The 144,179-nt window shown below is 42.9% G+C and overlaps 3 protein-coding genes and 1 long non-coding RNA gene across 15 annotated transcripts; 2 read left to right on the forward strand and 2 right to left on the reverse strand.

Annotated features, from left to right (window-relative positions):
• The first annotated feature begins 13,576 nt into the window (after window positions 1-13,576).
• LOC311525125 lies at window positions 13,577-50,451 on the forward strand. The gene is made up of 4 exons (XR_014712695.1): window positions 13,577-13,743; window positions 42,894-43,086; window positions 48,390-48,577; window positions 49,208-50,451. It is a non-coding gene; the product is annotated as an uncharacterized lncRNA (long non-coding RNA).
• C1QTNF2 (C1q and TNF related 2) lies at window positions 21,590-36,354 on the reverse strand (the record flags this gene model as incomplete). 3 transcript variants are annotated; one of them, XM_084636929.1, is made up of 4 exons in its annotated part: window positions 21,590-24,018; window positions 26,022-26,273; window positions 28,329-28,409; window positions 36,123-36,354. In XM_084636929.1, 2 exons carry the CDS (start codon window positions 26,263-26,265, stop codon window positions 23,405-23,407), a joined length of 858 nt encoding a protein of 285 aa, XP_084493055.1. In that variant the 3' UTR covers window positions 21,590-23,404. The 3 variants fall into 3 exon arrangements, with proteins under 3 accessions (XP_084493055.1, XP_084493056.1, XP_084493054.1); XM_084636930.1 differs by lacking the exon at window positions 28,329-28,409; XM_084636928.1 differs by lacking the exons at window positions 28,329-28,409; window positions 36,123-36,354 and having other exon boundaries at window positions 26,022-26,280.
• A 1,023-nt stretch (window positions 50,452-51,474) lies between the features above and the next one.
• On the reverse strand, window positions 51,475-67,960 carry SLU7 (SLU7 homolog, splicing factor). 2 transcript variants are annotated; one of them, XM_084636926.1, is made up of 16 exons: window positions 67,809-67,960; window positions 66,369-66,551; window positions 65,489-65,642; window positions 64,248-64,328; window positions 62,231-62,395; window positions 61,145-61,213; window positions 58,583-58,630; window positions 57,794-57,925; window positions 57,234-57,331; window positions 56,300-56,367; window positions 55,951-56,090; window positions 54,805-54,966; window positions 54,231-54,335; window positions 54,019-54,093; window positions 53,577-53,690; window positions 51,475-52,620 (listed from the first exon to the last, which is right to left on the reverse strand). In XM_084636926.1, exons 2-16 carry the CDS (start codon window positions 66,536-66,538, stop codon window positions 52,441-52,443), a joined length of 1,761 nt encoding a protein of 586 aa, XP_084493052.1. In that variant the 5' UTR covers window positions 66,539-66,551; window positions 67,809-67,960; the 3' UTR covers window positions 51,475-52,440. The 2 variants fall into 2 exon arrangements, with proteins under 2 accessions (XP_084493052.1, XP_084493053.1); XM_084636927.1 differs by having other exon boundaries at window positions 66,369-66,548; window positions 67,809-67,929.
• A 1,020-nt stretch (window positions 67,961-68,980) lies between these two features.
• PTTG1 (PTTG1 regulator of sister chromatid separation, securin) lies at window positions 68,981-88,282 on the forward strand. Of its 9 annotated transcripts, none has more exons than XR_014712690.1 (10): window positions 68,982-69,118; window positions 69,913-69,987; window positions 71,153-71,259; window positions 71,958-72,136; window positions 72,775-72,868; window positions 74,589-74,741; window positions 75,615-75,693; window positions 77,458-77,583; window positions 77,729-77,818; window positions 87,607-88,282. XR_014712690.1 is itself a non-coding variant. In XM_084636931.1 (7 exons), the coding sequence occupies exons 3-7, from the start codon at window positions 71,172-71,174 to the stop codon at window positions 75,683-75,685; spliced, it is 585 nt and encodes a 194-aa protein (XP_084493057.1). In that variant the 5' UTR covers window positions 68,982-69,118; window positions 69,913-69,987; window positions 71,153-71,171; the 3' UTR covers window positions 75,686-75,797. The 9 variants fall into 9 exon arrangements, 4 of the variants coding, with proteins under 4 accessions (XP_084493060.1, XP_084493057.1, XP_084493058.1 ...); XR_014712691.1 differs by having other exon boundaries at window positions 77,729-77,814; XR_014712692.1 differs by lacking the exon at window positions 77,729-77,818 and adding an exon at window positions 84,888-85,050.
• The last annotated feature ends 55,897 nt before the right edge of the window (window positions 88,283-144,179 follow it).

A 144,179-nucleotide genomic window follows, 5' to 3' on the forward strand; every position in this document is an offset into this window, starting at 1 on the left:
GCGTGGCGTGGGCTGCAGGGATGTGCTGGCCACTGCTTCCGGCAACTCCCATTCGCCAGGAATGGCAAACCACGGCCACTGGGAGCTGCAGGGGGCCGTGCCTGCGGACAGTCAATGTAAACAAACTGTCTCGCGGCCTGCCAGTGGATTACCCTGATGGGCCGCATGCGGCCCTCGGACTGCAGGTTGCCCACCACTGCCTTAGATGCTACCCAGCCATACATTTCCCAGTGATTATGACAACCAGTGTACTACTGGCTCTCGGTAGAGACCTCCCATGTCACCCTTTAGTGAAATATTATGTAGATATACGACCCAGAAGATCCCTGTAAAAATCTATTCATCCCCTCTTCCAGTTGGCACCAAGAGGTTCATGGGTCACACTGCTGATTAGTGCAAAGCATAGTGGTCAGTTTGTGATGTGAGAACTGGAACTGAGACCCTTCAAATTCATCTCATATAAGTGCCACTAAATATCCATTAGATTAGAACATATTTTAGTCGCTGCTGAACTGGGCTGGGTTTAAACTTGTAACCTCCAGGTTAAAGGCTCTGCAGTGCATTAGCACTTTCCTGAGGCGTAAGTGTTAATTTAAGAGGGAATCATACATATAGATATTTTAAAAAAATTTTAAAAAAAGCCCAGTATTTATATATCTATATTAACAGAATATGAAGGTTGCAAGTCAAGCACTCAAAATGGAGATGTTAGAGTTAATGTTACCTATGGCAGCCTTAATTCATCATTCTTCTTCTCAATGGGTCTTTAATTATATGATTAAATATTATTTTTCTCACATGATTCATCAGTTTGGTTTGAACCCAGGACCTTCAAAATCACAGCACAGACATCTACTAATTAAACTAAATGAGCAACTGATAACAGAAGTAGGTTATTAGCTTCTATAAGGGTCAGCCCCTATAGTTGTTATATCATCCTTTTCCAGGGGGTTACACAACTATTTGCTAGACCAGGTGTTCCTAAACCGTGCTGTGGTATGTAAGCTTGATATTTCATCAATTCACTTCACAACGATTTTTGAAGAAGATGGTATGTGAACCCATATAGTTTAGGAGCCGCTGTGCTAGATAAAAGTAGAATGTTGGGTGTCATGATTCCTAGTTGCCATTCCTGGTTCAGGGAAGGTAGCATAGGATGAGAGTGGTAGTCAAAGACAAGCTAACCAAGCCTGTAGCTTCTTTCTGGAGTAGTGCAACTAGGACTTGGCTAGGGATCTAGGTTCTAATCCTAGCTCTGTTGGAAGTTACCTTGACCTGGATCCTCAAAAGTGTTTAGGTACCTAGTTCCCCTTGAAATAAATGGGAGTTATGTGCCTAAATACCTTTAAGGATCTGGGCCTTATCTGAAAGTGGAGAGAATAGAAATTGTTTCAGAGGGGAGTATAATGGGTTGTATAGCCCCTGACTGCAACAGCTACTTAATGGATACACTCAAAGCAACTATTTTTTCCACGTGTGGCTAATTATTTGATTAACAAGCTGCAACGTGGGGGTAAAAGGCTGCACCTCAGCCAGAGATGGGTTGGTAATAGGTACCCTGAGAAGGATTTAGCACTGGGTGCAGTTGGGGAGGAAATAGTGTAAGCACCTGGAACCTCTAAGAATAAACACAGGAATGAGCTGCTCTTTGAGAGAGGCCTGGAGGTCAATAAAGGTAGGAAGTTCAAGTAGCTAAGGGATGTAGCAATACATCTGAGGGAGCAGACCTTAGCATGGTCCCTGGGCTGAAATCTAGAGGAAGGGGGGGCCTAGGTTCCCTTACCTGCCCCAGGGAAAGGGATGGAAAGCTCTCCTGATGCAGAATGTGGTTGAAGACCTGGCATAAAATGTTGGATTTCTTTTTTTAATTCATCTGGAAGGGGTGGGACTACAAGTGACCTGAGTGGTGAGAAGGAGCAAACTGCGTGCTCTGAGTGGCTGTTGGAGGGTGCTAGAGTTGAAGACACACTACACCTGGCCATGAAGGGGTGCTCTAGTTGGTAAGTGACTCCTCGCAGAGGATATGAAGGCTTGATCAATAATAAGGGTTATGAAGTATAGGAAAAATATCAATAGAAGTGGTGAGCTTTGAATTTATTGTCTTATGGTTCCCAACTTGGGGAAGTTTTCCATAGGCTTCAGGAGAGAGAGAGCTTGTAAGGGAAACTCACTATCTCCAGGCTGAATTTGTCTGTTTCCCTATCTGTAAAATGGGAATAGTTGTATGTGGCTCCATTATAAAGTGCTTTGAAATCTCCCAATGAAAACTGTTATATATGAGGTGGGTATGGTTATACAAGTTTTCTTTATCATGCCAAACATACTGGGGTCCCAATTACACGTGGACACCTTTGGTGCTAATAGAGCAATAACCTAATATAAGGATTTTGGCTCTCTTTCAGCTCAGAGAGGTGTGACTGCTCCACACGTCAGAGAGACAAGGTAATATCTCTTATTGGACCAACTTCTATTGGTGAAAGAGACAAGCTTTTGAATGTAAGCAGAGCTCTTCTTCAGGTCAGCTCTGTGTAAATGCTCGAGCTTATCTCTCTCACCAACGGAAGTTAGTCCCTTTTTTGTGTCTCTAATCTTGTGACCAATACAGCTACAACAACACTACACGCCATACAGATGGCAACCACAGCTGAGGCCTGGGTTTATAGCCCTAGTGCAATGTCCCAGGTCCATATTCAGGGAGCTGGGATCTATTCCTCAGACCCCACATCTAGGAAGCTGTGATTTTATGTACACCCTAGTAGAAATTGCAATTGACTGCATTATAATCCTTCAACTTTATTAGCTTTCTGCTCTACTGGCTTGGAGGAACACCAGTAGTTCCTGCAAGCAATACATCAGTGCACCCATTAGTTTATTGCCAAATCTAGTTCCCAATCAAAACTATATGAAAAATATTATTTCCAAGTAGGGATTCTAAAAGGCAAGGCTGTGAATTCTCTCACTTGGGAAACTTGGGTTCCATTCTTACATCTAGGGCTGGCAGGGAAAACTCCAGTTTTTCATAGGAAATATAAATTCCTCTTGATTTCTTATCAATGTTTTGGCTTTTCCATTGGAAAAACAGGGGCTTTTTAAAGTTAAAAACAAATGAGCTTCCCATAAAAACTCAATTTTTGAAAACAAAACACTTTATTGAAGAATTTTCAGTTTCCAGTTTGACATGTGGAAACATTCAACCAGAATGAAAACTCTTGTGAATATTCATTTTGGTTGAAAAGCATTTTGTTTTTTAGAAGATGTTTCAGTGGAGAAGTTTTGACCAGTTCTGTTTAAGACAATAAGCCCCAGCTGTTTTTATGCTAAAAGTTGAGCATCCTTTGGCTGCTTGATTTATTAACTTGCTCTGCAAAACAAAAGGAATCCTACTAATGTTCGGTGAAGTTGACTGTTAATGGCCTGTTAGAATTCAACTGAGTTGGCTGCTAACTACCCGTCGGAAACTCTCCCCTATTTTCTTTTCAGTATCTCTAAGCAGTCTGCTAAATAGATACCAAAATACTACAACACTTGCCTAAAATAAGCATCTGAGTAGTTCTATTGTCACTGGCTCAAAATTCAGCACATTAAGTACCATGCTGAATCAGCACCTGAGTCCTGCCCTAGTGGTACAAATGTGAGAACTATTAAAGTATCAATAGACCTATTTTTCTTCATCTGTTGTTTATCTACTTTAATACAGCTATGGGGTGTCTAATATTTACATCAATGCCATTCTACTACCTTTAAAATCCAGATGTATATAGCTGTAAAGGTAAATGACTAGAAGTGTCTAAAAGATTATAAACATTTTATGAACAGTTTTTATTTTCAGTCCAAAATACTCCTCCTCCCCCCACCACCCTAGGGGCACTTGAAGGGATTTAGGTGCCTGGACAGGTGCCAAGCCTACCATGTAGGCACCTCTGACACTTCCCAAGCTGCAGCTCACAAGCCCCCGGAGATGCCAGCATTGCTGCTGGTTGGCACTTTCAAAACAACCCACACTGCTATCGCCCCCCAGCTCACAAGCTGCTCAGAGCCCTAGTGCAAGTTAATGCCCTGGAGGCCCTTAAGTGGGAGTTTTAAACTTGGTGGAGGTAGCTTGCCAGTGAGCCTGGTCCCATGAGCATGTACTGAGCACACCTAAGATCTGATGCCAGGCAGACCCCACAACAGGAGAGCTGGACACACAAGTTTCCAGTATGTGGAGAGGCAGCACATCACCTACACACAACAATCAGAAGCAACAGGACGGGCAAGCATAAGAGAAGTACTGAGCATGAGTAAGGTGCTGGAAATGGCCCAACTTGATGATCACTTTAGATAAGCTATTACCAGCAGGACAGTGGGGTGGGAGGAGGTATTGTTTCATGATCTCTGTGTGTATATAAAGTCTGCTGCAGTTTCCACGGTATGCATCCGATGAAGTGAGCTGTAGCTCACGAAAGCTCATGCTCAAATAAATTGGTTAGCCTCTAAGGTGCCACAAGTACTTCTCTTCTTTTTGCGAATACAGACTAACACGGCTGTTACTCTGAAACCTGTCTTAAGTACCTAATTCTAGGGAGTGTTTTGCAGTTGAAGCTCCTGAGTGGAGCCCACCAGCAGGCCAGCTGCTCAGTTGCCCAAGTCCCTAGCCTCTTCTCTCCTTTTAGCTAGTTTAGGCAGCTCCCTACCCAGCTGGCCAATTTCTGAAAATCTGTTTTTTAGGTGCTCAACTATTTCCATGTCTGAGGGAGTTTAGGTGGCATGGAGCTGCTTAGCTTGGGGCTGACAATTCCAATGCGCTGCAGGCCACCTATGGGTTAGGCACTGTTCTGGTCAATGCTGAGCAGCACCTCAATCTCTTTCAAAGTCTGTCCCATAATCAACATGTTTCACTCGTTGCACTTAGAATGGAATGAAATGTAATGCACAGCAAGACAGTCAGTGCAAAATTAATTTCAGCAAAGTAGACAACAGACAAGGAAACAACTGTTGTTCTTATTAATGTAGGATTCTTTGTACTTGTTAAAGGATCATCAAGGTGATTCTCAGCTCCATAATATGAGTTAAATAACTCTTGAAATAGAACAGCATACAACTTGGCTTTAAATATTATCCGGTGTCTCAAAGTGTTTACAAATTAGAGCCATTGTGTGCTTGATACTAGTTCATGCCATTGCCTCGCCTTGAATGCTACAGCTGTTTTTAGTGGAAAAAGACAAGAGGCACTTGGGTAAAATAACAGAGAATTTGCTTAGATCTTTTGAAATATTGAGCAATCCCAGCAGTTCATTTCCATATGCTAGTAGTTTAGCCAGTCAAACAATATCCATGCATAGTATTTTGGTCCATGTTTTTTACTATAAATGTACTGCATTTATGGGATTATATTTTCCATCAGAGTGTTTAAGTGAAAGAGTCATCAACTTTTTGTGTGTGGTCTAAGTAACATAAGACAACATGAATAGTTTGAATATTAAAAATGCCTTTGTTTTAACGAAAGTTGAACTAGTTTAACTTTACATCAACTTAAAAATCGACTTGGTTGGTGCAAAACCCTGTGTGGACAGGCCTAAATGGATTTAAACCTGGGTTTTATTAATGTGTATTGCAGTGGTGTCTAGAAAACAGAATCATTGTATGCTAAGTCAGTATAAACCAGGTGAAAAGTGAATGAGTAGTGCCCACACTATCTTTAACAAATTTAACTAAATCAGGTTTTTTTTAAAACAACAACAACATTGTTTAACCAGTGCAACTGAGAGCATAGACAAAGCCAGCATTTTATATGGTGCTCTGGAAAGGCCCTTACAGCAACTCTTCCCCAAAGTTATTCTGAAACTTCCTTCAGTTCCCACTCTGAGAAATACAGGCTGCATCCACACAACAGTCCCCTGATCTTGCTCTCCCAGATCCCAACTTCCTTATTATTTCCTGTAAATGCTTCTCCTCAGACCATCCATTTTTTTTTACTGATGTTGACTGACCAATCCTACTTTTACCATTGAAACAACACTTTATTTAAGTCAATGTGTCAGATTCCTGATATGCACATTGCTTTGCAAAGGTATTACAGGAAAACTTGTACTCAAAATGTGCTGAAAGCAGCAGAGAAGGAAAAAATGTTCATGCCTTGAGGATAGAGTACTGGACTGGGACTTTATTCCTGGCTCTGCAACTAGCCTTCTGGGTGGCCTTGGGCAAATCACTTCACCTCTCTGTGCCTAAAGCAATATATAACAGCTAAGTGCAATCATCAAGAAAAGACCTGAGTTGTGCTGCGGATTCCCCATTGAATGAGCATACTTCATATTTGGCACAAAAAAGAATTATCTGTATTAATAGAACTGGCAGAATACTGCAAAACAACATGAACATAAAAATCAGTTTGGACATGCTAGCACAAATATTTATAGAAAGTGATTTTGCTTTCCCAGGACACTTGCACCAGAAACCTGATTCCAAGGCTGTCTACTCTGCACTGTCATTGGTAAAACTTTTGTTAGTAAGGGGCGTGGGGGGGAAAAAAACACATTCCTGATCAACAGAAGTTTTACCGATGACAAGCACCAGTGTGGCCAGCACCATGGTAGTGGGAGATGCTCTCCCGTCCACAAAGCTACCGCCCCTGTTTTATTTTGTCAGCAGGAGAGCGTGGGGGAAAATTAGGCTTAGGTTTTGGTTCATTTTGGTCATTACAAAACCTAAACCTAACTTCCCCCTACTATTACTTTTTGTCAACTGTTTGAAATGGGCCACTCTCATTACCTACAAAAATTATTTTTCCTTCCTACTGTTAATTCAATTGTCTTGTTAGATTGACCTCACACTTGGTAAGGCAACTCCCATCTTGTCATGTATTTATACCTGCTCCTGTATTTTCCACTTCATGCATCTGATGAAGTGGGTTCTAGCCCATGAAAGCTTATGCCCAAATAAATGTTAGTCTTGAAGGTGCCACAAGGATTCCTCTTTGTTTTTACCTCTCAGCTGAACGTGAGAGGGCAGCTGGGCACCAGAGAAAGAGACCAGAAAGGTGGCTGGGAGCTGCCTGCGAAGAAGAGATTAACCTCATCTAACTTACAAACATAGGTTGAGGCAAGGAGACTTGCATTGCCCTATTTGTTCATGTGCCTACACCCAAATCTGTCTCTGGGCATTTGTCAGCCATTATAGCAGTGCAGTAAAACTACCTCCCTGAATGGCAACCTATTGAGGTTAACACGGTTCATGCATAGACACTGCATGACTTGTTATTTCTATTAAACAACACCTTACTAGAATCTCCTGAAAGGCACTGCACCAGGTGGGAGTGTGTAGCACACTGGGATACCTTCCACCACACTTTGTATTGATGCAAGCTCTCCTGGTATGCTGAGCACTGATGCAAGCAGCCAACTACGCCTGCACCCCAGTGAGAGTCACATTTTGATAGTTGTGTGCGCTGACAAAACTTGCATTGACCAAAGGCTGTAGTGTAGCCATGGCCACAGAGAGACAGAAAACTGCAGCAGAAGGATAGAGTGACTAGAGAGGGAGAACGGGTAAGTTTAGAGAGCTATTGAGAAGAACAGAAGCTGAAGAAAGTTGTTGGAGAGCTCTGGTCAGAGCTGACGAACCCAGCTGGGGCCTGGTCTACACTACAGAGTTAGGTTGACATAAGGCAGCTTAAGTCAACCTAATTATGTCAGTGTCTATACTACATCCTTACTCCCGCCGACGTATGTGCCCTACTACCCCAACATATGCAAGAGGTGCAAGGCTTCTGTTGGCGCAATCAGAGTGATGCAGTGTCCATGTAGGCACTGTGAGTTACTTACATTGACTATTGGCTGTCATTCTTGTCAATTTCATGGCTACCTGCTGGAACTGTGAACCTCTCCTGGCTTCCCACTAAGAACTGAAAGTCGGCAACTCATAGGAGGGACACTAAGGGGAGGACATGTGACCTCCCCATGTGACTCCTCCATGCCCCTCCCCCAGCCCAGGCCCCCTGCACTCTCCCTATTCCATGTTACCTACAGGGGGCTCTGTCCTCCTGCTGCGCCGGCTCCCCCTGGCACGTTCAGCTGCTCTTCCTGGCAGCCGGGCCCTGGAGCAGCTCCTGGATGCTGCCCAGTGCAGCACAGCAGCTGCCTGGGAGAGTGCCTGGCTGCGGCAGCAGCGGGCTGCCTTGTGCTCGGGCTTGGCTTCTAGGACAGCAGCTGAACAAGTCAGAGCCCCCTAGGCTCCCCAGCATGCTCAGAGTCGGCTCCTGTCCTCAGAAGCTGAGCCTGGGGGGGGGGGGGCAGCCTGCTGCTGCAGCCACATGCTCTCCCAGTCAGCCACTGCGCCGCACCAGGCAGCGTCCCAGGCAGCGTGGCTGGAAGAGGAAAGGCTCTTACCCCAGCCCTTCCTCTCCCTATCCGGGCATAGGCATGCCAACTGGGGGTGCTGCAGTATTCCCCCCCCACCCCGCCCGCTGGCCCTGCATGCCCAGGCTCCTGGCTGCCAGCCTCAGCTCTTGGGGAGGGTGGTGGACAGGGGTGGGGTGCTGAAAGCCAGCCCCCTTACTACTAAAAATGTTCCAGCACCACCGGCTCTTGCGGGCACTTGACCCTTTGTGCCCCTCCCACGCCTTGCAACCGCTAGCGGAGAGCTGAGCCTGGGTTTTCAGCCCCCCACACTGCCTCTCAAGTCGATGGAAGTGCTCCTGGTGAGGACGCGGGCCACCGACAGAAAGAGGGTAGTGCAGACATGAACCACCGTAGTAAAAGTCTATAGTGTAGACATGCCTGCAGGAGAGCTTGTGCCGAGACTCCTAGGCAAAAGGAAAGAAGAGCTTGGAAATGAGAGGCTTGATGCGGGCGGGTGGATATCATGTAGGACTTATGGATGAGGAGTCCTGGGGCAGTGGAGCACTGGGGGAGCCTCTTGCAGCAGGCTTGAGTGGGGGGCCAAGCCCAGAAATAAGGCTTAACTCTGCAGGGATGTTCCCTGAGCAGGGTAGGACTCATGAGCAGGAGCCCTGAAGAGCAGAACCATGTGGGGAACTCTTCTGCAGGAGATGGGACTTGCTGTCTGCGGTAACAGAGTTGCACGAGAGAAGTGACTCTAGCAACCCTCTGGTCAGAGCTGGGAGAGAGGGGCCCTGGAGGAGCAGAAAGGAAGTGGGAACAGCTGGACACTGACTCTCGAGTACGTGACCTGGAAACTATGTCCCTGGAGGTGGCCTGGAAACCTGTTGTGACTGTACTTGTAGTACTCTGGGGGTTTGGGAGAATGCTTGTTTCATGGGGGTTTTACAGATTACTGTGCAAGTATATGAATAAATTATGCCAAAGACAGGTCTTTGAATAGGACACGGACTATTCCTTTCTGTAGGCAAATGAAGGGGAAACTGAGGCAGGCACACTGCTTTTTTTTCCACAGCCTGCTGCAGGAGGGAGTTCCAGGAGGGGTGGCCCAGCCACTGGTAGCTTACGTGAAGTGCTTTGGTGTTCTCAGTGCAGTTGCTACCAGAGGAGAGTCCATCTCACGTGAAAATATACCAACAGACCACTAGCAATCTCAATAGAGAAGCCAAGATATGGGTGGGAATGGAGAGTGAACCCACTCCTAGAAGTGGTGCCTATGGGTTACTGTGGAGGCTCGTGGATGGGGTTAGGATGGGAAGTTTGCATTGTTACTGCCCAAGCTATAAATTGCTCTGGGACATTTCCCAGGAAAGGGGGAGTGCAAGTGTTGGGAGGATTGTTCATTGTTCTTAAGATCCAAGGGTCTGGGTCTGTAGTCACCTAGGCAAATTGGTGAGGCTTTTTACCAAACCTTGTCCAGGAAGTGGGGTGCAAGGTTTTGGGAAGTATTTTGGGGGGAAGGACGCGTCCAAACAGCTCTTCCCCAGTAACCAGTATTAGTTTGGTGGTGGTAGCGGCCATTCCAAGGATAACGGGGGTAATATTTGTTACCTTGGGGAAGTTTTGACCTAAGCTGGTAAAGATAAGCTTAGGAGGTTTTTCATGCAGGTCCCCACATCTGTACCCTAGAGTTCAGAGTGGGGGAGGAACCTTGACATGGTGGCAGCGGTGGGATAGTTGTCTGGGCGAGTTACAGCATTTAGCTTACGGTAGTCCACGCAAAAACGTATTTCCCCATCTGGTTTGGGAACTAGAACCACTGGAGATGCCCATGCACTTTCAGAGGGGCGGATTACACCCATCTGTAACATATCCTGGATCTCCCGTTCTATAGCAGTTTTAGCTTGAGGAGACACCCGGTAAGGTTGGACCCTAATTGGGTGAGCATTACCTGTGTCAATGGAGTGGTATGCCCGTTCAGTCAGTCCTGGGGTGGCTGAGAACGTTGGCGCGTAGCTAGTGCACAGCTCCTGGATCTGCTGTCGCTGCATACGCCCAAGGGTCATGGAGAGGTTCACCTCTTCCACACCACCAGCACATTTCCCTTCGTAGTAGACACCTTCAGGCCACTCAGCGTCGTCTCCTCCCTGGGCTGTAAACTGACAAACCTTTAATTCTCTGGAATAAAAGGGCTTTAGAGAATTAATATGATACACCTTAGGCTTTCGGTTGGAGGTGGGGAATGCTATGAGATAATTAACAGCTCCCAGGCGCTCCTGGACCACGAATGGCCCTTCCCACGATGCTTCCATTTTATGGGCCTGGAGCGCCTTTAAGACCATGACCTGGTCTCCTACTTTGAAGGAACGCTCTCTGGCATGTTTATCATACCAGGCTTTTTGCTCTTTTTGAGCATCCTGTAAGTTTTCTCTAGCAAGGGCTAAAGAGGTTCGGAGGGTGTTTTGTAGGTTGGTTACAAAGTCCAGAATGTTAGTTCCTGGAGAAGGTGTAAATCCCTCCCATTGCTGCTTCACCAACTGCAATGGCCCCTTAACCTCACGGCCATATACAAGTTCAAATGGGGAAAACCCTAAACTGGGATGTGGTACAGCTCTGTAGGCAAAGAGCAACTGCTGCAATACTAGGTCCCAATCATTGGAGTGCTCATTTACGAATTTACGTATCATGGCCCCCAAAGTTCCATTAAACTTCTCCACCATGCCATTTGTTTGATGATGGTAAGGAGTGGCAACCAAGTGATTTACCCCATGAGCTTCCCAAAGGTTTTTCATAGTTCCTGCCAGGAAATTAGTCCCTGCATCTGTGAGGATGTCGGAGGGCCAACCTACCCTGGCAAAAATGTCTGCTAGTGCCTGGCACACACTTTTAGCCCTGGTGTTGCTTAGAGCTACTGCTTCCGGCCATCGGGTGGCAAAATCCATGAAAGTCAGTATGTACTGCCTTCCTCTGGGTGTCTTTTTCGGAAAAGGACCCAGAATATCCACAGCTACTCGCTGAAATGGAACTTCAATGATGGGGAGTGGCTGGAGAGGAGCTTTGACCTGGTCTTGGGGTTTTCCCACTCTTTGGCACACCTCACAAGACTGGACATAGGTAGAAACATCCTTGCCCATTCCCTCCCAGTGGAATGACCCCCCCAAAACGGTCTTTGGTCCTGTTCACCCCAGCATGGCCACTAGGGTGATCATGGGCTAAGCTCAAGAGCTTGGCCCGGTATTTAGTTGGAACTACCAACTGTCTCTGAGGATGCCAGTCTTCCTGGTGTCCCCCAGAAAGAGTTTCCTTGTATAAAAGTCCTCTTTCTACAACAAACCTGGATCGATTAGAAGAGCTGAGAGGCGGTGGGTTGCTCCGTGCCGCCGTCCAAGCTCTCTGGAGGCTTTCATCTGCTTCCTGTTCGGTCTGGAACTGTTCCCTTGATGCTGGAGACATCAGTTCCTCATTGGATTGTGGACCTAGGCTTGGTCCCTCTGGAAGCGATATAGGGGATGGAGCTGTTTCTGTTGACTGTGAACCGCTCTCCGCTGGTGCACTATGTTGGGATTCAGGCTCCGGCTGAGCCTCTTGTGTAGGGTTATCGGCTGCTGCCAGTTCAGGTTCGGTGGGGCCCTCTGGTGTTGAGGTTGCAAGTACTGGATTCAGTGCTGACACGGGGTCTGGTGTTGGTTGTTTGGCTGGTTCCGGTTCTGGGACTGGTTCCGTCTGGGTCTCTGGGACTGGATCCACTACTGCTGTTGCAGACATTGGCCTGGGGTCCAGGTCCATCACCTCTGACTGGGTCCTGATAGAAGTTTCCAGAACAGAGCTAGGCCTCACGGCTTGTTTAGCCTGGTTGCGGGTGACCATTCCCACCCTCTTGGCCTGCTTCACATGATTGGCCAAGTCTTCCCCCAACAGCATGGGGATGGGATAATCATCATAGACTGCAAAAGTCCACATTCCTGACCAGCCCTTGTACTGGACAGGCAACTTGGCTGTAGGCAAATTGAAAGAGTTGGACTTGAAGGGTTGAATCGTCACTTGGATCTCTGGGTTGATTAAATTGGGGTCCACTAAGGAAGCATGGATAGCTGACACTTGTGCTCCGGTGTCCCTCCACGCGGTGACCTTCTTCCCACCCACACTCACAGTTTCCCTCCGCTCCAAGGGTATCTGGGAGGTATCTGGGCCTGTGGACCTCTGGTGTGATTCCGGTGCAATGAACTGTAACCTGTTCGGATTCCTGGGCAGACCACCTGGAACATCTACAAAAAGTCCTTGAGCGCATAAGGGAGGCAGGACTAACTGTTAAGGCTAAGAAGTGTCAAATAGGCCTAAACCGAGTGACTTACCTTGGACACCAGGTGGGTCAAGGAACTATCAGCCCCCTACAGGCCAAAGTGGATGCTATCCAAAAGTGGCCTGTCCCAAAGTCAAAGAAACAGGTTCAATCCTTCTTAGGCTTGGCCGGTTATTACAGACGATTTGTACCGCACTACAGCCAAATCGCTGCCCCACTGACAGACCTAACCAAAAAGAAACAGCCAAATGCTGTTCAGTGGACCAGAAAGTGTCAGAAGGCCTTTAACAAGCTTAAAGCGACACTCATGTCTGACCCTGTACTAAGGGCCCCAGACTTTGACAAACCGTTCCTAGTAACCACAGATGCCTCCGAGCGTGGTGTGGGAGCAGTTTTAATGCAGAAAGGACCTGATCAAGAATTCCACCCTGTAGTGTTTCTCAGCAAAAAACTGTCTGAGAGGGAAAGCAACTGGTCAGTCACTGAAAAAGAATGTTATGCCATTGTCTACGCTCTGGAAAAGCTACGCCCATATGTTTGGGGACGGCGTTTCCACCTGCAAACCGACCATGCTGCACTAAAGTGGCTTCACACCGTCAAAGAAACTAACAGAAAACTTCTTCGGTGGAGTTTAGCTCTCCAAGATTTTGATTTCGACATCCAACACATCTCAGGAGCTTCTAACAAAGTGGCTGATGCACTCTCCCGTGAAAGTTTCCCAGAATCAACTGGTTAAAATCGTCCTTGAGATGTGGAAAATATTGTTAGTCTTTATGTACTTGGTAGTATATTTAGAGATGCATGTGTCTTATTAACTCTGTTTCCTAGAGCTCCAGGAAGAAATCCCAGCCAGTGTTTCACCCTAGCTGAGATTTGGGGGGCGTGTCATAAATATAAAGGGAAGGGTAAACCCCTTTGAAATCCCTCCTGGCCAGGGGAAAGCTCCTCTCACCTGTAAAGGGTTAAGAAGCTAAAGGTAACCTCGCTGGCACCTGACCAAAATGACCAATGAGGAGACAAGATACTTTCAAAAGCTGGGAGGAGGGAGAGAAACAAAGGGTTTGTGTGTCTGTCTGTAGTCGTCTTGGCCGGGGACAGAACAGGAATGGAGTCTTAGAACTTTTAGTAAGTAATCTAGCTAGGTATGTGTTAGATTATGATTTCTTTAAATGGCTGAGAAAAGAATTGTGCTGAATAGAATAACTATTTCTGTCTGTGTATCTTTTTTGTAACTTAAGGTTTTGCCTAGAGGGGTTCTCTATGTTTTTGAATCTAATTACCCTGTAAGATATATACCATCCTGATTTTACAGGGGGGATTTCTTTATTTCTATTTACTTCTATTTTTTATTAAAAGTCTTCTTGTAAAACACTGAATGCTTTTCATTGTTCTCAGATCCAAGGGTTTGGGTCTGTGGTCACCTATGCAAATTGGTGAGGCTTTTTATCCAACATTTCCCAGGAAAGGGGGAGTGCAAGTGTTGGGAGGATTGTTCATTGTTCTTAAGATCCAAGGGTCTGGGTCTGTAGTCACCTAGGCAAATTGGTGAGGCTTTTTACCAAACCTTGTCCAGGAAGTGGGGTGCAAGGTTTTGGGAAGTATTTTGGGGGGAAGGACGCGTCCAAACAGCTCTTCCCCAGTAACCAGTATTAGTTTGGTGGTGGTAGCGGCCATTCCAAGGATAACGGGGGTAATATTTGTTACCTTGGGGAAGTTTTGACCTAAGCTGGTAAAGATAAGCTTAGGAGGTTTTTCATGCAGGTCCCCACATCTGTACCCTAGAGTTCAGAGTGGGGGAGGAACCTTGACACTGCCCAAGCTATAAATTGCTCTGGGACTTAGTTGTCGGGGGCTAACAAATAAGCTAGACTACGTTTCCGACTTCATATTGCACACACTAAAGGCTTCTTACATCCATCTATTTTTCCCTCCTCCCTGCCCAACCACCCAGGGTGCCCCCTTCCCATCCCTTTCTTTCTCAGGGGCTTCCTGCAATCCTCCCCCTGCCAGAGATTCTGTGTGCCCTCATTCTCCTGTACCAGGCCTCCCTTCTTTGCCATACAAGAGCTCTGTGCACCCCCATTCCTACTTCCCCCATGTCCTCCATTTCCCCAAGGAATGGACAAAATCATACTCTTGTAGACAGTATCGTTCAGAAACAACCACTCTCTATGAGCAGTGTAATACATTCCTCTCAGAGTTCAGGGGGCATTTTCCCATCACCCTCAGTTGTTTGTAACCATATCTATTTGACTTTCACCCCACTTTGCCATGCACCCTCATTGCCTGTGCATCACCTCTTGTGCAGAGTTTCTGGTACGAGACACTATTTTCCCTTGAACCTGTTGTTTGTGTTGTAGTGGAATCGCCTGGTTTGCATCAAACCTCTCCTTTTTACGTTGGCCGTTCAGTTAGAACAGACATTTGGCAGGAATCCAGTTGTCTAGTATGTTTGTCAGGATGCCAACTTGCAGGAGCTTTCAGCAATGACTGGACTGAGGGATTGCATACAGGCAGATAAAGATCCTTTTGTATCCGTTACTCAGGATTCCTGGGTTGCTCTCCTGCCTGTGCTAAGCTGTCAAGTGTTAAATAACTTACACTGAAGGTGCACTAACCCTGGTGCCTGTTAAATAATATATAAAGCACCACCCTTAGGCCTTGTCTACACGGGCAAGTTTCTGCGCAGTAAAGCAGCTTTCTGCGCTGTAACTCCCGAGGTGCACACGCTGCCAAGCCACTCAGTGTGCAGACACCGTGCAGCTGCAGCGCTGTAAAAAAACCCACCCTGATGAGAGGCATAGAGCTTCCTGGGCCAGGGCTACAGCGGCATGGTGCCAATGTAGACACCCTGCTCGATTACAGCGCTGTGATTGGTCTCCGGGAGATGTCCCCCAATGCCTGTTCTTGCCTCTCTGGTCATCGGTTTGAACTCTAGCCCTGCCTGCAGGTGACCAACTGTGAGCCCCACTCCATAAATTCCTTGGGAATTTTCAAAGTTCCCCTTCCTGTTTCTCCGTGATGTGTGCAGTGGTCTCAATGCATATTTCCAGGTGACCATGTCTGCTCCATGCACCAGGTGATTTCCCCACTTGGAGCAATGCCGAGCTGCTGGACCTCATCAGTATTTGGGGAGAGGAGGCTGACCAGTCCCAGCTGTGCTCCAGCCGTAGGAATTACAATACCGAATGACAGATTTCACGATGCATGACAGAAAGGGGCCATGACCGGAATGCACTGCAGTGCAGGGTCAGAGTGAAGGAGCTGCAGAACACCTACCACAAGATGCGGGAGGCAAACCGATTCTTGCTTCTGTCAAGGTGCCCCATTTATAGCTACATAAGCCAAAGCATTAAGGGGTAGTCAGGGTCTCTGAGGATCACAATGGGCACTTTGGCTTCCCCTATGGTAATCTTCTGATCCGGGAAGAAAATCCCGGCTTGCAGCTTCCTGAATAGGCCAGTGTTCTGAAACATGCGTGCATCATGCACCTTTTCAGACCAGCCTGTGTTAATGTCCGTGAAATGCTCACAGTGATCCACAAGCACCTGGAAAACCATTGAGAAATATCCCTTCTGATTAATGTACTTGGTGGCTAGGTGGTCTTGTGCCAAAATTGGAATTGCCCCTCTGCAGTTAGGGAAGCCCATTTGTGCACAGCTGTCCAGAATTTCACGCACACTGCCCAGAGTCATGGTCTTTCGGAGCAGGATATGATTAATGGCCCTGCAGAGTGTGCAGTACTCAAAACATTGAAAGATGGTGTCAAATGCAGACAGAACCACAGGGATTGCTGGGATGCAAAGCAATGCATCACGGGGCATTGGGACAGGACCCAGGATGCCCTGTGACCCCCCCCCCTGCCTTCCCACAACTCTTAGTGGCAGAAGAGGAAGAGATGCTCTGTAGGATAGCTTCCCAGAGAGCACCACTCTGAATACCGCTGCAAGTGTGAACATGCTATTATGCAGGCAGCTGACAGTGTGAACACACAACAGCAGTTTCCCTTCAGCGCTCTCTGAGTGGCGATGTAACTTCCGGTGATTGTAACTCTGCCAGTGTAGACATACTCTTAGCGATCCATGTCCTTTTTTCTCTTGAAGGACGATTGTCAGAGATTGAGATAGTAAGTCCACACATCAACCTGTTAATTAGCAGCAACATTCTCTAGTGTGAAGTTTTAGTGCAGAGGTTCTCTGAATGTGGTGGACTGTGGAGACCTGACTGGCTGGGTTGCTCCAGTTTCCTCTTGTTTCCAGCTGTTACATTTCAACATTATGTTCAAAACTGCCAACATACATTAGATACTTAGCTTACATGCAAAAGTAATACTAGCAATCACTATAGTTTTTCATGTTTATTTCATATTTAAGTGAATAAGAGCATAACAAATAGACATTGAAATGTCAAAATCCTTTTGGTGTAGAATAGTTTTTGGGAGGAAGGGAGCATGGAACTTGGGGAGATGGGCTGAATATTAGGGTCACTGATTTGGGCTAGGCAATGGGGATGAGGACAGGTCTGCATTCCATTGGGTGTTGATCACCCTTAACTCCCATTCATGTCAGTGCTGCTTGTGGGTGTCAATACCACACAGGCTCAGACTCCAGGGGAGGCATCAGGAAGATCTGTTTTCCAGTCCTGCACCCCTATCAATCTCTCTACTTTCTAACCATCTAGGCCCTGGTCCTTGGAGATGTTAAGCTTCACAAGCAAGAGTCCAAGTCTCATAGAACTGCTAAGTCTTGTCAGACTGAGGCTCCCCCAGGTCACCAGATGGAGACACTACCTCTAGCAGAGGAGCGCTCTTCAGGCAACTCTGGGTCCAGGTATTCCCTACCTTTGCCCTCTGTGTGTTGCTGATAGGCACTAGGATATGGCGGGAGGAGAAAGTTGAAGCCAAAGCTGTCTGAGAAGAGGAGTTTCTCTGGTGACCCTACTGTGGTCACCAGATGTGAATTGCCTTACCAAGTGTGAGGTTAGTCTAACAAGACAATTCAATTGACAGCAGGATACCAAGGGAGGAAAAATAACTTTTGTGGTGGTAATGAGTGGCCCATTTCAGAGAGTTGATAAGAAGGTGTGAGTAAGAGTAGGGGGACATTAATATTGGGCAAATTAGGTTTAGGTTTTACAATGACCCAACCACTCCCAGTCTTTATTCAGGCCTAATCTGATGGTGTCCATTTTGCAAATTAATTCCAGTTCTGTAGTTTCACGTTGGAGTCTGTTTTTTGAAGTTTTTTTTGTTGAAGAATTGCCACTTTTAGGTCTGTTATTGAGTGACCAGGGAGACAGAAGTGTTCTGCTACTGGTTTTTGAATGTTATGATTCCTGATGTCAGATTTGTGTCCATTTTATTCTTTTGTGTAGAGACTGTCCAGTTTGGCCAATGTACATGGCAGAGGGGCATTGCTGGCACATGATGGCATATATCACATTGGTAGATGTGCAGGTGAATGAGCCCCTGATGATGTGGCTGATGTGGTTAGGTCCTATGATGGTGTCCCTTGAATAGATATGTGGACAGAGTTGTCAACGGGCTTTGTTGCAGGGTTTGGTTCCTGGGTTAGTTATGTGGTGCGTAGTTGCTGATGAGTATTTGCTTCAGGTTGGGGGGCTGTCTGTAAGCGAGGCCTGGCCTGTCCCTCAAGGTCTGTGAGAGTGATGGATCATCCTTCAAGATAGGGTTGTAGATCCCTGATGATGCGCTGGAGAGGTTTTAATTGGGGGCTGAAGGTGATGGCTAGTGGCGTTCTGTTACCTTCTTTGTTGGGCCTGTCCTGTAGTAGGTGACTTCTGGGTACTCTTCTGGCTCTGTCAGACCAGGAAGCAGTGCATACAGCATTAGCAGCCAGGACTAGGGAAACTATGGAGCGGATAATAGTGAACCAGGTGAGACTTTCATCAGGCGAGAACAGATCCTTATGGAGGCAAAAGTTGATCAGAGTAACTGACATGGATGGAGGCAAGGGTTACAACTCCCTCTCCAACTCCTTTCCCCCAGTGACAACATAAAAGCAGGACCCTCATCCACCCCAGAACTCAATCCAGAAGACTGGAGGGAGGGACATCTCTAACAGATGCAGCACTGCCAACTCTTGTGATTTTTATGTGTCTCTCATGATATTTGGTGTTTTTTCTTAAAGGCCCAGTGGCCAAAATCAAGAGATGGCATTGCAAATCTCAGGCTTCATTTATTATTTGGCCTGGCTCATGCCTTTTGAAATAATGGGGGTTGGCATTGCTGCAGGTACCTTTGCCACTATGCCAACTGCCTCTCCACGCCCAGTGACAGGTGGAAAGTGAGGGGGGGAAGAACACCCCTGGTCAGCAGCCACTCCTTATTAAATGCTGCTGCCTATTGGTTTTTCTGTGTGTCTGAATCCCCTGTGACAAGCTTTGTAAATAAGTTTTTTCAACAGGTGAGATAGTATGATCATGTTTAAGCCATTGTAGGTAAAATTCTCCCTGTTAAGAGGAAACCACACAAGACCAATACAACACTGAAGTGCATGCGTCTGTCTGTCTCAGGAACATTTCACAGAAACAATTAATGGTTCAAAGGCTTTTGGTGGACCCTCAGCCAAGGGGTGAATTTCCTCCTGTGTGAATAGATAATTTCTCCCATTTTGCCATCTTCATTTGGCTAGTTTCTGGGTTTTCCACTTCCCTTCTGTAACTCTCCAAGTTCCGTACTTGCCTTAAGTTCATTGAGCTGTGGCTTATGTCATTCAAACAAGCCCTGGAAATAACTTCTCTGTGGTATATAGCAGTGGTTCTCAAACATTTTTTTTCATGGACCACTTGAAAATTTCTGAGGGTCTCGGCGGACCATTTCATGATCTTTCCAAATGTTGTTTGTACTGTTAGCTAACTATTGTAAAGTGCTTTGGATAAAAGCACTATATAAAAAAAACTTAATAATAAACGTTTTTTGTTCTACAAATAAAAGCACACAACTCATATTTTAATATCAGTAGTCTCACCTTTCTAAAGCGATGGATGTGCCCTCTCTTCCCCACCATGGCAGCTGTCAAGCTGGGGCTGGGAAGGTGGGGAGTCTTTCCCCTTCCACAGAGCTGAGGCTGGGAAGGAAGGAGGTCTCTTCCCCTGCAGCCACAGCCCTGGAGTTGGGGAAAGTTGCTGTGACGGGTTCAGTCAGAGAGATCCCCTTGGGAGTGTCCCCTAATGTGCTGAAATGACCTCTGAGCCCATTTTCCCTGCCAGCTTGGGACTCCAGAACCCTGCCTTGTTGAGCCAGACACGCTAACCTGTGTGGCTCCACTAATTAGGTGGGTGGCCCTTCATTCTCTCATGTGCAGCCACCCAGGCATGCACCTTAGAGGGAACTATCCACGGACCACCTTAATGGAGCTCGTGGACTACTGGAGGTCCATGGACCACAGTTTGAGAACCTTTGGTATCTACGAAGGCCTGCAGACCTGAACTGGGGGGCATGGAATTGTTATTGAAACATGATTCTGTGCTATTTGAAAGAAAGAACTCCTGCTCCCATTCCTTGGATGAGAACATGGGAGCTCAAATTTGTTCTTAAAGTTGAAAGCAAAACCTAGAGTACTGTACTAATGCCATTGATCTGTCTTTCATTATAGATCAGGGATTGGCAACCTTTTGCACGTGGCCCGCCAGGGTAAGCCCCCTGGTGGGCCGGGCTGGTTTGTTTACCTGCCATGTCCTCAGGTTTGGCTGATTGCAGCTCCCACTGGTCGTGGTTTGCCGTCCCAGGCCAACGGGGGCTGTGGAAAGCGGCGGCTAGCACATCCCTTGGCCCGCGCCACGTCCCGCAGCCCCCCTTGGCTTGGAGCAGTGAACCGCGGCCAGTGGGAGTTGAGATCGGCCGAACCTGTGGACGCAGTAGGTAAACAAACTGGCCTGGCCCGCCGGGGGCTTACCCTGGTGGGTTGAGTGCCAAAGTTTGCCGATCCCTGTTATAGATCAGTTGCACTTGGAGAGCCTGATCTAAATATTTGCATTCATTTTTCTCATTTTATTAGAGAAAAAATAATGAAGTACCTTACAGGTAATCTCCCATCTCTTCCATGCCAAAAGATGTAGAGATAGGTATGTATGAGATGTCCCAGGCAGAGTCACTGTTGTTTTGAGATGAGAGCTGGGGACTGGAAGCTAATTCTTAGATTGTGTATGACCTTGATCTAATCACTTTCTCTCTCCATGTCTTAGTCTCCCCCACATTAAACATAATACCTCCTACCTCACAGCAGTGTTAAGGCTTAAATAATTAGTGCCTGTAAAGCACTGCAAGATCGCAGATGAACGGCGCTTGAGAAGCGAAAATTATTTGGGCACCCACTGAAAATATGAGTACACTGGCCCTTTAAGTGATAAGTCCCGGGGGGAAATATGAAGCTGTGTTCTCCTGCCTCACGAGAATTCCTGCATAGAGAATCGAAAACTGAGTTTTCACTTGCAGAGTTTCCTGCTTTCTCTTCTGCTGAGGGAACCCTCCCTCTGCCTCCTACTGGAGAATGGGCAAGAGGTTCAACCACCTCAACGTATAGATCGCCCAAAATACCCAGGCCTCTGTGTGCCCTGAAATAAAGTGCTACCATTGGCACAGTCCCCTCAATGAGTGTACAGCAGCAAGTGTGGAAGGCAGCCTACAGGAATAGGTGCTTGCTTCAGGCAAACGGCTTTTCCTATGGGAATTCGACTGGGTGTGGAGGAGAAAATGCTAAACCCTCCTCTGCTCCATTTTATTTTTTTGCAAGGCTCCAGCCAGGTGGAAGAGACCAAGGAAAAGGGGGCGTGTGCTGTGGAGTCGGTATTCCCCCTTCCTTCCAGGTCTCCTCTTCTTCTTGTTCTCCACTCGGGGGATCCGATTGCCTATGGTCAGTGAGTCTGGTTCAGTGATTCAAGCTGCACACCAGTCCAGAGATACTTTCTAACTGGAAGACTTTATTATAAAACCAAGATAATTCCAGCAGTATTTGAATTCAGTTTTATGTTTTTAAAAAGCAATTTAATGGTCTTGCAAGAGACAGCACAGTTACTGTAGTTAATAGTCATGCAAATATTCCGACTTCTAAAAGTAACATAAACATGTTTCCAGCCTTGTGGGATTTCCTTTCAATGAATGTAAATTAAAAGAACTGGAACTTCATGTAAATTTTCACCTAAAGTGATAGAATAAAGGAGACTAAAGAAATGACTGGGGAGACATGAGTACATATCTGAGAAAAGAATTTGGCCAACGTTTAATGGGAAAAAGGTGAAGGGTTTCTCTTATTTGGCTGTCAAGATAGATATCTATGTTAGGAGTGTTTTACAAAGGGGCGTTTGTAATAGACATTTCTGGGGCTCAGAGCCAGATTGCAGCAGCTTTATAGCAGGATTGCTTTGGACTCTGCTACAGTCCTTCTAACGTTAGAGAACCATACCTCTGTTATCACCAGCTGATAGGCTTATAGATAAAGGAAGAATGCTAAAAAATATGTTATAACTCTTGACCTTTTTATCACCAATACAAAGCTGAATGTGGCTGATTCCAGAACATCAGTAATGTTTTACCATAGTACGCTGAAAACAAATATCTTGTAGCAGTGGGTCACCATACTTAGGAATTGGATATGTGTGTATGCATTAAAGCCCTAGAAAAGAGCCTTAGCAGCAGCACACAGATCCTGCACAGCAAAAGCTAGGGAGAGAAGTTCACACAACAGTTCATGGAATAAAAGTTTGTCCTCAGCTTGAGGCATGAGCCCAAATGCCAGATTTGGATCAGAATCTCACTGGGCCATTTGGCCCATGCAGTCCTGAGATGTGACACTTGGGTCCAGATCCAGATACCAACTTTACCAAAACTTGTGTGGAATCAGATCCAGGATTCCAGTTCAGGTCTCTCTTAAAATCTGATTTTGTGAATATTGGATGCATTCTGAAAGGTACTGAGTGCCATTAATTCCCATTGAATGGGAGTGGAGAGCAGCCAGCATCTTACAGGAAGCTGTACCATTGACTATGAAGGGGCTAAGATGAGGTCTTTGTACCAGTGCTATTTTGGCCAGACCGCTTTGCCCATTGATAATGCACTTACGAAACTGCTGTTAGAATCTTAACAGAGAACTGCCTGACTCTTTAGTGGTTACTGAACTTTGACTTTGCATTAATGAAGATCCTTTCTGCAGGGGGATAGATATTGTCTATAACAGTGCTTCCGATATGAGGCTTCAGGAAATGGATGTTTTGGCTCATTTTTTGTAATTTAAAAAAAATAAAGATATAGATTCTGCATTGGTGTTAAAGTTATAGTAATCTGACCACAGCGTATCTGCTTGGTAAAGGAAAATATAACAGACAACTTCAAGGACTGTAAAAAACAATCATTAAGGGTACTTTAAAGTGGTCCGACTGAGCCTAACTCTATTTGTATTACTGTAGCACCTCGGAGCCCATTATGCTATGGGCTGTACAAACCCAATAAAAGGACAATCCTGGTGGGAAACACCTGATATCAACCAAGTGATAATTGCTCCCCACCTCCAAGTAAACTGTATGCTGAGTATCTTCCCTTTATAGCTAGGTAAAGGTTCTAGGAAAGCACAGCAACTAAAGAGCTTGTGCTAAAACTTAAATGACATTCAAATACAATGCTTTAATGGTATGGGAGACTTCCAACTAGCCAATGCAGCGTTACAGCTCTAAGAATGCAGAGTCCTATGATTATCCCACACATACGCACTTAGAGCTGTACTTTGCTTGTATAAGCTCCCAAACTCGCTTCCTATTTTTTGACAGTCTCTTCTTATATTTCATTGAGATAATCCTGGTCAGCATATATAAGAAAGCCGGTGAATAAACTGTCTGTCCAGTAGGGATCATAAAAGAGCCCGTTTTGTTCCGAGTAGAAGATCTGCAACCACACCTCATCATCCTGCTTCAGGGCAATAATGGTTGATCCAGAGGCCACATCATGGTTACCAGTATTGGCATCAAAAGTCTTTATTCGGTATTGCCCGTTGTGGACCAACCCAATGGCCAAGTGTTTATTGGCCAAAGTGATGTCGTAAGTGAAGTAGTAAATACCAGGAATGCTGCATATAAATTTCCCACTGGAAGCATTGTAGTGCTCTCCTTCATTCATAAGGATCTTGTCAAATTTGATGGGCAGCCTCTCTCTCGGGTAGCTTTTGGTGACTGCGACGGAAAAGGCAGATTTGGCCTTTTTGGTGTCACAGCTGCATGGTCCTGGCATCCCAGTGTCACCCTTTTTCCCTTTGGGTCCTTTCTTTCCTTGCACTCCATTATTCCCATGATTCCCCTTAATGCCCTTTGGACCTCGTGGTCCTGCTTTGCCTATGGCGCCTGCTTTCCCCTTTGGTCCTGGTTTGCCTGGGTTTCCGGTTCTGCCTTGGGGACCTAGAAGACAAATTGCCTTCAGTGAGGTTTTTAGTGAAAAATGTGATCAGGTGTGAGGGTGGTGTTATCATTATAACATGAAATTATCGTATGGGAAGAAACCAGCCAGGATCTCCATCTACAGGCGATTTTAATGAAACAATACCTGGGGCTGGATGGGTCCTGAGATGACAATCATGTTGTCTTTTCTAACACGTACATTATGAATGTTTGTGTTAGAAAAGACATTATAACAAAGGAACCTCTGTCCTGCTTGCATTTTGCAACACATGCTGGAAGGGTGCAGAGTGAGCCTGACAATGTTAGAAAGTGACTTCCTCCATTTATCCATGGACAACACAGACAGAAATAGTGCAAGTTTCTCCCCCGCCCCCCACCATCCTCTCTTGGTGCCTCGATCCTCAGTTGCAGGGACCACCTGGAGGAGCAGGAAGAGAGTTCAGTTCACATGTCCGTTTGCCCTTGGCATCTCTGCTGAAACTGCCAGTTAATCCTGACTGTGATGGGAGTTTCTGTGCTATAGACATTTGTTCAAAGAAGCAGGATGTAAACCTCCAAACACCTATCAGGGACGGTCTAGGTATACTTGGTCCTGCCTCAGTGCAGGACTAGATGACTTTCAGGGTTACTTTCTAACTCTCAGGGTAGTTAAGCTCTGGAATACGCTTCCAAGGGAGGCTGCAGAATCCCCATCAGTAGAGGTTTTTAAGAACAGGTTGGACAAACCATTATCAGGGATGGTCCTGCCGCAGCATAGGGGGGCTGGACTTGATGACTTTTTGAGGTCCCTTCCAGCCCTACATTTCTATGATTCTATGAGAAGGGTCCTGCTGAACAGATAATGTGAGAGAGCAGAGCCTAATTTTAAGACAGGATTTGCGATGTGGTGTAAGAAGCAAAAGGAAGTCGTGAAGGTGACAGTGAGAGACAAGAATCTGGCCTTCATTACCATAATATCTGAATACCTTGCAGTCGAATGTATTGATCCTCACAGCACACCTGTGAGGTAGGGCACTGCTATTATCCCCATTTTACAGATGAGGAACTGAGGCAGAGCAAGGCTAGGTGACTTGCCCAAGGTCACAGAGGAAGTCTGGCAGAGCAGGGAAATGAATATAGTCCTGAGTCCCACGCGAGCCCCTTAAACACTGGCCCATCCTTCCTCTCCAACCACTAAACATGCTGTCTCATGAAGAGAAGACTTTACAAAAATGAAATGCTCCTGCAGCCATTTGGCTATGTTGGAGTAATAACAAGCTATGAGATAACATAGCAAAATCTCACTTGGGGAAGGGTCAGCGATAAGAGATGTCACCGAGGACTTTCTAGGTAGGCATGAAAGAAAAGAATCATGGATCTAAATTACTGAGAATTAATTAGTGTGAAATAAAATTCCACCAGTTGTTTAACATGACCGGTTTGGAACAGGGTACCTCACTTAATTCAATCACAGTTTTATCTGTGCCTCCATTTGATTTGCTCAGAACCTGCGGAATCAGATCATCTGTATGTAACATAGAATTACTTCCACCTTCACTGTGATCAGCTTTGATTGCTTTAGGCAGGAATGCCTGAATTACCCTGTCTCTGAGTACAGAAAGATAGTACCGAATTCGTGTCAGTCCTGGGCCCCATTTCTGGGGGCTGCTAGATGTGAGACTGAGCTGGGAGCAGGGCTGGAACTGCTAGACAAGACAGTTGCATGACAGGCGAGAAACTTCAGGTGAAACCCAGAACTGGGACAATGGCCCAAGTATGGGTTTGAGAGCATAGGTGCTGGAACTAGGGCTGCTGGGGGTGTGGCAGCACCCCATCGCTTGAAGTGGTTTCCATCGTATAGAAGGTTTACAGTTTGGTTCAAAGGCTCTCAGCACCCCCACTATATGCTCAGCACCTATGTTTGGGAGCAGCTGCTTTGGATCTCTCTGTATTTTCTGAACCTCTACTCTTCACCAGGATAATCTGAAGTGTTAACAAATCTCTAAGAGGCAGTTCCCTCTTACCTTCCTCTCCATGCTCTCCTTTCTCCCCGTCCTCACCATCTTTTCCATCCTTTCCTGGAAACCCCATTCGCCCAATTGTTCCTGGAGACCCTGGTGCTCCAGGGGGACCAGGAGGGCCCTGTGGCCCTGGCATGCTGCATATGAGCTGGTGGGAACCTTTCTGAAATTCTCCTTTAACAAAGCCACTGAGAAGCTGATTAGCTACACAAGGCACGGTCCAGATGAGCAGAACCACAGAGATCATGGTGAAACCTGTCATAATGAAACAAAGGGATTTACTGACATGTACCATGGCAGGCCAGTATACACACAAAAGTATCCCTACCCTACCTTGGGATGGGGGGAGGCGGAGAGGGAGTGTTTCAGGTTCCCCTTCAAAAATTGGGGCTAGTTGTATTGTTTTGGTGGCTGGAGGAGTCAAGTGAACCACCCCATTTGAATCTGGGATCCTCTGTATTGGACAGTTGCATTTTCATCCTTACCTACACATCCACTTTCCTCTTTCCCTCATTGAGAATACCCCTGGCTTAACCCCTCTCGTTCTCTTATGATCTCTGCATTGAAATCAACTGGGCAGCTGAACCTTATCTACTCTAGGATCATCCTCAAATTGGGGTTTGCCAGTCTGGTTACCAGAAACAAAGAGGGGAGAAGCAAAGGGATGGGAAAGCAGGTTTGAGGATAACAAAAAGGGCCTTTGTTTCCTCAGACCCCTTTTTCCCCAACCCGTATCATTTTATCTCCTTCTTTCTTTGCTATTTCTTCTTTTTACTCTTGATCCCTGAAAGCTGTGAAATGCAGAGTAGAAGTAATGGTGGTGGGGTGCAGGGAGTGATTTGCTGCATATTAACAGAGCTAAAATCCTTACTGCTGGACTCCCATGTTTCTCATTACTCAGGGATCTAAAGAGGTAGCTCCTGAATACTCCCAGTGATTCCTGAACTGTCAGCAGCACTTGTTAAGTGTGGTTGAGAACTCTACCTACTTTCACGAGGAAACTGGTTTTTCAGATCCATTCATTTTCCAGTTTGCCAAAATCTCAGCTAAGATTTTTTTTTTAAACTTGCTTTTGCCCAAGGGCTACAAAACCAACATCCACCTCTCTTCACTCTTAGACTTGCTGAGCAAAGACGTCTGTCTGCCCTTCTGATTCTTTATCATGTCTCCATCAATTCCAGTCCACAGCAAGCGGCACGCTCTGCAGCCTAATAACACACATCAGAGTCTCTCTAACTCTGAATATAGGCTGCAGCTGTTATCGCCTCACAGCTGTCAGAGCTGGCAGGAGATCACTGACATTCTTCAGTACTTTCTTCTCTGACTCTTCACTTCCCCCTCCAGGATCCCCCATCTTGCTTTGCCTCCGTTATACTGTATTCTCATCCCCTGATGTTTTCTTAACCTCACACCAAGTCAGCTCATTTTCCCTCCCTCTGGTTTTTGTGCCTCCGTGTTTTCTGGTTAAGAATTCTAGCTCAAGCCTCGCTGGAAATGTGTACAATTAACTAAATCCAAATCTTGGTGTAGTTCCTCCCTCTCCCTGACTGTTACATTGAGGCAAATTCTGCTCTTAGTTGCACCTCTGTAATCCCATTCGCTTCCATGGTGTTTCATGGAAGTTAGCCCATTAGCATGTAAAATAAACTGATTGAAATGTAACCGCAGAGGAGACTATTTACTGATATACTTCATCTGGTTTCAGAGTATTCCAGATTCTGATACCCTTTACACCTATTCAGTGATACCACTCATGGAGTGAGGAGCAACATACTGTGAGTGAGGGTGACAGAAGAGGGACCTAATCATAGAATTTGGAGACAATTATGACAATGTGTGAATTAGGGGACTGATCCTGAGAGGTGCAGAATGAGGGCATTGAGCATCATGTAGGACTGACTCCTTCATTGTGCTTATATCTCCCTCAGTAAAATTCTTTACATTAAAAAAAGTGGAAGCTGAATGAATATGTATATGCGGGTGGGATTTGCAGAAGCATGTAAACCTCTGCAAAATTTCCAGCATGGTTGTGTGTTTAAATCTCTACAGAGGAAAGGAGTTAGACCATCCCTTATTCAAAAACTTTAGAAAATGTCATTTCACTGCATACTTATTGTCTCCTTCTGTGCTAAGAGTAGGTTGAATGTCACAGAAGTAGAACTGGGGACAAAATATCTACATTCAGCATGGTGTTTACAAGAGTGCCATCTGTAGTGACTGGGAGCTATGTCACAGGCCGTCAGAATCCACAGTACCTCATTTCAGAATGCCAATTTACCTCTGCCCCATACAAATCTCTAGTTATCTCACCTTTACCATTGCAGATTATTGACAGCAGAGAAGCCAAGCCTCAACGGTTGGTGTCTAACTCCCATTGAAATCAGGAGGTGCCTAAAAATTGAAGGCAGTTAGGTGCCTAAATATCTTTGTGAATCCTACCCAATGAAATTAAAAAGATATCACTTTAATAATCCTGAACTATGGTACTTCTTGTGTCTGCCAGGTTAAAAGGTTTAGTATGTTTAATTAATGGACAAAGAGAGAGGTACACATAAGAACCCGACCCCTTCCCTTATCAAAGAGCTTCCTTCCCCAGCTGTGACAGATACCCCTCTTTCTAAATATATATCAAATAAAAGATTCATCAATCATCCCACTTGGATTTTTATCAGATGTTTATGTTCTACTAACTTAATATAAGATGACTTTTTGTTCAATCTAACCAGCTTCCAGACAGTTCTCTAGCACACTTCTCTGAATATCTGTAGGTAGGCAAAGCAAGTGTAGTTAAATGAACACAGATACAAGGTAGAGCATTAATTGTGACAGTATGAACTCTGTTATCTGTTACCAGGCATTTCTAGTCCATAAGAACACAGCTGTCTCTGGGGCCTATATCCGAAGCCTACTGAAGTAAAGAGAAAGATTCTCATTGACTTAAAGGGGCTTTGGATCAGGTTACAGATGTTCTAATTAGCCCATACATTAGAAACTGAGATTATTAATAAAAGTATTGTGCAAAACACACATCTAACATCCTTCCCTGCTCACACTCTCTGAAGGGAATGGATGTAGTACTATGTCCTCCAAGAGCCACGTAACTTGCTATTTCAAATCCATTGGAAAAATATGCTACAAATTAACATTGTATCGAGTGCCCCACACTTTTTCAATGTATATAATTAAGAACATGCAGAGGAGCAAGAGACATAAAACAGATCTCGAGAAAGGGTTCAGTTCCTGAGCTATTTTGATCATCTCATTCCTGGGTTCTCTCTTGCTTTATACATATGTAAGTTAAATTATGGCTGGTGAAAGGTGTCAGATTAATAGCGTTGGAGATCGAAACCACAGAACAGGTATCACTGTGGGCAGATGAATAAAGACCTTTGCTCAGTGTCCAGCAACAACAATAATAATAAAAAAGGCAAATAGAATAGTAGGATACCTAAGGAATGCAATGGAGAATTATAATACTGGTATGCCCTGAATTTTGTGTTCAGTTCTGTTCACCCATCACAAATAGGGCTTAATAGAAATAGAGGGCATTCTGAGCAGAGCTGGGCAGTGAAATGGTTTTCCTATCTTGCAAAAGTTCCTGAGATTTCAAAAATGTTCTCATCCTATTCTGGGGCAACCCCAAAACTTTCTGAGAGAGAGAAACCCTCCCAAACAGCTGAGTCGTTAGGGAACTCACCAGGCCTGTGGGAGAGCCAAATTCAAGTCTCTGCTCTGCCTGATGCAGAACTTGAGGGCATGGCTACACTTGCAAATGTAGAGCGTTTTGAGTTAAACCACCCCTCGGAGAGCGCAGTAGGGAAAGCATTGCAGTCCACACTGACAGGAACAAGTGCAATGGCGTAGCCACATTTGAGGCACTTGCAGCGGCATTGGGAGCGGAGCATTATGGACAACTATCCCACAGAGCACCTCTTCCCATTCTGGTGCTGTGGCTTGTGGGAAGGGGGCAGGGGTTGTGGGGCATTCTGGGTCCTGTCCCAATGCCCCGTGATGCATCGGTTCACATCCCAGCAATCCCTGTGCTTCCGTCCACGCTTGGCGCCATCTTTCAACGTTTTTTGTACTGCACGCTCTATGTTCCCTTTCGGTCTGCGGGAATGGAGCCCGAACTGCTGAGGAGTATGCTGACAACTCTCGCCAGCACTTCACGTTTGGCAGTCGAGTTACTCCTTAAGATCCAAACTGATGGTGAGGACTCCAACTATGATATCAACTCAAGTAACTCATACGACACGAGATTGCTTGTGGCATTCACAGACATGCTCACCACCGTGGAACGCCATTTATGGGCTCGGGAAACAAGCACCGAGTGGTGGGATCACATCGTCATGCAAGTCTGGGATGACGAGCAGTGGCTGCAGAAATTTCGGATGAGGAAAGCTACTTTCATGGGACTGTGTGATGAGCTTGCCCCCACACTGCAGTGTAAGGACACGAGATTGAGAGCTGCCCTGGGGGTGGAGAAGCAGGTGGCTATTGCAATCTGGAAGCTGGCAACTCCAGACAGCTACCGATTGGTTGCTAACCAGTTTGGAGTGGGAAAATCGACTGTTGGAATCGTGTTGATGCAAGTTTGCAGGGCCATTAGTCGCATCCTGCTCAGAAGAGCCGTGACTCTGGGTAACGTGCATGACATTGTGGCCGGCTTTGCACAAATGGGTTTCCCTAACTGCGAGGGGCGATAGATGGCACATATTCCAATTCTGGCACCAGCCCACCTAGCCTCCAAGTATGTTAATCGGAAGGGGTATTTCTCTATGGTTCTCCAGGCGCTTGTGGATCACCGTAGGCGTTTCATTGACATTAACGCAGGCTGACCTGGAAAGGTGCATGACGCACACATCTTTCAGAACACTGGTCTGTTCAGGAAGCTGCAAGCTGGGACTTTTTTCCCAGACCAGAAGATCACCATAGGGGAAGTCGAAATGCCCACTGTGATCCTTGGAGACCCCGCTTACCCTTTAATGGCATGGCTCATGAAACCCTACACAGGGAGCCTTGACAGCAGCAAGGAGCGGTTCAACAACAGGCTGAGCCAGTGCAGAATGACTGTGGAGTCATTTTGGCCATTTAAAGGGCCGCTGGAGTTGTCTGTATGGGAAGCTCGACTTGGCCGATGACAGCATCCCCGCGGTTATAGCCAGGTGCTGTACCCTCCATAACATTTGTGAAAGAAAGGGTGAAAGATTCACTCAGGCATGGAACTTGGAGGTTTAACACCTGGAGGCTGAATTTGAACAGCCAGAGAGCAGGGCTATTAGAGGGGCCCAGCGCAGGGCTGCAAGGATTAGGGATGCCTTGAGGGAGCAATTTGAGGCTGAAAGCCACCAGTAATGTCTGGTGCCCTGCACGGGAGTGGTTCCAATGTTAGTAGGAATCTGTGTTTGCTACGCTGACTTGCAGTGCCTGTTGCTTTCCTGGGCTAAGGTATCTTTTACTTTATGCAATAATAAAGAACGTTTTCCAAGCCAAAAAAATCCATTTATTGAAAATAAAATTCATTTATTGCAAAGAAACACAACTACTTGGGAAACAGAAAGGGCAAGGGGGGTGCGGTGGGGAATGGTACAACCAAAGATTTGCGTATGTCCTGTTATACTCAGCCTTCCTGTCTGGAGTGCTGTGCAATGAGTGCTGCACTTCAGGATGGCTACATTGCATGGTGATGGGGGTTGAGTGCAGGAGGTCAGGGTCGTAGTTTTCAGGGCTGGGTGGTGAAGCTATAGGTGTTGGAGGCAGCTGGTGGCGGTAAGAACCCGGATGTTGGGGAAAGTGGGTTGGAGGTGACATGGGGGCACAAGGGAAAGAGTTTTGGGACAAGGGCTGCAGGGGGGGGCGGGCTTGGTAGTGCTCCGCCTGCCTGGCTACGAGTGCCTGGATCGAGTTCGCTTGGCGCTCCGTGATGCTTATCAGCCACTCTGTGCTTTGCTGCAGGAGCACTGCGCTTTTGTGCTGGCATGCCTCATTCTGCTGGCAGATCCTCCTTTCACTCTCCCTCCATTCCTGCAATTTTAGATTCTCGTTAAGGGACTGCTGCATGACTTCATGTAGCATGTCATCTTTGCTTTTACGTGGCCTCTTCCTAATTCATTGAAGTTGATAACACGGACGGCTGAGATCTCAAGGTTGCATCTGTAAGGGCAAAATGCAACACTTAACAGAGGCAGCATTGTTCACACCAGACAGAGACAGGATTCCCCCATACATAAGGGCAAGCACAGTCTACACAATAGCATAATTTGCCCATCCCAAAGCGAGCACACATAACCCATGGGATCCCCAAAATGGTGAGTAAGCACAGGGTCAAGCGTGACTAATTGATTGTTTCATGGCTGTACTGTCCTCCAGGTTTCTGTGCATTGGGGAGAGCCAACAGCTGCAGGGGGCCCCTCTACTGAACATTGTCCCCACATTTTCTACAGGAGTTCATCCTAGAAGATATCTCGCTGCTGAGGGTGACCTGGGAAGCAAGGGAGGGTCTTCTACTGCAAGACGGATTCCGCCCTGGCCCATATGCAGCTTGCCTGTGTGCAGCAATGGTCCCCTCGCCCCTCATGGCACAGTGGTGCTGACATGTTAGCCTTACTGGGACAAGGAACACAGTGGCTCTCCCAAGAAACCTGCACAAGTGCATTGCCCAAGTTCTGGACGAGACCTTTGAAGAGATCACTGAGGCCGATTACCGCAATTTGAGAGAGCACGTCAACGCCCTATTCCACATCTAGGCATGCATGCAGCCCTAACCCTCCTCACTCCAAGAGCCCGCACCGAATAACTTCCTTCCCAAAATAAAAGCCACTTACTGGGAACCTCCTCTGGTGTTTGTCCTTCCCCAAGCACCGGCCACTGCGACTGGCTACCTTCCTTCTGGCTTGAGAACAGCTCCTGGCTGCATGCATCTAGGGATGCCAGTGTATGTCCCTCCTCCTCAGCATCCTCGCTCCTCCTCCTCCTCCTGCCTTGTTGAACTGGGCTCTGAAGTGTCCAGGGTGGTACTTGGAATGGTGGTGGGGTTGCCCTCCAGTATTGTGTCCAGCTCTTTGTAGAAACGGCCGGTTGCAGGGGCAGCACCGGAGTGGCTGTTTGCCTTGCAGGCTTTGTGGTAGGCATTCCGCAGCTCCTTCACTTTACCCCTGTACTGCAGAGCATCCCAGTCATGGCCCCTTTCCATCATGTCCCTTGGTATCTGCCTGAAGGTATCGTAATTCCTATGGCTGGAGCGCAGTTTGGACTGGAAGCTTCCTCCCCCCAAACCCTGATGAGGTCCAGCACCTCGCCATTGCTCCATACTGGGGATCGCCTGGCGCGTGGAGGCATGGTCACCTGGAAAGATTCGCTGCGAGCACTCCACGCCTGGCTGAGCAAACAGGAAGGGGATTTTCAAAATTCCCAGAGAATTTAAAGGGCGGGTCTGACGGTTGGTCACCTGAGGGCAGGGCAGTAGAGTTCAACGTGATGAGCAAAGTGGCTAAAACAGGCATTGTGGGACACTTCTGGAGGCCGATCAGAGCGCACTAACAGACCAGAGCATCCACACTGGCGCTGCAGCGCTCCAGCGGGGGCGCACAAAATGTTATTCCACTCGCCGAGGTGGAGTACCAGGAGCGCTCTAGCCACGGAGTCAGAGCGCTCTATGTGCCTTGTCAGTGTGGACTTGTCATGAGGTTGGGCGCCCGAGGCTGCTTTAATGTGCTCTAACTCTCAAATGTAGCCAAGCCCTGAGTCTTTCACATCCCAGATGCCCTAACCACCACGCTTTTGCTCAGATGGGGCAGGTATCTTGCTCAATAGATCCTAGACCCAAGAACTTTCTGTGAAAAGTTTCAGTTTTGTTGAAAAATTCCCAACCAGCCCTCATTCTCAGACCGGCAACAGAAATAGAGGCATGGATAAAATGCCTTATGAAGAGAGATTGAAAAGAGGAGGGCTGTTTGGTTTATAGAAGAGATGAATAAAAGGGAACAATATGGAGTTGTACAAAATAACAAATGGCATAGAGAAAGTAAATTGAACTCTTTGGTTTACTTTGTCATAATCCTAGAATAAGGGCACAGTGGATGATGAAAGGCAGCCAATTTAAAACTGATAAATGCTTAATTATCCTGTGGAACTCATTGCAACAAGGTATCCTTTATAGTAGTAATTAGGAAAGAAAAACAGAACTTTTGGAAGGGATATAATGCCTTGTGCTCCAGGACACAAGCCAGTCACTATCTTGTTAAGTTTAGGAAGAAAGCCTCCCTGGGGCGGGATAGATGCCCATTGTGGGATTCCAATTCTCTCTCTCTTGCTCTGGCTCTCTCAGCCTCAAAAAGCATATTGGAACCAGATCAGCATATGTCCCTGGCCTCTCCAAACTACAGGCAATGGTCCCAGTAGCAAAGGTCAGAAAGAAAAAGTTAGGCATACTGCAAGATTTCAGTGGAGATATTACAGTCTGAATAACATTCAATGAGAGTGTTTTCTATATTCAGGGTGTTGTTGAATGTTTGATCCAAAATATATCCCTTGCGCAATAATACTCAGCACTTCCATAGTGTTTGACAAACATCAGCTAATTATTGTAAGCTCTTCAGGGCAGGGACTGTCTTTGTTCTGTGTTCACCCAGCACCAAGCACAAATGGGTCCTGGTCTGTGAGTGTGGCTCCCAGCTGTTCCCACAATACTGGTAGTAAATAATAATAATCCTCCCATTAGCCCTTCAGTTTAGTAATGTCATTTTAATACACTGACTTTTCTGGGGGAAAATGAGAAGTGACTTGCCTAAGACTCTGGAAGGGGTCAGTATCAGAACTCAGGTATTCTTGCTGTCTGTTGTGGGGCACACTGTTAGGGAATCCGATACGGCAAGTGTATATTAAAATAAAAAATAGGACGGGAAAAGAGAATCCAGGCAAGGAAAAGGTTTGGCCAGGACACCACAAATGAGCCATGGATGAATGGTTGGAAGAGCACCCTTTTTGTTGTCATGTACCATAGTATACATTCTTTGTTGCATTTCAGCTGCCTTGGAAATGTAAAGTCAGAGTAAAAATCCTAGAGCGGTTTATCCAAGTAGGAAAGTGGTTGTGTGGTGACAGATGACCTGACTCAATGGTACATTTCCTTCAAGGAAGCTAAAAAGTACAAGCTGGAGGTGCGGGGTGTTTGAAGGGGATGAGTGGGAGGGAACCTTCACCACACAGTAATTGACAAATGAGGCTAAAAATATATGGTGTTCTGTATTGCCTGAATAGGGACTGTAAGCTTTGACCATGCAGTCTATTAACTGATGTTGCCTGAATTATATTTCCTCCCTGCTGCCTTATGACCTTATAGTGTTTTCTAACACCGATTTGCAAATTAAAGATTAGTTAAATCCTTGCATTCCAATGTTTCCCATAAATATTTGGACATCTGTTAAATAAAACAACAACCTCCTCACCCCAGATTCTTGCAGTATAATTCAAAAGGTCCTAATATTCTTAAAATGACGGATTTCCCTTTTATTATAATTCTCATTCCTGGTCATTATAATAAAGTATCACCCTAATGATAGCAGCAAAGCACTTGTCCACACACAGCTAAACAATTATTTGATTTAAACAAGGTGTGCTATTAATAACTACGGTGGCATGTTTAAAATGGATGCATTTAATTGCTTGTGTAGCTCAGTGAAAGTCAATAGATTTACATCAGGTCTGAATTTGGCCCATTGTCTGTTGTTAGGCAAAATGCTGATAACATTACACTTCAAAAAAAGGAGAACAATATCTCTTACGCTTTGGGTTGCATTACTGTCCCTGCCATTAAGCAATCAGCTGATGCCCGTGCCAATCCCTCAGTAGCGTTGTGTAGAAAACCTTATTATACAAGTCACCAGTTAAAGAACAGAGAAAAAACTTCCCTGGGCTGACTGAGCCCAGAAAACTCTCTCTGATAAGTATTTTCTCACTGTAATATTTCTTTTAATTCAAGACTGTTGCCATTAAGGATTCCTTTGCGTAACTTGGAAACCTGAGTGCTCAGTAATTTAGACCTTATTTAGCCAGTGTTTCAAAGTTAAGGTTAAAAAAAAAGGGGGGGGGGAGAATTCTACTTACCAGGACTAATCTCTTTCTTTCTTGACCCTGCACTGGAAAATCTACTGAATCTTAAGCAGATGTTTCATTGCAAATCGTTGTCACACAGTTTAGCATGAATCCCAGTTATTTCTGCAGACAACTTCCTTTCTGAGGGTAGCTTGAAAATTCAAGTCTTCAAACGGCGTTTTAAAAAGTTTATTCCTTTCGCTGCTGTTCCCAGCTTCCTGCAGCAGCTTCAGGTTTTGGCTCAACTTTGCCAAAGGCATATTTTTATTATTGTGTAATGGGTTTGAGCCTCTTCCTTGTGTCACGTGATATGGAAAGAGAATTTTTACACACATATGGCTGAAAAGCTCTTGATGCTTGGGATTGCCCCCACCCGCCTTTCCTCTCTCTGTTTCTCCTTTACAGACAAGTCTAAAAGGTTCAGACCTTGACTGATTCATGGGTAAATGGTTGAGAGTTGGCCTGATGCAGTCTGTCTGTCTGTGCAAGGAGTGTTTGAAGGGAGATAGATTAGATTAGCTTGACCCAGGGGGAAAAAACCACACTTGATCCTTAGCCTGTTGGCAGAAGAGGAAGATCTTTTCCTGGGGACTGAAACTCTGTTATCAATTCTAAAACGATTTAGGCAGATTGGTGGCAGAAGATTAGTCCCAAGCCTGAAAGTGAAATAAGTTATTCCATTGCCATCATTAATCATTGACATCATCGTTAACCAGACAGTACAACTCAACAGCTCTACAAACCTTACTTTAGTTGTGTAGCCTCATGTTCTCTTACTCACCTCTGCTGCATATACACACATGCTACAAGAACGATGACACTAATTCTCTAATGATAGGTTTCAGAGTAGCAGCCCTGTTAGTCTGTAACAGCAAAAAGAACAGAATTACTTGTGGCACCTTAAAGACTAACAAATTTATTTGAGCATAAGCTTTCGTGGGCTACAGCTCACTTCATTGGATGCATAGAATGGACCATATAGTAAAAAGATATTTATACATACAGAGAACATGCAAAGGTGGAATGTTCTCTGTATGTATAAATATCTCATACCAACTGTAAGAGGCTAATTAATTAAGAAGAGCTATTATCAGCAGGAGGAAAAAAAACTTTTGAAGTGATAATCAAGATGGATACTTCCACCTTTTCATGTTCTCTGTATGTATAAATATCTTCTTACTATATGGTCCATTCTATGCATCCAATGAAGTGGGCTGTAGCCCACGAAAGCTTATGCTCAAATAAATTTGTTAGTCTCTAAGGTGCCACAAATACTCCTGTTCTTTTTACTAATTCTCTAGTTATTACTGTATGATGTATTCATATTTTGAAGTTGATACAGTGATTATAGGATTGGAATTTTCTTTCTCTCTCTGAAAATTAGAAAGCAAAAATAAACTTTTAAAAGTATTCACAAGGAAAAGAAAACAGAAACTGTATGGTGGATAAGGAAGAAAATACTAACAGCAGTGTAGCTTCCTTAATTTATAGATCTCAAAATGCATTACAGAGGTAAGTATTTTCATCATCCATTTGTTTCACTAAAGAGAGGTGAAGTGACTTACTTATGGTCACACAACAAGTCAATAACAGGCAAGAATAGAATAGTTGGACCTCAAGTATCTGCCAGTGGCCAGTGTCTGGAATGACTAGGGCTGGTCTACACATAAAACTTAAGTCAACCTAGCTATGTTGCTCAGGGGTGTGAAAATTTTTGCACCTTGAGCACTGTAATTAGGTTAGGTCAACCTAGCCCATGGTGTAGTCACAGCTAGACTGACAGAAGGATTTTTCTGTTGACCTTGTGACTGCCTCTCAGAGAGATGGAATAACTGCAATGATGTTTCAAGAGCTTTTTTGCTGGAATCAGGGTGAGTAAGATGTTCCTCCCCAGTGAACACGGTAATCTCATGCATCCGATGGCAGGAGCTGACACTCAACCTTTAAACAGGCATCGGATATGAATTATTTTCTGGCTTGTTCATCTTTAGCATGGAGACAGAAGGGTGGCTTTAAGGGAAAGCATATGAAGACCTTTTTCTCATCCATGCATCCTAGGTACTTATATGGCACACATTACCAGAGTTACTGAGCACCTCACACTATTTGATGTATAGATTGACCCAACAATCCTGTGAGGCACGGCAGTGCTAGAGACCCTATTTTACAGATGGGGAACTGAGGCACAGAGAGACTAAGTGACTTCCCCAAGGAAGTGTGTTACAGAGTAGAGACTTGAATCCAGGTCTCCTAAAGTACCAGGCTGACACCCTAGCCACTGGGCTATAAGCCCAATGCAGCTTCCTAGTACGTCATGTGTGTCGAGAAACTCCTCTCCCCAAGCAGCTGGAATTCCATGTTTTGTCTAATACAGGACTTTCCGAGTCTTCTGCTGGTGGCCACCATGCTGGTGTTGATAGAATGACACTCATAGGAACAGCTGGCAGCATGTGTACCCACAAGTATCAGACTTGTTTCATTGCTTCCCAGTGTTGATTTAACAAATCAGGAAAACGGAACTGTTTACATTTCACAGGCAACTGGGGCCCTTCTTCCGGGGTGATAATGTGAAACTGATGTTCAAGATGAAGATAAGAGTGAAAAAGGAAATCCACAAACACAATCTGTTCTTTGCTTTCAGCCTCTTTCTCCCTTTGACCCCATTGCTCAAAGTTAATCATCTGGTGGACATATGGTGTGCAATAATACTATTAAATTTTGGTATGAGTCCATCAAATACTGTTTGTGATGAGGACCTAGGTTTGCTAGGGACAATGAGGGAAATTCATATAGCCACGTAGATAGCTTGACTAATTATTTGGTTTTTTTTCATGATAAAGAGAAAATATAGCCTTTTGGTCTTATACAGGAACTGATCTTTCTCCCTAGCCTCTGTTTGCCAGAAGCTGGGAATGGGTGACAGGGGATGGATCACTTGATGATTACCTGTTCTGTTCATTCCCTCTGGGGCATCTGATGTTGGCCATTGTCGGAAGACAGGATACTGGGCTAGATGGACCTTTGGTCTGACCCAGTATGGCCGTTCTTATGGTGTTATGTGAGCATTTTCAATTTGAGGAAAACAGAGCTGAGCAATTATGGCAGCTAAACTGGGCTGGTGGGAGTCCTTTTATTTAATAAGATGTGATCCACAACCTGTATGAATTGATTCCGATTCATATGGGGCAGGGGGATGTGTCACCTTATAGTTTTCATTTAATGGGAACCACACATGACAGCCCCTCTAATAAGTATTCAAGAATCCCATGAGTGTTCCATGCCCATACAGTACCTTTTTCTGCAATCAAATGCCTTTTTTAAAAAGTAAGGATTTTTTTTTAATGGAAGGGATCATCGTCTAGCATCTAGAAAACATGGAGCCAGGACTCTTGGGTTATAGTCCAAGTTTCCCTTGTGTGACCTTCAGCAACTTCTGGGGACATTTCTGTGCCTTTTCTGTAAAATACTTGCATACCCAGGGATGTCATGAGCCTTAGTTAATTAAGGTTAGTAAGGTGCTATAGAAGTGCAAAATATAACTGTTTTCTTTTTGTAAAGAAAATAAACACAGCTGGACCAAATCTCAGTGTGTTCCAAGAGCAGTAGGAGGTGAAAGTTATGAAAAGTTATGAAAATCAGAGCGCTTTGGGGAAAATGATTCTAGCCAAGGGCTCACAACTCACTGATAATCTCCACTGGGTAGAAAACATCTCAAGGTTAATCATACAAATAGAAAAGTGCAGCAGATTTACCCCAATGTTTTGACTGAAGTGATTTCAAGTAAATGAGACACATTTGTCTGAAGTAAACAGATTCCTCCACCATCAAGCTAAAACTGAGAAGTGTGGGTCCACCAAACTAGGGACATAGATATTATGACACTGACAAGCTAAAGTCCCCTGAAATACAAAAAGCCTTCATTCTGCCATTAAAGAACAGGTTTCAAGCACTTGCAGATCTTGATGAAGAGGAATGAAGATGAGGAGATCAACAAGAAGTGGGACAAAGTAACAGCAATTTATAAACAGAGAAGTGAAGCTTGTCTAGGGTACAGGCAAAAGAGAAGGAAGAAGTGGATTACATCCAGCACATGGAATGCCTTAGAAACCAGACAAGCCCTGAAGAAAAAAGTTTTTAGACAGAAAATCCCAGAAGCTAAAGGACAAATACTGCAAGCAGTATAGCAAGGCACACTGGGAGGTCAAATGATGACTTGTGAGAGCGGATAAATGACATTATATTGATAATCTGGCAACACAAGCAGAGGATGCTGCTGCTCGTGGTGAACAAGGAACCATGTACAAAATGACGCGGCTTATCAGTGGTAAACAGCGGACACCAAGAAACACTCTCATCAGGGGCAAACAAGGCCACCTACTAACAACAGAAAAAGAACAAGAAATGTGCTAGACAAAGCATTTCAAAGAATTGCTGAACAGGGAGCCACCTAAAGAGGAAGCAAACGTCCAGGAGGCAGAAGAAGATCTTGATATCAACACAGACACCCCAGCTAAGAAAGAGATCACTGAAGCCATCAAATCTTTAAAAAATGGGAAAGCTCCTGACAAGGATAACTTGAATGCAGAATTGTTCAAGGTAAATCCTGAGTTAGCAGCATCTATCCTGGCCCCTCTAGTTACATCAGTCTGGGAAAGGGAAAAAGTGCCAGATGAGTGGACCAATGGGGTTATAGTGAAGATAACAAAAAAAGGAACTCTCAGTGACTGTAATAACTGGCGTGGTATAACACCTTTGTTAAGGTGCCAAGCAAAGTATTGTGTAAGATCATAGTCCAGCGTATATCAGAGGCAGTTGATAGCGTTCTCAGAAAAGAGCAAGCTGGTTTTCGGAAAGGGTGTGGATGCACAGACCAGATATCCACTCTATGAAATATAATAGAACAATGCTTAGAATGGCAACGGCAACTCTACATAAATAGATTTTGAGAAGGCTTTTGATAGCATTCACAGGACCAGCCTCTGGCACATTCTGTGGGCATATGGAATCTCTCTCCGTATAATTAACATCATCAAAAGCTTTTATTTCAACTTTACATGCAGTGTTGATCACAGTGAGCTCAGTTTTGAAGTCAAAATAGGAGTACGTCAGGGGTGTATCATGTCTACAATCCTCTTCAACATTGCCGTCGACTGGGTAATGCAGCGTACAACAGAAGACATGCCAAGAGGCATTAAATGGACACCCTTCTCATTCCTTGAAGACCTGGACTTTGCAGATGATCTCGCTCTCTTAATACACACCCTATGCCATATACAAGAAAAAACAGCTCAACTCAATGCATTCAGCCAACAAATTGGATTGAAAATCAACCACAATAAGACAGATATCATGACCTTTAATATTGCCTCACCATCACCGGTACGGATAGAGGATTATGTTCTCACCAATGTAGAAACATTCACATACTTGGGCAGCAACCATCAACCAGGACAGTGGAACAAGCCAGGACATCCGGAACAAAATCAATAAAGCTAGGAACACCTTCAGGAGCTTAAATACAGTCTGGAAATCATCAAGATACAAAACCAAAACCAAACTCAAGATTTATCAGAGTTGCATACTTTCAACATTACTTTATAGTGCAGAATGCTGGGGAATGAGAAAGTTTGACATGTGGGACTATCTTCATTCTATACAACCTGCCTCAGAAAAATCCTCAATATCTTTTGGCACAGAACAATCTCAAATGAAGATCTATTGACACAGTGCAGCCAAGAGGATATGATATTGCCAGGAGGCGTTGGAGATGAATTGGCCATGTGCTTCGGATGGAAACTGATTCCATCACCAGAGTAGCAATAAGATGGGCACCTGAAGGCAAGTGAAAATGAGGCTATCCAAAAACAACATGGCGAAGAGCTGTGGAAGCCAAGCTGAAATACCTGAGCTGGGGAACTATTGAAAGACTTGCCAGAAACAGACAGGAATGGAGGAGCTTCGTCACTGCCCTAAACACCAGAGGTGTAATGGGAACATGATGACGATGCTCCTTTCTATTTTCCTCACTAGGATTTAACTTCCACTTTTTAAAAGATACCTTTTTGCCTCTCACTGCTTCTTTTACTTTGTTGTTTAGCCACAGTGGCTCTTTTTTGGTTCTCTTACTATGTTGTTTTAATTTGGGGTATACATTTAAGTTGAGCCTCTATTATGGTCTCTTTAAAAAGTGTCCATGCAGCTTGCAGGGATTTCACTTTTGGTGCTGTACCTTTTTAATTTCTGTTTAACTAACCTCCTCATTTTTGTGTTGTTCCCCTTTCTGAAATTAAATGCTACAGTGTTGAGCTGCAGTGGTGTTTTCCCTGCCACAGGGATGTTAAATTTAATTATATTATGGTCACTATTACCAAGCGGTCCAGCTATATTCGTCTCTTGGACCAGATCCTGTGCTCCACTTAGAACTAAATCAAGAATTGCCTCTCCTCTGGTGGGTTCCAGGACCAGCTGCTCCAAGAAGCAGTGATTTAAGGTGTCAAGAAACTTTATCTCTGCATCCTGTCCTGAAGTGACATGTACCCCGTCAATATGGGGATAATTGAAATCCCCCATTATTGTTGAGTTTTTTATTTTAATAGCCTCTCTAATCTCTCTGAGCATTTCGCAGTCACTATCACCATCCTGGTCAGGTGATTGGTAATATATCCCCACTGCTAACGTCTTATTATTAGAGCATGGGGTTACTAATCATAGAGATTCTATGATACAGTTGGGTTCATTTAAGATTTTTACTTCATTTGATTCTACGCTTTCTTTCACATATAGTGCCACTCCGCCACCAGCACGACCTGTTCTGTCCTTCCGATATCATTACTTCAAGGCTCAGAAGACCCATGCCAAGCTCTTGCTTTGTGGGTGGGATTTGTACGTATGGCTCAGGAGCATGAATGTGGCTGCTTTATGAAGTAAAAGTCGTCTTTGGAATGAGGAAAGTGATCCCTTGTGTTAATTAATTAAGGTGAGAATGCACATTTATAACCTGCTTTGAAGTCACTTAGACTTGAGTCAGGCACTAAAATACCACAGCGATGTATGTGGAATAGATGTCTGCATAGATAGCACCTCCTGAAGAGATCAAGGCAGTGAAATAAAGCTGAGAAGGTAAAAAGATAAAGCTAAAGACATCTTCACAGAGCCAGATGAGACAGAGAATTTCAGTCTGCCTTGTCGTTGTCTAGGACTAAAACACTGGGTTTCTGTGCACACCTGAGATGGATTCCAACTACTTATTACCCACTTTTCTTTGACTGCTGTAGCTCAGGGTTCCTTCTCAGAAAGGACTTTGAAAAAAATGCTATATACGAAGATGGTTTCTAGATTGTACTAATAACACTGAGTTTGTAAGCTCTTAGGGGCAGGGACCAATCAACCATTTTTCTATTCTGCGTTTGTATAGCACCTAGTACAGTGGGCCACTGCAGCATGACTGAAGCTATTAGGTGCCATCACAATACAAATAAATCATAATAAAATGCTAAGGTATATTAAAAAGCCATTAAAATGATAGGTTTCAGAGTAACAGCCGTGTTAGTCTGTATTCGCAAAAAGAAAAGGAGTACTTGTGGCACCTTAGAGACTAACCAATTTATTTGAGCATGAGCTTTCATGAGCTACAGCTCACTTCGTCGGATGCATACCGTGGAAACTGCAGCAGACTTTATATATACACAGAGAATATGAAACAATACCTCCTCCCACCCCACTGTCCTGCTGGTAATAGCTTATCTAAAGTGATCATCAGGTTGGCCCATTTCCAGCACAAATCCAGGTTTTCTCACCCTCCACCACTCCACACAAATTCACTCTCCTGCTGGTAATAGCCCATCCAAAGTGACAACTCTTTACACAATGTGCATGATAATCAAGTTGGGCCATTTCCTGCACAAATCCAGGTTCTCTCACCCCCCTTCCAAAAACCACACACACAAACTCACTATCCTGCTGGTAATAGCTCATCCAAAGTGACCATTCTCCCTACAATGTGCATGATAATTAAGGTGGGCCATTTCCAGCACAAATCCAGGTTTTCTCACATCCCCCCCCACCCCCATACACACACAAACTCACTCTCCTGCTGGTAATTTTTTGTGGGGATCATTTTTTCTCCTAAAATCCAAATTAAAAGATGTCCCCACTGTAAACTACTTTGAAAGTCCTTATTCTTCTTGACCTTCCTCCAAATATTGCATCGATGCAGAGGGTGTCAAAATGTTGTAAACTATTGATTTCTAAAACATGCCTTAACTCACGCCCCTCCCCACAGCAATTGTGAGCTCATACCAGATGTGAGCTAACGATCAAGGCAGCAGAGTATATTTGGCTATTCAGACTGGATAATTATTATAGCTAAAGCCTTCCACTTTGTTCCAAGCATGAAGCCGGCCAAGGGCACAGTGTACAAGGGAGGTAGAAACATACACAAAGGAGATAAAAGTAATTCTGGATAATTCAAAATGCTCAACTTGAGGAAAAAGTAAAGTACAGTGTGGAGATGGGTGCTGTAATATTTGACCCAGGATATTGTTAACTATCAGTAGTTGATTAGTTCATGTTCAGATCTGCTGTACATCAGATGCAGACAGCGAGAGAGAGAGTTGAATTCTGCCCTACTTAGACTATGTGCATAGAAAGGAAACAGTTTTGAGTAGTCATGCCTTTCTCTAGTGCTTTTATCTGCAGATGGAAAATATGTCTGTACTGTAATGCTGAGCCTGGGATCACCGCATTTTGACTTACAGGATTTCAGAAAGTTCTGCTGGAGCACATATTTGGCAATGTCCTTGTATTAAATAAATAAACTAGCCTTTCATAATATGAAACAGAATAAACATGAGAGTTAGTTTTATGAATTTTTAGCCAAAGTTGTTGTTTAACAGTTACATGGGGAGATCAAGGCTTTATCTATGCAAGGGACATTTTAGAAAAAAATCCCACCACTGCTAATACTGGTTCAGTTGGTGGGGCTTTGGCTGCTGACACAGTTTTCAACACCGTATCACTGAGAGCAAATCTAATCCATACAGAGCTGAAAATTGCATCAACAGCTAAGACCCCATCTACACTAGGGTTCCCAATACAGTTAACTTTGCAACATTGCTAAAGAAGTGTTAGCAAGGCTGGTAAATATCCCTAGTGTAGACAGTGCCCTAGAGAACAGTAACCTTGAATTTGTAACTTTTTAGTGAGATTACAACTTTTAATGTGTATACAGACTAAGTGTATGACAAGAACCAGGGACGCAACCTGGGGCAGGGTTAACTCTAATTCAGTTTAAACATACTCAGGGGAAGGGCTAGAAGTGGCTGCTTGGGAGACAGATGTGATAGAATTCTGGGCTCCCTACCCAGAGAGAATAGGATTGGACTGAGTTGGGGTGTTTTTTGCTTTGTTTTTTCCCTATTTGCTCTATGATTGTTAATATATTTTACTGTCTTGTTAGAAACACCCGCATGGTGGGAAAGACCGTGTTGACTGCAGTTCTTTTTCTTCTGCTGAGTCATTTCGCTAGCTTACAGATGGATTGCAGCTAGCCTAAAATATAGATGCATGGCATAGAATGGGAAACAGAAAAGGAAGTGGGGAAGTGTGTGTGTGTTTTCAGAGATAAATGATGGGATGTGGGAGACTGACTTTTTAACTGCAGGACTCAGCATTGAGTCATTTTTATTGCCCTAACTAAAAGGAGTTTAGAGGTCCCTGAGCTGTCTTTAGTGAATGATTGTCTCTGTCCAAAAACCACGACAAAGTGAGCTGACTCTCTGCTTTAACTTAAAAGATGCCACTGACAATAGTATCAGCTCTGCTATTTAAGAACTGCAATCTTAACACATACAGGCTATGTCTACACCACTAGCGAGGGGTGTGTGGTTCCCAGCTCAAGCAAACACACCTGCGCTCGCTCTCAGTGAGCAAGCATGCTGAAAATAGCAGGGTTGCCGTGGTAGCATGGACAGCCGCCATGGCAGTACTGGCTTGCCACCCCAAGTACATACCGACAATGTTGAGGTGGATTCGTACTCGGGGTGGCTAGTCTGTGCTGCCCCTGCCTGTGCTATTGTGACTACACTCCTACTCTTAGAGTGCTTGCTCGATGACAGCTAGTGCGAGTATGTCTACCCAAGTGGGAATCACACCCCTCGCTCCTAGTGTAGACACAATCTGTAGTCGCAAAATACAGACTTGTGAATACAGACTAACACGGCTGCTACTCTGAAAATAATCTGTAGTGTAGACAAGCATTTAGGCTATGATAATTGGCTAGAGGAATAAATTTAGTTAAGGATGTGGTAGATTCTCCATCATTCAACATCCTTAAATCAAGACTGGATGTCCTTCTAAAAGATATTCTATAGCTCAAACAAGTTATGGGCTTAATGCAGAAATTACTGGGTGAGGTTCTATGGCTTGTGTTATGCAGTAGGTCAGATTAGATGATCATAACGGTCCCTTCTGGACTTAAAATCTATGAAGACGAAATTTGTTTGGAGTGAATTAGGGATGTTTGTCCCTGTTGTGTCACCATCACGGTGTTTAAGGAGAGATGGTACAAATAAAGCCAGCTGCAAAACTCTGTAGGGAAATTAGTTCTATAGGGTGCCACACTTCAACTAAATAGTCGCTGCTGAGCAGAGGCACAATATTATTTTTTAAAGATAATTTTTGTACTGTATTCCATACCATCCCCTAAATGTCAGGAGTTGGGATGACCTCAGACTGGCTGCTAATGCAAATTTAATCATCAACTGCTGATGTAAATAGAAAAGGGTCAGTTTTTCCTTGTAGTACTCAAGGAGTTTTATAAACAGCTCCCAGTATTATCAGAGAGTTACACATTCCAGTGGGAAAACAGATGTCTTATAGTGAAGTGGAGCCAAAGTTAAGAAACGTATAAACCTATTAACTAGAGCATTTGACGTGGCTGGTGAAAACTCAGTCAGTTGTAGAAAGATGAAGAATTCCTCAATACACGGTGTGGATGAGTCCAGTTACAATGGTAGCATTTGCCCAGGCCAGTAAACCCTGTTAACTCATGTCACTAGTCCAATGTTATGGTAGAATCTCTCGGCCCTTCAGGCAACAGTGGAGTCTCCAGGTTTCAAGAAGACATTTGAAAAGTCCCAGTTAAACAGGTAAAGGAAGGCCTGACAGATAATAAATGGACAGTCACAAGTGGAAGGTCTTTGCTCCAGTTGCTGTTCTCTCTCTGTGGAACTCCGCACTCCCCTCAAGTTCATCACAACCCTGATTTCATTTAGGGGCACTCCGCTGTTTGTCCTGACACAGAGGCTAAAAGGCCAGAACCCTCTCCAGACTAAGCTTACACTGTGACCACTGTTGTATGTAGATAAAGCCTAGGAGACTCCTTCTCTTCCTGCACTACTATGACAGCTGACAAGGGCCTCGGTTTGCATATGCATTGCAGGGGGAATTTTCAGTCAAAGGTCTTTGACTCTGGCACTAATTTTTCTTGGTCTGACAGACCTCTGCAGACAGTGTAAAGGCTTTTGATTAAAGAGTGATTGTGGGTTACATCGCTACCTCTAGTTGTTTGTGGAATCCAATCTCTGTATTCATTTGAAATTGGCTAATTTTGTATTTGTTAAATATAAACTTTCATACATGTAATACTGATACAGACAAGTCTGAAAATAGCCTAATTAGGAGTAAAGCTGTGTGTGGTTACAGAGCTGTAAGCCAATGACTATGTTCAGATATTAAATGCACAGTATAAATAAGAATCTGGGTGGCTGTTTCTGAGGGCTGTTGTGAGCTACCAGAGAGTCCTAGTGGCTGGATGTGTTTGGTCTCCTTAATCTGCCCACAAAAACCTTTAGTCAGCTATCATTAGGCAGAGTGAGGTTTTTACAGTTCCACTGAGGCTTAAACTGTGGTAATATTTGGCACCAGCAAGAAAACATCTGTGCCTAATATTTCTAGTGGGATTTCTGGTTGGATTATGTAAGGGAAGTGTAAAAATAAAAAATAGAATACAACTATTTCCCTCTATTTCTCTACGTTACGTCTAACAAAACTAATCCAAAAGGAAGTGTTAATGCAGCAAAATGGCAATTCTTGCTTCAAAGTCCAGACCAAGATGTCGTGGCTTGCCCCCAACCTAATAATGCAGATAATTAAAGCAGTAGCAAGAAGGGTATAGAGAATTGGAGCAATAGAGTTAAGCTAGAGAAATCTCTTGTTTTATAAGGCAGAGAAAGGAATGCTTTTGCAGGCTTTGTGTACTTTTGTTTCTCTCTTTCTTAGGGCTTGTCTACATTACCTGCAGGATTGATGGGCAGCGATCGATGCAGTGGGGGGAGGAGGGGGGTCGATTTATCGCATCTAGTCTAGACACGATAAGTCGACTGCCGAGTGCTCTCCTCGACTCCAGTATGCAGGCAGAGTTGATGGAGGAGCGTCAGCTGTCAACTCACTGCAGTTAAGACACCGTGGTGAGTATATCTAAGTACTTGCATAACTTAGATCGATCTTCCCCCACCCCCCAGTGTAGACCAGACCTTAGAGGGCTAACCCCATTTCATCATTAATTATCCTACTACTCCCTTTCCTGGTACCAAGGCTCTCATGGCTTACCCAGAACTGGGTTTCACCCATCCAGCTCTGACTGATTAGATATCATATGAAGATCACCACACCTCATACTTCAATTTCAAAGCAACATGGGACACTGCTATCTGGTGACCCTCACTGAAGGCTTTGAAGAGGTTCCACATTGTACTAGATTCTGCAGTTTTGTTTTGGCAAAAAATTAATCCAACAACATTTTTGCCTGGGTGTTATGCATTCCCCTTTAAACGAACCAGCAAGCTTCCTATCTCCAGCATTAAATCTGGCGGACTAAAGAGAAGGAAATTGACAGAATGTATCTATGACACTGGCAGACCAGGTGCTAGCTCTTGCCAAGATTGAAGGCACTAGCTAAGAACTGACAAACTCATAGTTGGACACCAGACCAGTATTAAACCAGTAGGTATTAGTCTTATAAGAATGTATTTAGTGTTTAGACTCTATGAAATGCTTGTAAAGTGCTGCATCCATTACTTGTAATGTCTGTATTCCAGGCTATAAGGAAATATGTAAGTTTTGCTTTATAACTTGATGGGAAGAGTGTTGCTCCTCCCCCTCCACCTCCAAGAACTATCAAAATCAGATGGGCCTCAAGGAACATTGCAATATAAAGGATTGGTTAATAGCCCTATTACACCCATGAAGAAGTGTAGAATGCCTTGTTCTATCACTCTGAATGATGGCAGAAGAAAATAAAAATAGTTGGTGAAGATTGTTCATCTCTTTGCTGTTTGAACTCTAATGGGGCCAGAGAAGCCAAGCTAAAGCCAGAGGTCTCCAGGGGTTACCCCCTGGGTCTACCTTGAAAGACACTTTAAATTGACAGATCACAACTGTTGTGCTTCAGATTTACATGGTAACTCATTTGTGTGTATGTTTGCTTGCTTTAACCTGCAAATAACTCATTTCTCTTTCCTACTTTATACTTTAGTGTATTACAAGATTAGTTACAGATCTGCTCAAAGATCTAGGACAGCGGTGGGCAGCCTGCCAGGGTAATCCACTGGCAGGCTGTGAGACAGTTTGTTTATATTGACCGTCCACAGGCATGGGTGCCCGCAGCTCCTAGGGGCTGTGGTTTGCCATTCCTGGCCAATGGGAGCTGCAGGAAGCGGCATGGGCCGTAGGGATGTGCTGGCCACTGCTTCCTGCAGCTCCCATGGGATGGGAACAGTGAACCGCGGCCCCTGGCAGCTGCAGGCAGCCATGCCAATGTAAACGAACTGTCTCTTGGCTCGCCAGCAGATTACCCTGACGGGCCACGTGCAATCCCTGGGCCACAGGTAGCCCAACACTGATCTAGGATATTAACTGATCTGGGGTAAGTGACTGGTGTCTTGGGATTAGAAGTAGCCTGAACATAGTGATAAATATGTCCAGTCTGTCTGGGTGGCAATGTAGACTGGAGCCTCTAAGGGGACCTTCTGTGCCTCCATGATGAGACTATCACAATGAGCCAGGACTTCACATTTCTTACCAGCGTAGTAAAATTGAATTATAGAATCTACTACCAGTTTAGGTATATGCACTGTTTCTGACAGTCTGCCCAAAGGCAGGCACTCACAATCATGACTCACTCCTGGACCCACACCAGACAGTATTACAGTATCAAAGGAAATTGAGGGAGGTGGTCCAAAGGGAATTGAGAAATTATGCTGCTAGTCTTAAGAGTTTTGTGTAGAGCCACATTCTATTCTGATAGGTGCATCTTACTCTAAACTCTAGCTGATGTGCTAAATCAGTGTTGTGTTTTTTTTTTTAAATTAAACAACTCACAAAACCAGAACACTAGTCGTTAGAGCTTTTCTTTTCTCTTGTGTGCATTATGTGGTAGATAGATGTAGCTTATTTTATTTTTTATTGAAGTTTTTGTATTAGTCAGAATGGTCTGAAAATAAAAGATGCTCCAGAGCAGACAGGAGCGTTAAAAACAGGGACAAGACAAATGCAATACAAAATGGAGGGACAAGAAATCAACTTAACTGTATACTGTAACATGCTGGATTTTAACTGATAATGATACCATACCATTTCAAATAACTAGGAAAGTTATGTCAGTATTTTTTCCACATTGAAATTGGGCTTTTATTTATAAAAGATTTAAAAAAAATAAGAAAAATATGGTTATGGTAGAAAAAATATTAGCATGGGAGGACTCCCCCCAGCTGTATGACTTTGCTATTCAGGGATGACCTGCATAACTCAAACAAGCTAATAAAGCTTCCTATATCACACCACTAGAAATTGATATCCCATATATTTAAGAGAAAAAAAATTACATGTTTTAAAAACACTATTAGGACTACTTTCTTAATCCTTCTAGCTGTAAAGCTAGGTTCTGTTAATATTAATTCACCCGTACAGCCTTTTGAGGGGGAGAGAGAGAGAGAGTTTATAATATTTCTTATAAATGTTTAAAAGTTTATACTGAAAGTGTCATATCCAATATCTCAGCCATCCAGGGACAGAACCAAAAGCTGCATCTCTGCCTCTTTGGAAATCTGGGAATCACAACTTTCCAATGGTGTAGACAGCGTGTTTTTAACTAAGATACCATAAGATATTGGACCTTAAACCTGTCACTTAATATTGCAAGATGGAGTTTTGGTAGGAGCAAAGGGTTAAAGAAATATGGTAATTTTTTATTTTTAAAATACATAATAGTAATGTTGGCTGTTTAAACTGCTCAAATGTTTAGATTATGAGATTGAATTTTGTTGGACATGTATGAGTACGGACAGAGCAGGTAAACCAGTCAAACTTTCATGATAAATGCAATTTATCTCACTGGATGTCAGCATTGCATATCGGGGTGTATGCATAAGGCTACACTGTTAGCTAAAACACAGGAAGAATTTCAAAGCTCTGTGTAGCATATCAACTTCTTGCAACCTCTTCAGGACAAGAGTAAAATATTCCCAGTTACCAGACAGCATTAACATTTATATTACATTCAACCAAGTCTGTACATCAAATCACATCAGTTTTTACACATTTTTGCATTCCTAAAATTACCAAAATGATGAAGAATGACTATTTCCCTCCTACTAAGCCACACATAAGAGAAGTCTTAAGATCTTAGTCATCCTACCCTACCACTTTTAAGGCTTTGTTTACATAAGCACTTTTGTCGGTCAGGAGTGTGAAAAAAAAAATACCCCCCCACCAACCAACAGAAGTTTCACTGACAAAAGTGCCTCCCCCCAACATAGCTACCGCTGCTTGTTGGGGGTGATTTAGTTTATGCCACCTGTAGAGCTTTCTCCTGCTGGCAGAGAGCGGCTACACAGGAGATCTTACAGTGGCGCAGCTGCGCCACTGTAAGGTCCCTAGTGTAGACAGAGTCTGTGTTACATTCATCAGTTTTTACATAACAGTGACACCTGCTGGCCAACTGGTTTAGATGCAGTTTGTTTTCCTGAATTTATAGGTTCCTCTCTCCCGTTACTTGTTACGATGAATTTTAGAAGGTATCAACTTACCCTTTCAGTAATACAAGTCTGTACCAAGTATACTTTTCAAAAAAAGGAAAGCGCTACTATGCTTATAGCACCAGCCGTTAACTTCATTCATAGACTTCTTTTCCCTGGCAAAAGCCAGGCCATTTCTGCAAAGCAGACTTGTGCAGTTTTGTTACAGAAACGTGGAAAGAAAAGCTCCAGTTACTGGTTTACCAAGTATCATATACAATAGCCAAGAACTGTATGCTGGAATGTCTTTCACATAATTACTGTCCAAGAAAGGAGGCCATAGGATCATCAGGTCTTTGGCGTTTCATTCTATAAGCCTCCATTTCCTCTTCTGTAGGCTCCCTTGTTTCATACATGCTGTTATATGGCCTCTTCCTCTCATCTAACTGCATGATTTCTTTAACCTGGAGGAGACGAGCCTCTTCTGCATTTAATGCCTGAAGTAAAAGCAAAAATGAGGTTAAGAATCAGGACAGATTCTAGTACTTTAACTAAAAGCACCAGCAGCAGACAGAACAGTGGGATTCTATAATCCACACAAAACAGCCAATGCTAGTTCTCATTTTACACATACAAGCCTTAAGTGTTTAACCTCCAACTACTGTGCCACATTAGAATTTGTCACGCTTAATGTTTTAATTTTGCTGTCAGTTTTCTCTGTTCACACTATTATTTAATTTAGCCATTTTAAAATTTGTGTAAATGTAGGATGTTAGGGTGTGGTAAATTTAAGGATTCCTGAATTTTCAGCTAAGTTTACATAAAGGGTGAAATTCTCTAATGCGTTTTAGTGACTTAAGAACTTTTGAGAATTTCATCCAGACTGCATAAGGATAGCTTTTCCCGCCCCCTTTTGTTTTTTAAAAGACATTAATTATTCCTTCCCTACTGTAGTGCTACTGTTTGCTATTCAGCAGAAGCTGTGGTTTATCCAAAAGATCGCTAACGTATATCAGTGTAAGACTCCCATGCTGTAACTGATAGTACACGGGCAGACTGCTGTACTTCTGTGGAGCCCCATTCAATTACTTCATTGGGACTTTGTACAGTTGCCATAATCTACTCATGCACACCATCAATTGCAGGATAGGGCCTAATTTTCTCCTTGGGATAAAAGGCACTTTAAGGAGAGAGGAGTTTTGCTGGTTTGTTCCCCACCTCGCTTCACACAATTAATTAGGTTGGTGTTCCACTTTTTTGCTATCACCCACTGTTCTAACCATTTACTTCAAAGCAGCTATACAACTCTGTCTAAAAGTCACTTCAACTCAGAGTCAACAGCAGAGAAACCCTATATACAACACCACAAGAACCATGATTTTGGGACCTTCATACTACTGACCAAATATTTCTTAAGAAGAACAAGAACTCTGTTTGAAAAAGCACAGTGCACCTTTTTCAGTTTTTCATGTTTCTTTTTCTCTTCACCCTCACTATCTGAATTTGGACTCTTCTTTTGCTTCTTCTTTTTCTTCTTTTTCTCATCTTTCTGTTTTTCTTGATGTATCTGGAGGTAGGAAAGCAGGAGTTGTAGACATATGCCATGGGTTATGAACATGCATGTCCAAGGAACTTATCTCTAGGGTCTATCAACTCTGTATCTCAGGAGTTTAGTTTGGGAACATTGAGAGATGAGACATTAATGATCCAATACTTTATAAATCTCCTAGTCAAGCTCAGAAGAGTTGGCCCATGCATCTTTGTAGTACAGTCACTACACCACTCCACCTTTTAAAACTCCAGATTAACAGAATGCAAAAATCTTCCTTCCCACAATCTTTTAAAGTAGTTATCCTTTTCTAAAGGGAAGACACTTGGGAGGGGAGGTAACCTACCTCCATCAATGTTTTGGATTTTGCCATATACTCTTCCTCCGTAGGTTTTTCCTCTGGTAAGTCTAATGCAGTATTCTGCACAATGAAGATAAAAGAAAAGGCATGAAAACTCACTATGCATGTACCAAAATGGAAAGACAAGTTGAATTATTAGCCTTATTTTTATAGCAGCATCCCATTGTTCTAATGTCTAAAAATGAAGTGATACTTACAGCGATTTCTTTCCCAGCTTCTCCTGTACAATAGGAATACTTGACAAATGAGTGGCAGCATTTATATCCCCATCTGCCTTCCTTCCAATATGAACCCCATATACACTGCAAGACAGACACAGTACTGAAGCAATCACATAATAGGAACATTGCAAATCATACATGATTTTTGTTTAACTCTTTTCAGAAAAGTAGTAGTTCATCCAAAAATCTTCAAAGTTCATCAGTTTTCCCTCCTAAGATCTACAAGAATTAGCACATGGGGGAGATTTTCAAAGGCAAAGGACAGCTAGGTGCCCAACTCCCATTACAACTCAAGGGGAGTTGGAAGCATGACTGCCATTTGTGCCTTTGAAAGTTCCCCACATACGCTCCACTTGATTCACACACAGCTCCTATTAGCAATAATTAAATTCTCCTGCTTGGAGGGAGAGACTTAAGCAAGCAACTTATCCAAAAAGATGAGTTCACTACTTTAGTGACAGTGCATCAGTTCCCATGGCACTTTGTCATATTTCCTCTGCTTTACCAGGAAATTTAGCTCTTGCTATTGTTTTTCAACGTAGGTGCTTACTGTGTGGTTGTTGATAGTTACATCCTCTTCATACTTAGAACGGACAATAGCTTTTTCTTGTCCTTTGATGACTGTTCCATGCCTAGAATACTCCACATAGTCTTCTGTCTGGGCTAACAGCAGTTCTGCTGGTGGAGCATCTAGATGTTCTTGTCCTCCATACTACAACAACAATACAAGCAACATTTTTGAAGATCTATAGCAAAGAAAAAAGTCATTTAGACTTGCAACTGCATTTCAAACTCATCACCTCACTACCTTCCCTGGGCTTTGGGTGCTATGCAAGCACTTAGAACATTAAAATGTAAACTGTGATCCATTTTTTGTGCTTCTGATTTACTAGATCAAGATTCAAATTTCTGCTACAGTGGTAACACTTCATATTTTTTTTGTTTGAAGAAATATTACCAGCTCCAGTGCTATATCCCAATTTACATATAGAACATCTCGTTTAACCCACTACAAGTTTTCAAAGCAAAACAAAGTTAGAAAAACAATCCAAGTATAGAACAATTAGACAATATAGTTTGTCAACAACTTGTGCTTAACAAATGTTAGCACCTTCATGATTTATTTTTACCACGTGGTCTAAGTAAAACTGATCGTAATACAGCAAAATAGAAAAATGTTTATCTAAAAAACTGCACTCATTATGGCAATCCCAAAGTCTGAAAATTAAGATTTTGAAAAGCACTTATGTTGTGTGTGTTGTGAAATATTTGCAAATACTTAGTCTAAACTATCCCAAGTTATCTTCTTCCTAAAAGATCAATTTTAACAATGCAAAAACTATTTTCCACCACTTGTATGTATTTTAAAACATAAATCCAGACCCCCACATCTTGCTCTGCCAAGTTTTCACCAGAGGTACACTCTTCTGACAGCTGAGGGATGAGGCCCGTGACCACAGAAAATGCTAACAGACCGTCAGCTATACTAATGTGTCTATATTAAATAACTTACCAGACACAACAGGTATAAAGACTACATAATTTTAGAGTTTGATCAGAAAGGTTAACAGGTGGTTTGGCCCACACTAATAATGTGGTTTTTTTTTTTTTTTTTTTTTTAAATGAAAAAAGAAAAAACCCAAGCTGGACCTGCTCTTAACAGCATTCTTGTTCGTTGGGCATTTGTTTTTGTTACCTTCTCTAGGATGCTTTCTTTCTGTTGTTCCTTAAAATCTTCTTTTTTCACCTTGAAGGATTTGTACAGGAGTTCCAGTTTTGTAGGGTCTGCTTGAAGATGAACTTCGGAGCCTTTGTCATAAGCCTCCCAAGCAAACACTATATATAAAACAAAGAGCCATCACTTAATTAAAATGATCATTTTGAATCGTATACATGCTTTTCAAATAGCACCTTTAACCTATTCTTTGTCTAAGAGTCATCATGCAGTCAAGTTTACCTGTAACAAGAGACATTTCTTCCTTGGCACAGAAATATGGAATTTCAATTTTTAAGGTATGATTTTTCTGATTTAATGAAATACTTACACTGAGTTTGTGCCATTGAAATGGTATCACCAGTGTAACGAACAAAGTTGTCACCTGCATAACCAACTCTACAAAAAAAAAACCAAAAAACAATTATTTAAGTAATGTGCAACACCCTTACTCTCTGTTAAGCACATAAATTCCTTCATCCATTTTTGGCATCGTTACTTTTGTTAACTGTGAATCTCTCTTGCTTGAAAAGAACAGTCACCAAGACTCCCAAAATGGTAAGACCTCCTGCAACATTGTTTCTATTCCCTACCTGGGCCACAGAAAAACATACACAAATGTAATTCACATCACTACTCCTCTGCTTTCTCCCTGAGAGTTAACACGTTAGCTCTGCAACATTCTGAATGCTTGCTGGTTTGGGGAGCAAGAGGCCAACCTATGGATTCTAACAAGTATTTGACAGGGAAGCATGAAGTTCAAATTCTGGACAGTGGGCTATCTGAATTTGGCAGTTATTTCTGGTGGGATAATTGCAGGTAAAGAGGAGAATAGCTGCAAACATCCAACTACTGAAATACATTTACATATACATCACTGTGGTCTAGAGATACCATCTCTACTATAGAGGGGTTCTGCTGTAACCTGCAATTTGCTGTTCTGCCCACTTTACAATTTGTACTCAAAAAATTAGTATCAATCCTATGGTAATTAAATTGACAAGATCACTTTAAAGTATCAACTCTCAACAAAATGATCCTCATCAGCACTGTGTGTGCTTCTTGTAAGTTAGAAGAAAAAAACAAAATAAGCAGAAGAACGTAACCAAGAAAGTATTAAAAGGTTCCGTCCTCCATAACTGACTAGTCGCTCATTGGTAGCAAGATACACAGGACAGCAAAGAGAAACTAGGTTAATATTAAGACAATTTTAACTATCTAGTTTTGTTATAGATGTGTAGCCAAAATCCCAGTTTCAAACTTACTCATCTGGATTCTTGCCTGCATTGGCATATGGGTTCTCCCTCATTGCTCTCGTTTTGGGATCATAGTAGGCAGAATTTGGATCTAGATTCCTCAAGTACTAAAATAAGGAGACATACAAAATGTTTACTTAGAAATTTGGGATGCTAACAGAACTGAAAATATTACTGTAATCCCTTCATAGATACTTTAAAGTGTTAGCTGACATGCCTCCAACTGGTATTACAACAGCTTCCTTTAAGTTGGGATAACCATGATAGGTTGCCTACCTTTGTAAAGCACTTGACGCTCTGTAGGTGAAAAGCACTATCTAAAGGTCAGAATTTTTATATTTTGACAAAAGGGAAATGGGTAAAGGAAGGTCATGAGTTACCCAAGGTGCCATACGAAGATCAGTGGCAAAGCTAGGAACAGAAACTAAGTCTACAGGCTCCAAGCCCCATACTGAATCCACTAGTCAGAACTACTAGTTAAGAGAACACAACCTTAGAAACAACAGGTAATAAACTTTTTTATTAAGAGAAAAGTCATAATATAACCCAGTTCATTTGCTGTGGCTTACTTTAGCAATGTCTTCCCGAATACGCAAGTTTCGGACTGTAATACGTCTTTTGGAGTCAAAGTTCTGTCCAGGCATGTCAATATCATCTGCATATTTATCTTCATCCTCACCTTCACTGTTATGATCTCTTTCCTGAAAACAGAGTCAGAAAACTACTAAGTAAAATGATGGGCGTTCAATCTAGAAATAAATACAGTTTAAATTAGTTTATTTTATTAGTTTATTTTGATTATTAGTTATTATTCGTTTAAATTGATTAGTTAAAAAAAAATCTTTTAAGAACCCCTCAGCCCATCCCCCAGTCTCTCTAATTAGGCATTTGCAATGTAAATTCTGGGTTAAGTGTTAGAATCTATTCTACAGTTACACTGAAAAAAATTAGAAATAAATCTGTTAGAAGATTTCCATTTCTACTTATGAAACCCAAGAGTTAAAATACACTTAAAATAAAACTGCAATTAAAAAAATATGGCCACTGTTCTTGATATGGCCTGGATTTTCTTTAAAAGTCAGTTATTCTCCAGCCTGACAACTTGTTTCTAAGAGTTAGTACCACAATAAGATTCAAAGACAAAGAGCCAGATCCTGGAACCCAACTCCAGCTACTTTGTACCACTCTGGCAGCACAAAGCAGCTGCAAAGCCAGTAACTCCAGGCCTTGCCCCTGCTGAGCTTCCATTGCTCAGGGAATCCATAGATGGCATGAAGCCACCACAGCAGGTCCCATGCCAACCCCATCCAGCATCTGGTTTTCCTTCCTTTGAGTGAATCATTTGATAAGTGTCTTACGGTCTGTGAATTTGATTCCTCCTCTTCCCAGTGGTGTCTTGGGGAGTTCTACAGCAAAAAAAAAAAGAGCACATGAGCAGAGAATACAAAACTTTAGGGTGGGAAGATATTTGGGAGGGGAAAGTAGAGGAAATTGTTGGACAATCAAAGCAGGGCTTACCCCAAAGGCAGTGGAAGACAAATGTGATAACCATGGAACAAACTGCAGAACAGATCATTGTGATATACATTTTTTGCTTGAAAGTTTACAAGCCTCTCACAGCACAGAAACCTTTTTGAGAAATATTTTAATTATTTTCACATCAAACCACTATATATCTCGCAAGAGTGATGAGTCCCTGAACTGTGAGAGTGTTGCATAAAGTCAGTTCTACTGTCTATCAACACTGATAGTTCCAAATTAATGTCTCATTAGACCTTAACATTTCAAAAGTATTCTGGAATTGATGATTTAACAGGGTTGCAAAGTACCTTAGTCATTTTTGTTTAGAGACCAGAACCCTTGGTTTAACCCAGAGGAAGTCAGCTGAAGTGTTTTAAGAGGGACCAATTAATTTCCAGGTTGAGGTGACCTCTGGAGTGGAGGAGAAGGGAGGATCCACGGGGACACTGGAGGAAGGACAAGGAGTCCTAGGAGAAACTCATCTAGTCCCACTCCACATTCTCTCTCCCAGAAATCTTTCCCTGCATTCTTCACATGCTCCACGTCTGTCACCTCCCTCATGCCCAGAGTCACCGGGGGAGGCTGAAGGCGATCTGGCATTTGGATGAAACTATGGAGAGAGTGTCTGACCACTTAATGAAGGGAAATAAAGAGCATGAAGTTCTTCACCCCCAGAGAATGGCTTGTTGTGGAGAGTGAAAGGGCCTTCCTTTTGGCTCTGGGAGGGAGATGGAGGTTCCTGCTGGGGCAGGTAGAAGGAAAGAGATGGGTGCTATCTTTAATTAGCTCTGATTGTTCTGTTTAGTCCTTAGGAAGAAGAGTATATCCTGTATCAGGATTAGAGACCAAGTTTAGTCGGCCATCTAGGGACAAAATTTGTGGTTACATTCCCTAGAAAATGGAGGACAAATGGCATAAATTCTTTGTTTTGTTATTGATCAGTAACAGAGTAAACACAGTATACTATATTCTGAGAACTACCCCTCACTTATAGCCATCTCTTTATGTTTAATTTTTTTGAAGACATGCAAAGTTACCATTAAACCCTCTTACAAGAATATTTAGTTAATTTAATTACTAAGGCCCTAATTATAATGCAAGAGCCACTAGTGAGAAGGAAAATGAAAACTAAAGCCACAGCAAAGAGATCTGCAAGCCAAGAGGAATGTGTGTTGATATTCCCCAACCTCAAAATAAAGGTTAACCAAGAATCGACAAATAGTAGCACAAAAATCTGAACAAGATGTAAAGTGTGGATTTCAGATATTGAACCAAGTTCATACTAACCACTGACAAATCAATCCATGGGAAGATTTCATAGTTAGAAAGTTAGTAAAAAGCAAAGGCGTACTTGTGGCATCTTAGAGACTAACCAGTTTATTTGAGCATAAGCTTTTGTGAGCTACAGCTCACTTCATCGGATGCATACTGTGGAAAGTGTAGAAGATCTTTTTATGCACACAAAGCATGAAAAAATGGGTGTTTACCACTACAAAAGGTTTTCTCTCCCCCCACCCCACTCTCCTGCTGGTAATAGCTTATCTAAAGTGATAAAAGAGTGATCACTTTAGATAAGCTATTACCAGCAGGAGAGTGGGGTGGGGGGAGAGAAAACCTTTTGTAGTGGTAAACACCCATTTTTTCATGCTTCGTGTGCATAAAAAGATCTTCTACACTTTCCACAGTATGCATCCGATGAAGTGAGCTGTAGCTCACAACAGCTTATGCTCAAATAAACTGGTTAGTCTCTAAGGTGCCACAAGTACTCCTTTTCTTTTTGCGAATACAGACTAACACGGCTGTTACTCTGAAAGTTAGTAAAATTATATAAAACCTCTCAAGCCTAAGTATTTCACTCCCTGAATAAAATTTACTAACAGACAGCATGATTCTCTAAACTCTGTTTTCCATGCCTTGGCAAGGCCATCAATTGTCAGGACTGGAAAATGGGAGCCTAACTATGAAGCAAAGATTAACCCTTTTTCACTTAATTCAGAGTATTTTAAAGTACTTCCTGATACAAGTACATTTTTCTTGTTACTGTACTTACTTTATAAAAAGGATTAAAGTACTGGACAATATAGGATAAACAGGCTTTATAAAAATGCCCAACAGACAAAAAAAATCACTGCTCTACCACTTGCCCCAGTGCTAGGTGCTACTCCTATCAACGGCATGTGCTGAAAAGCAAGCAGTTGCAAAACAGAAGCTTCAGATCTGCACACACAAAAAAAAGATAAGACAGCAAATGAAGCACATATATGTTAAAATGTCCTCTACTAGTTATTTGGGCTACCAGCATCTGAAGGCAGAGATGACCTGTTCTATTCAGAAAAGGAAAAAAGGCACTTTTTTTGTTTCAGTTTGAAGTAAAATATGCCAGGTTTTAGCTTACTTACCACCTGCTCCATCAGTTTTCCTGAAGCCAACTCTTCCTGCAACTTCTGGGCTTTCAGAGTACGTTTAGCCTAAACATAGAAAGACGGTGTTTTTATTTTATTTTGCTAAATAAAAGTGATCGATCAAAAACACTCATAAGCACCTCTGGGTGCATTTAGAACTTTAAATGTACGAGTTAGGACCCGAATTTGTTGCTACCAACCAACCGCTACCACTCAAGGTATGCCTACACTGCAACGAAACACAAGCTGACTCAGGCTTGCAGGGCTTGGCTTGTGGGGCTAAAAAATTGCAATGCAGATGTTAACAGTTTAGGCTGGAGCAGAGGCTCTGAGACCTGAAAAGGAAAAGGGTCTCAGAGCCCAGGCTCCAGCCGGAGCCCAAAACCTCCACTGCAGTTTTATAGCCCCGCAAGCCTGAGTCAACTGACTCGGGCCAGCCTTAGGTGTTTGATTGCAGTGTAGACTTATCCAACGGACCCAGTGCCCCAACGTCCGTTTTTATACTGCTCTTCCAAATCCCTAGCTACTGGCTACATCACGCTAGTCTCTTGATTACTAGAGGGAGGGAAGAGTACCTAAAGGCTATCTTCCTGTCAGAACCAGTTTACTTAATATGAGCAAATTTACAGGTCCATACTCTCTAAAATACTCTGGCTCATTGGGCTGACACAGTAAGGCATGTCAGTTTCACTGAGTTAAAATTCGAAGTGTCTGCTTTCAGCATTGGCATTCATATCTGCTATAGAAAACATTAAAAGTCCAGCTAAGCTCAAATATTTTAATTCCATGGTCAATCATTATCAATATTACCTACCCCAAATCAAGTATTTACTGTTGGTGATTATACATACAGAAAAATTAAGTCAATTTAAGAAGTGCTTGCAATAGTGTGTATGCAACTCTGATCTGCAGTTCATTTACAGGGTGAATCCTTCTGCAATTCCATTTTTATTTTTCAGTTTTTAGTTCAACAAGTAAAGAAATCTAAATAACCAAAGAGAAAATCCACATATCTTTTGCATTATGAATGCAGCACATGTTGAAGAATGTTTAGTAAGTCTATTCACCTAAATACCTACATACCAAGTCAACTTTGGAATATTCTTCTACAATCTTCATGTGCTCTTCCGGGTTATAACCATTCCAACGATCTCTCTTCCCATCATAATCAAACATTAGCGTAGGCTGCATATGTTCATCTGGTGCAATATTAAGGCCTGTGAATTTTGCTCCAACTTTCCTAGGTCTCTGAAAAAGGGAAGCCGCCGTTACCTTTGCATTATTTTAGTCTAAAGGACAGCCACATTACTCACTTATATACATCTCTTTAAAAAACTGAATTCCTCTTAGATACCTTGACAATACAGCAACCTACAGCTCTACATATATGTCCACTGTTACTTCTAGATTTTATATACTGAAGTCAGCTTAAAAAGACATTGACTTAAAACAACTAACAAAAGCGTAGCTGCTTTTATTTTATCTACTGCTGCCAACACCACCTAAAACAGAGGCAGGCAACCTATGGCATGCATGTCAAAGGCGGCATGCGAGCTGATTTTCAGTGGCACTCATGCTGCCCGGGTCTTGGCCACCGGTCTAGGGGGCTCTGCATTTTAATTTAATTTTAAATGAAGCTTCTTAAACATTTTAAAAACCTTATTTACTTTACATACAACAATAGTTTGGTTATATATTATAGGCTTATAGAAAAAGACCTTCTAAAAATGTTAAAATGAATTACTGGCACGCAAAACCTTAAATTAGAGTGAATAAATGAAGACTCGGCACACTACTTCTGAAAGGCTGCTGACCACTGACCTAAAAGAACTCTTTACTGGAAGATTAGTTTTTAGTTCCTTCACTGTGCATTTCCCTGTTTAGACAGTTAGGCTGCATCAACAGAGGTAGTTTTGGGGAATTCTCCCACTATTGGATCACTTCTAGAAATGGCAAGAATGCTAGTATAAATTAACAATGGCGTTTTTGACTACTAATCCTAATCAGAGGAGATCTGGAGAACACAAGTAGTGTAGAACAATGCTGGTCTACACTAGAGTTGGTGGAGTGCTAGAACAAAGATGAGAGGATTTCTGCAAAGTCATACATGTGAGCAAAGCCTGTGTTAGTTTCCCCTGTTTTTGTGGGTCATACACGCAAGGGAGAGAGAAAAAAAGTTTTGTTTTTTTTAAATAAAGTGTGATTGTAAAAACCACCAAAAAAAAGTTGACACAAAGACTCAGAGGCAAATGCAGTACATGAAGACAGGTTTCAGTGGTAGCTGTGTTAGTCTGTATCAGCAAAAAAAAAAAAAAAAAAGGAGTCTTTGTGGCACCTTAGAGACTAACAAATGTATTTGGGCATAAGCTTTCGTGGGCTAGAACCCACTGCATCAGATGTATGAAGTAAAAGATACAGGAGCAGGTATAAACACTTGGTAAAGCAACCCACATCCTTTCATGTATTTATACCTGCTCCTGTATCTTTTACTTCATACATCTGATGCAGTGGGTTCCAGCCCATGAAAGCTTATGCCCAAATACATTTGTTAGTCTCTAAGATGCCACAAGGACTCCTCGGTTTTTTTGCAGTACATGAAGTTACTTTTTAAACTGAACAGATTGAAGTTGGTGTCCCATCGTCAGACATTTAAGAGTACTTTTAAGAAATCCCATTTTAACAGATTTGGAGTTGAAAAAGGCATCCTGGGCTGTGCTTGACCCAAAGCAGTGTAAGACAATTACTTCAATAAATTATACAATGAAAAGAAAAGCGTGGGTGAGATGTGGTAGTCTGACGTGCCCGTTTTCTTATCCCAATTGGTAAATGTTTTTATATTATATATATATATGGGTTGACCCATTATACCATGAAAAGATAAGTCTTTTGATATGCTAACAGTTTTTTCCTTATGTATTCCTCCTACATAAAACTGGTTTGGATGAACAGCCTTCAAACATCTCAAACTGTATTTGAGAGATTGATTAAAATCACTTTGAAGAGCTAGTTTAGATGTGCCAAACTACATATTTTCCACCAATGCAAATTCACAGTAATATTTTCCAAGAAACAGTCAGACACCAAAAGTAGTCAGGTTTACCTCCAGGCAGTCTTTCTTTGTATGTGTCATTGCACCACAGTTCTCACAGGCTCCTTTGCGGTACTTAGTTGCAACAGCATTCTAAATATAAGGGGGAACAAACACTGTGATATAACACTGACCCACACATTTCCAATAAGCAGCTTTGGCTGATGTGCATTTTTCATTAGCCTGATTAAGTGAAGGTGAATCTGTGCACACAAAATTAGCTCTACAAAGCCAAAACACACAGTTTCAGTTGTTTCCCAAATGCTCTGGAAAGCCTATGGCAAAGGTTTCCACTTTCACTCTGCCCCTCCCCCCAATCAGTGCAGAAACTAGAGGGAATAGATATTTCAGAAGAATTGATCATAGGAATCTATAAACTCCCAAACTTAAAAGTGCTGGATTGAGCTGTCAGATTTTCTCCTCTAGACTAGATTATTCATTTAAATACATTCACCTTAGCATGTAAACTAAAGTAATTTAATTTGATTGCTATTTAATAACCTATTTTAAAACAGTGGTCTCATTTCAGTTATTAGTAGCAGTTTATACATTACCAAGAAAAGAAAAAGCAATTCCACCCTTGTTGGACGCAGATGCAGAGAATCAAAATAGTAATAAAGACTGAACTATACTCACAGACACAGTCCCTTTAGAAAAGATCTGAAACCTATTAGTGGAGCACTGTGTCTAAATAAACTAAGAAATTAAATATCTGGATTACAATCCAACACCATTTTATGGTTAGTGAGAGATTATAAGACATTTTACATTGCTTTAATACAGTTAAGGAAACCACTGGATATCAAAGGAAAACCACAATCAAACTTGTTGGGAGCCCTTCTTGGCAATTCTTACACTAAAATACACTCCACATCCCCAATTTTTCTCTACGAAGAGAAAAACTAATATTCTGCTTCAATTTTTTTCAGTAGTCAGAAAAGATCACAACAGAAAAAAAAAACAGACTAAATATACTGTTATTGTTCTTCAGTCTTGGTGTGTAGGGGTTCAGGTCTTCCAGCAAGTGAAAAAGAAGGAAAAAATATTTCCACGTGGGGTAAGTGAGGACAAAACTGAACACCGGAGTTACCAAAACTTAGATTAGTTATAGTGAAACACTTTTCATAATAAAATCATCACAAAGAAAAATCAATTTCATTCAAAGAAGATTCTCCTATATTTATCACAATTCCTCCCTTCCCAAAACAATGTTCCACACGTCTCATCTTTGCTACACCATAAAGATATTTTACCTCTTGAACACCTCGTTTGTACCATTCCACAGAGGAGGTAAACTCTTTCTGCTTCTCTGGCTGAGGTCTCTGGTGCTTTAATGTAGGTCTTTTTGAAGGATCTATGTACCATGGCACTGAAGAGATGTACTGAGGAATATGAGGGTTGATATCTCTGTAAGAAGATATCAAAAATATTTAGACACATGCAAATGATGTAAACAATGTGGCATAAGTGAAAAACAGTATAATGTCTTATTATATTCAGCGTTAGTCTTTTTGTGACAGATGAGCTGTAGTAAACATTATCTTAATGAATTTAAACTAACTATAATTGTCAAAATAAGTAAACAATGATTTTCCTTTCTTTTGTTGCAGTCAGTTCACATAGGCTCACATCTTGCCTCCAAATCAAGTAACTTGGCTTGGTGCTACAGTATACTGGGGATACAGACAGAGCAATCCCCCTTTCTGAGATGCAAAACTGACTACTACACCATGACTACTACTCCTGCCAAAGTTAGTGAAATAGCCTTTGGTACAGATCAGAGGTAGAGGAAAAGAAATGGAGAATCTCCATAACAGGCTCTCCAGTCCCACCCTCTGCCTAACACCATAATCCCATTGTACTCAACCACAAGAGCCCCCCATCTACAATTGGCAGCTCCACCCACTGTATACCAGATTAGTACCAGTTGTTTGTTTAAGGAAACTCTAACTTGCAGAAGAGTGGGGATGATTTACGCCTGAGCAGCTAATTCACAAAGTTCAGCTTTCACAAAAAGTCTCCCCAGCATTACTGGAATTTAGCCATTTTCCTCAACGTTTTCTTTAGTAATGAGCAGGGCAAGTGTATTTTATCTGAAACAGAAAATCAAGCATAATCTTAGATGAAACTTACTTTCCTTCCTCATCCACTTCAGCTGGAGCATTACCCAACTTTCTCTGTTCTTCTAGTTCCTTCTTTTTCCTCCAGTCTTCTCTTGTCATCTTCTTTGGTTCCTCCAAGCTTACATCATTCGACCCTCCCGCAGGGGTAGAGTTAATTATTTCAACAGTCCCAGATGCCATTGTCTTTTTCCTTCTGACACGAACACATATGGGGATATTGAAAAGGACAATAGATTTAACACTCTAAAGAATTATTAAAAATTAAAGGAAAATCAATGTTTAATATATTAGTTATTTTTATTTGACATCACAATCCTTTACAATTTTTTTACATCACTTAGTTCCTTCCAGTTTTTTGTTAAGCATATTGGCTTAACTAGAAATCACTGGCATTTATGGTTTATAACCATGTTAAACAGTTAAATAAGTACTGAAAAATACACAGTCAATACACTTTCTTATCTCTTGCAAATGAAGTAGGAAATTGTACATTTTTTTTTTTAAATAAAAAACAGCGTGAGTAGTTTCAGGACTATCAATAACATGTCAATGTGGACAAGCAGATCATAGGTCTGTATTAACAAAATACATTTCTTGTAAAGAACGAGATATACTTTTGAGACAAGTTGGGTGAGGTAATATATCTTTTATTGGACCAACTTCTGTTCCGGGATGCGAGCAGACACCGTGCCCTTATGCAGTACTTTTGCAAAGACTTCAGGGCGTTTTATGACCATGCATAAAAAAGGCTTCACAAAAAGTCAAGGAAATAAAGTTGATAAGTATTATCCCAACCTTACAGACAGAAAAACAGCAATGCACAGCAAGGTCAGATACTTCACCCAAGAGGACAAGTAGGGGCAAAGCTGGCTATAAATCTCAGGAATCCTGTCTCAAATCACACAAGCCTTCTATGAAAACCCACGAGACAGTCAGCTGGTTTCGTTACCAGCTAGTCACTGGCCCGTGGACTGACCAGGGTCGCGAACCTTTCAGAGAGCCCAAGTTGCAGCCCTTGACACCTGCCTCAGCCACTTCCCCGTGTCTGCTACTCTCCCGCAGCGCACCGGGACTAACGGCTGGGGGCAGGGACCCGACGCCGGTTCTTGTCTACACGGCCTGGCCTGCGCAGTTATTTGGGGACTCGTGATCCGGGAGGGCCCGGGGAATCGCGCGCAGCCGGAGGTCTAGCGGCTCCCAGCACCGAGGCAGGCGGACACGCATCCAGGGAGCCCCTTCCCAGGCGGGTGGGTCTCTAGTCAGGGAAACTCCGAGCGGGGGAGTTACGCTGTGCCTAGCCCGGCAACACCGCTGCCGCCCCAGTGCCTCGGCCTGGCCCCGCTGCCCCACGTCCAGGCGGCAGCTGCCCCTATTCTGTCCCCCCACGCGACCGCAGCGCCTCAGGCTGGAGAATCGGGCCGGGCCGGGCCTCGCCAGCAGCCGGACTTACCCGGAGAGCGCAGACGACGCAAGACAGGCCCCGGCTCCGTGTTTACCAACTAGGCCTCAGCTCGCCTCCACTATCCCATAATGCACCGCGCCGCCGGCTCTGGCGCCGCCTCTTAAAGGAACCCGTGGGGGTGCTGCTGCTTCTGCCAAGCCCCGGCGGACGCCGCCCGCCCCCGAGACTTGGCAGCCGTACCCCGAAGGGCTTCTCCTGGGCTGCAGGCCCCGCGCCCAGCACCCGCGTGTGACTGTGCTGCGTGTGCGGCGGGCTGGGGACTCTGAGATCGGCCCGAAACGCCGCGGGACGCTGCGGAGCCCTGCCCTGCGCCAGCCATCTCCGCCAGGCACCCGGCCGCCCCTTCTGCTCCTCGGCCGCAGAATAACCTCATTCTGGGCAGCGTTTCCTTCACCACATCCCGCAGGGCGCAATCTTACGCAGCTTCTCCGGGCAGTAAAACACTTCTGAATGGCACCGAATTAAATGCGTCCACACGCTCTTTGTGCCAATCCCAACCCAAACGAGTCCGGCCTGGATTTAGATACTTCCCGCCGCGTTTATGAAGTAAGGGCGGTAGTGCTGTGGCACTGTGCCCGGGGTAGTGTTCTGATGCGAGTGTTATAAATAGATGTCGGTGTGGCCAAGGTAGGCCTGATTTTAGGGCCCGCCCGGGGCTGAGCATCTTCTGGGAGGGGCTGAACTCGCTCGCCTCCAGGAGAGGAGCCCATTCAGTGCCTCTCAGGAATTGCTCAGCGCTTGGCAGGATTGGGCCTCCAGGCCTTAGCCTGTCAACGCCTGGGGGCAGGGGTTGCTTGTTTTCTGTGGCCAGGACAGCTCCAGCAGGCAGCTTGTCTGTGCTTAACAAATAAGCAATACATATAGAATAGCACCACAGTTAGCAGCGGGCTAGATGATGAGCTAAATAGCCCATGAGACCCAGAAAGCCGAACGGCCCAGCCTCAGTGAAATGCAAAGCAATAAACAGCCTCCAGGGGCCAAAGCGTTTAAAGCCCAGTCTCGGGCACAGCGACTTCACGCGTGGTGGGCTGCGCCTTGCGCGCAGGGCTGACGGCTCCGTAGCTCAGGCAGTGACAGACGTGCCTGCGGCCAGCCCCACCCCCACCCCTGATTGACAGCGGCTCTTCCTTTCCCTATTGGTGGAGAGCGGCCCAGAACCATCCCGTCACCCATTGGCGCAGCCGGAACGTTAGTCGCCGTGTCAAGCAGCCTATGGGAGGGGCGGTTGATGTTTAAAAACGGCCCCGCGAGCAGGGGGGAGAGGAGGGAGCGCGCGTGGTGTCTGCGCTACGCGGCTGGTGAGTGCGCTGGGTAGGGGGTGCGCTTGCCTCTTGCGCGCTGGGGCTGTTTGGGAGCTGCTCTGGCGGGGTTTGTTGCAGGGGCTCTGGCGCTGTCTGTGCTTTTCCTTCTCTCTACGTGCGGCTGCCTCCTCCAGTGAGCTGTCTCCTTGCAGGGGGAGCAGGGCTGGGGTTGGCTTTCCCTTCCCGCCTTGTGTTAATCTCTACTACTTCTGGTTTTCCCTGGGCGTGGTATGGAGGCGTCTAGGATGAGGCTGTGGCTAAGCTCTGTTGGGTGCCAGGTTTGTGTAATTTTTGGTGGTGCCCAGAATGGGTCCAAGCAGAGCTGTCCAGTCCACGGGATGGACTGGAGACACTGCCCTGGGCTTTGTGGGGGCCTGGTGCTGGCAGCAGTGAGTGACCTGGCTCCAGCCTGTTGGCTCCTAGTGCCTCTTGGGGGAGGGTGTTGAAACTGGAATGAGGCAGGGTGGGAGTTTGGGGGAAGGGGTGGGGAGTGGAGTGCAGCTGGGAAAAGGTGGGGCAGAGTGGGGTGGGCTGGGGCCAGGTTGCTTGCTGGGGCTAGGTCCCCTGCTAATGCCTGGTGTCCTCCTGAACCCCATGTCTCCCTGAAGTGTGGGGGCCCCCAAAGTGTGAGACCTGGGGCAGTTGCCCCAGTCCATCCTGTGGATGGGATGGCTCTGAAAACATAAGCCCAAACATTGGTGGAGCTGAGCCCATGTTCCTGAATATTGGTGGAGCAGAGGCACCATGGGCCCATATAACTTGCCACCTATGCAGTCTGTTCCCCTCTGCAGGTTGGAGTCTTGCTGTCTCCTCTAAGAATTGCATTGTTCCAGCTCCTCCTAGCGCCTCCTGGGGACTCTGGCCAGGTAAGTGCAGGCTCCTTTGACAGTGTGGGGTGGGGGTGGGGACTGTTCAAAGTGTCTGATAGCCTCAAACTACTATCTACTTCAGTGTAATCCCTTGCAAATAACCTCATTCTGGGCAATGTTTCCTTCATCACATCCCTCAGGGCACAATCTTCACCCTCTCATCTCTTGATGTAAATGGTACAAGTACTACCTTGGCTTGCTGTTCAGAGCTTCTTCCTCCGTTCCCTTTTATGCTTAACAAGATGTAAAGTGCTAACACTAGTGGTAGTCTAGTTACTGCCATCTCATTGCATGAGTTGTTCTCGTGCAGTAACACTAATCTGAGTTTAACAGTCTTCCAGAAATGTTTCCCCTTCATTATATTTCCACAATCTACTGACTAAACCCAAGGTTGAGGAAACAGACTTGTCTTGTCTCAGCTCCTTAAATTATAGTAAGACTAGGTGTGCTGACCAGGCACAAATGATGCTCATGTGGGAAGTTTTCAAGTTGATGCCCCTTTGAGGTTCTCTTGCCTACTTTAAAGTCTCTGTTGAAAACTGCCTCTTTCTGACCCTTTACCTTAATTAGGAGCTGACTGCAGACTACTAAAGCAGGCTGGGAAATCATGTGATTGGGTTTCCAAATTTGGCAGTCATTTTTGACATTATAGTGGAAACATTAATTTGCACTTGCAAGTAGTAGTCTTTTCATCTGAATATGTTCTGTTTATTCTCTTATAATTAGTCAACTTGTCTAATGTTGACTGGTAAATTAGAATAAATGTATGTGTTCTGTAAAAGTAATCCAGATCAGGCAGTGAGACTTCCTACAATAATATGTCCAGCTCAAAGCTTGGCAAGAATATGGTGCCCAAAATAAGGTGGGTGTATGTATGCCTCTGTAATCTAAACTCAGATATCGCTTAACTTGAAGTTTTATAGTTGAATACATAGCCATTGCTAAGTATGGCTGTGCAAAATGAGGACAGGTCTCACTTAAATCAACTCTTATCCAGGAAACATCAAATGACAGCATAGTCATAAATGCTCCCTCTTAAAGACAAAATCCCCAGTGTATGCTTGTATTAAGAGAGTCACTAAAGTCATGACTGTCCTTGGTGCTTGTGTTCCCTGAGGACCTGGTTATAATTTAACAGACAAGTGTAACTTTTTTCTTGCAGTGATCTCATTACACTGAAGATGGCAACCCTTATATTCATAGACAAAGAGAATGAAGGAGATGTTGGTGCTGCTCCTAAGGATCGGCTAAGGTTGTCCTCAGTATCTTGTGAGTATATGTTGCTATAGAAATTAAATTTTGAATCTGTGAACCAAAACAAGATGTCTAGTGACATAAACCAGGAACATGCCTGGTTCATTGCTTCTTCAGATCTGAAGAATAGCATAAAAGTTGTGGCAAAGATTCAGTGTGGTAAACTATTCTCAGAACACCATTTAAGCTACTTTTACCTGTCCTATTCTCCCTTTTAAGGGATATATTGAGAACCTGTAACTGAGTTCAGAGACCACTTCCTCTGTGCTCCACTGGAGTGGGTGTGACTATAGAGAGGCATTTAAGACTATGGCTATATTGGCATGGCCCTAGTGCAGACACAGGTTACACTAACAGAAGGAGCCTTTCTGGTGGTATAGGAACAGTACCTTCCCAAACAAAGTTAGCTATATGAACAGAAGTTCTCTTGTCTGTGTAGCTGTATAAACACTGGGGTTGTTTTGTTAGCATTGTTGTCAGTCTGGGTATGGGGTTTTTCACACAGCTATGCCAATATCTGGTCTAAATGTAGACCACACCTTTGATTCTTAACTCTGTCTGGAAGCATTTGACTGCACCTAGGTCATGAAGTCCTCTTACTAGGCAGAAAACTTGAAATAGCTAAAAGTAGCCTGTCTCAAGCACTTGCAGAGCTATGTACTGACTTTTTCTAAGTAAAACTCAAAAAAAAAAAAAAAAATTTCTCCCTGCAGCAAAAGTCTTATTTGAAAGATCACAGACCCAGACTCCACTTGTTGGAAGAACAGCTAATGCAACTCCAGCCCGGTCTCAGTCTGTCAGAAAGGCTCTGGGAAATGTAAACAGGACTTTGGGAACCACAAACAAGAAGGAAATTTGGAAACAGAAAAAACGGGTTTTGCCTGCCAAGAAAGTACGTACCTAAAGGTTTCAGCAGGAACTGAACATGCACTATAGCTCTCTACCCAGTTAGTTCCTGGAAACAAGAGCAGAGGCTGGATACTGGTATTTCTGTACAGGGAAATGGTGTCTGAGTGCAGGAAGACTCAAGGTTTATGGAAACCAAATACTATTACTAATAATAAAATCTTCCCCAGATGTTGCCTTCTATGTGGAATGTTAGCTTTTCTGGTAGAAAAGCAGTTAGGCAGGGAGTGACCTAACCCAAATCCCAAGTAATGGGATACAGCGTACTGCTTATGTTGAGGTCTACCTGATCAGATAGACCCTGCCCAGCAACCCTCCAAATTTGTCTGCCCTGTGTAAAATGAGCTGGTCTGTCTTAATATCTAGTGAACTACATGTTGTCTGACAGATATGGAGTCCTTTGCATCAAGTATGGTCTTGTAGGAATTCCCAACAATTGAACTGGAACATTAATATTTTATTAAGCAAAACTAGCTTAAGGAGTCTTGCTTATGTGCACAAATTCTGGGATTCAAGTCTTTTCCAGAAACTGCTTTTGATCTTGCTAGCAAATGACTCTGCAGTATAGAGGATGAACACTTTGTTAGACTACTGGAGGATGACTAATCATGTACTCTTTCTTAGACTACTGGAAAGTCCACTCAAGTGGAAAGTTGCAATGTGGCCACTGAAGAAGCCTATCCAGAAATTGAAAACTTCTTTCCCTTCAATCCTCTCGGTGAGAACTAACTGATGTAAATATAAGACCTATTTGTCTTTGAACTTGTCTTAGCCTCTTAAGTAGACCTAAAGAGAGCCTGAAAGTCAAGGCCCCACCTTGCTTTCCATAGGTGGGTTTTAGCTAGGATGTTGTAGAGCTAGCTTTGGATGTAACTCTTGAAATCCCTTGGCTATTATCTTAGACCTTGGTCCATCTCATGCTTTGCTGCACAGTGCACTTACCATCCTTGCCTGTCAACTGCCCTTCTCTCCCGATCTTCCCATCTCATGTTGAGGTGCTTGATGTCATTCTGAACTGTTAATTTCCATGTTGTTCAGTCTTCCTCTTCTTGCATTTTCTGGCTTCTGTTCAAGGGCAGTATTTGGTAAGCGTTTTTTTTCCATTCTCTGCACATGTCCCAGCCAATGATGTTGTCTTTTGTAGATTATTTGTGAGAGGGTGTCTTGTCCAGTAATTTTTGTGACTACTTCATTAGTCTTCCTATCTGTTATTCCCAATATTCTTCTCAGATGTTTGTGATAGAATGCATCCAGCTTTTGCATATCTTTCTTGGTAAGTTGCCATGTCTCACTGTTCTATGTTGTGATGGTGATAATTGCTTTGTAGACATTTAGTTTCATCTTGAGGGAGATGCTGCATTTGCCTTCCAGAGTCTTTCTTCCTCCTTTCCTCAGAACTAGTACCATCTTGGCTGATGGTACTTCTATTAAGGCTTACTAAAACAAATATAAGGGAACCTTGGTAGATATTGGTACTACTTCTGAAGTACTTTGAAGGGTATCACAAGAGAGAATGAGATCATGTTAAAAAAACTTGAAGTGGTTCATGTCTTGATGGTAGGTATTCTTGAGCTTTCATGCCAGCTCTGAATAAATGCTTAACTTATTCACTGTGGGGTGAGCATTTGTAGCAAGCACTAAAATCTCTAGCAGGCTGGGCACTGAGTGGTGGCTCATGCCTTATGCTAAATTGCATTTAAATAATGAGATCCTACCAGGATGTTGTGTAAACACTAATGAAGTTGCAGGCCTTCAGTGGGAAGGTGGTCCTGACATTCTTGTGTACTATACTTTAGTTATGAACATAACACCTCCCCTTAATCTAAAATAACAAATTGTTTGTGTTTAAATTGTCATTGTAGGTGCTTGATTACTAAAAGCTGTCTTTTCAGTATATTTGAAAAGAAACTAAATCATTTTTGAAAAACTCAGTGCTCCCTTAAGGTAAACCTTCAAGGTAACATGCCCTTTCTTGGAAGCATATAGTCTAGTAATTATGACACTTACCACAGGGGCTATTTGCAACAAGTAACTATCTCTTAAACACACACGCCTCAACACACACGCGTCCATCAAATGCCAGGCAGCCTAATAGGAGGGGGATCCCTTACTGCCTCTGTCAGTTTCTACACTACCTGATCTAGCAGATTTAATGTTCTAGTTCCTAGTAGAACTTCACTTCTAACAGTTCTGTATTCTCTAATCAAGAGGCAAATGGATTGTACAGCCTTTGCCTACATGATTCCATATGCTGGCAAGTTCTTAGTACCTGCTATCTTGAATTTATTGAGTAAACATACTTGTAGCATTTAGCTGCCTGTGAACTGTCAGCCTTTCAACACGTTCAGGTCTAAGGGGACAGCCTTCACACAAACAGCAGTCTGGTGGAAAGTCATTTAGCTCTCTCAAACCTGAAATAAACTAATTTCTCTGAACAGACTTTGAGAGTTTGGAAGTTCCTGAAGAACACAGACTAAGCCACATGTCCCTGACTGGGGTTCCTCTATTGATATTTGACAAAAATATACCTGACAGATGTATAAACATGGTCCCATCACCTGTGAAGCTGTCCCAGATTTCATGGGAATGTGGTAAGGCCTGGGCTGGATTTCAGTGTGACTTGTTTTGTTGGGTGGTGGTGGGTGGATAAGAGGACAGGGAACTTATGGGTAACAACCACTGTTCCCTCTAAGCTATGCGTGTGCACACAGATCCTAAACCCCATGCATGTGGCAAAACACCACGTGCACAACAATTTGCACAGAAATTTTTTTGCACACACAGCCTGTCAAAAATTAGAGGGAACATTGGTAACAACCCTTAACAGTTATTGGGAGTCTAACCTACTGAAATATTACTTTAGCACTGATAAAACTAGTTCTGGGATACATGACCAAGCCTACTCTTCATTCAAATGAATGCATAATGTGGCCCTTAAAAACCAACATAATTACAAAGGCCTAGCCTAGACTTAAATCTATGCCCCTGGGTGCTATAGCTATGCCAACCTAATCTACTGTGTAGACACAGATAAGTAATCCTACATTCATTCAAGGAGCTGACTGCGTGGATGGGGAACAACCATTTCTCTTGCTGTCAGCTGCATCTACCTACTGTGTTTTGCAACCATACCAGTGTCTTGTGTATGCCACTAGAGTCCTTGTCGTATATACATGAGATTATTGTAACAACAACTCACAATAACTGAGCAATCTAACTTCCTCAACACGAGGCATCCAGCAACAGGGTTTGTCACTATAGTCTACGCAGACTAAACTGGTCTGTAAGTGGTCTTGTGCATAATTCTATTGCTAATTCAAGAGCACTAAACCACCAGCTAAAGGATTTAGATCTTTGAAACCTCTAATTGCCAACTCTTAAATCATTAAACTCTGAAATATAAGACATAATAGAATGTGGGGTTTCATGAGAAATTGACTTACTCCCTTTTTTAACTCTTTCAGAATTGCTACAATCAACTGCCAACTTTCTCTCTACCTTGGATGAAATCATTGACTTGCCACCTTTTGAGTGACTTTTAAAGTGAATTTGGAAGCTTTTTTTAATTGAGCACTGAATAGCTTTGAATCTTTTTTGTATCTTCTAATAATAAAGAACTAGGCTATCTTGCATAACCAAAGACTTGGGTCTGATCTATGTAGAAACGATCTTGCCTATAGCAGATGGTTGGTTACCAGAAACTAGACAGTGACAGAATGTTAGTTTGATGACAAAGGATTGCAGCAAAACTAGAGTCCTGCTCTTCAATTGAGCAATACCTGAAATCTAACCAAAACTAGGCTTCTGTCTTAGCAAAGGAAAATTTTTTAGCCAAAATCTCTATTTGAGTGCCTAACTGAAGTGGCTTTATTCTGGGTTGTGGTGGAGACCTCCTACTGCCTTCATTGTAACCTTCAGGTCTGTAGCACAGGTGACCTTTTTTTGGGGTAGGCAGTTTGATACCTGACAAGATTAGAAACTGTCCTTGGTAATTGCTGCATTAGATGCTACTTCATGCATTAAGCATCCAGTTTCTAGTTTTCTGTAGAAATACTAGCCAAAAACAATTGGATGAGCTGAGTAGAGATGAGTGCATAGATCTTTTTTTTTTTTTTTTTTTGCCCTTTTTTCTCTGTCCTTCACTTAAATTGAACACCACTCTCCTCCCTGCAGTGAATATCCAGCCTAGTGGATTGGGAATCAGGAAACCTGGGTTCTACTCCTGGCTCTCTGCCATGGGCCTCCTGGGTAACCTTGATGTCTTTTCACTTCTGTTCTTCAGTTTACTCACCTGTAGTGGTGGTCTTGAGCTTCATAATTGGCTAAATGAGCACTAGGTATTAGAGCAACTGCATTCGAGCTCCAATACTGGCCATGATCCATCTAGTTCAGTAGCCTGCCTGAATAGTGGCCAGCACCAGACCAGGTACAAGAAACCCTGCAGTTAACAGATGCTGGACAGCTTGTTCCAGCCCTGGTGTCCACCTCCAGGGTGGTGACCAGCTAAAGCTAGTAAGCAATTCTCACATTGCTTCCAAAAGGCTTAACTTCTGAAGGATAAAAACATGAGCTGTAAATGTCCAGTCACTTACCAAGTCCAGATGAGTTCTTGGCCTCTACATTCTGAATTACATAAACCATTTCCTACTGTCTATTCTGAATTTGTCACCTAATTCAATTTTTTTTCCCCCTTGCTGTTGCTTTAAGGAGTGTCTTGCCTCCGGTCTCTCATCTACCTTTTAATATACATTTTCCTTAGCCACTTTTCAATCTTCTCTCATTTGTGCCCCATCATTCTTATTACCCTTTGAGCCTCCTGATTGTGCGGTCTCTTTTTGTGAGATGCAGTAATCATACTATTCCAGCTGAGAGCATAACCTTGTTTTGCAGAAAATATTTATTAAGTAATTACTACTCCCCTTTTCAAAAAATCCTGAGATTTTTAAACCAATAACATAAAATCAAATGATGGTGAAGGATGGACTCTGCTTAGCTGAACTTCAGGCAAAGTCTGTAAGTGACAGCAATACGTACAGGCTACATTAGCCAGTGAAAACAATGAGGTGATTCACAACATGGTTATTTCTTCAATAACCATTTAAGTTAACCCTCTGACTAATTGGCATGGGGGAGACTTCAGCAGCTAGTGCAATATCAAAGGATAGCTACAATTGAAACCAAACTCAGTCTTGCTACTAATTGATTTAAAAGTAAAATTGTATGATAATGATTGACACTTTCCTCTTCAGAGCATGAGGAATCATAAAAGGAGTGGGCTGTTTGCCCACCCACGTTTTTTTTTTCTAGGAGGAGCAGTCTTAGAGGAGGGCTGCAGAAAGCTGACTTGAATCAAACAAAACTGCTTACTTGTCTGAGGAGCTCCTCTTGGTGCTTGCTTTTTGGAGGCCTTGGTATAGGTTCCCATGTTAAGTGGTAAGTCTCTGATTTGTTACTTTCACTCTTTTGTTAATGGCCAGTAAATGCCAACTTAATAGCTGGAGAAAGGTTCTTAGTGTCATTTAACTGAAATGGAAATGAGCTGCAGTCAGCAGTAGGGTAATGACTGTAGTACTTTCAGACTCTGCTTAAAAGAAGAGCAAATGACCTGGAGATACAAAGCCCTATCCCATCTGACACATGCCAGAGGCTTGGAGTTGATGTCAAGTGAGTAAGTGATTAATCTGATTTTGATTACCTTTGATTTCTCCATGTGAAAATAACTCATGCTGCAAGGACCGAAAACAATCAAGCTGGGCTAAGACCTTGTTTTATAAACAACTTATACAATGAAATTCGCTAATTCCTGCCAAGCAGAGGAAAAGCTTTGCTTTTCCTGGTAGCTTGTCATATAAGCATTTCTTAAACTTATGTAAAGTAATATAGAGAGCTGGCTTGCTCTAAGAGTGAAAGAGGTACACTTTCAATCTAAAATTAGTGGTCATCCTTCACTAAAGTTTAATAACCCTATTTAGGGGTTGAACAGTTCTCTCCTGCTAGGATCTACTGTAACATTTACTTGAAATATACATGCAAACTGCCTTTCTCCTTGCCCCCCTGTGTGGGGAGAGATGCTTAGTGGGAAAGAGGCACACTGTTCCAGAAATCCTAACTGATGCTACACAATCACACTAAAATAATAAGGGAGTATGTAGCAGTGGGCTAACAAACTTCAGTTTTATTGCTCACTCTTTCCTATCCTGTCAAGTTCATTCAAATCAGCAATGGTTCCCACAGCCAAACAAATGTAGCAACCTTTGTGATAGGGCTGTAAAGCTACCTTTTCAGAAGCTGTAGCATGTTGACAATAAAACAACCTTTTGCCATTGATCTGACTTTGTTCAGTAACATACTGCTTGCAATAACACTTAGTTCAGTGGAATCTTCCACAACAGAAGGATTTGACAGGTGTAATAGCAGAATATAAAATTAGCCTAGCTTTTCCCAGCATATTGGTCAAATAACTCTTTCCTGAAAGAATCAGGGTAGGTAGGTATATTCTGGTTGTGTAGAATGACTTCAGGATGAATATTATTCTGAAGCTGTTTGTTCATTTACGTTTTTAGTATAACTTACAGCGCATTAACTAGAGCAGCTTGGAACCTTTTCTGACCACATGTGTTTTTTTTGTCAAAATGTTTCACCAAAGCAAAATGTTTTGCAGAGACTTACTGAGTTAGAGGGAAAGTTTTCTGAAATCCCAGGCTCTTTGATTAAAGACTCAAATTGAAAACTTGACTTTATTGATCAGAAAACAGACTACTTCACCACAAGTTCGTTTAGCAAAAATTGCTTGAAAGGTTTTGTTTGTATCCATGCAGAACAAAAACAACCTCAAGTTATTGTAAGACACCCTCTGGCTACTGTAGTGTTTAAAATTAGCTGCCTTGCTGCTTTTGCCTATTCCCAATTTTAAGTAGAATTTGTCTTTTAAATCAAATAGGATGGGTTCACACATACTTGGAGGCAGCTCAAATATTATCTAGTTAGTCCATAGAAATTAGAGCCTAACAACCAATTTCATAAATCACTGTGCTGAGGGAATCCCACAATCTCTTACAAAGCAAAGAGCCAACATTCTCCATGGGGATAGAACAAGGCCTTCAGGTGCTATTACAATACAAACAGGATCAGTACCATATTGTACTTTGTGCACAAATGATAAACAATAGTCCCTCTGCTGCACAACTAGCTTGTTTCACTCAATTTTGAGTGAGTGCTCAACAATAGGAGGGAGCAAGAAGAAACAACCCAAAATCTTATATTTAATAGGTAGCAATTGTAACCATCAAAACGGTCATTTTGCAATTGTATTTTTCTTTGGATTTTGTTAGTGCAGGATGTGTGTCAGCAATATCATTTACTTGAGTCCTCCAAACAAGTGTTGAGACAGAAGTGGGTGAGGAGAGATGTGAAGGTCAGTGGCTTTACAGATTGAGGCTGGAATTTTCAGAAGATAGCCGCCTAGCTCACCTGGGCTAACTCCGTTAGCTCTAACTCCCCTTGACTCAATTTTCTCTGGTTGGCAAAATGAAGGAGATGGGATGGGCATGTATGGTGTGACTAAGATATAAAAAGCCTTAAACACAAAGACTAGAAACTTGATGTGGTGAAATGGTGGGAGCCTGTGTAGGTTTTTGAAGCTCAGCCCATGTGGTCTGAGAGCTAAGATAGTCATAGTGGCCTATCATGTACACTTTAAATGGATCAGATGGGGTGGTACTGGTTGGTGTTACAGAAGCTGCAAACAAGGAGCATGTGAAGATGAGGCCTTCAACTAGTTTTAGCTGAGTGGATGGAAAGAAAAGGTCATTTCTGGAAATCTTACAGATAAAGAAACGAGAATTTAAATGCAACCTGGATGTGTTGCTTAAGAAAGGGAACAGTCAAAAATGAACCCTAGGTTACAGGCCTGAGGGGAGGATTAGCACTGGTAACAGTGAGAGGGCAAGAAGTGCTTCCTGTATTACAACTGAAAGACAGAGTATGAGATGCATTATCAGTTTAGATTATGGGGTTTTCCCCAGGTTGTGTGCACATATAGATCACAGCATTTGAGGCCCCCATTCTCCAAACAAGCACAGGGCTTTAAAATCCACATTACAAGGCTTATTGCATTTATGTGGAGTAAATGCTTACATCAGCAGTAAGGCAGGCTTGAATCAAGTAGCAGTTAACTTTCTGATCACAGTTGTTCAATCAAAAGCTTTAACAACCCAGTATTCCTGACCTTAAATCAGTATTACATTTAACTTTTGGAGGTTTGGACTGTGACTATTCTGCATATGTCCCTAAAACAGACAACTTCATTATAATTAGCCTGCGTTGTTTTTAGCTATTAAAAAGGATTTAGGCAATTCTGGGAGACAGTATTTGATTTTAATTTGTAAAGGAAAAATCTTTAGGTTAAATAACTATTATCAGAATTTAAACCCCACACAGTCCAAGTAATCAGATAAACATTACTTCTCCCTCCCGCACCAACTGCAGCTGCTGCCAGGGAATAGAGCTGCAGCAGAAATGCTGACACAGCCTATGGATTAAAATAGTAGGTTCAGCACTTCCTAGGGTGTTAAGGCCACAGGTTTTGTGTAATGAATACTGTGGTTTGCTCCAGTCATTCTTTGCAAAAGGCTGGCAACAGGTCCTGCAGCACAGCAGATTTCCTTAAAAGCCAACCAAATAACTTGCAAGTAGTTTTAGAAAATGTAAAATCCATTGCTCGGAGAAAAAGGTGAAGTTGTCAGGATGCTGCCTGCCCTCTGTAGACATTACTTTTTTTTCTTTAATTTGTCCAGAATCAGAGCTTCATCATAACAATTTCTCTCCATTCTCCCCCCAGCATTCCTATTTGATTTGGTCTCCCAGCAGTGACCCCCAAGAAGCATCTTTACTTTGACCAAATCCCAAAAGGGTCACTTGTATCAGCAATAATGGACCAGTGGCAGTGTTAAGGATACCAGAAATGAGTGAATATTTAGGATTTTCATCTCCCTCAATCCTGCCATTGCTATACCTAGTAGAAATATGGGTGACTTCTCAAAGCCTTTCTGAAAGGAAAGGAATTATCACCCTCTATCTATTCCCTTTGCCACTTCTAAAACTTCTCTTAGTAGTTCCTCCTAAGTTAAGGAAAAGTGGGGATCAGCAGTTGAAACTGACCTAATCACATAAATGCAAGAGCCATAGTCACAACATGGCCACTGGATGGATAGTAGCCATAACATTTTGTTCAGGCTTTCCAGACCTATTTCAGGAACAATGGACTGCACAATAAATGGATCTCATACAAATTAAATGTTTGGCATATTTTAAGTTTTGTAACTAGAGTTTAAATGCACACTTAACAATTAGAAGCACCAGAAAAGCAAAACCTCTTCAGGGGAATCAGATTGTTAATACTTTCACTATATGTGGCTAAGAAGGGGTGTCATGGCTGTTTATTGCTTGTTCAGCTGATTAGTATGTCATAGTAATGCCTTACATATAAGGAATTATATATCTGAAGAACTTAAACTGGACAAACATTCCTTTATCATCACAAGCCCTCCCCCTGCCCCAGGAGGTTCTATTTCATTTTACAGATGAAATGCAGGCCTAAAGAGTTTACTTTAGCCACACCCACTTCCACCCTTGACATATCCCATAAAACCCTCTGAACTGAGGTTCTTATGTGCATGATCTCCATAGTGGAAGAAAGCCCTCTGTATCCCAGCATGGGGCATGCAGCTTCTTTGTAGTCTATTTGTGACTGCAGAAATATCCCCAGAAACCATGAAGTGGGCTTTTTTTTTTTTTTAAAAAGATTCAGGATGTGCTTAATACATATGTAATTTGTTTTCAAATCACTACACTATTAACCAAGAGGTTACTATTTGCCCCTCCTCTGCCATCTTCCCCTATCCTGCAAATTAAGAGGTAGGCAAGTATCCCTATTTTAGAGGATAGGAATGTAGAGCCTCAGAGGGATTTTGACTTTGCCCACGATTACAAATCATGATCCGTGTCTGAGCCAGCATTAGAACCCAGGTCTTCTGACTTCCATTTGCTCATTGACTCATCTATGCTTCCTCTGAAACGTGAGTGGGGCAAAGTGACAATTGAAAGTTCCAGGTATGTGTCCATGAATTACCTTATGATCAGTGTTTGACACCCCCCCTTCTCTTCCCCCCCACCCCAAGATTTGTAAGTCCTACAGAATACAACACTGATAGTTACTGACTTATAGCATATTGGGCAGACCCAGCATATTAAGAATATTGAAAAATTACCCTGCTGATGGCTCCAGGGGTGAGTGCACTGAAAAGCTATTGAATATCACAAGTTTTGTAGGGAATAAAAATAAGACAGTTTTCTGGCAACTTGTTAGCACGTTCTGGGTAGTGGTACCAGTGGGTGGTGGTAGATCCCACATTTGATTCAAAACCAGTCACAGGAGCATTATTTATCCTACACCCACAAAAAGGGATACAATGCAAAAAATCATATCAAATATATTTGTAATGAAAGGCATATTGTAGCATAGTAGTACGGCAGGGAGAGCATACCTACTTATAACAATTCTTAGGATGCAATAGATTTGCTGTCCCAGTAGAGAAATCAAGTGCGTTTGGATAACTAAGATGTCACAAAGGCACACTCAAGTTTGTCACATGCAGAGCATTTCTGACTACTACTCTGACCTTTCCTAGTAAGAATGGGAAGAATATCCAAGAGGTTGAGAGAGCTACTCAGTATATAACAGCTGTTGTGTTTACCTGTGCAGTTCATTGTTCTAGGAATCTCCGTATCATATAGAGGGTGAAAGACACTCTAGAAAAACAGTTCTGTTCTTACAACAGTATATTTATAGGCACTAAGATATCTGAAAAGTTAAATTTAAAACATGAACAAATACGTTTTTTTCCATAACTCCTCCAAGCTACGTTGGCAGATTTATCTTCCCAGGCTGGGCGGGAGGAAACCCCTTTAAAATAAATACAACCTCTGTATTTGTCCAAGGTGAGCAAAGTTTTTTAAAGATAAAGCTGCTAAGGTAATAAGAAATGAACCCTCCTTGGATGACATGCCTGCACAGCAAGAATCCCCTTTACACACCCAGACCTTGGGCCTGGACACACAGGAATAAGCAGGTGCTGCATATACTCTCTTCCTGGCATAGGTGGTTACAGAGGGGTGGGTAATGGTGGAACCTTTGTTCCACACCCCATTTCTACTCACTGGCCAGCACATCTGAGCTGGTGCAGGGGTATTGCGGTTTACTGCTGGGTAACAAATAACTACCCCTGCACCTGGAGCAAGGAGGAAGCAGAGAGGAAATTGTGACTCAAAAGGAAGTCTCCAGGGCCAACTAATGGTGTGTAAACTGTACCACTCCATCCTTTGTTCAGGGCTGTGCCTAAAGGCATATTCTAACCCACAGTGAAAGCAGAAACTGCCAGGGCATGCGGACAGAGACTTTTAGATAATATTAGTCTCATTTTTTCAACGTTACCTGAAAACCTGTGTGTCTCTCAATGAGTTTTCCATACACCGATCCTTTAATATGGTTAGTTTCTAACCAACGCAGAAGAGAGACTTTTCCTTATGTTCTCTCATGAAAGGACTCCCGCACTGGGAATAACTTTGAACAGGGATTTCAAAGCAAGGTGAGCTGCTGTTAGTCACAGGTGTATGCTGTATACCCTGGGAGTAACCAGACAAAAGCCATGGACAATGGGGTTTGTGTTTCATGTATCTATTGGATTATTTTAAACTAGCAAGAAGTATTCAGGATTGGGATTTTCTAAGGGACCTAAAAGAGTCAGGATCCCAATATCTCTTGTCACATTACATAATATGTTATAGTAAATGTCCTTGTATGTAGCTATTTAAATAATTTTAAATGAATGGTTCATTTGCTTTGTGAGTGGTTAGTCTATTGTATCAAAGAGCAGTTCCACTCTGAAAAGTAGCTCTGTGTGATAATGGCATTGTGGGGTGCAATGCTCATTGGGTGTCAGTGAATGAATCAATTTCAGCACTTTTCAAAGGTGGGTAAACATCATTATCCCCATTTTACACAGTCACAGCGGACATGTTGTTGTGTCTTGTCCAAACACATGTAACCAAGCTAGTTTTCAATGGGTTTGTTCAGGTGTGAATGAGGTTATAATTTGACCTGTAAAGCCTTATGACTGGTGGTGAGCTCTGAGCGAAGAGGAAAAAGCAGCTTGACTTTTAGATCCCATCAGCCTTGACCTGTAAACTGATCAAATGTGATGTGGCATCTAAGACCTTTTCAGAGAGGAACCTTTTAAAATGTACATCTTGCAAACATTTATCCAACACAACTTCCCTTGGAGATCTAAGTATATTTTATGTAAGTTGGTTGAGATGGCTCATCAAAATGGGTGCAGTTTTCTGTAGTTTAACACCTTCAGGCCAGAAAAGTGCTGAATTTTGGCTGGACATTTTGTAATGTGTAGCATCAGTCCAGACTGCAATAGGACCAGGTTTTTAGTCCATGTTGCTATATAATGCAATGCCTACAGCAACCAGACATGTTACTTACTGACCACCAGTTGAATGAAATGTCAAAATCCTGAAGGAGCAGGCTGAATATGGGGCTTGAAATGGTAGTCAAACATGAAGACTGGCTTTGGACTTGAATGGGGTGGCAGACGGAGCTAAAAGGAAGTCTGTTTTCATTGTTACCAGATGTTGGATGTTTACTGAACGTGTCTTTAAACTCCTCTTAGATTTTTCAGGAGATCCTTGAGGTCTTTATCTACGTTCCCAGCTGCAGTCTCAGACCACCATCTCGGGTTTTTTCCAGAGCATCTTCTGTGGCATCAATTCTATTTTCTGGTTCATTCTCTCAGGTGTCTGGTCTTTCAAATATTCATTCTGTTTCTCCCCAAGGTTTGTCAGGAAAATATCCAATGATTCTGACTTGCTAGAAATTGAACTTAAGGATGTTTTTATACCTGCTTTACCTGGGATTTCTTGTATCTGACTTTCCAGCGAGTAATTTTGTCTTAAAGTTTCAAATCAAACTAGCCAGGAGAAACAATGCAGATATGGCAAAGGCACACTGTTCTTCACCCTTAATTGCCTTTTCATAGCTGTTGGTACTGAAATAAATTGTCTGAAGCTAATTAATGTTGCAATTTGCTTCAGGCAATACAAAGAAAGCCCATAATTAATTTTAACCAAGTGCAATGAAATGAGTCAGACAATATCTTAAATAACATAACTTTTCATTTAGGTTTTGAATTTTAACTTGGGAGGCGATGCATAGGTTAGAGGTGACTTGGGAACCAAGCCAAGCAAAGAGGTGTTAAACCTTTGAAAATTTCTTCAAAAGGCTGTCTGCAGTGCCTTAAAGCCCAAAATGCTGAGCCTTCCCATATAATAATAAAAATAATCAAAGAAGCAGGATTGTAAGACTCCATCTAGAGTAACTAGAGTCTGCTTTTATCCCTGCCCGTCAGTGGGCAAGAAATCAAAAATAAATCACATTGCAACACAGTGAAGTGAGACAATTCATACGTTGCATTGCAAAAGATACTACACTGTAGATTCGGGGTTTAATTCAAATAATCAGATCTACAAGGTGAAGGTTTTGTATTAATCAATCAAGTGATGTTTTAACCCTTTAGAATGAATTTACTGTTTATTCTAGCAATCATCTTTTACAGTATGAGTAACTTATCTTTTCTCCTGAAGAGGTTAGAATTACAACTCTTGGTCCCACTTCTCCCATGGCCTGTAATGGCATAGAGCTGATGTAATGGTTCTACGTAAATTCCCCTCATACACACGTTAATTGCAGCCCTTGGTGCAGGGATTTGACCAAGGAAAAGGTGACATGGCTGAAGTGTCACTGCATTCTGCACTCTTGATTTATCGAACAGCCCTTCAAGGCTGTGGGCAGCTGAGTGTTAGACAGAGTAGCCCACCCTAGAATAAAGGGAGATGTAAAGATCATTCTTCCAGACCCTGCTCCAAGTGAAGCTTGGGAAGAAATGACAGCCGGGCCCTTAGCATCTGTGTATTCCACTAAATAAGTCTAATCTGGACTATAAAGTTAGAAGTTCTGCTATTTATTCCATCTAGGTTTGATGCTTAATGATATGAATGTATTTAGCGTAGCTTTATACGAATGTAGTCTTTCCAGATGTTGGTCATCATCACAAAGCAAATGGTGGCTAGAGATTCAGGGCTGACAAACTGCTTCTCTTCTACCTCTGGGTCACAGTTTGGTTTCCCCTCCACAGTCTAGTTTTGCCTGAGCCGCGGGGTCAAGCAGCTTCCCCTTTAGATTTGTTAACTCGATCAGTAGAAATAAATGGAACACTCGTGTGTCCAAATTATCTTCTTACTGTGGAGAGAGCATTCTAATATAGGAGTAATCTTGCCCCTCACTGAAATACTGAGTTAACAGCTCTCTGCTTCTGGGAGGAAGTTTTCTGTTTCCCAGTCTAGACATTTTCACTCTGGATTTTCCTTAATAGCTACATGCAGAATAGTTTAGCTCTGCTGTAGGTCTACATATCGTTTTACTCAGCCAAACATCTTCACAATTCTACTTTCCTTCTTCTGACTTTTTCACCCTCTGTCAGAGTCCTGTCTTCCTTCAGATGGAAAGAACACTAACTAGTTTAGTCTACTATAAGTTTTTGCCATTAGTCGGCAGACAGGAGCCAATATGAATTCAAGTCTTGGCAGAGTTCTGGCTGCATGAGATATGAAAACTTCTAGTCTTGCCTTATTATAAAGGCTGATCTTGTTGATTAACAGTCAACATTTCAGTGTTTCAAAAGAGCCCTAAAACAAGTTACTCATGCAACACCCCTAGCTAAAGGTGCATATAGAGGGTAACATGAAAAGTATATTTTTTTATGCTGTGTTCTTAAAATTTCCCATACTTACAGGAAGCATTTCAGATATTAAATCTCACAGTAAAGCTAGCTGTTATAGAAGTAAATATTACTTTTTTTAAGGGCATGTTTACACCAGCAATTAAAAAAAAAAAAGTCTGAGGAGTACCCCATCAACTTGAAATCAGGGTTGGAAGTGTGAAAGTAGAATGAATTATATTGAAATTTTAATTCATTAAAGAAATGCTGCTTGAAGAGTTTGTTGAAATATAGTTTTCAGGAAAAGAAACAGATATTTTTCAGGACGAACTCCTGTGGAAAATGTGGGGACAGTGTTCAGTAGAGGGGCCCTCTGCCGCTGTTGGCTCTCCCCAAGGCACAGAAACCCAGAGGACAATACAGCTGTGAAACAATCATTCACGCTTGACCCTGTGCTTACTCACCATTTTGGGGCTCCCAGAGGTTGTGTGTGCTCGCTTTGGGATGGGTAAATTATGCTGTGTAGACTGTGCTTGCCCTTATGTATGGGGGAATCCTGTCTCTGTCTGGTGTGAACAATGCTGCCTCTGTTAAGTGTTGCATTTTGCCTTTACAGATGCAATCTTGAGATCTCAGTCATTCGTGTTATTACCGCCTGAAAGACTCCAAAGAATCAGAAAGAGGCCATGTAGAAGCAAGGAAGACATGTTGCATGAAGTAATACAGCATTCAAGTAATGAAAATCAAAAAGTGCAGGAGTGGTGGGACAGTGAAAGGGGGATCTACTAGTAGAATGAGGAGCCCCGGCACAAAAGTGCAGTGCTCTGGCAGCAAAGCACAGATCAGCTGATAAGCATAATGGAGCGCCAAGCGGACTCAATCCAGGTGCTCATAGCCATGCAGGTATAGCACTACTGTGCCGGACTCCCCGTTCAGCCCTTGTCACAAAACTCTTTCCCTTGTGCCCCCATGTCACCTCCAACCCACTTTCCCCAACATCTGGGTCCTTACTGCTACCAGCTGCCTCCAACACCTGTAGTTTCACCACCCAGCCCTGAAAACTACAATCCTTACCCCCTGCACTCAACTCCCATCACCATGCAGTGTAGCCATCCTGAAGTGCACCACTCATTGCACAGAACTTCAGATAGGAAGGCTGAGTATGATAACAGGACATACGCAAATCTGTGATTGTACCGTTCCCCACCCTTGCCCTTTCTGTTTCCCAAGCAGTTGTTTCTTTTCAGTAAATGAATTTTTTTTTCAATAAATGGATTTTTTGGCTTTGAAAACATTCTTTATTATTACATAAACTAAAAGATACCTTAACCCAGGAAAGGAACAGGCACTGAAAGTCAGTGTAGCAAACACAGATTCCTACTAACATTGGAACCACTGCACTTCACTCCCATGCAGGGCACTAAACATTCCTGGTGGCTTTCAGCCTCAAATTGCTCTCTCAAGGCATCCATAATCCTTGCAGCCCTGCGCTGGGCCCCTCTAATAGCCCTGCTCTCTGGCTGTTCAAATTCAGCCTCCAGGTGTTGAACCTCCAAGTTTCAAGCCTGAGTGAATCGTTCACCGTTCCCTTCACAAATGTTATGGAGGGTGCAGCACGTGCATATAACTGCGGGGATGCTGTCATCGGCCAGGTCGAGCTTCCCATACAGAGAGTGCCAGCAGCCCTTTAAATGGCCAAAAGCACACTCCACAGTCATTCTGCACCGGCTCAGCCTGTTGTTGAACCGCTCCTTGCTGCTGTCAAGGTTCCCTGTGTAGGGTTTCATGAGCCACAGCATTAAAGGGTAAGCGGGATCTCCAAGGATCACAATTGGCATTTTGACTTCTCTTACGATGATCTGGTCTGGGGAAAAAAGTCCTGGCTTGCAGCTTCCTGAACAGACCAGTGTTCTGAAAGATGCGTGCGTCACGCACCTTTCCTGGCCAGCCTGCGTTAATGTCAATGAAATGCCCACAGTGATCCATAAGTGCCAGGAGAACCACAGAGAAATACCACTTCTGATTAACATATGCGGAGGCTAGGTGGGCTGGTGCCAGAATTGGAATGTGTCATCTATTGCCCCTCCACAGTTAGGGAGACGCATTTGTGGAAAGCCATCCACAATGTCATGCATGTTACCTGGAGTCACGGTTCTTCTGAGCAGGATGCGATTAATGGCCCTGCAAACTTGCATCAACACAATTCCAACAGTCAACTTTCCCACTCCAAACTGGTTAGCAACAGATCAGTAGCTGTCTGGAGTTACCAGCTTCCAGATTGCAATAGCCACCCGCTTCACCACCGTTAGGGCAGCTCTCAATCTCATGTCCTTGTGCCACAGGGTGGGGGTGAGCTCCTCGCACAGTCCCATGAAAGTGGCTTTTCTCATCCAAAAGTTCTGCAGCCAGTGCTTGTCATCCCAGACTTGCATGATGATGTGATCCCATCACTCAGTGCTTGTTTTCCGAGCCCAAAAGCAGTGTTCCACGGTGGTGAGCATGTCTGTGAAAGCCACAAGCAAACTCGTGTCATATGCGTTACTTGAGTCGATATAGTTGTCGGAACCCTCACTGTCACTTTGGATCATAACGAATAACTTGACTTTCAGACGTGACGTGCTGGCGAGAGTCGTCAGCATACTCCTCAGCAGTTTGGGCTCCATTCCCGCAGACCGAAAGGGAAGACAGAGCGTGCAGTATAAAAAACGTTGAAAGATGGTGCCAGATGTGGACGGATGCACAGGGATTGCTGGGATGCAAACCGATGCATCATGGGGCGTTGGGACAGGACCCAGAATTCCCCACACCCCCTTCCCACAAGCCACAGCGCCAGAATGGGAAGAGGTGCTCTGTGGGATAGCTGCCCATAATGCACCGCTCCCAATGCTGCTGCAAGTGCCGCAAATGTGGCCACGCCAGTGCGGTTGTTCCTGTCAGTGTGGACAGACTGCAGCGCTTTCCTTAGTGCGTTCTCCAAAGGCGAGTTTAACTCAAAGCTCTCTATATCGGCAAGTGTAGTCATGCCATAACTCAATACCATACAACAAATTGTTGTTTTCACTTCTGCTGCTTATAAAACTTACCTTCTAGAACACCTTCTTCAGAATTTAGCCTTTGAAATCTAAATCTTCCTACAGGATGCTTCTCTGTCTGCATGTAAGAACTTTATGATCCATCACAAGTAGAACAAAGGCTTTTCTGTGCGATATCTCATGCATCTGGTATGAAGTTCTGTACCTATGAATTCAGTGTTTGAAGCAGGGTGGTGTCACTGGCTGAACCTACTTGTTTCTAATAGGATGAACCTGACTTCCTGAGGCCATTTCATTGTTCAGAGTAACAAAGTTGAGACTTCCTGACTGCAGAACAAAAATAATAATTTACTATCTAAAGCCAGAGATTGAGTTTGATTTGTTAAGTCTGATGTGAGAAGTCAAACCCCAAAACCTTGTGTTCACGATAAATAATCATTTCCTGTGAATTCTAACTCTGTCAAAAGGTGAGTTGGATCTGGTATTGGTGACCTCTGCAAAGAATCTATTCTTTTTTTAGTTACCCCCCTGCCCCCCACTCCTCCATCTGGGTCAAAAGGAGAGGTCTGTTATCTCTTACCTTTTCTGATTCTCTAAATCTCTTCTTAACTCTTGCCCCTCACCCCCAGCCTTCTCATCTCTCTCTTTGCTTCTAGGATAGTGAATTGTTTTCAGACTGTCCGCTCACAGTCCATGGCCCTTAGGATGCAGGCACAGAACACAATGACTTAGCTCCTAGAGATGAACAGGAGACTTGAGGGGAAACATCTCGTAGGAGACACATCCCTGCCCAATTGCTTTTACAGATTCAATCCGTTGTGGTAATGTTGTGATGGTTTTGATAAGTAGACAAGTTTTTGTCAAGTAAAAAGAAAATATTTTCTCCCTTAGTGAGATGTGGGGTGAAGAGAGACAAATAGCTAGTAAAAGCCAAGGTAAGAGAATGAATGATAGCGTGTGTATGATGTGTGATCAATAAAGCAGTGCAAACTGTGTCAGTAGAGGTTCTCAGGTTTAGTGCATCTTTCTTCTGGGTTCAACTGTCATGGGCTTGAACTCAGTGACGTTGGTGTTGGGTTTGCTAAAGGACTAGTAGCAGAGCCGCAGCACCTGATGAACTCAGATGAGCTCAGATTTTCATGTAAAGCGAACTTCATACCTGCTCCTGAGAAAATTTGCCATGTGCAAGGAACATTGTGGAGGTTTTGAATTGGAACCCAGCTCCACCTGCAGGAAGGCATAGGGTTGCTTCATGGCTGGTATTCCAGCCTCTGGGCTAGAATCAGAACCACATACTGTGCACCTCTGTGTAGAGGTTTATGGCCACTGAATACACGTAATTATGAACTCAGGTGCTCTGCTCCTTCCACAGACTGGCTCCACAACCCAACCTTCACACTGGATTTTGTGCAACTACTAGGAAGGTCACTAACCCACAGGCCAGTGCATGAAGTCACTCTTCCAGTCTTCTCCATGGTCACCAACCTCCCCAAAGAGTGGTTTTGCCATGTTTGTTTTTTCTGCATACTGTTCTACTTATTATTAGGGCTGTCGATTAATCACAGTTAACTCATGCAATTAACTTAAAAAAATTAATCTTGATTAATCGCAGTTTTAATTGCACTGTTAAGCAATAGACTACCAAATGAAATATATTAAATATTTTGGATGTTTTTCTACATTTTCATTTATATTGATTTAAATTACAGCACAGAATACAAAGTGTATATTATTTTTTATTAAAAATATTTGCACTGTAAAAATGATAAAAGAAATAGTATTTTTCAATTCACCTCATACAAGTACTGTAGTGCAATCTCTTTGTTGTGAAAGTGCAACTTACAAATAGAGATTTTTTTTTGGTTACATAATTGTACTCAAAAACAAAACAACGTAAAATTTTAGAGCCTGCAAGTCTACTCAGTCCTACTTCTTGTTCAATCAATCACTAGGACAAACACTTGTTTACATTTACAGGAGATAATGCTTCCCTCTTATTTGCAAAGTCACCAGAAAGTGAGAACAGGCATTTGCATGCCACTTTTGTAGCTGGCATTGCAAGGTATTTGTGTGCCAGATCTGCTAAACATTGGTATGCCCCTTTATGCTTCGGCCATCATTCCAGAGGACATGCTTCCATGCTGATGATGCTCATTAAAAAAAAATACATTAATTAAATTTGTGACTGAACTCCTTGGGGGAGTATTGTATGTCCCCTGCTCTGTTTTACCTGTATTCTGCCATATATTTCATGTTATAGTAGTGTCAGATGATGAGAGAGCACATATTGTTCATTTTAAGAACACTTTCCCTGCAGATTTGACAAATCGCAAAGAAGGTACCAAATTGAGATTTCTAAAGATAGCTACAACACTAGACCCAAGGTTTAAGAACTTGAAGTGCCTTCTAAAATCTGAGAGGGACAAGGGGTGGAGCATGTGTTACACTAATAAAAATGATACCAACAGGATCTTGTAAGAGGGACAAGGCAAATTTCCACGTTTATTGTAAACACAACAAAATATTCCTATGTGCAATTTCTATATAGCTCCATTCACACACACAGACATTCACACACAGGTTCTACATAAAGGTTGTTATAGTTACCAGCCTAGATGTTGCTCGTGCCAAGTCACTGGTCAGGTGGCCTGGACACGAGAGTGGAGCCGAGTAGTTGTCAGATGCGCATCCGATGCTCCTGGAGGGTGGTCGTAGAACCAGACTCAAACAACACAGTCCCTGGATCCAATTTTTATAGGTCTCTGGTTCAATACAAGTCTATGGAAGTTGCTTCATCATGCTGAATTTACAATTGAGATGACCATCAATCAGCAGGTGGTACATCCATGATGGCTAGGTGTTATCTTCTTGTTCTTCCTTGATGCGTTTTGTGTGGATTCCGGTTTGCCCTTCGGGGGTCATCCGGTTATCTCCACTTTGCATATTCTTCGGCCCATCGATACCAAGGTTGAAATTCTTAGGATTAGGCTGGCACCATTTACTAACCAATTATTTCCCTGCTTCAGGCTCTCAATTCATGCACTCATCATTCATTCTTTTACTTAACAACGCACTCTATGATTCTTGATTCATTTAACAAGTTTTATCCCACTATCTATTTTTCCCTCTTTGGATACCAAGATTTACATAGGCATGACAAGGGGCCCCCGCTGCAGAAGAGCATCAGGGTGTTGTTTTAAAGAACAGCATTGTTTCCTCAAAGTTCTTATCACTTTCTAGCACAGACTCTTTGTCCTGTACTGGCCTGAAATAATTAGCCTGAAATAATAATTAAACTTTGGCCTTGTATTTGTTACAGAGTGAAATTCAACAGCATGGAACTGATGTTCATACCTTTTTACAATACCTATATACTCTTTTGTCTATCTTTATTTCTACTACTACATAATTATAATTCTATCATACTTCTATGTCTTTGAGGGTGACCCAACACATGGTTTCAGAAGTCTTAAAAGAGCAACACTCCAATGCGGAAACTACAGAACCCAAGCCACCAAAAAAGAAAATCAATCTTCTGCTGGTGGCATCTGACTCAGATAATGAAAATGAACATGTGTCTGGCCGCACTGCTTTGGATTGTTATCGAGCAGAACCCATCATTAGCATAGATGCGTGTCCTCTGGAATGGTGGTTGAAGCACGAAGGGACATATGAATCTTTAGCATATCTGGCACGTAAATATCTTGCGACGCTGGCTACAACAGTTCCATGAGAACACCTGTTCTCACTTTCAGGTGACGTGAATAAGAAGCAGACAGCATTATCTCCTGTAAATGTAAACAAGTTTGTTTGAATGATCAGCTGAACAAGAAGTAGGACTGAGTAGACTTGCAGGCTCTAAAATTTTACATTGTTTTATTTTTTTGTACATAATTATACATTTGTTAGTTCAACCTTAATGATAAAGAGATTTCACTACAGTACTTGTGTTAGGTGGATTGAAAAATACATTTTTTTTTGTTTTTATAGTGCAAATACTTGTGATCAAAAATAAATATAAAGTGAGCACTGTACACGTTGCATTCTGTGTTGCAATTGAAGTCAATATATTTGAAAATGTAGAAAACATCAAAAATATTTAAATAAATGGTATTCTATTATTGTTTAACAGTGCAATTAATTTTTTTTATCGCACGATTAGTCAGGGTTAATTTTTTTAATCACTTGACAGCCCTACTTACTATGGATCGCTTTCACCCAATATGGGGCTACAGTAACTTGCTTTTACTAAAAGAGCACTGCTCTAAAAATTGTTGGCTTTACCTTCAGAAAATGAGCTTCCATTCTATGGATGATGAAGGAACAAAGAGCTGATGTCATAGATGGTAGTTTTTAATCTGCCACTAAAAAAAATAATGTTCTCTGACAGGTCATTTTTGAAAAAACTTGAAACTCAGGTGATTTTCACTGGGAAAAAAGAATGAAAAATAATTATTTATGCTAATGAGGATTTTCAAAAAAATCTTTAATAGTTTACACATGAAGAAAAGGAGTATTTGTGGCACCTTAGAGACTAATCAATTTATTTGAGCATAAGCTTTCGTGAGCTACAGCTCACATGGTTACTAAGCTTGTGAGGTAGTACGTAAAAGTAATTTCTATTTTGTTCTCCATTTGCATGCACTGCCTTAGTATTGTCTTTTTTTGTTCTGTACACAATAAAAACAATGTGAAGAAATCACAGACACGGTGGATCCCAAGTAACTCTGTTTACTAACGTACACACACATCTCTGGGCTAGTTACTGCTCTGACTGGTTTGTGGTTGCTCCTAAAACATAGACCGTGATGAACACCACTAGAGGGCTCTCAAACTCTCTGAAGAGATACTACCCTAATATCATATACCCTAATATCATATACCTGTGGTTTTCAACCTTTTTGCATTTGTGGACCCCTACAAAATTTCAAATGGCTGTGCCAGACCCCTTTGGAAATCTTAGACATAGTCTGTGGACCCTCAGGCATCCGCAGATCACAGGCTGAAAACCATTGCTAAATGCTACACTTAATTTACTGAGGAATATGGATTTGCAGATCTGAAGTTAGGGAACAGGAGCTGTCTTCCAATGTGCACATCCTGAATTAGATCATAGAAGATGGCACAAGGGGTCCAGCCTCTGATCTTAACTCTTATTAATTTATGGGAATTACATTCTATAAAGATGTGGGCAGTCCACTTGAGATCTCAATTTGGTGGATCTGATCTTACATGTGGGTGGAAAGACTGATTATAAAATGGATATTTCTAAGGAAACAAACAAGTAGATTATTATTTCCCATCTTCCCGCCCCCCACCCTTTTATTTTATTTTTTTTTTTGCAGAAGGTGTGAGAAGGGAAAAACTTTTAATGCCTTCTTTATACATTGAAAAAAAAACAAAAAACCCAAACCTTAACGTATTTAACTTAGAAGCTAGTTACACAGTACCATCATGTGGCCATGTTTATGCATTACAGCTTCCTGGTTTTCAAATAATCAGTATCAAGTGTGACATGTAATTGTGCCAGGATGTCATATGAACAACCTGCCCAATATTTACAATTTATACAAAAAATAAATTAGTGTAACAGACTAGCAGGTCCAATCAGATTTGTGTCATGAAACTCATCTACCAGGGCCTTGGACACCCTAAAGAAACTTATCCTTCTAAAAACAGTGGTCTTAAAAGATTGAAAAACTCATGAGGCCTGAGTTTCAGAGGTGCTGAGCACCCACAAATCCAATTGACTTCATGTCCATACACACTCATGCTCCTGTTGGTTTACCATGTGCTTTTCAGCATTGGATTAGACTTTGCTTTCAGCAGAACTCAATACTGATTTAATTGGAAGCAGTTCAGCCTGAATCTGCTTAATGCTCATATAGATGATTCTGATAGGTCTTTTGCTACTGTCCCACAAATCTTTGAAATCTTCCAGAAGCCACTGCTTTTGGAAACTGTGGGGTACCAGAGAGCATTGCAAAGGCAATGATTAGATACATTGCTGAGGTGGATGTGTGGGACAAAACTGCAGCATTTCAGAATATGAGTCAGCAAGTCTAGACTGGAGCCAATGTGTTTAAACTGGTGCAATCTCTCTGGTCATTTAGGAAGGATTTAATTACCTAGTAGACCAGGATTGAGAGAAACCAGAATCTATTTTGTAAATTCTGGTGATTGTTCCCACCTTTCTAGGAATTTCATCCCTGAAACTTTCTTGAAAGGCATAGTTGGTCTGGAATTATTGCAAAGGAACTTTTCCTCTGGGATTCCTTTCTGGATTTTTCACCCTGTTTTTCTGGAAATGCTGTCACCTTACAGCTGTCTGCAGGATATATAGTTTTGTGAGAGTAACGACTGAGTAAAATGCAACAAAGGATTTTAGGATTTTGCCCATAGAAATTTGAGATGAAAAAGTCGTATTACATTATCTAGCTAGTCTCTATGCAAACGCTATGGAGTGTTGCAATATAATTCAGATGTGGAGTTTAAATTGACATTCAATAGCACACCTGATGCAAAATGAGACTTATTATTAGTAATGATTGGCAATTCCTAATCACTAGCTTTTTAATCTTAGCCATGACTATTTTCGGTCAAGATATCCTCCACCAGCCATCCTTAAAGAGGCAACATTATACAACAAATGAAAATGAAGTTCTTTTCAGTTTAGATGTCATCAGCTGATTTGTAATGGCTATATTATCAAAGCCAAGTTCCAGATAATTCAAATTTTCTTTAGCATGATCTTCCCTAGGGAATTTTACCTCCAATACAACTTCTAGTTTTCACTGAAGTTTGTACTAGATCTGGTCAAAATGTTTTGCTTTTCCAAAATGTTGACAAAAATGTTAATTTTAAAACTATTGCCCCCTCCGTGAATTTTATCCAATTTTCACCTGAATTTTATCCAGTTTTCACCTGGGTTGGCTGAGGTAAAAGAGATCAGTTGTTTGCCCAAGGTCACAGAGCAAGTTAGGAGCTAGATCTGATTATAATAATGGGTTGAACTGAGCCAAATTCTGGTGACTTGGTTAGAAGGTACTTTCCTGGAGGCTGCCATCTTGTGCTCCAGCATCAAATTTTTCACTTCAAAACCACACCCCAAAATCTCTAGCATCTATGCAGGAGTGCATTTCCAATGAAACAAACTGCAGTGGCACGGGGTCCCCAACAACAGGGGCCCCCCCAAAATGCAGGACAAATCTCATCTGACAACCTGCTCCTGAGTCCTGGCTGGTGGTGCAGCAGGGCTCAGGCAGGCTGCCTGCATGCCGTGGCCAGTGGCCCCTTACCACTCCCGGAAGTGGCTGGCTGCTGGCATGTCTCTATGCCCCCCTGGTGGAGGGGAGGCGGCTCCGCACACTGCCTCTTTCCCTCCTAGGGGTGCACAGAGACATACCAGCGGCAGGGCTAAGGCGGCTCCCTGTCCGCTCTGCCTCCCTCCCTCCACGCTGCGCTGCTCCTGGAAGCGGCCAGCATGTCTCTGCAGCCTTTGTGGGGAAGAGGGGGGCGGGAGCGGTATCTCCATGGGCTGCCCCTGCCCTGAGTGCCGACTCCGCAGCTCCTATTGGCTGGGAACTGCGGCCAATAGGAGCTGCAGGGGCGGCGCCTGCGGGCAGCGGTGCACGGAGATCCCCTAGCACCCCCCGCTTAGGAGCTGCTGCCAGAGGGGTGTGTGTGCCAGTCACTTTGGGAGCCGCGCTGCCCGAGCTTAGGGCTGCTACCCTGCACTCCTCCCGCACCCCAACTCCCTGCCCTAGCCCAGAGGCTGCACCCTGCACCCTAACTTCCTCCCAGAGCCCGACCCCTTCCCCCTCCTACACCCCAACTCCTTGCCTCAGTCCAGAGCCCACTCCCAACACCCAAACTCCATCCCAGAGCCTGCTGCTCACACCCCCTCCTGCACCCCAACCCCCTGCCCCAATCAAGGTACCTCACTTTATTATCATTTACTTTCCATTGCTTATAATATAGGAGGAGGAGGAATTAAAAAAGAATGAAAAATGGAGAGAGAAGAGAGAATCTTTTTCTTGGCTGGGTCTTGAGGGAAGCTACGAACAGGGCCCCACTAACTCTAAATCTGCTACTGCATGTATGGCTGCAAAGATAAACTGTAGCTTGAAGCTGAGTGTAAACAGATACAGTATTTTCTCCCTGAGTTTGCAGAGAGAACTCCCATATATTGTAAATTGAGTTAAAACTCTGAATCCTAAGGATGTTAAAATGTCAAGTTTCCAAACTTTATTCACTGCTGAAAAGCACACAATAAAGAGTGATTATCATATTAGGAAGCTCCAATTTATCTACTGTGAGTAATGTCTCATGTGGGTGTTGCTTGGATGTAAAGGGTGGCTATTCCCCAACAACCACAATTCGATCTCAGATCAGCATTCTCTTGGTTTCTATTTTTTGTTCTGATTGCTTGATCACTTTTTTTATGTTTTCCTTTAGAAAATATGATCCAACCCCTTTAAAATTACAGCTTCTGGCTGTTAAACATTTAAGAACATGAATCTGACAGTTCAAGCTGTTGGTTAAATGTTTTCTCTTTCCATTGACATCTCTCTGATAAAGGCCTCTGACAAAGTTTGGTGAGGCTAGGAAGTCCATGGATGCTTGATTGTAACATAAGTACATATTCCACATGCTTTCTTAGTTAGTTATCTACATGTAAAGTGTCTACATCTGACAGTATTTTTGACAGCGAGAATCACTTTAAGTAATTACCAGGATTTCTCTACCAGGAATCCACAACTGCATACAAAAACAATCTCTCTTGGGGACTCAATAAAATTGCCCCATTGTACATCACATAACTCATCTAACTTGTAATGTTCTGGATAGTGGGAGGAAAAGCACCATGGTAACAGCATGTGCTATGACTTCTCACTCCCCCAGTCAAACTACTGTGGTGTGATCATCTTTGCCTTTGTATGTCACGCACATTACAAGTGTCTGTAATAGGTTTCAGTGCTTCATTAGTGTGGGATGGTGGATGATAACTGTCAGCACTTAGGAATGCATTCTACTTTCACCCACTGGCTACAGTAAACAGTATACCAGGCAAAGGCATTTATGTCTCTTCATAGTGAAACAGAGGAGCACAAATTTAATTGTTAGAGGCAATAGATCTCTTTAGGGTTAGTGAGGCACTGAGTCTTGAAGGCTTTAGTTTCACTGTAGAATCATTAGTGTTAGTACTAATATATAGGAATATGATAATATCCCTTTGAATAGTTTGAGAGTCCTCTAGTGCAGTGGTTCCCAAACTCGGGGCGCTGCTTGTTCAGGGAAAGCCCCTGGCGGGCTGGGCCGGTTTGTTTACCTGCTGCATCCTCAGGTTCAGCTGATCACGGCTCCCAGTGGCTGCAGTTCGCCGTTCTCAGCCAATGGGGGCTGCGGGAAGCGGCGCGGGCCAAGGGACGTGTTGGCCTCCCTTTCTGCAGCCCCCATTGGCCTGGAGTGGTGAACCATGGCCACTGGGAGCTGCGATCAGCTGAACCTGTGGACACGGCAGGTAAACAAACCGGCCTGGCCCGCCAGGGGCTTCCCCTGAACAAGCGGCACCCCTAGTTTGGGAACCACTGCTTTAGTGGGACTCACTGTGTTCTAGAAGGCACCCTAAACCAGCCAGAGCAATAGTATGCATGTACGTAGGCCTGGCACCTTGTACATATTCAGTAAATACGCTTATTTGGGACCCAGAGGTGCCAGTTTGGTTACACCATAGTATTTTAGTTGTGTAAAGAGCAAATGAGACAAGTACTATTATTTCTAATTTGTATTTGGTAGCACATAATGGCCAAGGATAAGGAGCTTATTGTGAAAGGTGCTGCACACAAATGAGGGGAAAATCTGTACGAATGAACATAAAATGTTGATTTATATTTTCTCACAATTAAACTGCAAAGAATATAATAAAATCCAAACAAATTTCTCCTAGGGCCGTAGAGAGAACTCAACAAGAAATAGAACCTCACCATGCTGGGGAAGAAGGGTGCTGCTGGAGGAGAGTAAAAGATCTTGTTAAGTTCAAATATTTCTCAGGATTGGTGTTACTGTAGTAGAACTGAATGACCCAGATCATTGGGGAAGTTATGATCAGATCCAGATCTGAACTCTGTATCTTATGCTTATCTTTGGGATGATCTGAGTCAAAATCCCAAATATGAACAACTTGGTGGAAGTTTAAATTGGGATCTGGATCTGAGCTTTGCAGCTTGGCCCCATTGCTGCTATTAACAATGACTGTTTAGTTACAACTGTAACTGTGTCCAATTTGCCCAATTCTGTGAGATGCTAAGCAACTCTGGGGAGCTGCTGACAGTCCTCACCTTGAAATAGTACTTGGGTAGCATAGATGATAGAGATGAGGCAAGAACAGGTTCAAGAATTCCATCCTGAGTATCTGCAATGTATGATACAGAGGCTAGCACTGCAAAGGAAAGGGCATCTCCTCAGTGATAAGATCAATGTTTGGGGAGCTTTACACAAAAAAATAATTTTATTAGCGGAATTTGAAGGCGGGAAAGAGAGGGACTCTGCTGCAAGAGATGTTGGAGGGTGTTCTAAGCATGACATGATACTGACGTTGGGGGATATTTACATAGGTCCAAGTCTTGGTCAGTTGGAGCATCCCTCTAACTGTACATAAAATATCAGAATTTTTCTGCACGCATTATAGATTTTTAAATAGCCAAGGTCACGTTCCCACATTCCCTTTGATAATACGGTTATTTCTGTTATAATTGAATGCATTTAAATTCTATTACCTGGATCATAGGGCTGAGGAGCCTCCTGGCAGCAATGTCCTACTTAAAGCTGAGATGACACTTCCATTCAAAACCTTGGTTTTTAGATGCTTGTAACTTTTTCAGGAAATTGACTCCTACACAGCCTCAGGCAGAAGGGGAATATTAGTGAAATTTTTGTGACAAGCACTCAGCTACTTTTGAGCTATCGGTGAACATTTAGAAAAACCATCTATTTCTTCTCAGGTGCTCTTCTTTGCCTCGGAGATAATTTAAACCTGGCTTTGGCTTAACACTTCGCCCAGTGTAGTCCCAATGTGCCTCTATTGGAGCTGCTTTGTCAGGGACTACTTCCTTAAATAGGGGATTTGCCCCCGTGTGGATGACTGTTCCCCACGAAAGGCACACCCGGGCTGTATTACCTTTCCCCCCTGATCTTTGTGGAGGTGGTTGTGAGGATGATGCACATTGTCCCCTCAGCATGGATTCTGACCTGACAAAGAAAATTCGTTAGGTTGTTGAGACTGGAAGGGGCAGTACTGGAGAGGCAGTTGATGCCATCCTCTCTCCTCAGGCCTAGATCTGTAGGTAAATCAGCAGAGCATCAGGTGGCCCCAGTTATGGTATTTATAAATAGTGCTCTGTACATGCATAGTCTATGCTCAGGGCTGAACCCTCCTGAGAGGGACTGAGTGCTCTCCACTGCCCCTGACATCTCTTTGGGGACACTCAACACTTTGTGGAAAATCAGGCTCTATGTTTACCTCCTTAAATCTAAAAAATTGAGGGCCAGATCCTGAATCCCTTACTCATTCTTTACTCAGAATTGTTATAATTGGTATCAGCAAGAGTTAAGTAAACACTGAGTTAAAAACTGACTCTGGTATTTCAGGATTTGTGGATGGATTTTCAGAAGAGCCTAAGTGAATTAGGAGCAGGATCCCTTTGGAAGTTGGTGTGACTTGTGCTCCTAAATCACTCGGACACTTCTGAAAATCCCACTTTTTGCTTGTGAATGGGGCTGGGTTGACAGCCCTGGAAACAGAAGTCCTTTACTTATCCTCAGAATGGGCACAGCACAGGCAGTGACAATGCAAGCTGCCCCTTTCCCGCAGTGTGCCTCCCCTTTGACCTCTAGGGGTGACAATCTAGTTCAGCTTTTACATTTCATTACTACCTGACTAGTGGGAGAGCTCTGCAGTGGTATGTGAGGAACTGGATCTTGATTCATTTACTCATCAGGGCTACACTAATCCAGCCGCATGGGCCCACCGGGTCTAAGAACAGAAGCATTCATGGAGCTATTAAGTGCCTGGATGAGAACCCTTCAAGGAGAAAAAGGACTCTCTGTGTATACCTTGGGTAACAGAATGGGGTCACAATTTCATCACCAGCACAGCTTTCTCCAGCCAGTGCCTTTCCTCCAACTTATTTATTCATGAAAAATATTTTTCACCATTTGTTTTTCCTTTAAAAATTAACAAAGCAATGAAAATAATAGGCAAAAATGACTTGTAGTGTTACAAAAGCAAGGATGGGCTAAGGCAGTGGTTCTCAGCCAGGAGTCTGGGGTCCCCTGGGTGGGGGCCATGAGCAGAGCTAGCATTAGATTTGCTGGGCTCAGGGCAGAAAGCTGAAGACCCATGGCATGGGGCTGAAGCCCAGGGCCCTGAGCCCCACCACCCAGGGCTGAAGCCAAAGCCTGAGCAATGTAGCTTCTCAGGGCCCCATATGCCATGGGGCCCGGGCAGTTGCCCGGCTTGCTACCCCCTAACATTGTCCCTGGCTTTTATATGCAGAAAAACAATTGTTGTGGCAGAGGTGGGCTGTGATGTTTTTATAGTATGTTGGGGGGGGCTCAGAGAGAAAAAAGTTGAGAACCCCTAAGGTTCCCACAGCAGCTTTAACTTTGCTTCTTTGTGTGTATGTATGCATTAGCAGGGTCTTTTGTTTCATGATCAGATAATGCTGAATGAGGTTGCAAAATACCCGGCATATAATGCAGTGGAACACACTGGAAAGGAACTACACTTTTTTCTGTAACTGCAGTTTTGTAAATAGCATTTGTATTGCTGTACAGTCATCAGTACTATTTCTTTAAGCGTGGAGAAGGTGCTTGGTGCTGTAGAAGATGCACAAAATAGCAGTCCTTGCCCCAAAGAGGTTGTGGTCCAAGGTGGTTTGAATTGTGCATATGTTTGTTCGTTGTGCTCATAATATTTATAATGCTGCATAGTTGCCTAGCACTTTATAAAGCGTAAGAAAGGACATGTTTCCTTCCTCAAAGGGCTTGCAGTCTAAGGGCTTCATCTTGCCAAGTGTCGAGCATCCTCAACTTTCATTAGAGCAAATGAGAGATGAGAGCAAACAGATGCTTTCAGGATCAGACTCTGAAAGAGACAGAAGAAGCCAAGGACCTGGAAGATGGAGGACAAGGGGCCTGATTCTTTACTCTCTTATTCCAGTGAAGTCAATGGAATTACATCAGTGTAACACTGGTTAATCAGTGTGGGGAGTTTGCACGTGTGTGTGTGCGTGTGTGTGTGGGGGGAGTTAGTGGGCCCAAGGAGCTTGAATATTGGAGGGAGGAATCAAGTGAAGGTATTCAGAGAGAGCAATGATGTATTCAGTGTCGTGGGCAGGACGACTCTCGTGGTGGTATTTTGGAAAGACTGGAGTGGATGAAGGTGAGAAGCAAGGAGGCCTGAGGTGACAAGGGCACTCTAATAAGGGAGAGACATGGCCCAGGGTTTTAGCAGTGAGGCAGGACATAGAGCGAGCTTGTGTGGGATGATGAAGCGTGAGGAGTTGAAGGGCATTCTAAGGTTCTGAGCCTTGTAGATGAGTAGAATACCAGCACCCCATATCCCCTCCTGCACCCCGAACCCTCTCCTGCACCCCAAGCCCCACCCTGAGCCCCCTCCCAGAGCCAGCACCGCATATCCCCTCCTGCACCCCAACACTCTGTCCCAGCCCTGACCCCCCTCCCAGAGTCAGTATCCCATCCCAAGCCCTGACCCCCCTCCCAGAGCCAGCACCCTGTGCCCCCTCCTGCACCCAGACTACCTCCTAGAGCTTGCAGCCCTCACCCCCTCCTGCACCCTAACCTCCTGCCCCAGGCTCAGCCCAGAGCCCCCTCCTACAATGTGAACCCCTCAGCCGCAGCCCAGAGCCCACACCCCCTCCCAAACTCCAACCTCTTGCCCCAGCCTGATGAAAGTGAGTGAGGGTGGGGGAGAGCGAGCAACGGAGAGAGGAGGGGATGGAGTGAGTGGGGCAGGGCCTTGGGGAAGAGGCGGGATAGATCCTGGGTTGCCCTTAGATTCAAAAAGTGATCTTGGGCATAAAAAGGTTGGAGACCGCTGACCTAGAGGATAATAGGGTAGCCAGCATGGATTGGTCAAGAACAAATCACACCAAACCAAACTAATTCCTTCTTTGATGGGGTTGCTGGCCTAATGAATAGGGAGAAAAAGTAGACATGATAGATCTTGATTTTAATAAGGCTTCTGACATTGTCCTAGGAGACATTTTCATAAGCAAACTACAGAAATGTGGTCTAGATAAAATTAGTATAAAGTACAACTGGTTGAAAGACCATACTGAAAGAGTAGTTATCATATCAATGGTTCACTGTCGAATTGGAAGGACGTATCTAGTGGGGTCCCACAGGAATCAGTTCTGAGTTTGGTACTAGTCAATATTTTCATTAATGACTTGAATAATGGAGTAGAGAGTATGTTTATATAATCTGTGGATGACACCATGCTAGGAGGGGTTGCAAGCACTTTGGAGGACAAGAGTAGAATTCAAAACAACCTTGATAACTTAAAGAATTGGTTTGAAATCAACAAGCTGAAAGTCAATAAAGACAAGTGCAAAGTACTATATTGTGGAAGGAAAATCAAATACATAACTACAAAATGGCCTATGTATACTGCTGAAAAGGATTTGGGGGTTATAGCGGATCACAAATTAAACATGTCAACAGTGTGATGCAGTTGCGAAAAAGGCTAATATCATTCCGGTGTGCGTACGAGATGGGGGATAATTGTTCTGCACTACTCAACACTGGTGAGGCCTTAGCTGTAGTATTCTGTCCAACTGCGGGTATCACACTTTCGGAAATATGTTGATAAACTGGAAAGAGAGTCCAGAGGAGAGCAACAAAAATGATAAAAGCTTTAGAAAACCTGACCTATGAGGAAAGGAAACAAACAAACTGGGCATGTTTAGTTTTTAGAAAATAAGACTGATGGGGGACTGATAATAATCTTCCAATATGTTATAAGGAGGACTGTGATGGGTAGGATGGCAGAAAGCTGAAGACCCACTGCATGTCACCTGAAGGTAGGTGAAGAAGTAATGGGCTTAATCTGCAGCAAGGGAGATTTAAGTTAGATATTAGGAAAAGCTTTCAAACTAAAAGGGTAATTAAGCTCTGGAATAGACTTCTAAAGAGAGGTTGTAGAATCCCCATTGCTGGAGGTTTTTACGAACAGGTTAGACAAACACCTGTCACGGATGGTCAAGGTTTACTTAGTCCTGCCTCAGTGCCGGGAGCTAGACTACATGTCCTTTCGACATCCCATCCAGCCCTACACTTCTATGATTCTGTAATTAAAGATCACATGAGATTTGTCAGAAACATAGGGATATTAGCCCTGGTATTCTTTGCAGGTAAATCCTCCCTACTTAAAATCCCTCTGCAGTTTCAGTTGGATACAATATTTTCCTTTATTTCCTGTCCTAAATTCTTGTGCAGTAGTAGGCAGCTGCCACCCCCACATTGGCTTCAACTTTGGCTGTACTTTCAGGGTTTGTGGGCCCTTGCAGGTGTTCAGCATTGGTATTGCTTTTGCTTTGTATACTCTCTACTCCACTATTCAAGTCATTAATGAAAATATTGACTAGTACCAAACTCAGAACTGATTCCTGTGGGACCCCACTAGATACGTCCTTCCGGTTCGACAGTGAACCATTGATATGATAACTACGGTCTTTCAGTACCGTCTTTCAACCAGTTGTACACCCACTTTATACTAATTTTATCTAGACCACATTTGTTCAGACTGTCAACAGAACTAACACCCTCCAGTTCTCCTGATCGATAAATACAGCCAGATTAGCAGCTGTGTGACCTACTAGCTGAGCCTTAACAGCAGGGTGCATCAGAGACTGAGGAGCTCAGTGTAGTACTTGTAGCAGTGATTAATACGCTTTCACTGTTTTAATTGTTTTCTCCCACCAAGGAGCCTATAGTAGGGAGTGGGAGATGTCAATAATTTAGGGCCCATCTATGTGCTGACATGGTTGTCTACCATGCTTAGGGATGTCTGTGTTCTAATGTGTTCTTTTTATTGTTCATGTGGAGAGAACAACATGGTTCCACAACAGTTCTATGTGTCAGGCAATATTTTTCTCAGGTAAAATTTTCAAATGAGTCTGTGTGACGTAGGATTTAAGTTCCATTTTAAAAAGTGACTTAGGTCCAGATCCTCAAAGGTATTGAGGCACCTAACTTCCATTGGTTTCTATGTTTCCGGGCTACAGGAAGATGCCAGATGGTTGAAGTGGGGGAGATCTCAGGTTAAATAAAGCATTGCTGGCCACCTTAAGTCTTTCAATGGGAGTTAGACTGCTAAGTCACTTGGGCGCTCTTGAAAATGTTATCCCTAGGGTCTAACTGTTATAGAATTGTGTCCCATCCACATCAGGAATAAATATACATGTTTAGAACACAGGCCTCTCTAACTGTAGTAGAGAACTGGGCTAGAACATGACTGTAGTTGTAGTAAGAACAAGCTCGTAGTGGAATGGGATCCCTTTCAGCATTGCCAACCCCAAGCATTCAACAACCATGAATCAGACCGCCCAAAATCATGACACTGGCTTAAAAATCATGAGATTTGTATAACATAGTAAATGTTGGGCCCTTTTGTTTTGTGTTCTGGTGTCTGAGCCCTTAGGGTACTGGGATCATGTGTTCAAGCTTTTCTCTGCAACCGTTAGGGTGAGAAATTTGCATTTTTTAACAACGTGAGATGAGATTCTCATGCAAACTCTTGTTTCTGGCAGCTGGAGCTTTAAGAAAAACACGAAATTGAGAGATCTGTGTGAGTTGGCAACAGTGTGCTTCTGTTTGCACCCTGGCAATATGAGCACCTGCTTGTGCAGAGCTTCCAGGAAGACACTCCTCTGCCACCACTATTTAGGTCCTGTCTAATTAAGAATTCCCCTTTCCCTCCAATTTCCTCTCCCAACGATGCACTTTACAATGCCTCTTTTATCTGATCTCCATCTATTCACTTCAACAGCCCACTCATTCCATTCCTCCAGTCCTGGCATCCTCTTCCTTCTCTTCCCCCTTGACTCTATGCAGTTGAAGGGGTTCCAGTTAGCTGCCCCCTCTACTTAGAACTGCTTTCCACTGAGTCACTTCCTGTCTTCGCTTTTCAACCTTCCTGTTTTCTTTAGCTTATGACTATAAAATATTCAGTGAAGCCATGTCTGAAGGATGTTCTATAAATTATATTGTGCTAGCAGAAATGTGCTGCCCATTGCAAAAAACTGTGTTTCTCTCATGCTGGCTAAGAAAGAGGATAGGTGGATTCATGGATCTATTTTGTGCACCACTTGACCTACTGTATTAGTCTCTATTTCAAAGAGCCATTTTTCGACATCACAAACCAATGCACACCACAGTCAGTAGCAGCCTCCAGGCAGGAGTGAAATAGCAAAGGTGCAGGTCAGGACTCAGGTTTGTGGGCAGGTCTCTCTGGGCATGGTAGCTTGCACGGACCTTGGCTGCACTATGCCTGGTTCATTCCAATGCTATTAGCAGCATACTGCTTTCATAGATATTAAATCCACTCATGTATTTTTCACAGTAGAATAACTGAGATAATTTTTATAAACCTAAGCAGGATGCCATTGGCAGGGGTTTAAGTTCATAGGGCCAGATAGTTGACTTTCCTCCAATGGAAAGGGCAAAACTTGGCTGGAAAATCCACAGACTACAATTATATGGGTCCTTGGCATGACCCTCTGTGTTACTGACACCCTCTCTTCCCTCCCCCCGCTGCAACCCTCTCCTACCCATGGCAACATGCCTCCCTTAGGGCTGGCCAGAGATACACCCATGCCTGGGAAGGTATGGAAGAGGGTTAAGGCTGTTTCTGCATTAATCCTGTGGTAATTTCCTAATGAAAACATTTCTCATTTTAGGAGGAGAAGATGCCATAGAGAACAGCTACTCTCCATCTTCTCCTCACCTGTCTTGCCATAATCCTCCTCTCATTTATGGATCCGTATCTATGTGCAATGAAGTGGGACTTTTGTGGGCTGAAAAGGGAGAGGGGAGTATGCAACAAGGTTATTTTCCTCTCCAGTTCTGCACTCTGCTCCCCAGACACGCCTGCTGTCTGCTTTTCTAAGAGATGGGAGCACTGGGTCTTAATTTATAAATCTGTGACAAATGCCAAGTAACAATTTGCAAATCAAATCTTAACTGATTTATGACTTGATTGTAGGTTTTTTAATTGTGCAGTAGGATCTGCAGGAGGTGCATGATTTGCAAATAATTTCCCAGGCTAAATCAACAGAATGTCTTTTGAATCAGCTTTTAAATTTAATATTAAAGCAATGGCCTATAAATCAACAACAGAGCTCTTATGATTCGTAAATCAAAAGGGAGGTTTATAAATTCAGTGCTAAAATAAATTGACTAGTAAATAAACTTCTAAATCAGGGGTTCTCAAACTTCATTGCACCATGACCCCCTTCTGACAATAAAAATTACTACACGACTCCAGGACGGGGGACCGAAGTCTGAGCTCGCCCGAGCCCCACTGACCTGGGCGGGGGGGAGGAGGGGGGGCGGGGAGGAGGAGGCAAAGCTGAAATCCAAGGGCTTCATCCCCAGCAGGGGGCCTGTTACCTGAGCCCCAACACACAGGGCTGAAACCCTCAGGCTTTGGTCTTGGGTGGTGGGGCTCAGGCTTTGGCTCTGGGCTCCAGCAAAGCTAAGCAAGCCCTGGGGTCACGACCCACAGCTTGAGAACTTTCAGAGTAACAGCCGTGTTAGTCTGTATTCGCAAAAAGAAAAGGAGGACTTGTGGCACCTTAGAGACTAACCAATTTATTAGAGCATAAGCTTTCGTGAGCTACAGCTCACTTCCTCAGATGCAGAACTGCTGCTCTAAATAATCATATGGCATCACATATCTTAGGATGGAAGGATATAGGGCTCAATTCCTATGGAAAGGAAGCAAGAAAATCTTTTTTAACAATGTGATTAGGGAGAAATTCCAGTTGCATTGAAGATAATGGGAATTTTGTCATCCACTTCACAGGGATCAGGCTTTGGCCCTTAGTACTATTCATAACTCTATCTCATGGCGTTATCTCCCAGTACATCTCAGCAAAACATTGTAGGCAGCAATAGGAGATTTATGAAACTACCAGAGAACTGTCAGCATGTTCACTGTTCTTTACTGAAGATATATTTTTGTGAAAGATATTTGAGATATTGGGTCTGATTTACCTTTTGCTTGTACACATTTTATACACTGTGTAACTCCATTGGCTTTTGTAGCATTACTCTTGAGAGATTCCCCTAAAAGTAAGAGGAGAATCAGATCCATTATGCTCAGACAGAGTGCAGTATATAATCTGGCGGAGCTAGTACTAGCTGACGATGACATAACTATTATCACTTGGATTATGATGTGTTGCCTTTGCAAAGCATTGGGTGGCCATCCATTGTCTTTCTGATAGTGCTTCAAACAGGGCTGTAATGTTATCTTGTTTGGCGTAGCATAACATAATGTTGTCTCAAGAGCTTCCATTCTCCGAATAAGGTAAAACCTAGACTTCCTGTCAAAAAATAAACCCTGTAAGTCAAAACTTTCCAGATGAGATGGCAAGTTGATAATAACCATCCTGACTGATGTAACCTAGTGAAAACAATGCATAATGTTTATCTTTTGTTTTCCCACTCAGTCATCTCGTGCATGCAATCCTTCTTTTCCTTGTATCTTTGCCTCAGTTGCATGAGGCAAACTCATGCTGTCATCCTTATTTTCTAAGAGCTTGCCAAAATGCTCAGGTTTACTGGGTACTTTCCAGCTCATGTATAGTGGTGGTAGGTATGCTTAGAGGAGGAAAATGGGGAATTCTGGCTCTCACACTGTGTACCCTGGATGAGTGGCTTAAATACTTGGTGCCTCAGTTTATCCATTTGTCAAATGGGGATGATGATAATACCTGACTCAGAGAGTTGCCACGAAGCTTAAATAATCAGTATTTTTAAAGCAGATAAAATGAATGATACTAGAGAACTGCAAAGTATTTAATATTTTTTATATACTGCAATGTAATAATTGTTATATTGAATGGAGCAGGCTAATGGTTCTTCATCCTGTTTCTAACAGAGCAGCTAGTGCTGGATGCTTCCGTGGAAGATGTAAATCATTTATGACAGTGCATTGAACTGCATTTAATTATGGAGCTCTACACTGTAGTGGGAATTTCTTCCTGACCTCACTGGTGATACTTTTATGTCCTGAAGCATGAGAACTCATATTGTTCCCTTATCAAAATGATCTGTATAAGTCAGAGCAGTCTGAGAGCCGCATTAACACTTTGTGGGCCATGGGCATGCATTTCCCTCCCCTAACTTGCCTCCAGCATGGATCATATACTTACCTTAAAGCACTCCTAGTAGCTTTGTGCTGCCCAGGGAAGCCTATTATGCAGCAGGCTTGTTTTGCCAGTGATAGGGTATGTTGTGCTGTTGGAGTGGAACACTAAATCTATCCCCCTATTTCCATCTACAATGAACTAAACCAAAATCCTAGATCCAAACTCTTCCCAAACTTTGGGACACTTCAGATCTGGATTTGAATTTTAAGGCATTGGGATCATCTCTAATTAATATTAATTACTGTTGTTATTTATGTATTTTAATACAGACCATTTTAAACATCTGAGTTTGGGCTGGTGGTTTGTCTGCACTCTCTGTTGGGTCTCTGCAATGTGCAGCTATGTATAAACCAGCTATGATAAAGCAAGAGACAACACAAACCTTTGTCCAAAATATGAACCAAACTGACCTGAATTCAAAAGAATTTTGAAATTTTCTCTTAATTTTCCCTTCTCTCTGAAGTGCCTGAATCAACTTAGGACCAGAAGTGTTTTTAAAATACGGTGCGTAAGCTTGTTCTTGTGGTAAACCTAGACCCAACCAATGTAGGAAAGAGCAGAGTTCTGGTGAGAGAGAGCTCATTTTTGTATGGTTTATGACCTGGGAGCTGCGGGGGCTCAGTACCTTTTAAAATCAAGCCATTACTGCTTGATTTTGCAGGTTGAAGGGTTTTAAATATGTTCCCAGGTGCGTCCAAACTTTTAGGTGCCTCTCTGAACTTTTTCTGAGGTTTTCCACCATTTGTACTAACAAGTGAATGTGCTGTGAAACATCAGTGAAAAAGTCCCTGACCTGGTAAGATCTAGAGTAGCCACTGGCTATGGATTAAGAGAAATATCCTGTGCATTATCATTGATTTCGTACTGATTTCAAGTAGGCAGTTTTGGTGAGGGACTACCTAGCTCATGGGATCAATACTAGGGATATATAATCTTTCACTCTAGATGTCTGGGTCAAATCCATGTCAGTAGTAACTGACAACTGTTACCATATGACTGCTGTATGTGAAATAGACTTGGTGGACTTTGTCCAGTAGATAAGTGTCCACATCACTCAAACCAGCACCACCACAACTGTGAGCCATAGCAGAAAGACTGAAGGGGACAGGCCACAAAGGCTCAAGTAATCTCTTTTCTCTAGAAATGATCTCTCCCAAGTCAGTGCTTTCAGAGTGCAGTAAGGAAAGTACACTACTACTGCTTATACTATACCTGATAAATAAAGGCCTTTATTTAAGCAGGGTTGTTAACGCAGCATCTTTTACAAGCATTAAATTCACACACATGCACACAGAGCAACGAATACTGGTATGGAAAAATAATTTTTTATGTCAATTTTAAATAACAAGTGAATTGTTTTGGTGATCAACTGTATTAGACTCAACGTCTAATCTCTTCCTGATCAGAGTCTAACTTTTTATTTATTTGTTTAAACTTATTCAAATGAGGTTTTGGCCGAAACTGAATTACTAGGTACTTGAAAGCTAAGGAGCTTATCAGGCATCTGATGTTTTCAGGATTTCCCCAGATTAGACCGCGGAGTGTACAGACAGGAAGCTGAAGTATCGAGCTCCTGACCAGACCTTCCTCCTGTGCAAAAGTGGGGCTTTCTCTAACTTGAATTTTTAGCTCTGAATGCATGGTCTGAACCCTGAAATCTGCAGGAAAAAAAAGCACCCTAGCCTCCCAGTTGGATCTTGGATAGAAGGAGAATGGAACAATTTAGTTTAGCTCCATTTGCAAGGTCAGCAGAACATTTCTCACCTCTCCCCCTTGTTTGTGTTACCTTCCTGGCTCTTTATCAACCAAGGAATCAAAAAGGGACTTTCCAGAGCTATAAACATATGAGGTGAATAAATGGAATGAACCCTTATGCAAATGAGTTTTGATTCTCTTCCCTTTACAAAGTTAAAATGTGTTTGAGAGTGAAACAGATCCTCCAGAATGTGGATATTTGAGATTTTTACCTGGGACATCTTTCTTTCTTTCTTTCTTGTCAGGCTGTGTTGTACAGCACAGAGTGGAGTGGTGTCAAATAGAAAATAAGAAATTCACTGAAGAGGAGGAAAGAAAATGAAAGCGAAAAAGCTGAAGAGTGGGGAAAAGATAAAGTAATATGAATATTAGGATTCCACTGTGAGTAAGATCTGGAAAAAATTCTAAGCTGATTTATTACATGCTTATCTTCTATCTGAGAGCCAGGAAGAGCTGTATATAAGAAATTTGAAGAGTAAACTGCACATTAAAGATAGAATCAAGAAGCCTGATTGTCCTCTCAATTCTACCAGTTTAAACTGGTGTAAATCTATTGGTTTCACTGGATTTAAACTTGTTTAAATGGGAAGAAATTCAATCCAAAGAGGTTTAAGACACACTGAATTTTATTTGAGCTAAAGCAGATAAGACTTTTGGACTGATTTTATAAATATAAATAAGTCAGGGAAGCTGCACATTTTCTAGTACCTCTGTCACCATGTATGAGTAGGCTGCATAGTCACAATGGTACAATGATTATTTTTTTTCTGCCTACAATTATAGTATAAGCAAGGCTAGGTGATACATTATTAGCTTGAATATTTTCCTTGAGATGTGATTTATGTGCATTCATTTAGATATTAAAATTATATCTTCAATAGCAATGTAAGTCTAAAGTGTGTATATATATGTGTGTATAATGTCCCTAAAATGCATAAAGAAATGTTTAAATATTTCACTATATAATATTTAAACATTTCTTTATGCATTTGAGGGACATTTATTAATGTAGCAAACGTTTTTGCCTTTCATTCCTTTTTCCTTATGATTTCTAATTAGGAGCAGCGAAGTGACATTAGTTAATGATTGCTAGGTATTTACCTATGGCATTTTAATTTTGCCTCTCCAACAAACGTCACTGATTTTTGAAGGGGTACAGAATAGTTGCAACCAGTGGGTCATAGCTGGTTTTACAGGGTTTTCTTTGTCATCGGACTTGCTATTGTTTGGAGTCGATTCATTTGTTTGTTCTTTCTCTGGTTTCTAGGGTGGTTGTACTGACATCTAAAAATTTGTCTTAAGTTATGAAATGAGCAACAAAGCTGGCAAGAGGAGGTCAGGGATCTCAGGAAAATCCACAAAGTTCACCTTGTGGCATTTCTAACACATCTGTAGTAGGCCAGGAAGGAGACAAAGGATACATCTTCTGGGGGTCTGGGGCATCAGGAAGCTGCAGCTGTCCAGGCAGCACCAATCTTCCTCAGTAGTACAGATCCCTTAGAAGATGTGTTGCCACTGGATCTTGGGTCCAAGCCTGCTTATTAACCTCCTCTTTTTGATGGGGAGGCAGCCCCCTACATACACACCTCTTTCACTGTCAAGATGTGATGGAATACTGGGCCTATTGAAGTCAATGGCAAAACTTCCATTGACTTCAGTGAGACCAGGATTTCATCCATGGTGTGGAAGTTAATATTGCTGGGAGTAGCATTAAATTCTGCATAGATGTCCAGAGGAACTGGAGGGGAGCATATGGTGTACAATGGCTGCTATCTGGCCCTTCACAGACCTCACACACTGCGGAATTACACACAGAAGTGATCCCCTGGAGACCTGGTAAATAATGTAATTTATTTTCTGCAGAAAATGTAGAAGAAAATGAAAATTATTTTGATTGTCAGATTTTTTTAAAAGTTTTGTCAAAAATTCAAATACCAACTCTATTTTCATTTTTGTTGTCAGAAACCAAAGTATTTCCATCCTTTTAATACCCCTCCCCTGCCGGCTAAGATTTTTCTCGGAAAATTTGCATTTAATCAAAAGGGTCATTTTTTAATCAAAATGAAAGTTTAAAAAAATTTTTTTGGACCCACTCTACTTTCCTGGCGCTTCATTGCCTCTGCTCTCCCTATTCTGCCACCTTCAAGTCTTCCCCACCCCATTTTATTCTGAGTTGCCTTTCTGTGCCTCAAAATGGGGAGGAGTAGTAATAGGGCTATAGTTCTGAGAAAAGTAGGGCCGTGAACTCCTAGGATTGCAGGGTTTTCAGGAACGCAGGACTGGGCCTTAGGACCGCAGAATGAAATCTTCATGTAAAGTAAAGATTTTGATTATGACAATAGTTTTCTGTGCCCTCGGTGAGGAGACTAACTTAGGATGTGGAGCAAATTTTGGATTCTTGACTTGGTGGAGGGCACTTTGCTGACTATGTCAATGTATGCTGAATTTACACTGATAGAACTGGCAAGATCCGTACAAACTGGAACTGTGGTGTAGGCACCCCAGCTGTCACTGTATGCCGAGAAGCAATGCCTCCTGTGTTAGTAAGGACATTGGAGCTAGATGTACAGTCCCAGTAAAACTCGTGTGCGAAGGCCCACAGCTTTTGCATGAGTATATATAGAGTAAGGGTGGGCTTTTCAAAGCTTTGAAAATCTCTATGAAATGTCGGTCTGCATATAGTCAGATATGTGCATGTGTTAATGGGCATATTTGCTTCTTGTCATCAAAGACAGCTAATTTTTCCGACTTAGAAGCATACTTTACTGGACTCTAAATTAGGCCACACTTATTCACAACATTTGGCTAAACTGATAAGCTTTAACGCCTAATCTGCAAAAGGGGGACGCTGCCCTTTAAAGTTATATTTCCTAGTGACAGGAAAGTCTGCCTCAGTGGAAGCCTGCTGCAGGCCCCACCTTAGTCTGCCTACATGATTTGGAATGACTAGCAGGTCCCTTCATATGAGTTACAACTTATCATTTTAACTCCACTTCACTGAATGTAGTTTAACTGTATCTGACTTCACTACAGTTTCCCCGGTATTTGAGCTCAAAGAATTAAACAAGCTGCATATGTGTGTGCACATGTGCATGCGTTGTGTAAGACAGATAGACACACACACACACACAGGTTTATTTATAAAGGAGTCATCTATATATATTTTTAATAAGCACATTTTGAACCTGTTTTAAGAAAAATATTTCTCTGTCCTATGATGAATTCTACAGTTAGAATTCTAATTCTACAGTTATTTACTATATGGTGCTGGGTTAAAATAAAATACTTCCGGGGTTAAAGCAAATTCAATGAGAGGGCTGGAATCAATTATTAAACTATGGTTTGTTTGTTTAAACTGAACATATTGAACTTAATAATTTTAACAGAGCTAATGAGATAGAATGCAGTAAAACTGTGCAATGATGAGTACTGTAATTATTTTGTAACTTTCAACAAGTAAAAAACCAACAGTTCTTCTGAATTATAAAAGAAATATTGGAAGCTAGAAGGGAGGCAGAAAAGGACATCATCTAGCCTGGGTTGTTGGGCAGTTTTTCCTTCCTGTATTCTAATATATGTAGATCAGTTCTGATAGATACTCATCAAGCAATGATTTTGAGGGCTTTTGATTCCATCTTTATCGGAAGTTGGTTCAAATTGTGGTTAATCTTACCATTCTATATCGTTACATAATAATAGAGAGCACATATACCATTTTTAGTATATATGCGTATGTTGTGATCAGAGGTCCAAGTGAGTGAGAAGGTTTCACTAGAACTGGAAACTACTCTATATTCTACCAGGTAAATCTTTTCCTTGTTGTATATTCTTACAGTCAGTTGACATGAGATTTTTTGTTTAGTTAGATTAGAAGTTTATTGCTGAAAATATAAGAAAAACTGAGAAGTGCATTTTCATAGAATTGTATGGGCTTTTTTGGCTTCTCAACTCTCATTAACTTTAATGGGAATTGCTTGCTAAATCCTTTATTAGCACTTTGAAAATTAGTCTCCCAATTCTCCTTGCTGTTTCTTGCAGCACCAGCATTAACACAGCTAACTGTTTCTGTGAGTGTTTCAAGATGCAAAATCCTTGTCTTTTAGACTACCTAAAATGTGTTCATATACCTTCGTGTGTCGGGGCTGGATTATATCCTGTCATCCAAACATGTATAACATATATCAGCAGTGCATAGATACCTGAATGTGTGCATAAGAAACCCCCTGCTAAAGTTGCCTCTCCAGATTTTCTATTGACATAATATAATATTGTGACTTAATGTAAATGAATGAGTCTACACACAATGCTCTAAAAATGAATATTACTAGAGGCCTTTGGGACTACTGATAGACAGCTGGTCAGAACATTCTGATGAAAACTAAATGCTGATGAAAAATGAAACTTTTTAAAGATTTTTTTGACAACTCCATTCTCCCACCCCCATTTTCAACCAGCTGTAATGTATAGGCATATGCGTCTATGTACAAATATCTTTGTGTGCTACCTATTAATTTAGATGCAGTCTGTATATCTCTGTGTGATTTTATTCATAATGTGCAATACCAGTGAAAAACAAAAAACTACCAAAAAGTCTTAGGTGGAACAAAAATCAAACACTATTTGCAATTTCTTAATCTCTACTGAAGACAAATAATCTGTTGCATAAAATATATTATTACAAAAATGTGATTAAAAATGGGATCATAAGGATTTTGAGCCTCCTGGTAAACAGAGTAGAAAATACTACATGGGAGGAAATTGAACCTTCACTGTAGATGACATTGGCAGTGAAAATAGAATTGCCCATTGGAAATAAATGGCCAGCATGCTTGAGTGCTTTGATTGATTTTGCATATAACATAATGCGAATAAACAGTCATCTATGCCATGTCCAAAATTAGTGCTTGATCCAGTGACGGATCATGGGGTATGATGCGTTTTTCAGATGCAAATAATATATTTCTGTCTTCCCCCGCCACCTCCCCCAAGACTGTTGAAAGGTTTTACTTAGTTCCTGGGCTAGGAGTGTTATGGAGGTGGCATGTTAAGCTTATGGGAGAGTTGAGGAGGGAGGGTACCTAAAGGCTGTTTCTACACTGGCAAAAGCAGATAAGTAATCCAGTGGGAGTTGTAATGTAGGTGGGGGTGTAGGCAGTTTTAGCACCATGTTATCTAACTCTGGTCTGAGCCAGAGGAGACATTACAAGTGGGTGGAGCTTGGGAGCATCATTTCTCCCCAATTCAAACCTTGATCTTATTTTGTTTGCCAAGTGGTGTTGCCTCCTTTGTTGGTTATGAAAAAGCATTTTTGTTTAAATAGGAAAAGAGACTAATAGATTTCCTAGTTGTTCTCTGCAAGCACACACCGTTGGCCACAACATGGGGGTTATCACTGGTTTAAATAAATAAGTAAATGAGTGAGAACTCTGTGTTAAAATATCAGCAGCACTTTGTGGTCACTAGACAGCCATATCAGCCCGATAATGTGTTCTATTCTGTGGTGTCACCTCTCAGTAGAATCCCATCTGATAATTTAATGAGATGCGCGCAGCTAGGAAACCATGCAGACTATTCCAGTGTTTTTCAAACCGTGGGTCACGACCCAGTAGTGGGTCACGGCATGTTAGGCACTGGGTCACCTTGCTCTGGTTAGCACCGACGACCGGGATATTAAAAGCCAGCAGCGGGTCCGGCTTCTAGGCAGGGGGGTCATGGGGCTCTGTGCGCTGCCCCCGCCCTGAGCACCGGCCAATGGGAATGGGGTGGGGGTTGGGGGTGGTGCCTGTGGGTGAGAGTCCCAGGAAGCCACTTGCATGCTTCTGCCTAGGAGCTGGACCTGCTGCTGGCTGCTTCCGGGGTGCGGCGCAGTTTGTGGTGCCAGGACAGATAGGAAGCCTGCCTCTGCACCCGAGCTATGCCACTGACCAGGAGCTGCCGGAGGTAAGTCCACACCCCAACCCCACGCCCCAGTCCCCTGCCTCTGCCCTGAGTCCCCCCAAACCTGGAACCCCTTCCTGCACCCCAAACCCCTCATCCCCAGCCCCACCCCAGAGCCTACACTCCCAGCCCAGAGCCCTGACCCCCTCCCTTACCCCCAACCCCCTGACCCAGCCCTGAACTCCCTACAAACCTGGAGCCCCTCCTGCACCCCAGACCCCTCATACCCTGCCCCACCCCAGAACCTGCACCCCCAGCCCAGAGCCCTGACCCCCTCCCACACCCTAACCACCTGCCCCAGCCCCCTCCCACAGCCTGAACCCCTCATTCCCGGCCCCACCCTGTAGCCCTCACCCCCGCACTCCAACCCTCTGCCCCAGCCCTGAGCCCTTCCCACACCCCAAACCCCTCGTCCCCAGCTCCGTTGTGTCGCAGGCATCAACAATTTTCTTCAGCTGGGTCCCCAGAAAAAAAAGTTTGAAAAACACTGCTGTAAACCGTACAGTACAGCATGGTGTCACTTCTAAAAACTCAGCTAGTCCAGTTCCCAGGGCCTGTAACCGTTCCATGCAGTGGTCATGCTTTAAATCCACAAACTTTAAGCAGGTTGAAAAGGTACAAATGTCCAGCTGCCTCTTCTAATCTTTTTCATGCTGTGCTCCTGTCTGAAGCCAACATTCCTTTGCTAACAATCAAGAGCTGTGAAATGACTCTGTTTCATTTTGTCCTCCAGCTTCCACTGACCAGATGTCATTATAGTTGCGATATATTTTTTTCCCCACCTACTGTGAAAACAATGCATTTAAATAAAGATGTGTGAAGAAGTTACATTATGTTCCTAATGGAATGTAACCATATTTTATTGCAAGTGTCCCATCACTGCTAATTAATTACCACCAAATAAGCTCATTTAGATAGTGTCTGAATCTTACATGAAGTTGCAGTAGAACAATAAACACAGGTTAGTTAGGAAGGATTTCATTTATAATCTCACTCCTCGCTATATGTTCAGCAGTATATAAACCTCCCATTTATATCCAAAAGCCAGGTAGTAATGATGACAGCACAGTGGATAAAAATATGGGATGAAAAGGAAAATGTTGAGAATTTACATGTATCATTAACTGGATGGCTTTGGGATCATTAAGTTCATTTACTATTAAAACATATAATCATATTTTAATTCAAAAAGAGCCTTATGGAAGAATAGTCTTCAGACCCTTAACATTACTGAGTCACTCTAAAAAGATTTGCCTTTTGATGTAGCAGTTTATGTAAAACTGTTAAATTTTATAGGATGATTGCCTGTTAAGTATCTGTCCTGTAGGGATAGTTATTTTCAGTGTAATAAGATCTCTAAGCTATAAGTTACTAAGTGGCCCTGGTGGAATATGAAACAAATGTCTACAGAGAGTAGATTTATGGTTTCACAGCCTGTTGAAGACTGCAAAGAAAGATTCACCTCCTTATGGATCTTGCAAAGGCAGGACAATATTATTTTATTCTTTTTTTTCCTTGTTAGCAAATGCACAAGTCTGAGCGTTTAATAAATGAGCACTATAAGGAAAAGCAGATACTGAGAATGCATTCAAGGGGTGTGCATGTGGAGGTGACAGTGCAGGGTCACTACATAATACATCTTTAAGACAGACGAGAATTAATGCACAGAGACTGCATTAAACTCAACCAGCAAATTGAAGGAAACATTTTGGCCTTTCCTTGTGCTTGGTTTAGAAACCTCCAAGTGCAAGAAAATAAGTGTGGGGATGCAAAGACACACCAGTCAATATTTGCCCTTAAAGAATTTCACACTTAAAGCAATAGCTGCACTTATTAGAAACCCCTCAGTGCACTCTTCCCCAAAGCCTGTGTTCATGTCATCAAATCATGCCCTCATTGAAGAGAATTTGTTTTATTTTTTCTGCTCTTAATAGGGGGAAAAAGGTCATGATGAGGGTGCGGGGGGGAAGCCCTGAAAGGAGCACATTCCTGACAACTGGAGACCATGCTGTTTTACTAAAAACGAATACCGATCTTCTCGTGAACAATACAATACCGACTAAATCAGCATAGAAGATGTGTCTTAGGGGGAGGTTCTTTTCAAGGATCAGTTTCCCATTTGAAAAACAAGATTCTGATAAAGTTCTTGATAAAGTGTTCAGTTGCTTATTGATTGACAGAAACCACAGTTTTTGAAAAATATTTGCTTGAGAGACTCAGTGACAAATGCTGCCTTTAAAACTGACAAATGAAGAAGGGAGGTTGTTAAAAGGAATTTTATTAGGCTCCCTTTTTTTTAATTTTCCTTGCATACGAATCTTACAGAGTCAGCAGACAGATCAGTAGCGTGGAGTTAGTACTGGGTAGCTCAGGGCTATTATTTTGCAAGGTTGTACGTTCTGAAGTCTGCTTCGCAGCAAGACAGATTGTGAAAGAAGTATATTTTTAAATTCCGTTGTTAGCTTGACTGGTTCAATAGCCCAAAATAACAATTACCCCAATAAAGACACAAATACATTGTTGGATACTATAGCAGTTGAGCTGTTGGACAGAGTGCCAAGTAATGCATTCTGTGCTGCATACTTCACTGTTTAGGCTGCATGCTTTGCTAATTAAGCTGCAAATTACAGTGACTGCTATTAAATACAGTATAGTTTACTTTTCATATGGTATTTGTTGTTAATTTGAGGTTCAGGTGTTAGAAAGCATCTTTAAATGATATCTCCAGCTAAATAAAATTAATTAGAAAAACATCCTATAATTGCTACCGCTGTAGAATAGGATGTATAATGGGCTCTATTGCCATGTCCTGTTTTCATAGAATCATAGAATATCAGGGTTGGAAGGGACCCCAGAAGGTCATCTAGTCCAACCCCCTGCTCAAAGCAGGACCAATTCCCAGTTAAATCATCCCAGCCAGGGCTTTGTCAAGCCTGACCTTAAAAACCTCTAAGGAAGGAGATTCTACCACCTCCCTAGGTAACGCATTCCAGTGTTTCACCACCCTCTTAGTGAAAAAGTTTTTCCTAATATCCAATCTAAACCTCCCCCACTGCAACTTGAGACCATTACTCCTCGTTCTGTCATCTGCTACCATTGAGAACAGTCTAGAGCCATCCTCTTTGGAACCCCCTTTCAGGTAGTTGAAAGCAGCTATCAAATCCCCCCTCATTCTTCTCTTCTGCAGGCTAAACAATCCCAGCTCCCTCAGCCTCTCCTCATAACTCATGTGTTCCAGTCCCCTAATCATTTTTGTTGCCCTTCGCTGGACTCTCTCCAATTTATCCACGTCCTTCTTGAAGTGTGGGGCCCAAAACTGGACACAGTACTCCAGATGAGGCCTCACCAATGTCGAATAGAGGGGAACGATCACGTCCCTCGATCTGCTTGCTATGCCCCTACTTATACATCCCAAAATGCCATTGGCCTTCTTGGCAACAAGGGCACACTGCTGACTCATATCCAGCTTCTCGTCCACTGTCACCCCTAGGTCCTTTTCCGCAGAACTGCTGCCTAGACATTCGGTCCCTAGTCTGTAGCTGTGCATTGGGTTCTTCCGTCCTAAGTGCAGGACCCTGCACTTATCCTTATTGAACCTCATCAGATTCCTTTTGGCCCAATCTTCCAATTGGTCTAGGTCCTTCTGTATCCTATCCCTCCCCTCCAGCGTATCTACCACTCCTCCCAGTTTAGTATCATCCGCAAATTTGCTGAGAGTGCAATCCACACCATCCTCCAGATCATTTATGAAGATATTGAATAAAACCGGCCCCAGGACCGACCCTTGGGGCACTCCACTTGATACCGGCTGCCAACTAGACATGGAGCCATTGATCACTACCCGTTGAGCCCGACAATCTAGCCAGCTTTCTACCCACCTTATAGTGCATTCATCCAGCCCATACTTCCTTAACTTGCTGACAAGAATACTATGGGAGACCGTGTCAAAAGCTTTGCTAAAGTCAAGAAACAATACATCCACTGCTTTCCCTTCATCCACAGAACCAGTAATCTCATCATAAAAGGCGATTAGATTAGTCAGGCATGACCTTCCCTTGGTGAATCCATGCTGGCTGTTCCTGATCACTTTCCTCTCATGCAAGTGCTTCAGGATTGATTCTTTGAGGACCTGCTCCATGATTTTTCCAGGGACTGAGGTGAGGCTGACTGGCCTGTAGTTCCCAGGATCTTCCTTCTTCCCTTTTTTAAAGATTGGCACTACATTAGCCTTTTTCCAGTCATCCGGGACTTCCCCGGTTCGCCACGAGTTTTCAAAGATAATGGCCAGTGGCTCTGCAATCACAGCCGCCAATTCCTTCAGCACTCTCGGATGCCACTCGTCCGGCCCCATGGACTTGTGCACATCCAGCTTTTCTAAATAGTCCCTAACCGCCTCTATCTCCACAGAGGGCTGGCCATCTCTTCCACATTTTGTGATGCCCAGCGCAGCAGTCTGGGAGCTGACCTTGTTAGTGAAAACAGAGGCAAAAAAAGCATTGAGTACATTAGCTTTTTCCACATCCTCTGTCACTAGGTTGCCTCCCTCATTCAGTAAGGGGCCCACACATTCCTTGGCTTTCTTCTTGTTGCCAACATACCTGAAGAAACCCTTCTTGTTACTCTTGACATCTCTGGCTAGCTGCAGCTCCAGGTGCGATTTGGCCCTCCTGATAACATTCCTACATGCCCGAGCAATATTTTTATACTCTTCCCTGGTCATATGTCCAACCTTCCACTTCTTGTAAGCTTCTTTTTTATGTTTAAGATCCGCTAGGATTTCACCATTAAGCCAAGCTGGTCGCCTGCCATATTTACTATTCTTTCGACTCATCGGGATGGTTTGTCCCTGTAACCTCAACAGGGATTCCTTGAAATACAGCCAGCTCTCCTGGACTCCTTTCCCCTTCAAGTTAGTCCCCCAGGGGATCCTGGCCATCCGTTCCCTGAAGGAGTCGAAGTCTGCTTTCCTGAAGTCCAGGGTCCGTATCCTGCTGCTTACCTTTCTTCCCTGCGTCAGGATCCTGAACTCAACCAACTCATGGTCACTGCCTCCCAGATTCCCATCCACTTTTGCTTCCCCCACTAATTCTACCCGGTTTGTGAGCAGCAGGTCAAGAAAAGCGCCCCCCCTAGTTGGCTCCTCTAGCACTTGCGCCAGGAAATTGTCCCCTACGCTTTCCAAAAACTTCCTGGATTGTCTATGCACCGCTGTATTGCTCTCCCAGCAGATATCAGGAAAATTAAAGTCACCCATGAGAATCAGGGCATGCGATCTAGTAGCTTCCGTGAGCTGCCGGAAGAAAGCCTCATCCACCTCATCCCCCTGGTCCGGTGGTCTATAGCAGACTCCCACCACTACATCACTCTTGTTGCACACACTTCTAAACTTAATCCAGAGACACTCAGGTTTTTCTGCAGTTTCATACCGGAGCTCTGAGCAGTCATACTGCTCCCTTACATACAGTGCTACTCCCCCACCTTTTCTGCCCTGCCTGTCCTTCCTGAACAGTTTATAACCATCCATGACAGTACTCCAGTCATGTGAGTTATCCCACCAAGTCTCTGTTATTCCGATCACGTCATAGTTCCTTGACGTCACCAGGACCTCCAGTTCTCCCTGCTTGTTTCCAAGGCTTTGTGCATTTGTATATAAGCACTTGAGATAACCTGTTGATCGCCGCTCATTGCCAGTATGAGGCAGGAGCCCTCCCCTCACAGACATTCCTGCCTGTGCTTCCTCCCGGTATCCCGCTTTCCCACTTACCTCAGGGCTTTGGTCTCCTTCCCCCGGTGAACCTAGTTTAAAGCCCTCCTCACTAGGTTAGCCAGCCTGCTGGCAAAGATGCTCTTCCCTCTCTTTGTAAGATGGAGCCCGTCTCTGCCCAGCACTCCTCCTTCATGGAACACCATCCCATGGTCAAAGAAACCAAAGCCTTCTCTCCGACACCACCTGCGTAGCCATTCGTTGACTTCCATGATTCGACGCTCCCTACCTAGGCCTTTTCCTTCCACGGGGAGGATGGACGAGAACACCACTTGCGCCTCCAACTCCTTTATTCTTCTTCCTAGAGCCACATAGTCCGCAGTGATCCGCTCAAGGTCATTCTTGGCAGTATCATTGGTGCCCACATGGAGAAGCAGGAAGGGGTAGCGATCCGAGGGCCCCATACTACAAGAAGGATGTGGAAAAATTGGAAAACGTCCAGCGGAGGGCAACAAAAATGATTAGGGGACTGGAACACATGACTTATGTGGAGAGGCTGAGGGAACCGGGATTGTTTAGTCTGCGGAAGAGAAGAATGAGGGGGGATTTGGTAGCTGCTTTCAACTACCTGAAAGGGGGTTCCAAAGAGGATGGATCTAGACTGTTCTCACTGGTACCAGATGACAGAACGAGGAGTAATGGTCTCAAGTTGCAGTGGGGGAGGTTTAGGTTGGATATTAGGAAAAACTTTTTCACTAGGAGGGTGGTGAAACACTGGAATGGGTTACCTAGGGAGGTGGTGGAATCTCCTTCCTTAGAAGTTTTTAAGGTCAGGCTTGACAAAGCCCTGGCTGGGATGATTTAATTGGGGATTGGTCCTGCTTTGAGCAGGGGGTTGGACTAGATGACCTCCTGAGGTCCCTTCCAACCCTGATATTCTATGATTCTATGTCCACTCCATCCCATAATGGCTCTAAATGGGGTTCCCTTCACGGTGTTTCCTGATATCATCGCCTTCAGTTTTCCTTGTCAGTGCTTACATCCTCATGAGCGAGCTTTGAACGCTGACAGATGGGCAGATTATTATGTGCCATGTAATTGATAGTGGTGCCTAAGTGCCCCAGTCAGGAGAAGGGTCTTCTTGCAAGAAGTTCTGTCCAGACACAATACCTAATCCACTGACTCTAAAAAGGTGCTTATATAATTTCCTTTCCCTGTAGGAAGAGGATGCTTTCAAAGAGCCCAGGCTCCTGGATATGAACCTTAAGGAAGGTAGTGTCTTCTCCTATGTCTGTAAAGGCCTAATTGGGTGTCACTTGGACAAGACACAACCTCTGTGGCCTAGATCCTCAAAGATATTTAGGAGCCTAACTCCCATTGATTTCAATAGGAGTAAGGAACCTAAGTACCTTGGAGGATTAGAGCCTCTGTGTCTAGGTGTCCCTATCTAAAAACGGGAATAGTAATGACTGCCCAGGTCTTTGAAATCCTCTGATGAATGATAAGATGTAAGTGCAAGTATTGTAATGACTGTATTACTTTTTATTACTGAGAATAATAATGCAAATTGAGGCACCTCTAGTGAATGGGTGAGGCCGGCTCTTGTGTAAAAAAAAAAAAAAAAATGTAAACTAGCCCTTTTCCCAGTACTTCAGCCACAGCCATAATTGCATCTGTGACCCGTAGTCTGGATGGAGTTGCTTTGGCTGCAGTGAAGATTTCACTCTTATATTTTACAGCCCTTGGAAGACTGCCAGGCAGCAGAGAGAGAAAACAGGAGTGAGAAATACTACTGTGCATCAGAACATCCTTAAAATGAACATCATGTATTCTCAGCTTTGAGAACTGAATTCCATGGGTTGTAATTGAATCTCTGTCAGACCCATGGGGCTCAGTTCTTCAGCTTGGATATCTGTGTCTTCACATACACAGGAAATCAAAGAACCACTTGATCATTCATTGACTCTTCTGGATGGCAATAGCAGAAAATGGGAAAGAAAAAGAATAAATGATGTGACACTTTTTGTCAGAGAGGTTTCATTTCAGGAGCCAGTTTCTTTTATGATAAATAATTATGTAAAGGGTGAATCTTCCAAAAGAAACCTCTACCTCATTGCGTCTTTATTGCTGTTCACCATTTCACCCCCATTCCATCTTATTTAGAGATCTATGTTTATCTTTTCTGATTGATTCTATTATAGTCCTTACTTCATGTCTTAAAATGTGAATTAGGGTGTTGTGCTCTTTAAAACAGCTGCCATGTTCTGCATGAGAAGTGGCAGCGTTTCTGTGGTGAAGTCGATGAATGTATAGCATCTACAGGCTTGGTACTGCAACCACTTCCTTACAAGCAGCTCCACTGAAGTCACTGGGTTGGATGCCATTGGTCATGGCCTTTCCTCTCTGGAGATGTGAGCTCAGATTATGATTTTGGTCACAAGTGAAAATGAATTTGGTAGCCTGCTCCAAATCTATCTTGCAGCTCTCCCCCCACCCCCACCAAATTATACTTTCTCTGCAGTGGATCATGAGATTCCTTTTGTCACCATGATGCAACATTCTTAAAAGTACAGATGCATAAAGTCAGTGGTGTCAGAAACCTAAATGTTCAGAATTTGGGATAGGTTCAGATAAGCATCCTAAAGCATATTATCCAGTTGCATTCTTTTTCTTTTAATGGATCATATTTACACTAAAAATGAAAAGAGGCTGTAACTTAGAGGTGGGCAAACTACGGCCTGCGGGCCACATCCAGCCCGTGGGACCATCCTGCCTGGCCTCTGAGGTCTCGGCCCCTCCTCTTCTGTCCTTCCTCCCCTGCAGCCACGGGCAGTGTGGCGGCGTGGCTAGCTCCGACATGATAAGGGGGCAGGGAGCGAGATGGTTGGATAAAGGGCAGGGGATCCTGAGGGGCAGTCAGGGAGCAGGGGGCGGTTGGATGGGGCGGAGGTTCTGGGGTGGGGGCAGTCATGGGACAGGGAGCAGTGGGGGTTGGATAGGGGGTGGGGTCCCGGAAGGAGGTTAAGGGTAGGAGGTCCTGGGAGGGGGCAGTCAGGGGTCAAGGAGCAGGGGTGGGGTTGGATGGGTCAGGAGTTCTGAGGGGGCCAGGAAATGGGAGGGGGTGGATAGGGGGTGGGGACCAGGCTGTTTGGGGAGGCACAGCCTTCCCTACCCAGCCCTCCTTACAGTTGAGCAGCCTCAATGTGGCCCTTGGGCCAAAAAGTTTGCCCACCCCCGCTGTCACTGCTGTCACGGAAACATGCACGAATTCAAACTGATGCCCTTTTCACAGAGATTTATATTCTAAGGATGGATGTGTTTCTCAGTGACTGAAGTGTACCGTAGTTACTAGTTTAAAGACACACACACACATACTGAAGTTTCATTTCCTGCCTGGCAGAGGAGCTGAAATTTTAGGTCAGTTGTATGAGAAGATTCTACAAAAGCAGAGGAGGAAAGAAATGATTAACTCAATATCTAATGTGCCAGCAACACTTAAATTAAACTTTTTTTTTTAAAGCTGAAGGCACAAAATGACTGGACTTCGTTCACTAACAGGCACAGCTTTGAGTGCCAAGCCAGATCAGCTGACATACTGTGTAATGCTAAGCCACACAGGCTGGTTGACAAAGTCAAGATTGTCTTTGATGCAGAAAAGTTGTTGCAGTCATGTTTCTTCAAGTGCAGTTGCTGGCGTGTAGCTTAAGTGACATTGTTTTCACCAGAAAACAAAAAGTAAGTGCATGGATTAAAGCTGACACTATGGAAATTAGCCCAAACTGTACATGAAGGATTTAGCATATTGTAAGTGGGATACAGGCCACCAAAAATTGGGATCATTTCCTGCACATTTGTATAGCCCCTTCCTACCAAAGGCCTCCATCTTCTTTACAGATGTTAAAGTGAAGTATTGCTGGATAGGATCATACAGATTAAAACTCACTATCAGGCATCACACTCTAGTAGTGTACTCACCTTGTAGTACACTCCCTCTACTCCTCCACCCACACCATGACCTTACTACTACCAAGAGTGCTATCTACCACGGACAATGCACCACAACATTATGTCTGCCCCACAGAGAGACCAGCCTTCCATCACCTTGCAGTGTTAAGGTACTTATCAGTGGGGGGAGTAATACAGGATACACCCTGTAAAGTGGCGTACCTTTTAATTTCCATAGGTTTGTGCCAGATATATTATGGGTGTGGCAAACAAAGTTATTGTTGGAGTATGTGTATTAATTTAAAACAACAATTCACCCACTCTGTACACAAAGCAATAAACAGCCAGGGGCCAAGGGATTTATGGCCTTCAAACCTGCAACACTTTTGAAGAATTATCCCTGGAAAGTACGCTTAAATGTTGGTAATGGCCACTCCCTTACACCTCTGAGGAAAGGGAAGGTTAACCTGTATATGTGCTACTCAAGCTCATGTGTGCTACCTGCTGATGTTTACTAACCACTACAGAGGCTCTGCTTACGTAATGCTCTACACATACAAAGCTCTTTAACAAATCCTCCCAACAGCCCCGTGATAGACAGGCCAACTACGATTGTCCACTCTTTACAGATAGGCAAACAGAGAGACATGGGTTAAGTAACTTGCCTAAGGTCAAACAGCAAGTCAGTAGCTGGTCTGGGAGAAGAATCCAAATATCTAACCATTAGACAAAGTTGCCATGGGCTCATAATCTACTGAAGGGCTATAAAAACCAAGGAATCTGAGCAGAGCAAATGCCACAGTAAACCCAAGATGGAGCAGACAGCTTTGTTAAGGTCAATTATACACTTGCTATTTTCATTATAAATGGCTTCTCAGTTATTATACACCACAAATAAGAGGCCAAGCATCCTCACCACTCTGGCTGCATACTCGGTCTCCTTACAATAACATCTGTTACTGTGTACACCCCGCAGCATTTCTTAGTATGCTGCCTCTCCTGTCTCCATTGACTAAGGCTTTCTCCCCATATTTTGTGTCTGTCTCTTCTCTCCCCATTTTGCATCTCCCTTTGCCCTCTCGCTAGGCTCCTTCCCCATAACCTGCTCTGCCTCTCCATCACTCATGCTTCTCTCCCCTGCCTCGTGTAGCTCTGTTTCTCCCCTTCCGTCACCAGCTCCTGTAGCTCTCTCCCCTGTCTTGCCAACTAAACTTTCTGAAGACTAAAAAAGTGTGATATAATATATGGCTGCAAAAAGTTAGGAGTTCTCTTCAGAATGTACTCATTCAGCCATTGTAGGAAGAAGTTTAAAGAAGAATAGAAATGAGAGGAACGTGAAGGGCTTTGGAAAAGCTTATATGTTCTTCCAAACAGACCAGAGATAATTTCCTACTCATAGTAAGGTGGTGTGTTCCCATTCTTTATCCATTGCCAATGCCACAGGAAATGAGTGGTGGGGCTGAGGGACAGCTACTCGCTTGACAACAGCATCACGGTTCAAGTTTTTAGTTCACTTTTCAGTGCAGGATAGACAGTGCTTGAATTTGATGAAAACAAACCAACATAAGGGATTGGAAGGGCTTGGACACTGCAGTAATCTGGGCCATATAAGTACCTAGATAGATAATAAGGAGAAGGAGGAAGGAAGTGTAATGGGTGAATGAGCAAAGCCAGCTGGATGAGGAGGAGTTGGTATAGCAGCAATAATACAGATCTCCAGGCACTTTTTTTTGCACTGCAGGAGAGTGAGGTGAGGACATTCCTTCTCTGTCTCATGCCCCATAGTTCTCTCCTCCTTATGCCTGTGTTTTTTCTCCTCCATGCTGTGCCAGTGTTGCCCAATGAGTGTTTATAAGACAATATTTGGTGCAGGCAGGCAGCTGTTTTAGGCAGATGATCTTGAGCCCTTAAAATTAATATTTGTGCATTGGGTAATTCTCTAGAGAGGGCTGCATTTTTATTATCCATCAGTATCCTATGGCAGCATGCCTTTTCCCCTATGTCCATCTTTTCAGATACCATTCTCTTTGCTTCCAGGAAAATGGTGAGTTTATTTCAGATTTGCCTGTACAGTCGAGGGAAATAGCACTTTAGGGCATGTTCATCGATATATTTCTTTATTAATGGAAACCACAGCATTGACAAGTCTGGGCATCTGCCTTGGAAAAGGAACAGCAGGGTTTTACAGCTATGGAGTCACAGTTTGCTGACTGAGGTCACCAGCTTTCAGTGACTCGCAATCTGTCTTTCTGGCAACCCAACTATAGAACATGTTGGACTTGTTTTGTTTCTTTAAAAAATAGTCTGTCAGAAATGCTAATTCCTAGCTACATCTTGGAATATCTCACGATTCCCTCTATTTGACATTGTACATGTACTGAGCTGTATAATTATCTCTAACCACAGCCCTCCCTGGATTTGCTGTACCAGTGGATCTTTGTACTGTAAAAGACAGCATATTTTAATTTACATTAAAGCATATTCATTCTGAGGAGCTTAGGTAGCACTGCACCCTGGATGCCATCTTCTCCCTCCCTTGTCTGAAAGCTCCCAGCCCCCTGCTTTCTCTTCCTAAAGAACTGTTGGCTCAGATTGTGACCAAATACACTCCTATATTTACACCCTATACACTATTGCAATAATCTTTGTACAAAATATGCCTTGTGAGGTATCATTTGAGAACTAATAACTTGCTGGTGAATAATATCATGGTGAAATGTATGTAAAACATTCTATGTAAAGTTATGAACATAAGCTGCAGTCATGACTGAAGTGTGTTTACTAGACCAGGTTTATAGTGGGTAAACCTGTTTCTCAAAGATAAAGGACAAGCTGATGCCTCTAGCCAGGTGTCATCAAAGCTTATGGGCTGCCAACTGGCCATTCTTTGGCAAGAAAGTGAGGTAGGAACAGATTGATATGCATTTTTAGCAAACAACAGCGTGGAACCTTTTTATCACCAGAGTTGTCTCTGTCCTCACAGAGGGAATGAACTTTATCTAGGGGTAATCCTTAGGAAAATGCATTTCAGAGGGTTGCTGAACTATCAAAGTGAGGGGCAAACATCCCAAGTTATCTCTCCCTAACCATCTCTCACCTAAGACGACAAAAGAAACAGCTGTTCGACTTTGGGATCTGAGAATTTGGTCAGCAAGTTACTGGAAATATGTGGTAAGGGATTTAGCCTTGAACGAAGTCTAGTTTGTTACATTTTAGTACTAGGAAGTGTTTATCTTTATTTCTCTTGTAACCATTCCTGACTTTAATGCCTTATACTTGTACTCACTTAAAATCTAGCTCTTTGTAGTTAAATAAGCTTGTTTTATTCTTCAACCAAAGTTAATCCAGTGTTGTGAACTGTGTGGATAACTCCATTTAGGGAAGCAAACTGTTGTATGTTGACTCCCTTACCAGGCAAACTGGACCTAATTATCAGGACTCTCCAGAAGAGGGCTGCACAGTGCAGAACACATGTTTTTGGGACAAACCCAAGACTGGCAGTGTGCTGGGGTCACCCTGCAAGTGGTAATCAAGGCTGGTGGAAGCCAGAGTGTAACTGATGTGTGGCTGGCAGGCTGAAGCTATACACAGATACTTAGGGTGTGACCTCCATGCTGTTTGTGAGTGGCCCGGGTGAGAGCTACAGCAGCAATGCATTATGAGGCATCCAAGTTTGCAGGGCAGGTGGTGACATAGCTCCTCACTGGTCTGGATTGCACCCAGGAATGTCATAGAGACTCAACAAAAACAGGTTGTATTCATTACCTCATTTAAACATTCAAGCATCGCTGGTTGCCAAGAGAAAGCTCTGCATGTGGTCTCTATAGTGCGGAATGGCTTGTTCTAGCTTTAGCCCTTCTCTGTGCAGGGATCTGGAGCATTACAGCACCCTAAGTCAATAATAAGAAATGGAGCTGGTCAAAAATGCCTTTTTGGGGTGGGGGGGAGAATGTTGAAATAAATGAGAATTTTTAAAAAAATGAAGTTATTCTTTTCAGTTTCAACAAAAAAATAACCCACTATTTTTTCTCTCCTTTCCCCTAGAAACATTATTTCTTTCCCACTATTTTATTGAGAAATCAATAGGTTTTAAAACAAAATTTTTCATTTAGGGAAAAAAAGGCCATTTTTTGTCAAAATGTGGTGGGACATTTCCAGCCAGCTCTATGAACAAGAATACTTCACTCTTGACTTGCTTATATGTACCCTTTACCTGTACACAGTAATCTAGGCACAGTGGAGACCACTGACAATCCATGCATGGGTCTTAATATATTGTTCCCAAATAGGTTCAGCAGCAGTCCTGGAAGCAATGGCTCAGGCTAATCATAACATTTGGTACTTGGTGGTAGGTGATAGGTAACTGAACCAGACTGGGTAAGAACTGAATCAAACTTTCAACAATAATAATTAGTTTGTTGTTAAACTTTCCACTTCTATGGTGAGTTTCCTACACTGATCCAGAACACTTTACACATATTAATTAAGCCTCCTAGCACTCCTTGAGCTGGGCATTGTTACACTTATTTTACTGATTAGGACGCAGAGGTACCTATTAGGAAGCAGGTTTCTTGGCCTCAGTCACAAAAAGGTCACTGGATGGGCAGTGTGGGAAATTTCACCAGTCAAAGGGCTAGTGTAGACTGGTGACCAGCATTTTAACCACCATGTTGTTTAAATTTGCTCTGAACAGGTATAGATAATATGGAGTAGAAATTCCCATGCTATGCCCTAAGCTAGTGCTCCAACCAGTGCATTTGTAATGGTGGGAGATTTTAAGAAAAATGCTAGTGGTGATTGAGTCAGTGAGCTGAATAGAACTTAGATCTCCTAATTTATGTCCCTTGTGCAAAAGACTCCAGAAAACTTTTTACAACTGTAATTATGTTTCATGTTGGCTCATCTCTGGGCTTTCTAGCTCCAGCTCAGACTGGAAGGAGATATACCTGAATACCACCATAGAAGCTGCTCTTGTGGTATTTTTGGCCCAACACTGCAAATCAACAGATTCAGATAAGAAGTCCTGAAGAGAGGGAACTAAGGCCAAAGAACATCACTTAGCAGTCAACATTTTGGGCAATGAAACCATTTTAGATGGTTGTCAATGGAAATTTTTAACTTCTGCATCATGAACAAAAAACTCTCCTCTTGTCTTAGACAGTGTGCAGTGTAGGCATGTTCTGGGTCATTGCCAAGGACTGAAAGCCAATTTCCCCCCGCCAAAAAAATGTATTAGAAGTTCTCAAATACATTCATGAAGCTGACTCCATCCTCTGATTGAACAATTCCAGGCCTCTAAACTTCTCCTGACTCCCCATTCCTCCCTGGTTGTATATGATGATATTGCAGCTGTTTTGATAAAATGCAGTTATTTAAAAAATTGCCTGTAACCATGGCAACCTGCATGCAGAGTATTTCAATTTAAAATTTAAAACAGAAGCAGAAGCTAAAGTTTCTTAATAGGATATTTATGATCCCTTAGCCTTTGTGCATTTTTAATGAAAATGTTCCATTTAAATGGGCTTATCAAAATGTCATTAATTTTAGGGTCAGGTTTAAGCTGTCTGGGCTTGTGCCCGGGGTGATTTTTTTTAACGTTTCTCATGCCTGCTTCAGCTCTCTGAGAATCTGGGATCTCACTTCCCCTTCCAAATGATTGCTGCTCCTGCTCTGATCAATGCATGACCTGATCTAGCTACCTCTGGGGGAATGCTGATTTTAAAATGGGCTATAGTGGCTAACCATCTTTTGTCTTGTAGGTAGATCTGGCCTGAACTGAACTCTCAAACATACTTTGACCTCTCAAGCAATAAGGGCTATATTTAGAAAGGCCTCCTTAAGGGTCTGATTAAACTCCCATTGACTTCAATGAGGTTTGGATCAGGCCTCACTTGTGTCTGCAAAACTGTCAGGCACCTCTAGTTGCATGTCTCAAACCCTGCACTTGCTCATGCAAGCTGGATAATTACACATGAAAGTAGGTAGCTAGGTGCCCACTTGACCATTTGCACATGCACTTATCTGGTATGTGCACATAGATTTTGGCTTTTTGAAGGGGAGCAATTGGATATGCTTGCAACAAAGTTAATTTCTCCACGTGTGGCTCCTAGATGGTTTACAGGATTAGATTCCACCCACTTGACAAAAGTACAAGTATTACTGAACAGTTGAAGGGAGACATCTCAAATTACTTACCTTCAGAAATGGAAAAGGTGTCACAATCACCACTTTGTGCCTGAATTGTCTCTGCTGTCAGCCATCTTGGATTATCTGCTGGATTTAAAAAAAATCAGGTTTATTAATTAGCTCTATTAAGGTTCATCTCACCATGACATCAGCGACCCTCCTTATAAATTAAAAACCCTTTTTTATATATTTAACACCATTATAAATGCTGGAGGCAAAGCGGGGTTTAGGGTGAAGGCTGACAGCTCGCGACCCCCCCATATAATAACCTCATGACCTGCTGAGAGATCCTGACCCCCAGTTTGAGAACCCCTGGTCTAGCCTATCCATAAACCTACTGATGTAACAAATATAATAAAACTGCAGTTTGCAACACCCATCATCTGATGCATCTCAAATAGCTTTACAAACATGAATGAAGTAAGCCTCACAACAGCCTTGTGATGTAAACAGGTTATATAGGTCAAACTTAATTAGCCAAGGTCCAGGGTGACACACAACCTTTGGCTGTTCATCAGCTTCGTTACGCAGAAAAACTTGTGTGCAGCTCTCCCTACTGTGTTGTCCTTTCTCTTCCAAGCACCAGTTTCAGTAAACTGTCCTTTGTCTTTTTCAGCCTGCCAGCCTTCCAACTGCTCAGTGATACAGCATCTCCTATCTCTTCTCTTGCCTTTTTTTCCCCTCCCCTCCATGCAGCCAGTTTCAGGGAAGCTAGTCTGTGATGTACTGGTTACATAACTTGGAAGACATGTATCTGAGTTTGGGATAACCATGGTTGTTGGTTAACAGCTGTTCAGATAATCAGGTTTGACTCCATAACTTCATTCATGTTCTTTGTGTCAGAACTGACTCTTAAGGCAAAAATACTCTATCTTTAAGTGCCTTCAAATAGACGTGTAAACTGAACTAAGGATGAGATATTAGGGGTGGAAGATGTATTCAAAATGGAGAGATGGTTTCTTTGTTCTGCAGAAAAGGATGTTGGAACAGGTCACATTTCTGGCAATACTTACATCTAGGAGAAATCATGGTGAGCCTAAATTTAAGAAAACCTGCCACTTTTGAACTGACAGACACTCATCACCAACACACACACCGAGAGAAAACCAGACACAAACCAGACAAACACCAATGTCGTGTTTAATTTGTAGACTTCGTTATTAAAAATCGGCTCCTGTATCTGAAAGCCATCTAGGAGCAAGGTACTGAGAAAGAATATACACATTCTGGGGACAGGACTCTGGAAATTTGCAGTGTTGTGATTTTTGCTGCTATGAAAGAGGTCAAATTAAAATGACAAAACTTTACAATCCACTGACTATACTAAACAGCCCTAGGTTCAGGTCTGAGAGATGCTAATTGATACTGGAAGGGCCAAAATGGAGCTTGGAAGTATGGTACCGTGTTCTGGAGCTGTAAAATCCTCTCTGTTTTGGGAGAAAATAACTGGTGCTACAAGACATTATAAAGATAACTTTCTGAGGGTCTTTGTGTATTATCTGGTATCAGATTTGGGCCCATGCTCTGGCACTTTTGTGTTGTAAAGGCTTCCCTAACCATACCATTTGGGATTCCCATGGCTGTATGTCACCTTGGTATAGACAGAACAAGGCTATACCAGTGGGAGGGGCTGGTCTGGAGTGCTGCTCCATCCCTGGCCAGAATAATAGCTCCTTAGAGCCATTACAAATCAGCACAAGTTAAAGCAGCCCTAAGGTACTGGGGTACAGAGGAGAACCGAAGAGGGCTTACAGCCAATTTTGTCCCCCTTTACCTTGGATCCTGTATCAAGAACAGCTGGGTCTGACCCAAGGATCAGAGCCCCCCTTTTCCCCCTCTGAAAATATAGGCCCCGATCCTGCAACATAGGGTATAGATGGATTGCTGCACCCATGCAGAGCCCCAGTGACTGTGCATGGAAGTCACAGTCTGGCCATGTGCTACGCATTGCAGGATAGGGGCCAAAATGAGGATTAAAATAGTTTTCACACCACTTGCTTCAAAATATTGTATTGAGGCTCTAGTAAAACAAGGCAAAACTGTCTGGTTTTAGCATGACCATCAGTCCCATCTAGCAGAGAAGCATCCAAGAAACTATCTTATAAGCATAAGATGGGCTATTTTATTTAGTGAATCAGTTTTAAAAAAATATTGGCTTCTTACATAAGTTATTCATGCAGATGTTTGGTTATTTTGGAAAGGTATACCATTTCGTGGATTATTTATTTTTTGGCTTGTTCACTTTTTTTAAATTTGCATTTTGTTGTTGTTTTTTTCGTTATGTATATACGTGCATGGATCTATCACTCTATATGAAATCCAGAGCTTGCTAAAAATCCTTCTTTGTTCCCCTTCCAAAAATTTTTGAACAACCATTTCTTGTTCAAAACATTTCATTCTTTTAGAAATAACATAATTAAAAAATGTTCTTTGGATTCAAATTGGTTTTTCAAACACCAAAACTAAATGAAAAATGCAATTTGAAATGAAACACAAATATGCATTTTGTTCAACATTTCCCATTGAAAAATCAAAATATTTTAATCACAAAAGACATTTTTTCAGCAAAAATAAAATAAAATAAGTTTTCTATTAAATAGCTTTTTCTGGCAGGAAATTTTTTGATCAAAAGTTTGTAATCGACTCTAATAAAACCTTATGCTTGCAGGGAATCAGCTAAGTGACTGCATAGATATAAACTACAGTCTTATGGAGGTTATTTTTTCTTTTCTCTGTGTCATGGAAGTACTGCATCATCCCGTTGCCTACATGTTCATTGGAGGTCATCCATCCAATGACTGGTGCATCTTGACCCTACTCAAATTTTTATGATCTGGTGGGCTGACAGCACAATGGGGTGTGGCTGCTAGAGTAAGCACTTAAGAAGATTTTATATTTAAAAAAATACATGGGTTGAGATTTTCAAAGCTGTCGGAGGGGTTTAGACCCATCATTCCCTTTATTTAAAGGGAGTTGTAGATCCCCTAGTCACCTTTGAAAAGTTTATCCATAATCTTCTCAGTTGACCTTTAAAGTTCTATTTCCACATTCTTGGTGGCCATCTAGGGCGCTATGATGATTTCCACTATCTGAAGACCAAACCCCACATTTCTACCCTTCTTCTCCCCCTCTCCCCCCGCCCCGCCATTTTATTTTTCCTTTCCTTAAGGGCCCTTCCCTTTTCCCCATGACAAAGAGCTAGCTGGATGCTTATGGAAAGAAAACATTCCCTGAACCTCTTCCAAAATAAGCTCAGTCCACAGAAAAGCCTTTTAGAAGTACAGAAATCTTGTGATGAAACCTGTTTCTCTCATGATTTTGAAACCAGTTACTTTTGGCTGGGTGGGTATCCATTCTAAAGGCTTAGCGCAATTTAGACAATGCAATCCTACTGTTAAATCATTTTCTGTTTTGTTTTTTCCTCCCCTCAGAATAAAGTGACAAGCAGCAATGCTACTTTCCACGAGAGGGCAGAAATGTAACAGCAAAGAACCAGTGTGAAATGTCACTGGTGAGTGCCTGCAAGAATGTCATTCAGTGAGGGAGAGGTAATTATGGATCGACAGAACACCATGACAGCAGCCTGTTCAGAACAGATCACAGAGACCTGGACTCCGACAGCACAGGCTGTACATTATGAATTCAAATTGGTGTTGGTGCATTTTTATTTTTAAAATAAGGGTCTTACAGAGTTTTAGATGGAGAAAGAAAGGAAGGGGAGCATATATCAAAACAGGGGCAGCCGGGAAAATATGATGCTAAGCAGCCAGACAGGCATTCCAAGGGGAAAGAAGGGACTGAAGGCTTTGGCAGCTTATTCTGTTGATAGGATTTGTGCAGGGATAAGCTGTTCCTCTTAAAAATATTAGTTTTAACAGTAAGTTTACAGGATCTGTTGAATCCACTGACCATGGGGGGGGGGGAGGGTGCTTCCAAAATCACTGATTGTATTGACCAACCCTGGGAATTTGTTTCACTTCCTGCCTGGACTCAGCAGCAGAAGAAATTCATAGTGTGATCCTGGGTTTGTTTAATCAAAACAGCTCTGCAGTCACCTTTGCTTCAAGGATTGGCTGTTTGCACAGAAGATTGCTCAGATGAATCTCTCTTAATGTTTCTTCCTTCAGAAGACGCTTGGTTTTCTGCAGTGTGTAGTGTGCTTTCATACAGCTGACTGCAAAGCTACTTGGGAAGCCAAACACAGCACTCCAGGTTCATTAAAATGCATCACTTGCTTTTACTTCAGCAGTGCTGATGTTGTGAGGAATAACAGGGCAAACACCTTAGCAGTCAAGCCAAGAACCTATGTAGTGTTTACTTCACACACACAGTTTTGATCTAGCTGAGAGATTGTTTCTCAGGTGGTGGTGTTACTTTTTAACTCGGAGGGAATCAACTGAAAATGGGCCAGACTAGCTGGAAAAATTTAGGGGTCTGGATGGCTTCAGAACTCGATGATAAGATGCAGAGTCATTTGCCTCGAGGTTGCTAGCCTGAACTTGGACCTCATCAGTAGGTTTAGCAGGAAGTTGTTACCAGGTGGTGACCTGTGCAAAGCATCTTTGTGGTTCTAATCCAGCCCTAGGGTTAGGTACTGACCTTGCACAAAACAGCTTTTCTAATTGGCACCAGGTGGTAGAAACCTAAGTGGCCAGGACATGGAGACTGAAGGACCCTAGAAGTATTCTCTCCAAGAAGGGGCATATTGAAACGGTAGTGTAGCAGGAGTTTCCACTGTTCTGTCATGTACATTTTTTGTAGCTAATTAGAGCACGCCAGGTTCTGGGGCTCTCAGTCCAGCACCTTTAACACTAATTTAAGAAGAAAAAAAAAAGGAGAAAATTTTTGGATACTGAAGTGTATGTAGTTGTGAGTCTATTAAATATGTCAAGGGAACAATTCACACCATCCACTGAAGAACTGTCAGAGCTGGGCTAGAATAGAACTGCTGTTTCACAACGCACAGGTGAGTTCTAGCCCATGAAAACTTATGCCCAAATAAATCTGTTAGTCTTTAAGGTGCCAACAGACTCCTTTTTGTTTTTGTGGATAAAGACTAACACGGCTACCCCCTGATAATGAGACAGTGTGTGCATAAGGGAAAGAGTAATGTTCTCTAAGAGCTATGTAAGGGGCCTACTATTGCTATTCCTTAAAGGAGGTCTCCTTTACTGATGTGGCAGATGCCAGGGGTTTCTGGATTTGAAGGGCAAGGGCTTAAGTTCCAGTTCCCTGTGGGTGTGAGTATTTGGGGGCATCTGCAGCAAATTGCTTCCCTGCAAATACATAGACAGTGAGTGAAAAACAGACTTTAATTATCAATTCACCAGCACTATTACTCCTGTTAATGTGAAACTTCCATGGTGGGTTGGTTTTTTTTAATAATCATATGTGATCAAAACAAGTTTCATATCCCATCTCAAAGACAACACCCCTTGCTTAAGCATGTCTTCGGTAATGACACAGAGAGATGACTGCAACCCATCACTGTTACTTTCCACTGTACATAGAAATTTCCTTGCAGTCTTCCAGGCAGGGAATAAAAAGGACCAACCCCACTGAGCCTGGGAGGCTAAGCAAGATCACAACCCAAAATGGAATAATTATTTTAATGATATACTTTCTGGGGTCCAGTGTTAGCCCTACTACTCATGGTAGCTCCCACTGTATGACTGTTCCCCTACTTCTCTTTAGATTACATTGGTATCACCCTGTGTCAAAGTATAGAGCGACTCAGTGCTTCAGGTCAGTGCTCTGGTATGTAAAATGTATTAATCCGTTTTAAGCAGCAACAGCCTGTATAAGCTGATATCCTGGCCCCCTCCTTCGGTCTGAAGCTATTTCAGCTTTTCTGAGACGTTTAAAGGGAAAACATGGTTCATTGCAGAGAATGTGTAGTCACTACATCTGGTAATAGACAAGTGGAAATCACAAACTGATGTATAGTTTGAAATTGCTTACATGGCTTGTGACAAAACAAATTCTCCAGCCCCAGCAGATGAAAAGATGAACCGGGGCCGGGGTGGGGTGATGACTTTCAGAGCATTGGTAGAAGCTGAACCCAAGGAGGATTCACACAGGGAGAAGGCAGCTTTAAACTTCATCCAGGGTTCTAGAGAAGCTGTAGCAGCAGAGGATGCCTAGGAGATGTGCTAATCCCTAAAATCTCCCTGGCCAGTCATGCCCACTGTGTGGGCTGTAGAAGGCCCATTCCAACCCGTCTGGCTGAACAGAAATTACAAGCATCTTACACCATTTCTACCAGCAGAGTAAATTGGGGCCATTATTTGGGTTTATGCATCAGTGCTGCCATGGAAGTTTGTAAAGAGATAGAGAAACAGCACTTCTTCCCTCTCTATAGTATTTCAACCTCTCACCATTACAAACTCAATGTTGCTTTGTCACAAACCACACAAGCACAATAGATTCCAGTCAGGAAATTCTGCAAAATGGAAGTACACACTGGGAGATGACAACTGAGGTTGAAGTGAAGCTGTGTTGCATCTACATTTTATATAGCTCCCTTGCAGACTTCATTGACTTGACACTGGAAATCTTGACGCTTGATTTAACACTGAGGGAGCCGTGTTGCTATGGTGTGGTTAGGCAGACAGACAAAGAAAGACCACTGAATTAGGGACCCAACCTCTATTGCCTGTTGCAGGGGGCAACCCCTGCCCTCTTTATCCACAAAGGAATAATGAACAGATAACTCTGTGAGTTAGACTGCTGATGGTCATGCTCCTTCTCGTAGGGAAAATCCCAACAGGCAAGACTATGGCTGTTAGGGCTAAATATTGTGACCCAGATTCTGCTGTCCTCACAGATGTTGATTTCACTGGGACTATTTGTGGAGTAAAATGCACCAGTGACTTAACATGAGTAAAAGGAACAGAATCTGGCCCTGAGTTAGTATTAGGATTAACCACTGAACTTTTCTTTTTATATGTTGGGAAATCCTAGATTCATAGATTTTAAGACCACATGAAACCATTACGATCATTTATTCTGATCTCCTGCATAACACAGGCCATACAAGTCCACCTAGTGATTTCTGCATTAATTTCAATAGGTTGTGGTTGAACTAGAGCATATCTAGAATCTCAGAGGAGCCAAACATATTGCACCTGAAGTTTAGAAATTCTTTCCAAATTATTTCTCCTTTTCTAATATCAGCGTTTTGCAGAAGTCACTTGTGATTACGCAAGACTCCTCTCTTGCTAATGTATTCATGGTGGATACTGAGAATTAGGAGAAAAGTTCTGCTCTCTTAATGGCTGTGTTTATTCAGATAGTGTAATCTCTGTTCCATGATATAAGAGTGTGAGTTTTAATATCCTCCCTAACATGTTAGCATTTATGTTTGGTTTTCTGTAGATTCACAGCGTTTCATTTGCAACCAAATTGCAACAAAATCCACATACCAATTAGGAGGCTTTGCACGTAGAGATAGAAAATGCAGTCACAAGATTGCTAAATAGAAACTGCTCTATCTGTAAATGATCACAAGCTGTCAGCTGTTCCTTTGTTCAGCTTATTATAGACACATATACAACATTTGAGTGAATGTTCAAGTTTTCACCCTCTAGAATCAAGACGGATGCCTGATTAAAAAAACAAACAACCCCCGCCCCCGAACCTTCCAGCACAAGTTGAATTTCTTCCATTATTGAAGCAAGTACCTCAAGTACTGCATGGGCTAAACTGGACAGAGCAAACAACCATCTCCCCAAACTGATTTCCAAATCAAACCATTGTTAAGCACATCAATATTCCCAGCCAGTTCAGTGGTGGCTGAAGCAAGCTTTCTGTATCAAACAAGCTACTCTCCATGAAAGTCATGGAGTGTTGTGTGTACTGCTGGGTTTTGTTATTAATTATTGTTTGTAATATTATTAATACCTGATTTTTCTCACCTCTTTTTCCTCTCCCCAATCCCTTTCACTATAGAACAATTCTTTTGTCTAGGAACAGATTTCTTTTCTCTTTCAGACATGGTAAGGGGCAGTTGCCCAATGTTAAAGTATTGATCCACTTGATCACTGACATGTCTGGAAGCACCTGAAATACCTCAGCCTCAGAAAAGCCTAATGGGCAACTCTGTAATAATGGCAAGCAATAAATTACAGGGATTAATCTTGGCTCTTCAATAGTACAACATCAAGAAGCGTCCCTGGAGAGAGCCAGATGATGGATCAGGGGAGTGTTAATTGGCCTCTCTATTTAGGTCACTAGAATTCCAAACCAAAGCTTCCCTCTCACAAACATGCAAGCACATGCTTAGCTTTAAGCACACGTGAGGTTGTTGGATTTCAGTGGGCTTCCTCGCATGCTTAAAGTTCAGCTTCTGTCTCAGTATTTGGAGGATGCGGGGGAGGGAGGGTAAGCACTCTTACTCTTGTTTGGCAGCTAATATGAAAAGTCTTGGTGGCCTCCATCCAGTGTGTAGTGGAGAGGTGTTCACAGGACCTCTAAAGAAAGAAAATCATAACAGACCCCAGAATTAACAGGCAGGCTCAAGGGAGAAGCCAAGGATGAAATGTTCCTGGTGTCTGAACTACTCTTTTTTGGAGGCAACCCTTCCACTGGAACGTGGGTATCGGCCATTATCACAGATGAGTGAGGAAGCTTGCTTCACTCATTTCCTATGTAATAAAGCTTCTGTGGAGAAATAAAAAAATGTCAGTCTTCAAGGCTGGAACTGCAGCACCTTTCAGGAGCAGAAAATTAATTTAAAAATATAAATTAAAATGAAACCTTTTTTTAAAAAAAAATCTGGATTCTTAGACCTGATCCTGCAGTGAGATCTTCAAGCAAACATCTGTGCCTGAATGGAGCCCCAGTGAGGTCAATGGCCAATGTGGTTCTCAGTTCAGGATTGGGACCTTAATGAAGAACAAATTTTATTAATCCCCTGGAGCAATGTTTGCTGTTCAGGACAGCCATTGCTTACAATGCAGAGAGGAGAAGTTAATGGCCTGAGCATCAGGTTTGAAATATCTACCCACTGTGGAGTCACCATAGGTCCAAATCTTAGTATGGTTGACTCATCCCTTTATATAGGTAAGTACAGTGAATACCATGCAGTTTACAATGCAGAGGTCTTTCGAAAGACCATAAAGGCCTAGGTTTAGTTTGCTTTTTGTGGCCACTAAAGATCTGGCTGCCATAACAGTGAGGGATTCCTCAAATGTCCTTAACCAAAATTGGGCAAGGATTGGATGTAGTGGGCTGTTAGGACATTCCCTGAATAAAAGAGCAGGAGAGCAGACCAGCCAGTCACTTTTAAGGAGCAGAAGTTGATTAGGCCTTGGTCTACACTAGGAGTTGAAGTTCAATTTAGCAGCATTAAAATCGATTTAACTCTGCACCCATCCACACGACGAAGCCCTTTTTTTCGACTTAAAGGGCTCTTAAAATCAATTTCCTTACTCCACCCCCGACAAGGGGATTAGCACAGAAATCAGCCTTGCTGGGTTGAATTTGGGGTACTGTGGACACAATTAGACGGTATTGGCCTCTGGGAGCTATCCCAGAGTGCTCCATTGTGACCGCTCTGGACAGCACTCTCAACTCAGATGCACTGGCCAGGTAGACAGGAAAAGGCCTGCGAACTTTTGAATTTCAATTTCCTGTTTGGCCAGCGTGGCAAGCTGCAGGTGACCATGCAGAGCTCATCAGCAGAGGTGACCATGATGGAGTCCCAGAATCGCAAAAAAGCTCCAGCATGGACCGAACGGGAGGTACGGGATCTGATCGCTGTATGGGGATAGGAATCTGTGCTATCAGAACTCAGTTCCAGTTTTCAAAATGCCAAAACATTTGTCAAAGTCTCCTAGGGCATGAAGGACAGACGCCATAACAGGGACCCGAAGCAGTACTGTGTGAAACTTAAGGAGCTGAGGCAAGCCTACCAGAAAACCAGAGAGGCAAACGGCCGCTCCGGGTCAGAGCGCAAAACGTGCCGCTTCTATGATGAGCTGCATGCCATTTTAGGGGGTTCAGCCACCACTACCCCAGCTATGTTGTTTGACTCCCTCAATGGAGATGGAGGCAACACGGAAGCAGGTTTTGGGGACGAGGAACATGATGATGATGAAGTTGTAGATAGCTCACAGCAAGCAAGCGGAGAAACCTGTTTTCCCGACAGCCAGGAACTGTTTCTCAC

The sequence above is a fragment of the Lepidochelys olivacea genome (assembly GCF_965140295.1).
Source record: "Lepidochelys olivacea isolate rLepOli2 genome assembly, chromosome: 8".
Classification (NCBI taxonomy): Eukaryota; Metazoa; Chordata; order Testudines; family Cheloniidae; genus Lepidochelys; species Lepidochelys olivacea.

What these genes read in the sequence shown, in the direction of transcription:
- SLU7 (XM_084636926.1), bottom strand. Translation starts at nt 66,538, where the DNA reads ATGGCATCTGGGACTGTTGAAATAATTAACTCTACCCCTGCGGGAGGG. An exon ending in AAGAAAGCATCCTAGAGAAG is followed by an intron (nt 54,967 to 55,950) that starts GTAACAAAAACA and finishes TTGTTGTTGTAG; the next exon opens with TATGGAGGACAAGAACATCT. An exon ending in AATCCAAAACATTGATGGAG is followed by an intron (nt 53,691 to 54,018) that starts GTAGGTTACCTC and finishes TCCTACCTCCAG; the next exon opens with ATACATCAAGAAAAACAGAA.
- PTTG1 (XM_084636931.1), top strand. Translation starts at nt 71,172, where the DNA reads ATGGCAACCCTTATATTCATAGACAAAGAGAATGAAGGAGATGTTGGT. An exon ending in CTTTCCCTTCAATCCTCTCG is followed by an intron (nt 72,869 to 74,588) that starts GTGAGAACTAAC and finishes TTCTCTGAACAG; the next exon opens with ACTTTGAGAGTTTGGAAGTT. An exon ending in CCAGATTTCATGGGAATGTG is followed by an intron (nt 74,742 to 75,614) that starts GTAAGGCCTGGG and finishes TAACTCTTTCAG; the next exon opens with AATTGCTACAATCAACTGCC.